The 144,179-nt window shown below is 39.1% G+C and overlaps 1 protein-coding gene and 1 long non-coding RNA gene across 2 annotated transcripts; one reads left to right on the top strand and one right to left on the bottom strand.

Annotated features, from left to right (window-relative positions):
• The first annotated feature begins 25,472 nt into the window (after positions 1-25,472).
• Positions 25,473-122,748, top strand: bahcc1b (BAH domain and coiled-coil containing 1b). The gene is made up of 29 exons (XM_039665161.2): positions 25,473-25,679; positions 27,644-27,977; positions 72,467-72,643; positions 83,128-83,250; positions 83,334-85,328; positions 86,123-86,237; positions 86,354-86,544; positions 86,724-86,882; positions 90,892-91,088; positions 91,601-91,955; positions 94,292-95,068; positions 100,979-101,136; positions 102,128-102,264; positions 102,603-102,704; positions 108,790-108,913; positions 110,338-110,548; positions 110,653-110,844; positions 112,342-112,506; positions 112,606-112,841; positions 112,920-112,997; positions 113,818-113,965; positions 114,055-114,172; positions 114,277-114,352; positions 116,652-116,760; positions 117,414-117,530; positions 117,658-117,807; positions 118,649-119,856; positions 119,951-120,187; positions 120,269-122,748. The coding sequence occupies exons 2-29, from the start codon at positions 27,806-27,808 to the stop codon at positions 120,476-120,478; spliced, it is 8,037 nt and encodes a 2,678-aa protein (XP_039521095.2). The 5' UTR covers positions 25,473-25,679; positions 27,644-27,805; the 3' UTR covers positions 120,479-122,748.
• LOC148971524 (uncharacterized) lies at positions 48,207-60,093 on the bottom strand. Its single transcript, XR_016147110.1, has 3 exons — positions 59,983-60,093; positions 56,952-57,199; positions 48,207-48,751 (listed from the first exon to the last, which is right to left on the bottom strand). It is a non-coding gene; the product is annotated as an uncharacterized LOC148971524 (long non-coding RNA).
• Positions 122,749-144,179: the final 21,431 nt, after the last annotated feature.

The following is a 144,179-nucleotide window of genomic DNA, read 5'->3' as shown; positions in this document are numbered from 1 at the left end:
TCCTCTTGTATGATTACCTCTGCTGAGGCGAGAACATAAACAAGCCGATTCAAATTAAAGAAGCCAGTGTCAAAATATTTAAACCCACCCAACCTGGGCTGAACCGATTTCAACAGAAACAAGACTGCATGCCCTCTGAGATACCGGCCTCTAAAGACTCTTTGATCCGACAACAGAAGCAAGTGATGTTTTATGGAGAGATAAAACAATAAAGTGATTACAAAAAGTGAGAAAAAAAAATTCCATCAGGTTCGTTTTGCTATCATAAATTAGTTTGAATGACTGTGTGCAGTTCAAATCACGTACAAGCAGTTATTCAGCAGTTTAAGGGTCACTGGTATTTCTACTGTCCACGCATAATGCGTGCTGTTGTTTTCACACGAGGAACATGCTGTGTTACTGCTTACAGAGGCAGACGGCTATCACATGTGTGAGGCTGAAGTGTTTTTACTGCTAAAAATAGTGTCTGTGGGAAAAAATGTGTGTTTGCTGACAAGTTTCATTCATGCTGGTTTTGACTAACTGTATGAACAAGCAACCTTTTACAAGCCACAGATTTGAAAAGTTCTTGGAAGCTTGTTGGAAATTGGAATGCACGTACTTTTTCCAAGTCTGTCACATAAAGTGTATTCTGCACACTGACATACAACATGCTTATGGGCTTCGAATACAATTTTTAATTTATCCTTGCAAGACAGGCTTGTAAACAGTGTTTCCGCACCAGTAATTTATTATTACTGAGACAGAGTACAGTAATTGTGACTTTATCTCTCACAATTGCACTATTATTTCTCATAAGGTTGACTCTACATCTCACAGTTATGACTTTGTGTCTCCTAGTTTTTTCTCATAACTGCAACTTTATCATATTGTGGCTATATTTCAAAATGTGACCAAAATCTAACTGTAACTTTATCGTAATTGTTATTCTACTTTAAAATGTGACTACATCTCACGGTTGCAACTTCATTTCTTATAACTCACATGTGTGATTTTGTCATACAATTGCAACTTTATACTTCAAAATTGTAAGTCTCGAATCTCAAAATGTGACTATTTCACAATTTTGAAATTCTGACTATATTTCACTATTCCGCATATAGCTACAACTTTATATTTATTGTTTACTGTGTAGAAGCAGGCAAAACCAAGAAGTGAAAAATCTGATCTATGCAATCATTTTAACCAACCGCAAAGTGTCTCATTTAACTATGTAATAAAATTGGAGTAGTTTCTTCATTTTTTTTCTCAGCTACAATTTGTGTAATCTTGAACTCAGCTTAATAAGGGGGGCTTGCGTTGCATCCGGGTCCGGTTATCCCTCTCATCAGTGTGAGGAAGGGCATCCCGTACCAATCAGCAGACATGTTACAGCACTCATCTCCCATCTCATTTAGAGTCACTTAACTCCATGCCTAAAACTTCTCTGTGCCATACGCAAACCCTCCTGCTCCCTTCAACTCTTCTGAGGTCACAGCCAGCCTACCAAATGAGTTTCAAATGTTCATGTTATTTATGATTAGGTATCAATTCACTCTACAAATCTCTTGCAGATGTTTTTGTCACTGCAAGCCTCTTCCACATAGGCTTGTAGATGCTTACGTGTGTGTGTGTGTATGTGTGTGTGTGTGTGTGTGTGTGTTAGAGAGAGAGGGTCTTGTATGAATTATACATACAGCAGGTGTTACTGTTTACCACTAAACCTTGAGCCTGGGTTATACATCACAGGAGTGGCAATATCATCTCAGTTCAGGCACAGACGAAAATACATTTACAACCTGTACATTTAATAATCCCCCAAAGGAAAAACAAAAAAAACCTGCAAAAAGTTTACTTGACAAATTACAGAAAATGATGGTAAAATGAGAATTCCTACTAATACATCAGCATTGTATTTTACTTTATTTCACGATTTTACAGGCTACATGTTACGTTATTGCTCTTATTATTTGAGCTCCTTATTCATTTGCATGTTTAAACAGGTAAAAAGGGACAAACCAATCCATCTTACTGTGGTCCAGTGGGTTTTTTTTTAGCCTGCACTGTGCTTTTACACCAGTAGGTGGAGTCATCAAAGTGTCTGTCTCTTCAGAAGCCAAATGGGGGGGAAGGATATATTGCAAATTTTGCCTGTCTATATATCTCATCAGAATTTTATAAAAAATAACATATCCAATCAGTTCCTGATGAATAAAATCAAGTCCCTCTTAACATTTTTCTCTTTGAATATCCTGTTTGATTTCTAACAATAGAATTATGAACGTGAACATCATGTATTTTATGAGATGTTTGCTCATATTTCTTTGCATAACGTGAACACATCATTTAACACATAATTTAAGCAATAAGTGCTATTTTTTTTAAAATTTCTCTCTCGCTTCAGTGGGCTTTATAGTAATGTGAGTGTGAATCTTAAAAAGAGGGACTGAATGTTGCAGGCCTCACCGTTCGACTCATTATACAATTCCCTCGTGGCCTCTCCTAGAACATCTCTCTTACTGAAACTTACCCTTTCAGATCTCATCAGTCATAGGTTACCCCCGCTGACAGGTCTGCCTTGAGATTGACGCACACATCTTTAAACACACATACACTGCCTTATTCCTTGTTTTCTCTCTCCCCTGTAAGGCATTCACAGTCGAGGAAACCTGGACACACCACACACATACGGCGGTCTCCGTTGGGGTCCTCCACACGCCAGGTCTGTGCAGTTCTGAGAAGCTGAGACGGGACTTGAGGCTCAAAGGACACGAGGAAGACAGCGCGCATGACCTTCCTCGACCCCTCTTTTCCTCTGGCTCAACATCTGGTTTGGTTATCCCTATCCCTGCCGGTGATCCACTCGCACACACACACACAGGTACCTCAACATAACACACATGCACACACATGCGCGCCACCTCTTGCCCTCCGTCCATTAATCGTATCAGCCACATCGTGCCCTCAGCTTTCGCAGTGATTGGTAAAGTAAACCCAAGACGTGAAAATGATGTATGAGCTGCTCTGCTACGGAAACGACAATCGAGCAGAACCTCTACCTCGGCCGGACCCCGCTGTGCCGCTCTCTCCCCCTTCAAAGGACCCCACTCTTCTCCCAGAAATCCTTTCTCCCAATAGGCAAGACACACCTGTCCTCCTTATATGTCACAACGGTTTACAGGCAGGAGCTTTTCAGCCCTTTATTGGAAGCATCTGAGCCGAAGCCTTGTTAGATAGAAGACCTGGAGAAAACTACATCTGCTTCCGAAACTACATCTTACTGTGTAAATACAGTTAATTTTTTTGAAATGTAAGGCCCATCATGATAAACACTGCGCCGCTTTTGTTGCATAGTAGAACGAAGTCTTGAGATGATGCATTTTGTCATTAGAATTTTTTCAGTAGTGCGGTGGATTCTAATGATTCTGCGGAATGAGAGCATTGTGCTGTCATTGTGAATAATAAAAACATCAGCTAACTGTTGTCTCGAAAGACAATGTGGGGTTCATTTTCAGCCATCTTGTCATCTGCAATAACACTGCTATTTCTCAGCCTAAATACACCACACGTTGCCGCAGCTTTCGGTGTAAAACAATGATCACTGAAGTGTCATTCTGTCCCTTGAACCTCACAAAGAGGCTGTAGTAATTAAGAGCAGTACACAATCACTGAATAAAAGCTGTTCTTAAATGAAGCAGATGCACAACAGTAATGCATGTTAAATGTGCGTGTGTGTATGTGTATACAGGCTATAGCCCATAAAAAAATAATAATTAAAATATAATAATTTATAATAATAATAGAAATATATAATAAAAATATATAAATTAAATATAATTTATAAAATAATAATTTAAAAAAATAATAATTAAAAAAAAATTCAGTAATTTTTCACAGAATTACAGTAAATTGTCTTTAAAAAAAAATCTGAGTCGACAATTGCGTGCAGACACTCTAAACTTATTGGAAGAAACAAGTATGGTAGGACGAGGGCTATCTCACATCAGTCTTTGCAAGCTACTAAAACCACACATGAAAATACATGTTTGTGATGTGAAAGATAAATAATTGGCACCAATGGTCTCTACGATAAACAGTACACAATGATCAAGATGCTTTTGAGTAACGCAGCCCTCTACGATTTCATTCACCAAGCGTAATTACCAAAAATTCAGTTGTGAAGCCTGTGAATTCAGTTATAGAATGCCGCTTAACTAGAATTAATCACTCTTATATAGGACTGACAACCATATTCTGCTGCTGTGTGAACATGGCCATATAGACCTCTCAGGCCAAGTTTCTGAACACAAAACAAGCGTAATTGATGTGTAAAAGTGGGCTGTGTTTTTAGTTATGAATTTGTGTTTTTGTGACTTGTGAACAAGTCATTTTTCAATTACAGTTCATTTTTTTTGGTCTGGTTAGGGGGCTTTTGGTTCAAAAAGTTTTAGAAGGTTATGTTTTCATAGGCTATACTACTCTATTTGAAAGGTTTTATTAATTTTTTTCAATTAAAAATTGTATCTCAGATGTTGGGAATTAGATACTGTATGCAAAATATATAAAACAAACATTCTAAAAGTCATTAATAAATGAGAGGCCAAAAAACATTTATTTATTTATTTATTTTATTATGAGACAGATGGACATTGTGTCTCCCACTTATTTCGTTACACACACAGACCAATCCATATTTTTAGGGAGTCATTTCAAGTTCTGTGACACACAGATGATGGCTGTCTTCCCACAGGAATCATCCACTGAGGCTTCATGGGGATTCTTTGGATAAAAATAATATGTATTGTCATTTAACATTAAAGTCAGTTTAAGTAGAGAGGTTCAAACTCTGGTTTGCTTTTATTCTCTGCTGTGCTGCTCTCTGTTCTGTGCATGCATGTTGAGTCAATGTATCGTAATACATCCCCAGGAATCATAATTACATTAGTTTGAAAAGATGTCAGGGGTGTGGATGTGTGTTGTGGGTGGAGAGGGAGGCTCATCCCATTTTGTGGAAATGCTGAAACTCCAGGAGGTCTGACAGCCAATTAAATAAGCACCAATCCAGCTCCACCCTACCCCCACCCACCCTTCGCTCCAAGACCCCCTGCACCTCCTATTCAACACTCATTCCTCACTCAGAGAGGCAAACAGAGAAAGCGAGAGCTAGAGACTAAGGGAGTGAGAGACAGAAAGAGAGAGATCTCTATTGTCATCAGTGTCTGTCAGTCATAGCCATGGGCCTTGGAGGTAAAGCAGATAGACCAAAGTGCAGAGAAAGACCATTGAGTCTTCGGATATGTTTGGTACCTTACAAGCCTGTGGGGTGTTTTCAGCGAGGACACAGAACAGGGCAGACAAAAAACAACAACACCTAGAAGCCCAGTCATTGGCCAGGACACCTGTCAGGATGGAGACAAGATTTGACCCTAGCAATTTTTTTAAATGAAATGATAAGCGTGACAGGAGCGAACGATAGTTTCGGTACGAACAAAGTGATAAAGTACTTTTTGCTCTGCTTCCAATCAGTCCAAATCAAAACTTTCATGGATAGCCACTAGCCAGAATACGTCTATCGTATATAAAACAAAATGTGTAGTACTTCTAAAAACAGTATTCTCATATATATTTTCCGATCAGCAACACTCTTCAACACCAATGTTTCGTGAATATTTTTATTGCTGTAAAAACATTTGGAAAGGGATTAAAAGTAGGGGTCTTAAAAAACACACAAAGATTGTAAAATTGCATGAAATAGTCCCCAGATCAATCTCTGATCACCAGTCAATAGTCTCTATCAATACAGTGAAAGACCATTCATCATGGCCACTGCATCAGAATCTGCAGTCTTCACATCCTCATTGGTCATGCACAACCACATGAAACTGAATACTAAAGAGAGAAAACACACACACATGAGAAGAGAAAATAAATTGGTAAAGTTATAAAACTGATTCGGGACTGATACAGTGAAAAAAAAACTGAACTTGCAGGAAAGAGCCAGGGTCATACAAAACCACATATTATATTTGTGAGGAAAAAGGCGTAAAAACAGACATGCTTCTTGTTTGACTTATTTCATTACCTAAAGAATATGCTTGGGTTAATTCTATAATGTTTTTAACATCTGTTTGCCATTGTCTGTATTAGCAATTTAATCTGAAATCAAGCCCTATTTGTCAAAAAAAACGACTTCAAATTACCTTTGTTATATGCAAGGTAAAATTAAGCCATGTTGCTCTAAAAATGTTTAAAATCCATAGTTAAAATAATCAAAGGAAAGAATCTCGTTTCCAGAAAGGTATTTGGATTTCCTTTAATAGCTGGTTAAATGAGCACGGCGGCTTTGGACTTGTGTTTAACGGGCTCTCCTGTGGATTCTGTCGACTCATAGCCGTTGAGTTCTGGTATTCAAAACGTTTAATAATGTTCAGCTAGCGTTCCTAAAGCAGTGAGTTTAAGAGTTTAAGTTGTAACTTTAAGAACAAGTTTATCGTGTGAAAAAAAGAAAGGAAGAAACATTCATATAATAAAAAATAGGCCTACAAAAAACTGATGCGATGACTGGGTGTTATAATATAAAATAATTAAAATATAGCATAAATAAATATATAATTATTTACACATATTATTATTATTATTATTATTATTATTAATATATCAATTGTAATGATACATTTAGCCTATATGTTGAATATCTTGAAAACGTGCTGAATATAACTAAAAATGATTTTAACAACTAAAAATGTTCCATACTATTTTCAAACTTTTCAAATGAGCATTTTCTTAATTCAATTTCGTGTTTGACGATGTTCAAGTTATTATGATTTTCAAGTTATGACGCAATTTAAATGGCTGCAAGCTGTTTGTCTTCAGTGGGCCTCCAACATTTCTTATAAATCCATAATGACTTTTAGAAGGCTTCTAAAGTGATAGTTTAGTTCTCAGACACAAAGGGAAAGGTATGAGGCTGCCTCAGGGGGGCGAGAGTCTCCTGCCTGAGAGACTTCGGAGTTTTTCGATGATGCACCTTAATTCTGTCGTGATACGGTAACACGGTCAAATAACTTTTAGGCTACTAATATAAAACGCAGATCTAAGGTTTAAGGTATTTGTCCACTGATGGACGCCTATCACAAATTATTGGAGCTTTACATAATGTATAGGCTATGCTAATCCTATTAAAATTAAAGTTTATTATAAATCCTCCTCACCAATGCTATTTTTAAACTTTACGAACAACATTTTATTTGTCTTGAATAATCAGCGGACCATAATGTTCGCATCCACTTTATAGAATTTATAAATCTGCATAGGCCTGGAATCGTATTTTAAGAATTTGGTGAACTAATCTATGGCCGTATATTTTCCCCACAGATTTTTTTTTTTTTTTTGAAAAAATAAAATAAAATAAAAAATATATATAAATACATAATTGAATAAATATTCGTATTGTTTTGCCTCAAGCGTTGGAACGTTGGTAAACTACATTACTCTAAGCTTACATAATAACACATATTATATGACCATATAAAATGTCACACATTAACTCCTCTGCTAACTTCAACGCGTGTTAACAGTCAAGCATACAAACAAACAACCAAACAAATAAATAAATAAAAATTGACTCATGGTAGGATATGCCTAATTGTAAAATGGCCTGAGTCCATACAGCTTTCAGGTTTTCTTATAAAATCACCTCATTTGAATTTATTTAAAACATCATTCGATTCGAATGTGAAATAACCCCCCAATAGCTTTTGTTTTTTCTAAAGGGTTTACACTGTAAATACATATCCCAAATACAGTTGGCAGCGAGATGTAGGCCTATTGTCAGTGAAGTGAAAAGACTGATAACGCGAACTATATGAGAGGCCCTACTGGCTAGCAGCCTGCATAAATTAATGAATGTTTTATACCTCAAGTACCCAATCTGGAAAATCTACAAAACACAGATGTGTCTTTGGTCTTGTAAAAAGAAACGAGCAAAAACTGGTTATTTGGCCTTCATCCTCTACTGGCCGTCGTCGGAGTAAGGCTTTGGGTCATAGGCAGGCTGTTGGTCTGGCGTGAACATTTTTAGAAAGATTGAGTAATTGCAAATCACAATGTTCCATTAACCATAATAGGGCCTTGCCACAAAAATGCGTAAATTGACTGTCTTGATTTATTATAAATTTAGTCTTTTCCTCTAATATACTGCTACTAGCTCCGTCATCATAAAAAATCCCTTCTGCTCAAGTCGGTTTGAATTAACTTCAGAAACTCGTCACTAACTGCTGCGGGGCCCCGTCTATTGTTAGGCCTACAGAAATAAATAAAAAACGAGGAAAAATATATATTCTTTCTGTGTTTTTGAATTCTTGTTATTCTTAAGTCGGTGCACGAGGTAAACCGGTTATGCGACAGTTTATCGACAATCTGACGGTTAATCTCAAAATTACAAAACATAAATACATGCAGATAGGCTAAATGTAAAAAAAAATAAAAATTATCAAACTCACATTCCCACATATATGCAAAAGTTGAAAAACAAATTGAAAAACATATAACGTTATAGGCGAATAGGCTAAAAAGTAGGCATAGTCATACAATTACAAAAAGCAATAGGCCTATGGGTAAAAAAATAAATAAAAATAAAACAAACGTAGTAAAATAAGTAGCTTACATGTAATTATGTAGAAAAATAGAAAATAGTAGATAAGATCGTAAAATAAAATAGGGTTGTAGTTTTCTTTAGATTTGATACTATGTTTTAGCCTGTCTGGGGCCTATACGGCAATGCTGAATTGGATTTGCTTTTGTGCATGTTGATAACACACACACACACACACACACACACACACACACACACACACACACACAACGCTGTGTTTAACTGTGTTAAATTATGGCGATACAAAGACACAAAAAGCTTTTTAGTTTTAGACCGCTGTGTCACACACCAAATGTAGCCTACATTTTCTAAAAATTCATCCAACAAAATTTTATTCAACTCTTTATTTATAGCGTTAACTTAAAGACGAGATTTGCTTAAAGAACACGTAAAAAATCGTGTCTGTGTATTGGGATTTTTAATAGACACGCAACAATGACTCGTAATTTTTAAATTGATTGATAGGTCGAAATAAAATACGGTACAGGACCAGGAAGATTTTATTTACTTTTATTTTTCACACTAATAAACAATATACATTTGATTACAGTAGTTTGTATCTGAAAACATGCTGTGCAAATGTAAAATAAATAAGCAGGCTCAAAATACAATAAAAAATGCAAATCATGCGCGATATAAAAAAGAAAGCAGAACTTATTCTAATAAATAACCATAAGTCTTTTTCGGATCCTGAATCAGAATCGCAACTGGATAACGTTATGCGTGGATTTAAAATATAACGTATAGCGCACGGTTATTTCAGAACAATTCGGTTTGATCATTCATATACAATTTAACATGTTTAAATCTGCCTATAGACTAAATATGCCTATATAGACGAAAAAAGTATTATGAATTTTTAAAAAGTGTATAATACCAATGATCCAAACAATTGTCCTCTAAGAATCAGTAGATACCAAATGAATTATTCATATATGTCCTTTTGAAAACAGCCTGTAATATTATTTAGGCTAGGCCTATATATATATAGGCTAAATAAATAAACCGCTGTATCCCACCTTAATAGCAATGTGACCTCCGAGACATCCCATGCATATAAAACATCCTTGATGTGAAAACGACGAATTTGTTTAACCACACACAATCTCTTTCCTTCTTTTTTTCCAAATATTGTTCATTGTCGCCATTATTTTTACCATTACACTATCGTACAACTAAAATCCGAAATGCAAGTAAAGTTAGGCTATGAAGAAAACAAGCAAGCACGACATTCGAAACTCGCGCCAAATTATCCAGTGTCTTGTTGGTCATTATGACGCGCAATGCTGCAACGCGTTCTGATCTCGTAGTGCTATTTGGAAACATTTACAAATAGTCGACATCCATGACAACATGAGAGCGTTACGCGGAGAAGAACGTTCATGCTCGCGGTGCCATTCATTGCCTTTTTAAAGACTACGTGTAACAGCTCTCGGAAAAGACTGAAATCTGCTCCAGGCGATACAGTCCGCTCAGTCTTCCTCGCTGTTGTATTCCACAACACCGATCTAGACGTATCGAGAAAACGCAACGTCCATTTCCACAACAGGGTTTGAAGCACCGGAGGCGCGACATTCTTCTTAACGCAAAATCACAGGCGTCTTTAGGTAGCAGGGTTGTAGAGGAGTCGTGCAAGGGGATCTCCCCTCCCCAACCCAGCCGCTGAGGTGGATAGGGGGAGGGGGAATCCGCTGGATCTACGGGAGGGAGCCCTTGGCCAGCCGCGCAAAAAGGAATTCCCACCAAACGTAGCCCACATTTAAGGGGGATCCGTGGACTCGATAGAAACAAACAACTGGCACGTTAAATGTGCATTCCGGTCGTGCCAGATTTTTATTTAGACCTCATAAAACACACAACGTTGGAGAAGTTGTGTGAAATTCAGGGAATGGTATGGGTCGGGCTCGTTTATAGATAACATAACATAATTTGGAAATAAATGTGATCCAGTTATGTCTACGAATAGATCAGGGCAATCATACGTGGCACAGAATGTTCCCTAATGAAAACCGATTGATATATAGCGGAATTTAAATTCAGCACCAGCCTATTTTTGTTTAAAAGAAAACCGAGTGTGTTGGAGCTGAACGTGTCCACCTTAAAACATGAGCTCTTTCAAACGCAGAAAGCTCATGATGGTGGTTAATGCCCTGGTCAGATGTTCTGCTTGGCTACTTTTTGGAAAGCTAAGACTATTGATTGGCAAAAACAAAAGGGGGAACTATGAGGATATCAGAAAAAATGCCGTATAGAATAAATTAAGTGATGGTGAAGTCATCAACAGATCAGTGCATGCAGCCAGTAGCCTATATATGCCAGTGCGTGTGCGCCCGCGCGCGCGTATGTGAATTTTTCATAAAAATCGGGTTTCACACTGTTTTATGTGCACGTATCTTTTAAACATTATGTGTTTATGTATACGTTGCATTATATAATGTAAAGGTCTGGAGAATTACAGTGTTACCAAAAAAAGTCGAGGGGTGCTATTTGGAAAGTATTGTGAGTTGGGGTTTCGCATTTCAAATGAATTACTCTCGGCTTTCCAACAGTCGCAGTTCACACCTATGTAAACGCACCCCGGAGGGCAACAGATTTATTTGCAAGAGAACTATTTACCCCTCCCTTTTTACCCTCGACTCGGTGATGGATGGACGATCTCTCTTTGTCTAAATGCAAATAGACTTTAACCCTGAATTAATGGATAACTCCGTAGAGGGGTGATTACTCGACTTTCGGGTTGATCTGCCTTTCTCATAGTCCGTCTGTCACCAGCTACATGACAATTGATCATTTGACGCACATTTGGTGCTCCCCCTAAATGTGCGAATTACTACCACTCTAGTCTAGACAATCGAGTGACAGCGTTCCTATCTATCTATCTATCTATCTATCTATCTATCTATCTATCTATCTATCTATCTATCTATCTATCTATCTATCTATCTATCTATCTATCTATCTATCTATCTATCTATCTATCTATCTATCTATCTATCTATCTATCTATCTATCTATCTATGATAGCATATTTTGATACTGTGATCAAGTTATTTCTTTTTCCAAAGTCATCCTATAAGTTCATTTATAGATTTATTTTGGTGCCGTTTTAAAGAGAGTTCTGCATGTCAGCATAAAAGTGCAATAAGTAGCCAATAATGTTTGGAATTTTGGAAGCAATCTCCAACGTTAACTCTGATAAACATAACATGGCTGTCATTTACCCCTGAGCTAGCTGCAGACCCCCTGTTGTTGTCTGTAAGGAGCCCCATTTAAAAGCAATAAAGAACACAGCAGCGCGTGCAGAGAGGGGAATGGAGAGGCATTTTGGATTTGATTTGAAGTTTTAGGATCAGACAGTAGATCTGTATTTGAATGCAGTGGGTTTTTAGTGACTTGCTCTAAAAATGCATAAACCTTATTTGTAAATTATTGTTTGACTTTTATTGGTACAATTTACCAAGTAGATCAATGCATGTTGCTAATTTACTAATTCCCTTTCCTCTGTTTGTTTTTGTATCTTGTATACATGCTGAAACTTGTTGCACTAGGGTTGAGCTGAGCATTTAGTGATAGGACTGTAACAAATAGAAAGGTGAAATGGAAGTGTAATCTGAAGATGTGTGTGTGTGTGTGTGTGTGTGTTTAAGTCTGTGTGTTCAGTTTTGTCCTGGTCTTCAGCACGACTTGCACATTACCAGGGGTACTAAAATTTTATTTCCAGCTAACATTGTCAGGATACAGTGTGTGTGTGTGATTGAGTGTGTGTGTGTGTGTGTGCACGCTCTAGAATATGTGTATAACAGCACTATTGCCTTTTGCCAATGGGGGCGTTTGCTCATGTAGCTTGTAAAACTCAATGTCTGGGCACCCTTTAAGCCTTCCCTATGAAATATCACTCGTGTTCTTGCTGTCCGGTGATAAAAGAGCCAACAGGATTTGGAACTGATCTATACAGAAGAGGCCACCTGTTGCAGAGGATACAACATGAACCATTATCAGTACATAATATTATGCATCACATGGGAGCTAATTTTGTTAATAAGCCATATTCTTTGATGCATGTGAAACTAATTTTGGTGTTAAAGGGATAGTTTACTCTCTCATGTTATTCCAAACCTGTATGAGTTTATTTCTTCTGTTGAACACAAAATAAGATATTTTGAAGGAAAAAAAAATACAATGGAAGTCAGTGACTATCATTCTCACCCTCATGTTGTTCCAACCCCGTAAGACCTTCGTTCATTTTCAGAAGACGAATTAAGCTATTTTTGATGAAATCTGAGAGCTGTCTCACTCCTCCATACTAGTCCATAGTCTTCTTGAGGGATTATTAACGGATTGAGTGAATACTGACAGAATTTTCATTTTTGGGTGAACTATCCCTTTAACAATTATGCATATAAGCAAATATGCATACTTAAAGGGGTAGTTCACCAAAAAAAAAAAAAAAAAAAAAAACAAACAGTATAATTAGGCTATTGGTTGACCCTTATGTTTTATGACCTTTTTTGAAACAACACATCATTGAGTAAATTGTGACACAATTTTTGTTCTTTTAAGCATTCAACTTTTTACATCTGTGTTGCCATTGGCTTACTTAGTTGAGGACATCAAATTTAACATTTAATTTAATATTCAAAAATAATATTGATCTGCCTGCATTGAAACTATTACAAGAACTGAACTGAGCTGGACGATGACATCACGGTTTACTCCAGAGCTGGTCATATATATATATATATAAACTAAATTAATAACTTTTTTGAAACAAAAATTAAACATCACTGAACTTAGCTGGACTGTGATGCTATTTTCTTCTGGACACAAACTTTTTTGCATTATTTTCCTGCTCTATAAAGCTACTTTGAAACAATCTGTATTGTAAAAAGCTCTATATAAATAAATTTGACTTGACTTAAAAATCTATATATTTTGGTGTCTGCAAGATAATTGAATAATTCATATAATTAGAGGCATGAATGTGATGTAAGAGTCAACAAACAGATCAGGAGGTCTTGGCCCACAAACTCATTTAATCCTCCCCTTCACCATTTTTTTTTCTTCACTTTCTGCTTCTCGCATTCTCTTCCTTAAATTTGTTTCATTTTGTGGCTGATGGAGTCAGTTGTTCATTCCTCTCATAAAATCAAATCAGCAGTAGTCTTGGGACCTTGGTGTGTATCAGAGGGTGAACACAGGGTCGTCTCGTTCTCTCTGCACATCTTTAAAAAGAATGTGATGCCCAAGGCCTGGAGATAGAGACTGATAAAAGGCAGCAGAATGCGAAAAAGAAAGGAACGAGGGACAGTGGGGAGAGGGAGGAAAAGAGATGGTTCATTGTTGGGTGGGCAGTTCCATCACTTGATGACTGTGGCACTCTCCTCAACCCTGCAGCTGGGTTCTGATGCCCTCACAAACTGTCTTTCTTCTTCCCAACAACAACCATGGCTTCGGGGGGGTCACAGAAGATGCTTGCCCTGCCACGTGATGGCGCTACAGATGTGGTGAGGGAACTTCTTTAACATCCAGGGCAAAAAGCAAATGCGTCAGATACAAAGGGAGGGTCACAATACTGTCCTTGTATCTTTCTCCCAGCTGCTGTATTTAACAGCTGCAATAAAGAGCTTATTTGAAAAACCTGAAAAAAAAAAAAGAAGAAATTGAATGCCTCTTTAAGGGATGTCTCTGTTTGTCGTTCTCTCTGTACTACATCTAATGCCTCATCCATATGTATACAAGAGTTTAAATCAGACCTTTTGCTCTGATCTAAAGATAAAATAACGAGCACTGCTCAATCCTGTCCACATCTATCAACCCTTGCCCGAGTCATGATGCTGTGGATTTGGAACTGTGATTTGTTGGTGTGAATTTTGCACTGAATATTTCTCTTTATTTTCTTCTTCATAAACATAATAAGGATCTGGGAATTAACAGACCTGATACGATTCCTCACTTTATAAACTTTTGCTGTTTACTGTAGTCAATAGGCTAAGTTTACTAATGTTTTGTACTGTAGTTTGTTTTTTAAATAAAAATGTTTGTACTTTAGAATATGCCCATTGCCATATACTTTTCTCTTGGAGCACTTTTCTGTACACTCCATATATATTTCTTCTCTGCATTTTTAAAAAATCACTGTATTGACAACAACATTAAGCTATAGAAAGTCTGCATAGTCTAGCTACTGAAACGAATCGTTCCATGCATCCCAGAAACCCTCGGGTCGCGTATTTTACCAAATTGATTCAGGCAACATAGCAGTGACATCACTCTATTCTCGGACCCTGACAGCTTGGGTTACGGTGCAAGGAAAGCACAAAACACATATTACTTGTCTTTACTTATTTACAAATTTTGATTCTGTTTCTCTCCACTAGTTCCCCAGAACAACCCTGTCTGGGGGAGCTCCGAATGCATGTCTTTAAACTGCGCACAAGACTGTAAGAGCAACAGATTATTTATATTGGTAATATTACTATGATGGTAAACATCTCATATATTTTATGCCTGTGAGAAGTCGAAATATCACTAAATTAGTAGGCCTGTGTCAATCATCAATATCCTGTTTCGGAATTGACTCCTGAATTCCGTTCACAAAGGGATGGTTCACTTAGCTTATATTTAGCCTATTTAAACATGACTCACTTCTTTAGCTATGTGGCCAATGAGTTGCTTTCAATGGTTAATTACATGGAAGTTCCTGCTCCTTTGTCCATTTGTCCAGCATAGAATGCCTTTAGCCTGCACTCCAAAAAAAGGTTCTTCAGGGGTTCTTTGCGGTGGTCATGGTGCTATAGCACCACTACCATTTTAAGAACCTGTTAAGCCCAGTTTGGTTCTTCAGTGGTTCTTCAATGATTCTCTGTGGTGGTTAACATGCTCTATGGCACCTCTTATTGTTCTACATAGCACCATATGACAAAGATAAAGTGGTTCCCCTATGATTACAAGCCAATGAACCACTTTTAGTACTATTTAGCACCATTTTTTAGAGTGTACTATCAAAAAATCTAAAATGTTTAGGAAATCATGGATCTTTTAGAAAGTTTTCCATTTATTGGATTGTCAGCAGCTTCATGGAGGAATTTGTCTTATTTTTGTGTGTGTATAACAGCTGTTATCACAGTAGACCAAGCACAGACGGGTTTACTATGATTTATCCAGTGGGGATAGAAATATGTCCTTAACATGTGATAGGTCTGTCCACAGGCAACATTGCAGGCCCAATGAAGAAAAGCATGTCTGTAGATATAGTACTTAAAAACAGAAGATTTTTTTTTCTTTCAAGCTCTTAAAACCAGGACAGATTTGACTGATTTCTGCAATTCTTTAGCTGGTAGTGATTTTTATTATTATTATTATTATTTTTTTTTTTTACCGTATACTTTAAATTTAATTTGCCATTAGTCCATGTCCTGTTTTTTGAAATATTTTGTAATCTCATGATATTTGCCTGTGTTTTATTTAATCCACCATTCTGATTAATCTCTTAATCTCATCATCTCAGTGCTGGTCTGGAGGGGATGAATGATTGAAAGGCCAATGAGGATTTGTTCTCCTATGAAAATTACTATATTATATGACATTTTTAAAATAGATTTATACATTTTGTTTCAAATATGTAATATACAAGGGCAGGGCAAGAAAAATCTTTGTACAGAGGGACTGATTAGATTACCTTCCAATTGAAATAAATGGAACATGCATTAAAGCATTCCCGTATCAGTCACAGATTTGCATCTTCTGACACTTATATTCTGCAGGACTCTCTTCGTGCACAAATAAGGAGCATGGATCTAAAGTTTAGTTTCACTGTAATTTTAATTAACGCATTCATATAAGAGAGAGGTTAGGAGTTTGCATTAGCAGGACACCATCATTCATGCTTTCATGAATATGGAGAGGTTTAGCTCCATCACTTTAATCTTCTGTTAGCTGCCCCGAAGCTTGCTCAGTGCAGACAATAGTGTTAATTATTCCATGCTTCTCTCCTTCAAACACTTACCATTCACATATGTTTATGCAACAAACAAGGAAGTGCCCAAAACACACAGTCATTAAGAATATTCACCACACAAACAGATGCTGTTTATAACTTCTGCCATTGCAGTCATGCCCAATGATATTGTCTTACGGTACAGCAGGGTAGGTTTACATTTGTGTCCATGAAAAAGTATGACTTTTCTTGTCCTCCCTTGATTGATCCCATTTGAAATGGTATTCTTAAACACATGAGCGTCCATAAAAGCCATGTATAGTAAGTTTTACTAAATTTACTAGTAGTTTTTTTTTGTAAAACCTACAATTGTTTCAGTGTAGATCATATACCCTTAGTCTTGTTAATAGTCTGAGTATCTCCCAAATTTCTTTTAATCTCTCGTTTGCCTTTTTCAGCTTATCGATCTTTAATCTGTCAGCCTTCTTTAAAGGGATAGTTCACCCAAAAATGAAAATTCTGTCAATATTTACTCACCTACATGTTGTTCCAACCAAGTAAGAAGTTTTTTCATTTTCGGAACACGAATTAAGATATTTTTGATGAAATCTTAGAGCTGAATCACTCCTCCATACTAGTCAATTGGCTTCTTGAGTGATTGACACTTTCCGGCCTTGAAAAGTTATTAAATACATCGTTAAAATAGTCCAAGTGACTAAATCTTGACTTTATCAAGCGAGGAGAACACTTTTTGTGCGCAAAAACAAACATAAATAACAACCTTATTTCAACTATTAATTTCCTTTTTTTTGGGCCTCTCAGTTAAACGTCACACGTAGGCTCACTATTGGCCGACACTGGTGTGTGATGCATATGACGTACAATAACAGATCATACGCTGTTAAACTCGAGGCCTAAAGAGAAGGAAATTAATAGTTGAAATAAAGTTATTTTTGTTTGTTTTTTGTACACAAAAAGTGTTCTCGTTGCTTGATAAACTTAAGATTGAGCCACTGTAGTCACTTGCACTATTTTAACAATGTCTTTAATAACTTTTCGAGTCCGGCAAGTTTCAATCCCTTAAGAAGCCTATGGACTGGGGGAGTGATCCATCAAAAATAACTTAATTCGTGTTCCGAAGATGAACAAAAGTCTTACGGGGTTGGAACAACATTAGGGTGGGTAAATACAGACAGAATTTTCATTTTTGGGCGAACTAGCCCTTTAACATTCTTGCCGAGATTGGTTATATTGTAAATTAAAGACTATTTTGTAGGCCTACACATTAGAAGAGGAAAGTTAACTTTATCACTTTTGCTGTTAGGTTAATTTTGAATGCATTTTTTTAAGTGACTCAGCCTGCCTCTACATCACTTTAATGATATTTATCACTTAATGATATTCTCAAAAGTGTTTGTTTATTTGTGTATTTTTGTTGTTGTTGTTGCTTTGAGTGCATCTTTAAACTGCACGCCTGTTAAAGCATTCACCCATTGCAAGTTGGTCCTTTAACTTTTAAGTCCATGACAAGTTGCACTATATCAATATATTTGTGTAAATCTAAAAGTCTTGCCTGCATCTCTAAAACGATCAGTGCTCACGGGACTGAAAGCGTTAATTTCCCGACGTCATCATTCCCGGGGCGGTGACCTTAAAGGTAGGGGTGGGGGCAGATTCTTGCTCCGGGGATGAGTGGGAATTACGCCTCGCTTTCAAGGCAAATAGCCTGTTTTGGATGTAAAACCATAACTCGTGTGTAAGAGTCGGGCATTGCTTTTCTTTCAGGACAACAAATGTATTTTGTAATGGATTGCCTGTGTTTCCTCAAGGTAAATCTGTAGTTCTTTAAGTAAACAACATATTGAAGCGAACGTGTGTTTGTGGTGTTTCTTGTTCTGCTCTTACCTCCTCTACATAACATCTGTTCTCGGACACATTGGATTTGTCGAATGCATTGTAGGCTATCAGCTGCACCCTTTACAAAACGCGTAGGGACATTGAAAAACAACTGTTAAAATCGGTTTGAAGTATCAATATTCTGTGCAGTTGTTTCGATGTTTTTTAGCCAATTTCGCACGCGTGGTCACGACCGACTCGCGCAATCGTCTGCGATGCATTTTAATTTCCTGAACTTACCACATGAAACTGGCTACTTTAGTTAATTAAGGTAGGCTTGGTTCTTTTTGCCGATCATGTGGAAAGTCCAATATGGTGGAGAGGATCTGATTAAGTATCCAAGGTCTATACGACGCAAAGGAAAGGGGCCGCTTTCCTCCTAATCTTTTCCAAGGTCCCGTTCGGTGCAAACATGCAAAAAAGTAGAATAGTTCAAGGTGTGTTAAGGAGTTGGGGTATGCTCAAGAGACACGTGCCCTCTCCCCTAATTAAATGAAGCAAAAATGCAATGGTCTGGATATGACAGCAGATTAAATTTCGTTCGCCTCTCCATCAATTTTCTGTTTAATGTCACTGAGCTCCATTGTGGGAGAAGAGGACGCGTCATCCAGCCATAAATTTGTGATTATAGAGGCTCGAGGAGGCAGTTGACTCTATTCGGACGGATTTGCTCCGTACGCTATACCTTCAGATAGATCTTCAACAACCAGAAACCATTCAAGTGTCCTTTATATATACCATTTAGGCTCTAAATAGTTTTTACCGGACTAGATTAAGACTAAGTACTCATGATAAATTAAAAAGCCTCTATATTTTTTCAAAGGCTGTTAAGATTTGTGAGAAAGCTCTGCGCGAGGAAGGGACACTTCAGGCGGCTTTTTCTTGGTCAAAGATTTGAATCCAGATCACGGGCACATTTCCCCATTTTGCATAAATCAATAGTCAATTCTCATTTTAACAATATTTTCTGTCTGGATGGACTTCCATTTTTATAGGTAGGTGTTTTCTACTCATCTTATTGTGATTTATTTCAGCCATAAGGACTTTTGCAGAAGTATTGAGAAGATCGTGCTATACATGTTTAGGCTACTAATTGTGTCCTTTATGCAGAAGGTATGGGTTTTCAGAATAAATAAGCTAATTACTTACTATAAGGCTGTTCTTGACATTAAAATACACTCTCCATTCGATCAAGAACTAAGAACTATTAACTGTCAGTAAATAGAGACTTTTATATACATTTTTGAGAAGCTAGCCTTTTTCCAAAAACTGGCTTTGAATTCAGTATTTTAATGCAAAAAATATATTTACTTGTAGCCTACAATTGATATGGGATTTTTAAAAAGATACTAATGTGTTATATCTCGTAAGATTTTATCACTATTAGGGTACAAAAGACACGCCGTTCTGTGTAATATGGGAGAGGGCCTTTTGACCGGATACTTGATTGTTCTGACTTTTTCATTGTTTGTGCTGGACTCTCAAATAGTTTACTTCACACAAAAAAATCTGATTTTTAATAAATATATATTATACTATATTAAATATAATTTATTTTAACATTTATACTTATTGTTCCCGTTCTCATGCTAAATGTTTAACTGCCTCTCTACTATGGTCGTTAGGCTGGTTTATGTAATTAATTCATGCGAATTTAGTAATTTGCATTATTGCTTTGCTCACCAAGGTTAGGTCATAGGGTCAAAACATTATTGCTGTTAAACGAAACATGTATTGATGGTAGACTATATAATTTCATATAATTTCAGTCTGTTTGGATTGAGCCATTCGTGAAATGTAATTCTAGCTATACATTTGTTTATACAACCAAATTAAACTAGGAATGACTCATTTTTGTTCTCATAAAAATCAACATGTATCAAGGGCCTTCAGGAGGGAAACTTACGTCGACTGATAACGTGTAAAACATGGAATACACAGCCAACCTGTGAGAGGAACTATGAAGATCTGACAACCATCAGGCTGTAATACATAGGCTATACTCGGATCAAAACAGCACCGTGTCCCGTGTCAAAACCGAGTGGGCCACTGACAATCCCTTTTAAAGCATGTGCTGAGCCATTCCCTTAAGGATTTATTTGAATCTTTACATACAGACTCATTATCGCTAATGCAAACATTGTAGACTATAGGCTACTGCGTTGTGTGACTACATCTCTCACAAGATTTGTATATAAGGTAGCCTTAATTATGGTTGCAATACTTTGTTTTAGATTTATGGCAGTAATGAGCAATACAACAGCTCACAGTCATTTTGCATTCCGTATTTTGAACAACTACTACAATACGAAGATTACTCGAAATAGGTATTACTATATTATTCACTAATTTCCTATTAATTAGACCACTCATCCGATTAATATTCTTTAGTCACGTTAAATTTGGGAGATAAGCTTTAAGTAGACGTTTTACGAATTATCACAGAATTTAAACTGAGGTAGCCTAAGACAGTCTCATTAATGAAGCACTATGGGGGGTTAGTCGTCAGTTTCTTGTTCATTATAAATGGGTCAGTCGATAATTGGTGCATATCAACGGCAAGTATTTACTTCCTCTTAATCTGAGTTGTTTTGTGCTTCTGTTCTGAAGTCCCATGGATATTTGCAAGGTAATAAGACAAAGTTTCTTGAGTTTTTTTACGGGTGTGTGTAAGTTTTTTTTGTGTGTGGGTATTTTGTTAGATTAATTTACCTCTCTATAGTTTGACTTCTCGCTTTTACAATAAAACAGGTCGTAATGAGGTAGGTTTGTGCCATTTATGGGGGTGAAGTATGCACTAGGCTACTTCCCTTAATTGGACACAGATGCTCCTTTTCTATCGATAACGCCGTTCCCTGGAATTTATAAAGGGCAGCAAGTCGGTATTCACCTGGCAGTTTTTTTTTTAATCATTCAAAAATTATCCCTGGGCCTGTGCTATCTTAAACCCCAAATATTCTTTAGGTGTTAGGGTTGGGTTGGGGTTATACATTTTGATTTAGCTTGTATCTTCGTCGTTTCGGAGTTTTGACTTCGGGGTCAGAACTGTCTAATATCACCCCCTCATATGCGATTGCTAAAACCAACTGTGCTACGTGTTTCTGCGTCGCTGATTTCCTTAGACCTTACGGTTCTTGTAAAGTTCTTGTCATAGATACAAAACACACATTTAAACAAAATTATTCATACGCCTAAAAATGGTTATTTATAATGTCCATGTTTTAAATACTACACCAGTATACAGCATACATTGGGCCTTCTAAACCGTTTGTCCAAGCCGTGTGCACGTCCCCAATGACACATACAGGCCAAGTCATTTCACAAGAATTTTGTAATTCTGATGGTTGCAAATGTTCAAAAGCTCCAAATATCTCACTTGGATATCAAATGAAGCCTAATTTAAATCATCAAAATGAGAGGAGAGGTCACCAAATAGCTACCAATCAACTTAATTTAGAGCTAGGTTAAGACGCCTGCGATTTTCAATCAAATTCTGTTAAGGAATAAAATAATTTTATGTTCCTGTATCATTTAAAACCAACGTACAAAATGATACACTGGTAACAAATAACTAGTAGGTTAACACAATAATTAATTTGGCCTTTATTTCAATACAGCGGATGTTTTAAAATCGTGTTTCTCGTGCAATTTTACGAGCAGATCTCCGGCCAGTGAGCGAAATGAACGTCTTGACTGAACATGCTCCATCCTCGTCACCAGTTATGGAGTGCATTGTCACAATGATTCATCCGACGGACTCGCATAAAATCCCCTAACCTACATGGACGTGTATGCGCATGTAAGCATCGTTTATACATTCGAGTCAGAGTGGGCTCTATAGTATTCAGGCATTCTCTGTCTTATTCTTTTGCCAAAGGCAGACCATGGGGATCTCGCACTATCTAAAACTGGTGTGCAACTTAGGCCTGACAATAACTGCGTCTCTGCGCACCCTTGGCCTATACGCTGGTGACAAACGCCCCGTTCCGGTAGTTTGAATGTGGCTGGAAGATGGAGGGAAAGTGTCAATCAGAGACGCTTCATTGATCACGGACAATGGCGTTCGCAGGACTGGTCTGTTTCGAGAGCAATCAGTCACTCCGCATTAATTATCCCCGCGTCCCACAGTAGGGCAGCTCGCGCTGGCACATGGACAGTGTGTGTCTGTTTGTGTGTGCGTGAGTGAGTGAGTGAAAGAAAAAAAAAAAGTAAGAATGTGTGTAAGTGCGCGCGTGGGGAGAAGAGATTGTGTGTGTGTGTGTGACATAAAGAAACATACACTGAGGTTGTGTTCAGGTATAAATGTAGGTTATATGTATTTAGACGAGCTTGTATGCGAAAAATAGAGTGCATTTGCTTGTGTGTAAACGTGTGTTTGCATTGGCTGCTTGTGTGTGTGTGTGTGTGTGTGCGCGCGCGTTATCCGTAAACCACTAAAAATGCACCCCACCCCCACCTTTCAAGTTGCGAGAAGGAGCCAATAAAAACCCAACAATAAAAGGGTCTTTCTTGTCACTAAATAAATTAAGTGCCGATATCTGCTTAAAGCGCTGCACATTTTTGTGTATTGCAGAACGGAATTCTTTATTGCCCCAATGTTATTGCTTTTTTCCAGCATTTTCTTTTTCTTTTTTCTCTTCTTTTTTTTTTTTTTTTGACAGAAGGGTCGGTGGTAGGGCATAGCACACACTCTGTAACACGTATACTGTAGAGTTAGTTAACACAATGACTGTACACTTTGTCATTTTAAGAGCTTCTGCTTGGTCGTTTGCATACTTGATTTCTTCTGAGGCGAAAATTTCTGTTGAATCTGATTCACCGTGGCATTTTTCTTTCAGGACTGACCCTATTTTTCTCTCTTTATCGGTGTCTTTTTCCTTTCCTTTACAACAAGCCCCACGACAGGATCATAAACAATTGATAAATTAATGGAATGATTTATTGAATTGTAGATTGCTAATTGATTCCACCACATTGTGGAATGTTTTATCGTTTCATTAAAAAAGTTCCCGTAATTATCTTTTATTTTAGTAAGTCTATTGTCTCTCTCTCTCTCGTTTGTATAGATGGCCTCAATGATCAGAATTTTTTTTAATCTAAAATTTTAATAGGCTAGCCTATATGGAGACCCATATGTAAAATATATAAAATACGAAGCACTGTAATATAGCAAATTAAAACTGTTCTCTATATACTGATAATATAGGCCTTTGCTCCCCCCCCCCCTCCCAAAAAAAAAATAAAAAATATTGCGCAAATATTTAAAACGCAATATTTTCTATGGCCAGTAAGCTAATAGTGGCCAAAGCTCGACGCCTCCCCTTTTTAGTTATTTATTTATTACAAATGGATACAAGATTGTAACAAAAAATTATAGTAGCCTACACTTTCACGTTCTATACGTTTTTACAGTTCTTCTAATGGTTGTCTGAAGTTGCCCTTTTAGTTTGTGTGATGGTGCTACGCAGAGGGTTTTGCTGGGTGAAGTTTCATGGGTTGAATTTATAGAGGTAATGAAGAAAGGAATAGCCTAATTGCCGAGTATAAAAAACATAGAAGAACAAAGCCAAAACAGTACAGTATATATTTCAGATTTATTGATTTTTCTTTTTCAGTTTATTGAAAGAATAAAAGCGTTTGACAGGCAACATTTATTTCTATTTTAATAATAATAATGCATTGTGGGCTACAAACAACAACAATAATGTAATAATGTCTGTTAATAATAATTTTCCAGTGCACTCACCCAGGTTTTGCAGAATTGGATTTGTACCGAGAGAAAAAAAAAGAACGGGATAGGCTATAATAGGTCATTTTAACGTTTAATTGTTTTACGGTTAGTTTATATAGCCTACTTACTGTTATGAAATATCCAATCAAAGTAATAAGTCAGAGTCATTGTGAAGTTTTTTGTTTAAATTTCATCGTAAATAATCCTCAGTAGCTAGGCTATAGGCTACGCACGCTCGTTTTGGTCGCTTTCAGCCTTCTCGTGTTTTAGTCTTTTAGATTCCATGTATTAGAATTGTCATGTTGCTGTTGAATTAAGCGATATTAATCCGAGAATCTATACTTTAAATTTAATACAACATGTAATTTCCCCCTTTTAACGCATTCCCTTTGATTAAGTCACTCTTGACTCTCCTTTAGCTTTGGGGCCAACGAGGTTCGCCTAGGGGAGGCCTTGAAACCGCCCCTCCTTATCTCCTTTCATCATCCAGCTCTGGGTCGCCTTGAAACCGCAAGGCCAGTAATTGCTTTTTTCAGGCAGCCCAGTGCGGACTGGACAGCAGCCAATCAGAGCCTTGTTTACATTCTATGATTGACAGCGCTCTGGCAACACGCCAACCAATCAAACAATTTTAAGGACAAGGCCCAGGATTTTAACTCTTTGTTTGCCATTGCACCGTAGTTTGGGCTACGTACGGTGCAATGGCATCCTGATGAGATCTGGGTTAAATTTGTTTCTTAACTCCTTAAACCTAGCGTGCAGTGACATGCTTTACGTTGAATGATACTGTACTTTCACAAATTGGTTAAAAAAAGAAAAGAAAGATAGTTTATTTACGTTTGGCTGATGTTAAATTTCTCTTTTTATTTTTGTTCAATACTCCACGAGAAAATAATCAATAGGCTATATAATGGCAACTAATAATTTGTCACGTTTGAAAGCCAATGCTTACTAGTGTTGTGCATTGCGTTTCTTGTGTAGTTTGAAGTCATTTAAATAATGTTACTCTAGGCTGCATAAGTAACCATGTGGTCATGCCTCACACTGAACTAGTCGCGAGACAGGAAAGCTCAAATAAAGCGCCCGCCGTTTTGTTTAGTTGATCCAGCTGACACGCCATTGGCTCAGAGCGCCATCCAATCGGAGCCACTGTTTATCCTGGGGCGCGCTGCACGAGCTTATTGACATGTAGGTATTAGACCAATGGGCGCGACTGCTCCCACAGTCACCTCCCCCTCTTCTCCTTGAGTGGCACTAGCAGATTCAGGAAAGAGCCTCTGACTGCTTGTACGGGGCTCGATTCAGCAGAAGCTCTTACTACTACGGTGCATCTCCGAACTTCTGCACTGCACACGCACTGCAATCAGCAGACTCTAGGATGTAACCATTTCCAAATGTTTTTATTCTGCTTCTGCTCTCTTTTGCGTATTTTTTGTATTATGTTTTTTTAATCCATTTATTGTTTTGCAAGGAATAACTTACCAGTAAGTAATTCGTTTATATTGTATTTATATGCGTGCAATAATAAACATTTGCCTTCAAGAGCTGCTCTTACTTTTTGTTTTTTTAAAGAACATCTGGCGCTATACGAAATTACCCAGTTTGTGTTGCAGGGGGGTGAAAGAAAAAGATCCCTTTATTTTCACCCGACTGTGTAGCTTTGTTTGAGCAATGATGATAATAATAATCATTACCATTATAATAATAGAAGATTGGTGCAAGACTGAATTTCTGTTTGAATAAAGAAGAAATTTTATTTAGAGGGAAGCCATTTCTTATCGACTAATAATGAAAAAAAATACAAGTGTGAACAATTATACACAATCTTAACAAAAGACTAAATTCGACGTCCATTTGTAAAGTGCTATGCATTGGACGTGATGGCAGAAGAACCTAGGCTAAGCGCTTTTACCTTGTAGAATGAATAATGGACTGTTGTTTATTAAATTGAAATTGAACTAAATTTTAGTTTTCACGTGCTTTTATTCTATAGACATGTTTTCCATTGAAATGCCATGATTCATAAAATTGTCTGGATTTTATTAGAGTTTAAAATGTCATTTCCTAACACTCAAAACCTTCTTTAGGAAACCTGTTCTTTCATGTGCTCCTCCTCACCTCCCATCCGTCCTCCGAACCACGTCTAATAGATCTCAGATCCCAATAAACGTTAAAAGTTAGGCTTCAGTTAATAGTGGGAGGTTGCCGCGTTCAAATACTTCATGCTTTAACATTTCTGCCCAAATTCTTTTCATGATGTTGCAGAAATGATACATGTTTGCTAAAAATGTCCTTTGACAGCGCAAAATAAAATGGTGCACTACATTTCATTCCGTGCCTCGGTGAGCTCATTCTTTAGGTTATTTAGCGAATGCTCATTATTTGAGGGAAATTGTCTTAAATTGATGCCTAACGTTGTGCACGTCAATTCACTCACTCAACTTCTCTATTTTCAGTTTAATGCTGTTAATGAAAGTAGTATTCCTACAGCAGTATGGCACTGCAACCATCCTCTCACTCAAAACTGGGAACTTCCAACGTTTAAAGGCCTCATTCAGCAAAACGCTGAAACATCCAACAGACGTTCAACGTTCTGAGCGTCAAATGTCTGAACATAAGGAGCTTTTGTAATTTTGTTGAGGAGACTTTCTGATTATTGACTTTCAAGGTTTAATATCTGGCAAAACTACTTTATGCAAGCATGTTTTGAAAAAAAATCTCGCGCATTAGTTGTACCCCATGACAATGCTCTCAATGCACCATTTTGCCATGACAAGACTCCATCTGCAACAGCGTAAGATGTTTCTTTTACCCGTGATTTAGGAATCCAAATGACTAGAGGCCAGAGGTGAAATATAGACGCCATCATCCATTTGTTGTTACCCCATATACAAAGGTTACAGAAAGCCTGGGTCAGACGAGCAAATCAGTTTAATTATGTGGAATGACTGAGGGAAAACTGACGAAGAAATTACATTTATAGTCCGATGCATTAAATAATTAAGCATTTGCAATGGAAGCAGTCATACCAAACGTCAGCGATTATAGATTTTCTTAATTTTTTGTCTTGTGAAAGACAGAACGACTGGTTGTCCATTTGATATAGCCTATTTGTTAGTTTTCCAAATGCGCAAGAATTCTGTAAAAAAAATTGTATTGATCTTGGCATCTCTTTGAATGGTATATAGCCTGCAGTGAGTGGTCTGTGTGAAAGTGGAGGTGTGCTGCAAGCTCGCTCAATTGTGGTGAGATGAGAGAGACGAGCGGAGAATTTGTAGTTTAGGCAGTAGTCGCAGCAATGGACGTACACTCCTGGTGTTTCCAATGAAGGATTACCATTACACTTCTGAAGGATACTAACATGATACGATCTTGTGGATTTGCATCACTCATTCGTGTAACTGGTTTGTAATTGAATCTACATTTTATGTTTTTTTTTCTGTTGCAGAAAACATGACTGGGACATACTTTTTTGGCCGTCAGAGCCAAAACGGTCCTGAATGCAAGACCTAACCGAAACTCTTAACGGAATTATAACATCTGGGCGGCGTTTGATTCGGTTTTTGTGGTTTCCCGTTCTGGATTTCGGATTTAACGTTTTTTTATCGGGATGGAAGGACGGGAATTCGCTCCTCCGCCGCACCTCTTGGCAGAGCGAGGCGCGCTGGTTCACAGAGCCGCCTCGAGGATCACTCATGCCGGGCACACGACAGTGCAGCATCCCGGTCACTTTCAGCCTGGGAAATATTACACTTCACATATGGCGATGCCTCCACATTCAGGTAAATGCTTGTGATCCCCTGTTGATAGTGAATGCTTTTTAAACAAGTATTTTTTTAGCAGAATTAAATTGCTTACCTTCAGAAAAGCGCGTTGACTTTTAGGGTAATGTTTATTGGGAAATTAAGGTCTTTTTGGAAATAAGCAATTACGCACTTGGTGTAGTCACATCTGATAGAATTAAAGGGTTATATTGAACAGTTTACTTTCATAATGTCTGTCATGAGATGCAAAAAGCTGGTCGTTTATAGTTGATAGCAGTTCGTATCAAGAAAGCGGACAAGAAAATTACCTTCTATAGCCTTTGATAAAATTGAATTTATATTTGTTATTTTTTTATGATGATTTCACTAATATAGTGTTTTGTTAATAACGAACTGCTGGTTTGCGCTCTTTGTTTCGCGCTCAATCAGACCTCCTTTTTTCTTTTGACAAAACAAGTTGTTTGGTCATATCTATTCAAGTAAAGTCCCATTATTTTAGGTTAATTATTAGGGTGCATCTTTGAGTGGTTTAATAACACAAGCTTTGGTGTGTGTGTGAGTGCATCTGCGCTGTGGTTCGAGAAGTCTCCCAGATTAGGGTCAGTAGCTCTTGTGTGTATGCGTATGTGTGTGTGCTAAAAGAGGCGTCTGTAATACCAGAAAATCCGGTTTCTATATTGAGCGGTGATGTGACGGGGTGCGAATGAGTTGACAGTGCATGCATTAGATTTAACAAGTGTCTCCAGCATTCAGTGTACCTTTGGGATAGAGGTACACTTTGTATTTTGATTATTAATGAGAAATAAATATGAATGCGTCAGTCTGAGAACGCTTCTTTTGTTAGTAATCACTGAGAAAATCATATGTATACATAATTCCATAATTTATCATTTTATAGGCTATATAGGCCTAACTTTTCATATTGTTGTTGAGATAGACTGACGTGTTGTTTTTAAGAATGTACTAAGCAGATTAATAGTCCTAAATAATTATTGAAATAAATAAATTCCCGTTGTTTTAGTCCGCTTAAATATAGGCCAATATATATTTTTGTTTAGTTTTACATCGCTTAAAATGTCATTTTTGTTGTATCGCATTATATTTTAATTACATGTTGTATCGCTTGTAATTGGGTGTGTTATTAAGTTCAGCATTTAAAATTGAGTTAATTCAAAGTGTATTTCGATTTTGGGGTTTGCTATTTACACTCAAATGAAATATGTTCAGTCGAATTCTCGCTGTGACGTGATTCAGCTGACGTTTTTTCAGCCGAATTCGAAATCGAGTCATAACGTTCTCCGTGTAGAATGAAATTTCAGAAGCGAGATCTATCACAGCGCGCGCTGACCCTGATGGTCTCCGGCCCACGGTGAATGCGCGCGGGTACTGACGGGGTCTTTAGCGGCTGTCTTTCTCTCCGGCCTCCCGCTGTATACGCACTGCCTTCTTAAAAGTCATTTTTATTTATTTCTTAGACAAATCACTTCGTCCTAATACATCACACAGAGACAAACAACAAACAACGAAAGTCCACAAGGCAAACTCTATACAAAAAAAAAAAAAAAACCAAGCCTCTTTTACGATAGATGCTTTCGAGAAAATGTAGCCTGTCGTTGTTTTTCATCTCTAATGTATTGAATCGGTTCATTGTCTCTTTCTTCGACTACTGTCGTCGAGCTGAATGCATTTTAAAAGCCGAACCCCCGGTAGATTGATGGATTTTGTTGTGCTGCTCAGGTCTCGCGTGCACATCAAATGCTGCTCTGGCAGTGCGCGCGGATAATGTGTACAGTAGGATCTCCTTTTCTTCTTACTTACCCCCCCCCCCTCCCCCCCCCTCTCTCTCTCTCCCTCCTCTCTTTCTTTTCTTTCCTCCATATCCTCAGCAGATGTCTTTAACGTCTGCCTCAAGGCGGACGCCAGCTCATGCCATACAGGTGCATCATTTACTTGTAGGCTATGTGTGTATGAGTATGTGTGTGCGCTCGTATCAAATTCTTGTTCTTCCGCTGTGGCTTTTTTAATCAACACAGGTGTCTTTTTTGCTCCCACAGAATAGATAGTATATTGAAGTATAAGACGATATGTGTATTATTTTACATAATATACTGGGACAAAAGTTATTCATTATTAAGTTTGAGATATTTCCCTTTTTGTTTGAATGGAATGTAACTAATAGACTATATATAAAGCATATTTTCCTCCCTTTTGTATGTATTATAAAATGTTCTCTTCCTTTTTAATTGATCAGTTTATCAAGGAATTTAAATAATTTCAGACACTCACATAGAGAGTGAAATCCATTGAGTGTAAACATGCAGCATGGGAGAAATGTGTAAAAGTCCCTCAATGTTTGTGAAATTAAGTTAGAAATGCATTCTGATACACTCTTTTACCATTTTCTAACCGATTAAGTCGGACAAATCCTGATAGATTGGTAGATGGATTAAGAGAGAGAACAATTTAATTATTCTCAGATGGGACAACCACCAACCCGCAGTTCAATTAGGTGGCACTCTGTCTGTCTATCACGGTCATTGTTCGCCCTCACCCTCGGTGTTACAGAGTTATTTTGTAGCTTTGTGCTGTAGCAGTCATGTTTCTGCAAAAGCAGTGGTCTGCCCTGTCAAACCGGCCTTCTGGTCGGCCTTCTTTCATATCACTTCTTCCTCTCTCGCTTCTGTGTGCCCTGAGTCCTGATTTAACAATGCTGTCTGCGCTGTTGTTGATCCTAACCTGTCTCACCCTCCCCGTCCACTCGTTCCTCTGCGGTGCAGCCCTGTTCCGCACACACTGCCCCCGGGCCATTCGCCTTTGATAAGGCTTGTAGTTTGAATTAGTTGCGTTCCCTTGGATCTAGTTAGTATCTCTTTCTCTCTCACGTTTACCTGTCTGTCTCTGCATCATCTCTGAATTATAGTGAATGGATCGGTTTGGGCCTAAATGCTAAATGAATTAGGTCATTTCGGGAATATCCCTAACTTGACTTCTGATTTGGATTGAATATTTAGTTTGATTCCATCTTCATCCTGCACTTCTGTAATGGCATGCGTTTCTTCCACTTCTCCAAAATAGGGGGGACGAGGGAAAGTGACTAAAAGAGAGAGAGACGAGGAAAAAGAGTGGCTGAATGTTTCCACCTGGTTGGTAATCTGGCCCAATTACCTCTGCTTGGTAGCACAGAGCCTGGCGTGTTCCATCGCCACTCACTATGCCTGCCAGCTGAGTGCTGTGAGCGAGTGTACGGCACTCTATGTGTGTGTGTGTGTGTGATTCAGCAGAGCTTCGTTGGCAGAAGCGACATCGTTCCCCCCTCCCCTCCACCCCACGGTCTCTTCTTTCACTGTTTGATGTGCCTCAGTAGGCCGAGAGAGTCCCAACGTCCTGGCCCAACTGCACCCATCACCGCTGCCCCGCAAACAATGCATCTGCGCATCATCAATGCCGTCAAATCATTTATTAATATTTGATACGTACAGCACCTAATGTACACCTATAAAAAATGTATCACCCTGCAATATCATCAATGTCTGTGACTATTGATCAGGAGTGTGTTTCCCAAAAGCACAGCAGTGCTGTGAACTTCATGAGGGCCAATATGGCGCTTTCCAAAACGTTGAAGCCTGCATTCATCTTAAAAGGATAGTAAATAATCTGTGATTGTTTTTGTGTCATTCCAAATTTGTATGACTTTCTTTCTTCTATTGAACGCAGAAAATATATTTAGATAAATGTCTTGGTTTTTTTTTTTTTTTTTTTTGACATACCGTATGTAATTAAAATCATTGAGGTCTAATTTTGCATCTCGCTTTCATTTTATAGATAAAAAAAGAGTTGTTCAAAATATCTTGTTTTGTATTCCACATAAGAAAAACATGAGGGTGAAAAATTGATTATGGAATTAAAATGTTAATTTCAAATATAGCTTTGGTGTACTTCCTCAAACGAATGCGATTGTTTTATGCTGACAAGACATTTACAAACAGTTTGCTATAGATTTAATGCAAATCAGGAGGGTTTAAATGAGGAAGTGAGAATAAATGACACTCTTCCTGCATGGCAACTCCGACATGCATATGGACCTATTACACACCTGACATATGATACGGTGTTTTCACACCAAATCTGAAAATTGGCGCTCTTCTGACTTGGATTTGTGCAACTGATACTTGAGAACTGGAAATGCTCACTGGGAGGGCTTGTAATATGCACACAGACACAATCGCACACAAACACACATAAGCTAACCTTAATAACGGATGCAAGCAAATAAGGGACACACACATGCACACACACACTTCAACTTTTAAACCCTGGGTTCATCTGCTGTGCATTGGATCAGCACAACAATGAGGCAGTACTCTGGGGCGCCATCAGCTACAGAGCTCATTCATACAGCTGTCAGACTTTCTTTCTTTCTTTCTTTCTTTCTTTCTTTCTTTCTTTCTTTCTTTCTTTCTTTCTTTCTTTCTTTCTTTCTTTCTTTCTTTCTTTCTTTCTTTCTTTTTTTCTTTCTTTCTTTCTCTCTCTCTCTCCCCTCATTTTCTCAATCTCCTCCTCTTCCTACTCTGTTTCTCGTCAACATCGTTGTTTGGATTTCATCAGTTTAACACCCAGCATTTTTTTCTTTTCCATTTTATTATTGTTTTGTTTAGCATGTATGTGATTCTTTCAGCTATCTCACTTATTTTGACACATTTCCTTAATCAGCAATGTTTAAGTGTCTACACTCTAAAAATGCTGGGTTATTTAAACCCAAATTTGGATCAAATATTGACAAACCCAGTAATTGGGTTAACATTTTAAATGACATTTTTAACCCAAAGTTTGAGTTTGTCCATATTTTAAAACAACCCAGCATTTTTTAGAGTGTAATGTTCATGTGAATGATTATGAATAATAACTGTATCTAAATCAAGGCTGAACAATTGTTCTGCTATAGTTGGGCCAATATATCAGATTTTACTTGCCATGCCAACATTTCCCCGGGCTATTATTTTATTTTATTATTATTTTTTTTATTACTTTTGTCTATCAATTTACATTTAAATATTTTATATATTATAATAATAGTTTTATCATTTTTTTGTATAAGTATTAGAAAATATACTAATATGCAACAAACAATTTAAACACGAGAAAGGACAAATGAAGATATATTTTATATATATATATATGTATATATATTTGTTTTTTTTATAAGTAAACGTTTTTTATAAGTATTTGAAAAACACCTTCACATAAACACTGGCCCGGGCCAGGAGACTATCTCTTTTGTTGAACCCTGTCAATTTACCGTTTTTGTACGGGGTTTGAGCCGAATGCGTTCTTTCTTTCATGTGTACGTGTGTGCGCTTGCATGCTGCTTGCTACATCCTGTGAGCTACTTTTCATTGTGACACCTCGACTGATGGACTCAACCACCACAGCATATTATAACCATGTGGGGAATCTGTCTCTCCCCCCGCACTCTTTCCCTCGCATTGTCTCTTGCACCGCTGTCATTATTAAGTCCAAACTTTGACTAGGCCTGCAGCCAGCTTTTGTAAATGAGAAACAATTTTGGGATTTGGCTTAGAAAATAAAAGCCCTCCACATTGGCTTTGATGTCTGATAGTAGAGAGAAATGACATTTTAAATAGGCTGCAAAAACAAAACCTTGAAAGTGCTTCCATTTCTGTGGTGAGGATGTGTGATTGGACGAGGAAACTAGTGACAGTCCTGACTGTGTGCTGGGAGGAACTGGGAAATCCACTTCCCTTTTTTTTGGAATGTGTGTGTTCTGAATCACGCTGTATAATTTGTGTGTTTGTGCATGTGTGTGAATACAGTGATCAATAATCGATCCGTCTGCGTGTCCTCCTCGCCAAGGTCAGATCGTCCCGCCTTGGCACACACAATTGCACACATAATTTCACAGTTGTGCTGAGCTCATCACCATCAGATACTGAGATGATATCAGGCAAAATCATCAAGGATTTTATGCTGCAATGGCATTTGACACCTGTATGTACCAGGTGCGCGCAAACACACACACACACACACACACACTGTTTTTTATGGGGACTTTCCATTGACATAATAACCCTACCCCTAAACCTTCCCATCACAGGAAACTTTCTGCATTTTCACATTTTCAAAAAACATCCCTTAGTATGATTTATAAGCTGATTTCCTCATAGGGACCAAAAATGTGCCCACAAGGATTTTGGATATTGCCATCTTTGTGGGGATATTTTGTTCCCTGCATTTGTTCTCCCCAGTCAAGATCCAAGCAGAATCCGACTTCCGTACCTTATTCATGCAGTTATCGTTTAGTTTTTTTTTTTATGCTTGTCACCATTTTGCATTATTAAACACATTTTTTTCTAATGGTGCATAATACTATTATAAAAGGCACACTGTAAATGTCGATATTTGTGTGTCTCGAGCAGTATATGATCATGCGAGGGTGGGATACCACACAGCAAGACGAGCGCTCCAAATGTATGCAGAGCCTTCATTAAATATACATAAAGCATGCTTTTTAAGGACACGTCGCTTCCACACCAGTAAAGGAAAAAAGCACAAAACAAAGATTAGCATCAGGAATTCAATATTAATCAGTCTCGAGGGACACACACACGCTCTCTCTCTCTCTTTCTCTGTTTTCTTCTCTGTCTCCTTTCTCTCGTTATAGCGAAGGCTTTAATTCGAGAGGGACTTGTTGCTTTTGAGCCACATGTCTGAATATGTTCTCTGATTAAAACAAAACTCCGGTTGACGCGTCGCCTTTGTCTTTGGCCCGTGCTTTGATTGCTTGTTGAGTTTTCCTTGCTCACTCTCATCCCTCCCTAATCGTCTTCCTGAATCTTTTTGTTTGCATTATTATTATTATTATTTTTAGGCAAGAACTTGCGTGTTTTTTTTTTTTGTTTTGTTTCTCTCAGCCTGTCTCTCTCTGGTTCTGATTAGCGTTTCTCAGACTCAGCAGGAGGTTGGCTAGCTGTGGGGGAAGACAGTGCCGTGACCACCATGACCACACAGTCATGCCTGAACACGGAGCCAGCCTTCCATGCATCCCATAATAGCCCCTGTTCTATTTCTGGACTCTGGCCTTGCCATTTCTGCCCAGAATGCACAGAAAAATTAAGCCTTATTTGACCACATGAATTCTCAGCTTCACTCCTCCCACAAGTAAAATTCTGCGAAGCGAACAACATGTCAAAACATGTGGGTTTCATTCCAATAATCTAAAAGAGTCCTCCTTCTCCACACCACCTTGGCCCCCAAAATGCACCGATTTAACAATAAACTGCTTAAACGAGCACGGCTTGGCTGGCGTGCTTTGTTGTGTATGAGCTGATCTGTGGTCAGGTGTACTGTGTGGTCACACAGCCAGCTGAATTAGGACACAAACCTGCTCAGCAGCTATCAGCATGGCAACATAATGACTGTGATTTGGATTGAAGAGGAATGCATGACTGCATACAGACGGGCTGTTGACAAGGGAAAGTGGCATGTCAGTGTGTGGATGTGTGCGTGAAAGTCTATAGAGCATGTGTATGAGCCTACCCTTATTATCGCTCTTTTCCCCATAAACAGATCACTAGCTTTAAAAACATATCGGCTAACGTGAGTACGCTTGTTTATTTAACTGCTTAATTACCCCCACGCACACATATACGTGGGTATTGGTTGCCTGGTGTTAATAGCTCTTGGCTGGTGACCCAAGCAGGTGTGATCCCAGATAGGGATGGCCCACGAACTGTGTGTTACAGAGAATCATGGTGCCGTTGGGCAGGGGGGTTAACCTGTGCATCTCCAGGGGATTGGCCCTGTAATTAAAGTACCGTAAACTGTCTGCGCACTGACAAGTAACCAGTTATACAGCTAGTTTGTTTGTGTATGTTCTTATTTTTTTAAAGATGATGCAGCTTGAGAGTGTGCACTGTTATACGTCTCTCCTGAGTCAGAGTTTGCTGGGCAACAGAATGAGACTTGGGGCTGCTGGTAATCCCTCTCTGGGCTCTGAGTTTCTGAGCTTCGCTCTCACTGATACTAGCTGGTTAGAGGGGATTAGAGGACTGCATCATTCCCTGGACCCCTGAATAGAAGCATGGGTGAGGGTGAAAAGAAGGGAAAATGAAAGAAGGAAGAATTTTAGGAAGGGGGAAGAAAGAATGGGAAGAAAGTGAGAAAGCAAGGAAGGAATGAAAATAATGAGGAAAGGTGAAGCAAAGGGAAAATGGAAAAACATGACAAAGGAAGGTAAGAAAGAAAGAAAAGGTGTAAAATGTAGGAAAAGGGAAAGATAGAAGGAGAAAACAAATAAAAAGGGGGGAAAAGAATGAAGAAAGGAAAGGAAAACTAAATTCAGAAAGAAAGAAAGAAAGAAAGAAAGAAAGAAAGAAAGAAAGAAAGAAAGAAAGAAAGAAAGAAAGAAAGAAAGAAAGAAAGAAAGATATTAGTAAAGCTGGGGCAAGAACTGACAAGGAAAGAAGAACTGATAGACAAAAATAAAAAAGGAAGAATAGAATAAAAATGAGAAGACAAACAAAGAAACAAGAAAAGGGAAGAAATTAAGGAGAGAAAAAAGAAAAGTAGGAAAGAAAGGAGGGAATAGGTAGAAGGAAGGAAGGAAAAAATCAAGGAAAGAGGAAGTAGGAAATAATATAAGAATGAAAAGAAATGGTTTGGAAAGGTGGAGGAGAGGAAGAAAAGTGAGAAAAGGAACAAAGGGAAGGAGGGAGGGAGAAAAGATAAGCAGTATGGAAAGGTATGAAAATGAAAAGAACAGAAAATTCTGTTTAATTTAAAATTATGTGGAAAGAAAGAAAGAATAAAGGAAATAAAGAATGGATAAGAAAGGAAAGAAGCAAGAATAAAAAGGAAAGAAGGATAGATGGACAGACAGGAAAGAAGGAAGGAAATGAGGAGGGAAGTAAGAAAGTAAGCAGGTGATATATGTGTGTGTGTGTGTGTGTGTGTGTGTTCTCTCCACTATGGTTTATGCTTGAGCGAGAGTGCTGATGTCATATAGACACTACCAAGATTAAAGTGCTGCACCCGCTGTCTGGGTGTAAACACTGGCGGCACATTAAACACTGCAGTGAGAGAGAGACACAGGGAAACATGTAAATGAAAGACAGATAGAAAAAGACAGAAAGAGAGAGAGAGAGAGAACAACAATGAGAAACAGAAAGTGCACAGTGTGGGGAAACAGAGAAAGGGAAAACGTGAGATACAGGAAAAATGAAAGGCACGTGTGATTAATGAAAGGGAAAGTTGTGTAATGACTCTCCAAAGGGCTCACGGCAATGACATCATCAGCAGTGTGTTCATTAATGCGAGGAGTCTTCATTCGTGTCGTTTACTAGCACTGTACGTGTGAGATGCGCTCAACATGCAACAAGAGCCACACTATAGATTGTCATCACGCTTTTCTATTTTTGATCTGAAAATTCCTGTTTTTGTCCTTCAAATCAACATCCTGCATCTGATTATAGAGGAAATAATCAGTTTTCGGAGCAGGCGGAAATCAGGACAAAATAAAACGGCCACATAAATAATTTGCCTACACTTTTTTTTGAACGAATACGTACGATGTTTCCTCATCATTGTTGGGATCTCTTTAAAGCAGGAGGCTTAATTTGCTCTTCATTTAATCGGAAATGTTGTCTATGGGTCATCATAGACAACATTTTCAACCTTGTCAATGCTTTTACACGTTCTTACACATGCACATGAACCTGTGAACAGTGTCTGTTAGTGTGCGTCTGTCTTGGGTGTATGTGTGTGACGCTGGCTCCAGTCGTCAGCGGTTATCAAAGGCCTTGCGGGTGCTGTGTTGTCTCTCTGGCTTTACGCTCGTTCCCTCAGCACGTCTGGTCGGGCAGGCCTGTCCTCTATCATGCCTGCCAGATAGTGGCTCCTCTGTGCTGAGCTTTGTTTGGAGGTCAGGAGCCTTACACACAGCTGTGGACACAACACAGAGGCAGTCAAAGTCCCACAGTCCTCCCCTATCATCTCTCCCTCGCACACACACACAAATATGGAGCCGGTCCAGCCTGATGAAAGAGGGAAAGATGTGAGGCGTGAATCGAGGCTATAGTGATTCCACATCTCGGGTGCCAGTAGCGCTGCTCCTTGACGGATGTCTAAGGACAGAACGAGTGCCGGATTTTATGAAAGTTAGTGATTCAGATCTTTTTAATGGTTTAAACGCTCTTCATAGCTTGGCTCCTCTCGGTGGGGCAGAAGAGTTTTTCGGCCAGCTGTAAGAGTGAGTAGAGAAACACGACGAGGCGGCCCAATGCTATGTTGCCACTGTAAAGACCATTCAATCAGCCTTTAATTCTCCTAATAGCCGAGACACCGGCCTATGATTACACTTTGGCTGATGTACACTTCCCTTTGGCTCCGACTCAGCTTTCCGTGTGACTTTGCGAGTTGTATTTATTTTTCACTCGCTTCGCTTTGCTCTTTCTCTGTCACTTCCAACTGTTAGTCTGATGCTGTCTTGCTAAAATCCTCCTTGTTTCTAACTAAAACCCAAACCTGCTAAATGATTTACAGGCAGAAATGATTCTGGTTGGCTTCTTTTCAGCCTATACTGTCACAGAGGTCGTTTTTTGGACACCTATTTCATTGAAATCTGACAGGTAATCAATCACATTTTATCCGTCGTGTTACAAATATTGCTTACAGCCCCTTTAATACACTCTCTGCCTCGTACTAATATTTGTGCAGACATACACACCTTTGTACAGCAGCCTTGATCCTTAACATACAATCTGAAAAAGTGATTCAGCTTCCTTTATAGTCACACAATCACTCCCTTCTGAATATTACTAGCATTATTTCTTCTTGTGCCTTTCACTTCTTTTCTCGTCCATCTCTCTGTGGCTTTATTTTTCAGTTTGTCTCTCTCCTTTAGCTGTCGCTCTCTTTAATACCCTTTCAATAACTCTTTATCCTCTTTGAGGAGTATTGGTAAGAGCCGTAATGCCAGGTTCAGACTACATGGTATTTCTGTTTGTTACGATAGTCACTGTCTGTGTCAGATGATTTTGACTCTTTTGACACACGTTGCTTCCCGTTCAATCGTCGCTTGCCGTCTTTAACAACGTGGGTTGATGTCATTGTACTAGCTTAATGCTAATTCCAGTACTCATATGGTTGCTGAGGCGCCTTCGATATTGTCGCCAGCATCCGTCATGGTGGTCTCTTGAGGAAATATTATAAAGGCAGTAGTATTGTTGCCATAATTCCACAAACCTTGTCCTCCATTGCATAATTCCACGTAGAAGCACAGATAACGTTCATCGTCTCTCTTTCGTTGTGACATTTTGAAAGCTGTGAGAGCTTTTGAAAGCTGTGAGAGCTGTAAGAGCTTCTGTGCTTCTATTGGTCAATGTTACAGATTTCTTGCGTCCTGACGCCCATTGTCATTTACAAATCCCCATGACACCCTACGTCACATGGATCATGAAAAAAATTGGTATTATTATTGGTAAATTATTATAATGGGAGCAATCTAGTTTTGTTTTTGTTTTGATTTGTTGTGCGAAAAAAATCCATCTTTGCTATTTTTTTTTTAGTTCTTGGTTCCTGTGCATTTTAGGGGTCGACCGATTATCGGCACCGATATTAAGCATTTTTATGGTTATCGGTATCGGCCATTTTTCAAAACCGATTTGCCGATAAAATAATTTTATTTCGAAATACGCTATATTTGGCTCTAACGTAGCCACCTCTGTCGGATCTCACCACTCTGTAGACTAGACTTATGTCCCCGCACATCTGATTTGTTGGGTCCGGCCAGTCAGCGTGGCAAGCTGAAGACACTGAAAGTTTTGCACTCTCACACCGAGAGCACTCGCTGACTGGAGCTGCTTCACTGATCACGCATCAGTTGTCTCTCAAAGTTAAGGCAGCTGCAGATTTTGCTGAAGAAGCAATACACTGAAGTTGCAAAATACCTCAATATAATAGAGCTCAAATAGGTTATCGGTCTATTTGATCTGTAATAATCGGTATCGGCCCTGAAAATCACATATCGCTCGACCCCTAGTGCATTTACATCAGATAGACGTCTTTGCCTATTGTTCAAAATTTGACAAAGTGTCTAAAAAAACGGAAGAAACCGTGTCCTGTCTCTCCAAAGTGTAGACTGCTGCTTCTACAGTAAAGTTTCTGACACTGTTAACATGTTTGTGTATAGTTCATTGTTTTTAACTTTAAGAATTGAGTTTTCATGATCAAATCAAATGTGGATGTGGGTTTAGAGAGAGAGAGAGTTAAATGCTCAGCTGTTGAGGGTCATAAAAGAGAGGCTCACACTGGCTGCTTCTCTGGTGGTTTTCCATGAGGTTACTGAACCCAGAGTTTTTACTACTGTCTCTATCATACAACAGGACAATGCCTATGTTAGGATGAGGTCAGTAAATCAGCCGTGTTTACTCTTATATGTTATTTTCTGTGTGTGATTGTCCAAGTGTGGAAGGACTGTCTGCAGGTGGCGTATTCAGGTTGTCCTGCAGATCTCTTAGAGCTGAGCTCACCCTTGCTTCTAATGAATATTACAGTTAGTTTGTTTTAATGGAGAAGTTGCCTCTATAGGGCTTAGTTGAGCCCACACAGCCTCTTCTTTCCTGCTGCGTGTTTGCTCAAGGTTAGAACGCTACAATACTACTCCAATCCTCTCATTTTCAAAGGCGTTTAATCTCAGATCTGGGATCAGCCTTGCCTTTCCTCACATCGCTTCTACAACAGGGGCATGTCTATGGCCTCCAGGTCGGATCGAGAGGAAGTCTGTTTTCCTGCAGTTCACTCTCTCCATTTTGGAGCCATGAGAGAAGAAAATGAAATGCATTTATCTTGTGTTTCTCTTCTCTCAACCCTTCATGTGTCCTTCCTTCTGCTTTTATTTGTCGAACACACACGTACACAAACCCCCGGAACGGTGTGCCCATGCAGCGCCGTCAATATTCAGAAGGGGCTTGAATGGATGGCTGGCATTTGCATGCATTGATTGAGTGCATGTTTGCCCAATATTTCAGCGCAGCTGATGGCTTTATTAGACACATTGATTTAGAAGGCAGATAGATGGAGGTGGACGACAGGGAGGGGAATGAACAGAAGGGAATGAAGGAGGAAAGGGAGAGGGAGAACACATTGTGACACACACTGGAAAATTGAGCAGTTTGCGTTGCTTTTCTCTGTATCTGTCAAACTAGAAAAAATAAGTCACAAATGATAATAAATTCCTTACAAAATTAATTGTATAATAAATGGATTGTGTATGGAATCAAGACGTCAAACTGTGATGTCCTCTATTGGTCCAATGTCCTTGTTTGAACTTGTATAACTTAATTTATATCGTTTTGTTACATCTAGCCTACTTATCCTTGTCCATTGCATGAACATTCATAAAAAGTTCAATATGAGCTGCATTAATTGTGAGGTTTGCTTTGGTTGCAGGAAGCCTGATACATAAATGGCTTTTCATACTATTTTCAAACATTTAAACAATTGAAGATAAGAAGATGTGAAGCTAGAGTGAGAGGTCGGTTTAGGCAGTGAGAATTGTGTGACCTGTGTGTGTGTGTGTGTGTGTCCTGAAAGAGTCTGATTAGGAGGACAGTGTTGGGTTGTCAGAGGAAGCGGTGGCCTTACGTGGGAACTCTCACCTTTACACTGACTGCACTCGACATTAGCCTGACCCTTCCTAACCACTGCGCACACACACACCACACACACATGCACAATAAAGCATGAACACAGAATTATCAGGGGTGGATCACACCACAGACTGCTGACTGCTCTCTCTCTCTCTCTCTCTCTCTCTCTCTCTCTCTCTCTCTCTCTCTCTCTCTCTCTCTCTCTCTCCATGCAATTAAATGTGCCCCAAATCATTTTTTTTCCCTTCACATGTGACAGATCTGACACAGACTGTCTGAACAGCAAAAACCACATTCATGGTTCCTGCACTTTCTATGACCTTTTCAGTTATTCATGATTACTAGTTTAGAAGTTTTTCGTTGTTTTTTTTTTTTTTTTACCTTTTTTTTATTAGTATTTTTAAACCAGATATTTCATTATTATTAGGTAGTTATTCGGACAGGATTTCCGAGGTAGAAATAAATAAAACCAATCGTTTTAAAGAGTTATACATGTAGGGATCAATTACATTTTAAAATATAGACAAATAGAGAAAAAATATTTTTTTTCATTGTATCAATATTTTACAATATTTCTGTTTTATTGTATTTTTGATCAAATAAATGCAAACTTGTTGAGCATAGAAGACTTCTTTCAAAACATTCAAATTATGTGAAACACTCATTTACTTGCTTTCTAAATTTCTAATATACGACCTTCTTTTTATTCCAAGCTAAGTAATTAATTTAAATTCAATTTAAACTTGAAACTTTTTTTCATGTGACATCATACATTTGTTGTAAATAAAGCATTTAAAAACATTTTTGTATTTTTATGAAACATTTATGAACATTTCTAATATACTAATATAATTTTTTTTAAACAAATTTTTAATTTTTATTAGTATTTTTAAACCAGATATTTCATTATTATTAGGTAGTTATTTGGACAGAATTTCCATTTCTATGAGGTAGAAATAATTAAAACCAATCATTTTAAAAAGTTATACATGTTGTGTATAAATGTCTCTAATAAACGCACTGAATGATATTTCATTGTTTTCAAATTCTAATATTTACAAAAATTCTTAAAGAGCAATATTTAGACAGTTTTAGAGCAGACCAAAACTATGAAAATTAATACATTAATAAATATATATTTTTAAAATATGTAATTAAAAAATCGAAACATTTAAAGAAATCATTTTTTTAATTACAGATTTTAATACATTTTATGACTTTTCTAGGCCATGGAAAGCTATATGGCCACATTTTGTATTTTTTATTCCTGTTGAACTAGCAGGTTTGAGAGTTTAACACACGCAGGTCTAGGAGCGTCACCTGTTCACACTGACGTCTTATATGAATCGCATCAAGTTGTGAGCAACCACATGAAAAACTGAAAAAGCAGAAAATCTCTTTGGTTTGTGATGTGAATGTGTCCCTTCTTTCTTTGTCTCTAACTCTATCTTTTTTTAGCCCAAGCCATACTGAAGAATTCCCTCTAGAAGCAGCCCTTTCCATTTGATATGAGTGGAAGCCAAGCAGATGTGGTTTTTGGTTCCACTTCTGTTAACCCCCCCCCAAAGGAAACTGCTGCCTTTTCTCTCTCCCATCACTTATTTTCAACATGGGAGGGCTAGGGTTCTGCCGTACCTCAGCTTTGGGGTTTCAGGCGTGCTTCACGCTCTCTTGCAGAGGCCAAATATAGAGACTCGTTCCAGTGTGGGTGCTAGACACCACCAGACCTGACCATATAGACCCCTCTGCAACAAGTGCTGCTATTTCCACTTTCCAACAGGAAACTGGCTGTGTGGCTTTAGCTTAGCAAGGGCTTTTTGAGTTTGTGAGTTTGTGTGTGTGTGGCTGAGAAAGTAAGGAGGGTTTTAATGTCATGCGCGAAATGTGCGGGTTAATCTTGGACAGAACGAACGTTTGTGTGTGTGCATATCTGATCTAGTGAGCAGTTACGACGGCATCAAGGAGCAGGAAGCTACTTCACCCCCTGTGTTCCTCTGTGTCTGCTTTCTCCCTCATCCCTCACTCCTCCTCATTTGCTCTCACAAAAGAGTGTCATTGTTTGCAAAGCTGCAAAAACAACCATTGTTTAATCGCGTTGTGGATGGAAAGTTGGCAATTTAATATCTATGTACAGCATTTAAAGTGTACTGATATTGTGCTGATAGTGTTTCAAACACACACGCACACACAAATCATGGGGACTTTCCTTTGACCTCTATTGTTTTTTATACTGAACTAATTATGTTATCTTTCAACTCCTAAACCTAAACTTCACAGAAAGCTTTCTGTACTCTTTCACTTTTTTTGTTGTGCACACATTATAGGTGTTTTTCAGGTTTTACTATCCTTGTTGAATCTTTTGGTTCCCACAATAAACACTAATGTAATAATTTGGATTTTTTTTTAAAGTAATTTTAATATATATATACATATATAATAAAATAAAAGCATATATATATATAAAAGTATATATATATATATATATATATATATATATATATATATATATATATATATATATACTTTTATTCAGCAAAGATGCATTAAATTGATCAAAGGTTATAGAAAAGACATGTTAAAAAAATATGTTTTTCTGTAAATGCTGAAGCAAATTTGTTTCCGATTCCACAAAAATATGAAGCAGCACAACTGTTTCTAACATTGATAATGTTAAGAAATGTTTCTTAAGCAGCAAATCAGCATATTAGAATGATTTCTGAAGGATCATGTAATAAGATGATGATGGAATATTTTGCCACCACAGGAATAAATTACATTTTAAAATATTGTAAAATAGAACAAAAAATATTTTAAATTGTATCAATATTTCACAATATTTCTGTTTTATTGTATTTTTGATCAAATAAATGTAGACTTTTTGAGCATAGAAGATTTCTTTCACCTTTTTGTATTTTTATGAAACATATATAATATATTTAATATATAAACATATATAATATATATTACATTTTTTTTTCTGAAGGAAAATGTATTTTCTCCTCAAGTACACATTTAAGGACATTCCCAGATGTTATCAAAATTAATTGTCTTCATATTTTGTGTTTAGTAATACAATTACACACACACACATTGTGTTTTTATGTTTTATGGGGACTTTCCATAGACATAATGATGTTTATACTGTACAAACTGTTTATTCAGTCCCCTTACACTACCCCTACCCCTAAACTTACCCATCACATTAAACTTTATGAATTTGTTCATTTTCATAAAAGATTATTCTTTTATGATTTATAAATGATTTACAAGTTTGTTCCTCATGAGAAACAAAACATGTCCACTCAAGGACAAGGATTTCAGACATTGCTATCTTTGTAGGGATATTTTGTTTCCATAACGTAGGGTTTACCAGGACCACACACACACACACACACACACACACACACACACACACAACACAAAAAAACATAAACCTAACAACCCAAGAAAAACTTAAGCAGATTAACAAAAACAGTCTTAGCCAACCAAAAAGACAACAGAGACACAACCACATGTATACACATGGTTTGTACATACACACACACAACAGCAGGGCACAGAAATATCATTATGGGTATAAAAAGACTATGTAAGGAGAATGAAAAAAAAAGCAACCTGGAGGAATTAGCGAGTGTGACTGAAGTAGTTCAGAAGAGAATAGCTTGAGTAATTCATCTGCAGGTCTCCGCATGCCTGTTTGCACAAGCTCTGGATGCATGTGTGTGTAAGTGGACACGTACTATAGGGCAGCGGAAAAAGTCATTTGTCTCTGTGATTACTCATTAATGATCAGGGCCCATCCAGCCACTCCTGTTTTGTTTGGTTTCTGTGCATGTGTGTGTGAGTGCATATTTGTAGTGAATGAAGTGTGTTTGCTTTTCTCTCCTCCATCATGGTTAATTGCCCTTTCCTCCTCCTCCTCCTCCTCCTCCTCCTCCTCTTGGCTTAATGAGGTGTCTGACCCCTGGTCGCCTCCAGCACCATCAGAGCCTTATCATAACACACACATACACACACACAGGAACATATGCATGCTTGCTGAACATGGCTTCTCCCACAGTTCCCGTTGTTCCCACAGTCTCCATACAAGAAACTAATGAGTTGTAGGTACGTCTCCTCGGGGTCCACATTCTGCCTGTGTGACTCCCTTCAAATGTGAGTCATGCTTCCATTGGTCGTCTTTGCCAGCACCATGACAGATGCCAATGTGTGTTTGTGCTGGTATAAATACTGCTAGTCGATTCTCGTGGCATGTTCAGACGAGCCGGTGTAATTAGGCTGCTGGATTATACCAGGCTCACTCCTTCTCCAGGAAGGAGGCGTGCAGCTTACCTACATATCCAGAGTCTGTGATTAAAGTGAAAATGAGGAACTGCTGATTCTGGCAGCCTGGTAGCACTGCTACAACAAACACCCTTTAATATCAATGTTACTTTCAAATGATGTCTCAGGTGATTGCACGCATACATTCTCAGCTTGTTTGGGGGACAATTTGACGTAGTCATTAGTCACAATATATATATATATCTTGCGTACCTGTCTGTGTGTGTGTATATGTGTATATGTGTGTGTGTGTGTGTGTATATATATATATATATATATATATATATGTGTGTGTGTATGTATATGTGTGTATATGTGTGTGTATGTGTGTATATATATATATATATATATATATATATATATACATTGTGTATATTGTGTATTGTCAAATAATTTTTATATTTTAAAACATTTTAATGTAATTTTGTAGTTTTGTAATTACATAGGTGCATTTACATATGTAATAAAAAAAAGTAATATTACTATTACTGTATTTTTCATCAAATAAATGCATCCCTGGTGAGCATAACAGACTATTTTCAAAACATTAAAAAATGTTACTGCTCTTAAATATTAGAACAGAAGAGTAAAACACATTTACTTGCTATCTAGTTGGTAATATACCACCTACGGTACTTTTTATATAAAGCCATTACTCCAGTCCTTTTATTTTTATTCTTTTACATTATTACCAATGTTTTAAATAGCTGTGGAATTATTTTATTTGTTATTATTTTTATTTATTTGTGTGGAATCTTTTTCAGGAATACTATTTAATATTTTTCAGGAATCTTTGATGAATAGAAAGTTCAAAAGAACTTAAATAGGAATAACAGGAACAGGAATATTACATTTTGAAATATATTAAAATAGAAATCAGTTCTTTTAATATGTAATAATAATTTGCTATATTAATGTTTTATTGTATTTTAAGGAATTAATTTCAGCCTCGGTGAGCATAAGAGACTTCTTTCAAAAACATTGGAAAATGTGGAATGTTTCCAAACTTTTGATGGGTATATAGTGCAATCACTTTCTTTCTCCTATATCTTCTATATACGTGAGTGTTCATGTGAAGTCAATGTTGTTGCGTTGACTTAAAAGTTATGATTACCTTCATGCTAACTGCTATTTTGGCGAATCTAATCAGCCTGGTGCCTGACCCCCTGCGGCTGCCTCTGATTGGTTCCTCTCTTCCGCCATCACAGGAAGAACACAAACCCCAGCTGGCCTGTCAGCCAATCATCAGCTCGGCTCTCTTTGAGGCCATTGGGAGAACGTGTGTGTGTGTGTGTGTGCACATGGGTTGATTTTGGCATGAACCATGTTTATTCTATTTGTATAGAGTGTGTTGGTTCTTATGCATTGCGTGCCTATTTTCCTGCATGCTGATGTCTTTGTAAGTGCATAATTTTGCATTTCTATGTTGTGTAAATTGAAATGCTTGTATATGTATATGTGTGTGCTCGTCTAGACACACAGCCACCTTTCAGTGTGTGTGAGATGCAGCATGCACTTCTGCCCTTGATGATGTGAGAGCGTCCCCCAGTTCCCCAGACACTCTCATCCACCCTCTTCTCCTCCCTTCCTCTACACTCATCTCTCTCTCTTTGTCTCTTCAGTCATTCTCTTCTCTGGGGGATCTGAGCTCTATAGTTTGGGGTGTCTTTCAGTCTCTTGACAGGCAGACGGATGAGTGCATGAAGGACTGCGTCTTGATTCCTGTGACTGTGTGAGAGAGTATAGGGGCGTATACCTGGAGTGAACTCTCAGAAACCTCCAGTCTCAAGCCAGAAAGGTTTGACTGACAGCTTCTGTTAAACAGTTGAGTTTCACAGTTTTCGAATCCATTCAGACGATTTTTTGATATTTAGAAGAATATCAGTAACCAGACAGTTTCTGGTCCCATTGACTTCCATAGTATATTTTTTTCCTACTATGGATGTCAATGAGACCAGAAACTGTCTGGTAACTGATATACTTCTACATATCAGAATATCGGCTGAATGGATTCGAAAACTGTAAAACTCAACTGTTTAACTCTGGGGGAGCGGTAAAATGAGCCTATTTCCAAAAAAAGTGGAGTATCCCTTTAAAGGTGAAGGATGGCATTTTTGCATCAGATTCGCAAACATAAAGAATGCTTCAAAGGTTGGTCAAATAGATCCAAATTGTCCAAATGGAAATTAAGAAATATTTGGGGAAAAGATGGTTAAAGGTGTTTAATAATACTATCGATAAAACAGTACTGTTTTCAGTGAACCGTTACACCCCTAAAAATCATGGTAGGTTGGTGTCTTCCGTGGGTTCAGAAACTGTGCGATTTGATAACCATACTAAGCCTCTTTCTTTTCATTCACCTCGATATGTTAATGTGTGTTTAATTCGAGCATGCCACTTTGTTTATGGTGGCCAATTGTAGTGGAGATGACTAATTTGAAACTTCAAGCTAATTTGGGCAGAGATTGATTTTTATGAGCGCTCGTTCCAGTTCTGGGCCAACAGCATTCCGGTTGGGTTGTTCAGTGTGTGTGTTTTTAAAGTGGTGGTCGAAAGTCAAACTCTAAGGAGCCTGTATCCTTCACGACTGGGAGTCTACATCTCTTGAATTATGCCACGGAAATCTGTCAATTGCAATGGTTTATCTTTTTCCTGCTTTCATTTATTCTCCATTTCCATTCTTCTCCCCTTTTGTTGCTGCTTTAAGATGATTCAGATCACTTGGTTTGGTTCTCTTGGGCGATCTGCTCTCTGCCTCGTTCCCTCTCTCCTTTTCTCTGTTTTATTCCCTCAGTGGCTGCGAGACTGAAGAAGAATGAGAAAGCAGGTTGAGAAACATTAGTCGAAGTAGACAAAAGCGAGAGAGTAGGCAGAAGTTTTCCTAATGGAAATGAAGAAAAAGTGTGGCTGGGTTTTTTGTGTCTGTTTCGGTAAACACTTGTGCCAGGAGGAAGATGATGGCTGAGACTGACCAGTTATGGATTTTTCCTCATTCGTTTTGGCAAACAGCGTACAATGGTTGCGCCGTGTGTTTGTTGTGTTGATTCATGATAAAGAACCGACTCGTATGAGTCAGATTAAAGGGGAATCATTCTACACTGGTTGCGCAGTGTAAAAGAGCAGTTATTCTTTCGGACTATCGTAGTTTTCACTGTTTTTGATAACCATCTTTTTTTTATTAATTTTTATACTGTTTAGACTTGGTGATAAATAGTTTAAAAGCTTGTCAAATGAATGCGATCATTGCGAGCATGTCATCCAAGATGTCCATGTCATTCTTTCTTCAGTCGAAAAGAAATTAAGGTTTTTGATGAAAACATTCCAGGATTTTTCTCCATACATCAATGGGAACCAAACGGTTCAAGGTCCAAAAGAGAGTTTCAGTGCAAACTGCAAACTGTTCAAAGGGCTTTAAATGATTTCAGACGATGAATAATGGTCTTATCAAGCGAAATGATCACTAATTTAATAAATAAATAACAAAGTTTATAAGTTTTATAATGGTTGCCTTGCTTTGTTCTGTGATGCGCGTTCGTGACTCTCCTGTTTGAACTCGTTCATCAAAATGAACAAATCTTTTTTCGAGTCAGTTGGTTCATTCAACGAACGAAATGAACGAGTTGACTCGGAAAAAGAGTCGTTCATTTGAGTCACGAACGTGCATCACACAACAGAGCAAGGCAACCATTTGAGCTTATAAAACTTAAACTTTGTTTTTTTAAAAGGAGCGATCGTTTCGCTTGATAAGACCCTTATTCATCGTCTGAAATCGTTTAAAGCCCTTTGAACAGTTTGCAGTTTGCACTGAAACTGTCCTTTGGACCTTGAACTGTTTGGTTCCCATTGAAGTCCATTGAAAAATCCTAAAATGTTTTCATCAAAAACCTTAATTTCTTTTTGACTGAAGAAAGAATGACATGGATATCTTGGATGACATGGGGGTGAGTAAATTATCAGCAAAAGTTTTTTTTTTAAAGTGAACTACTCCTGAAAAGTTTTTTTTTTTTTTTACAATCATAAGAAGCAAATTGTTGATTCCAAACTCTTCACTGATGGTGTGTAGTAACAGATTTCTATGGAACTCATTTTTTTTTTGCAAAACCAGACTGCTATCAACAGGGGGCGACACTCTGCTAGAGGGCACTGTAGGTAGGAAGGTGTGAAGGGGGTCAGACTTGCGGTCAAAGTGTTTACTGTAAACAGATTGTTGAACAAACAGCGGCTAACATGCTCACCGGCGGACCCGCTGTCCACTGTTGACTTAACTGCTCCCTTATCAGAGAGAGCAGCACACGGTCAGCCCTGAATAAACATTCCTAACACAGGAGTCCTTTGTGTGCATGAGTGCGTGTGTATGTCTGCGTGTGTGTGTGTCAATGCTCTCAACTCTAATGAGGAAATACTGAGTTGAACTTGTCCATATAGTGCGTTCAGCATGTTGCTACAGTCGCATGCAGATATAAAACTCAAAGTTAATGATCAGGCAAGAACGTTCAGGGCTGCAGGCCAAAGCCAACCCATCCAGATACACATGCTCTGAACCTGCACCACACTGATACCACAGCTCATCCCTTCAAATAGCTTTACATAACAAACATTACACAGATCAGAACCACGCTGGACCAGAACCAGCTCTTTTATCGCACTGTGATGGCTGGAAAGCTCCGCATGTGCCTTTTGATGTTGACTTGACAATGGCTGTAAACCTGTGTGAGAGAGCAGATACCATCATTCATCAATATGTTGTTTATACTTCATAGATTTTTTTTCTCAGTTTATTTACATATTCTGATATTTTATTTAGTATTTATATACTTTTTTTTCTTTCATACAGTCACTGTAAAAAAATATTTTCATGATTTGTAATCACAACAGTTTTTCTTTTCTCAAAACAACTTAGATAATTTAAGTAGTTCAGATAACATAATATTTTGAGTTTCTGGTGATTAAATTAATCTCCTTCATTCTATTAACTCAATTTTTCTATTTCAATGAACTTAAATTTTTTTTACAGATTTTTTTAAATGCTTTTGAAAGAAATCTCATGTTCACAAAGGCTGCATTTATTTGATCAAAAATACAGTAAAGATAGTAATTGAGAAATGTTATTACAATTTAAAATAACTGTTTTCTTTTTAAAATGTTTTAAAATGTAATTCGATGGCAAAGCTGAATTTTCAGTATTTTTTTCTAACATTATAAATGGCTTTATGGTCACTTTTGATCAATTTAATGCATTCTTAAATACATTTTTCCCTAAGAATATTGTTCTGACCTTATTTTCAGAAATTCAATAGCCAAGTCTTACTTTTTTTCAGAGAAACAAAAATGTTTATTTTTATTTATTGTTTTTGTGCATCTTTTTTTTAAGAGTGCAAGGATATATTTACATATAGTGAATCACATATTTACAAATAGTGAGCTATTAGTGATGCATGGCTGTCTATGATAAAAACCCTTATATACAGTTGATTTTGTCTTGTTTTTGTGCTAATTATCTTCTCCTTCATATAGAATAATGCAGATTCACCAACATTAGATCAAGAGCAAGAACAAAATTGATGTCTGCATGCCACATACACGATACACCTGTAGTGAATCTGACAGAAATATATCTTGAACCTTTCAATGTGTACGGAATTATTAATGAACAAAACCCGTTGTGGGTTTTACCTCACATAATTCTAACGCTTTTTGTTCCACTTCCCCAAAACAAAAAGTGAAAATGAACGATTTCTTTCCTAATTACGTTTAACAGAGGGATTCGCTGGTGTTAATAAGAATTCAGTCCTGCGTTAATGAGCCTATTGCGTATGTGTGTGTGCTTCCGTGCATGTTTGCGTATGTGTAAAAGCATATGAGATCAGGCTTCCTGTCTGAGTAAGTACCCCTGTCACTTGTGTTGTTGCTTTATGTCAAAACATCTCAAAGCAGGGACTGCGCTCTGACTCTTAACGCACACTCACACACACACACACACACGGTTGGTACGCAACATGCTGCCAAGTCTCTGGGTGGTTACAGAGCTCAACCTGTTAAAAGGTTGAACTCTTGGGAAGGTGCTGATCTGAGCACACCGCACAGAGGCCCTGTGCACTCCTGTCAGCCTGCAACACACACACACACATTCTGTATTAAAACCTAGAAGATCTGCCTACGTAGGCTGCATTTTAAGCGATCATATATGTTCCCAGAGCAAAAGCTTTTCAAAAAGATCCAAATCGAATTATGCTGCCTCCTAAGATACCTTGTTTTGGCCAGATTCCATGTAGACTTTGAAGAGAAGGCAGTCCCAGAATGCATTGCAACAAATTCAAACTATTTACTTCTTGGGAGGCAAGAAGGCATGTCCAAATTCAATTCTTGTCGCATTCTGTCTAGTGAGATACCTTCATCTGATATTTTTTTAAAGGCAGCATAGATGTACCCTTCGCTGCCTCAGATATCCCACAATCCTGTGCGTTCCATTTCACTTTGTGCATTTTTGAGCAACTTTTTCCCAGTTTTGATGTCATTTCTAGCTTAAAATGACTATTATAGTAATTAAATATTTGCTTATCTCCAAAGCTCTGTCTGTTTTGTTGTAGATCATTAAAGCGTTACGCCGCCTCAGAAGCCTTTGTGAAATCAGTTTTGTGAGCTACCTTCATGTGCAAACGCTGCCTGCAAAGTCACTGCCTGATAGGCCAATGAGTCAGCCGCCTAAGCTTTCCAACTCAACCACTATCTCATCCCCATCTTATGGTGCAAATACGCACAGCTTTGGTCAGGTACACAAGGAAAGCCTTTTACCTTTTTATTGTGTTCTAAACTGACTTTTTATATCTTGTAAAGGATATTCTGAGATTTTCTTCAGCTGAAATATGGCAGCAGTTTCTCTCCATTATGGCAACTGGCTCAGGTCCTCCCACTTTATTCCAACAGATTTATTTACCTCACACGCCTGGAAGCACGCAGTAATTCAACAAAGGTAGTATGCGTGCACACGCTGTGTTTAAGTGTTAAAAAGAGCGAATGGATGGAAGAGAAAGACAGAGAAAGCGAGAATGAAAAGGAGTGCCAGATCAACAAGTCAGCATTTGTAGAGACCCTGTTAATTGGCATTTGTGACAATAGAACACTGGCAGTTATTGATTCCAGATCGGCCAGGGATCGAATATGCAGAGTATTACTCCTCAGCATGACTGAACACAGTGTGTGTGTGGCCTGCGAAAAAATACTTTAATTGGTTTTAATCCGTAAAGTTTAGGCTAAAGGAAACTCTTTAATTGATGCCACATTGTTCCTAATTAGATTAAAATGGAAAAAATATTGGGATTCTTGCTTTTTGTTTGCTTTTTCCTGACAAAAGGATGTCATATATAAATAAATAAAAAAGCTTTCCTTAATGCAGAAAATAGTATTTATTTTTGTGTTGTTTTCCAGTTAAAATATTATATAATATATCAATATATAAATAAATAATATATAAAAATCCTTGAAACATGATAAATGCAATTGAGTATCACCACATTTTCTCAGTGATAGATTTTGTGGTGTTTAAACTGTAAACAAGTAAAAAAAAACTACTGAACTACTAAAAACTAAAGTTTAAAAGTGTGCCAGTTTGAAGTAGTCAGATTACAATAATTAAAATGGACTTTTATTGAAGGCACACACAATTAAATAAAGTCTTAATGTATTGATAATAAATTACAAAAAAATGTTATTTATAAAAAATAGAATTATAAATTTGTTTTGTTTTAAATATTTTGGTAATTTTTCGTTCTCTAAATCAGTTTTTTTTCCCCCAAGACTGCGATGAGATTAAATGAAGAGTAAACTGTTTTGCTTTTCACATTTTTATCCTGAGAAAATAACCCTTTTAATTTCACATTTGTCCTGTTTCAGTGTTTTTCAACAATATCACACACATCCCCATTTTAGACTATTAGGAGAAACGCAAGGAGAAGTTGTAACTTAAAGGGAAAGTCCACGCAAAATTTAACTCATTATCATGTTGTTCAAACCGTCTTTCTTCTGTGTAACACAAAAGCAGATATTTTGAAGCATGTTGGTAACCAAACAGTTTAGTTTCCCATTGACTTCCATCTTCCATTGGGTAAAAATTCAATGGAAACTGGAAACAGTTGGGTAACCAACATGCTTCTTTTGTTGTTCTGCAGGTTGGGAATGACTTGACGGTAAGTAAATGATGACAGTGGGTGTACTATCCCTTTAAATATTACTGAGCGCTCCATCATCCAGCTCAGCTATGAAAGACAAACTTTTGAGCTGAAACTCTGATCAGGTATTGGCTGACATCTCTCTGGTAGTAACGTCACAGGGTCAAATGACGCCTCTCTCTGTGCGTGCTCCCCTGTGAAGATGACCTTTGCTTTGAGTGTACAGATTGCAGGAAGTGCTCCCTAATTTTACTCCCCAGCTGGGAAGGCTTGCTGCTTTATTTCACCAGATGTCCAGCAGACATCTGAACGCCACGGATGAATGCGGCTGTGTGATGGAAGGCGTAATTCAACTTTAGTGCAAGTCAGATTCAGATGTGTCTCTGGTAATGCTTTACCCGCCTCCGACTCTCCGTTATACCCTGACTGGTGGAGTCCAGAGGCTGGAAAAACATGAAAGAGGCCTCTGGGCAGGTTCACTGTGAGGAATAAGGGGGTAATCTTTAGGCCTCAGTAGAGCAATGATGCGGAGAGGAAGATAAGACGACTGTCTGATCTCTGTATATGAACTTTTTTCATCTGCATGTGTTTAACCTATGTGGTTTCCAAGCTCTCACATGCATACACAAGCAAAGGAAATTATTGCTCAGAGGTTGCTCTTTCATAGCTCAGCCAGAGACTCGTATTTAAAAGCGATAGTTCACCCAAAAATGACTATTTACTTTGTATGCTGCTACTAAATGTATAGTAGGTACTACTTTTGTTTTTAAACTTACTTCACTAACATTAAAAAGTGTGTTTATTTATTCTAAATGTCTGACGAATTAATGAAATTTAGACGTACTACATCCGCTATGTTTGCTTCATCACCTCCATTCATAAATCCTCTCCTGTGTCCGTTATGCGGAAGTACTAAGTGTTCTGGGTACTTTTTGTCTACTGTTTTATGAAAACTATGAATTTGGACATACTGCTCGGCTATATAGCATGGAAGTAGGCATATTTGGATGCACCGCTAGAATTTATGAAATTTCTCTCTGAAGTTTCCACTAATGTGACAGTAGATGACAACTTAACACTTAATGTTGACACTTAATATTTAACAATGTTATTGATTTGACTGTACTGATGCTGTTGTATGAGAACTGAACTGAGGTGGACGATGGCATTTTTTTTCCCCGATGAAATGATAATTTACTAATTTAAAAACTATAATTCATGAACTAATGATCTTTACAACGGAACTGAATCAACATTGGACTGACTAAACAGCAGCCGAAATACATAATTTTCACTAGAAAGCTTCCTTGAATCAATATTATATAAAGCGCTGTAACGGTCACTTGACTTGACATACAATTAGAGTCTGTGTTCTAAAAAACGTTTGTTTTTTATTTCACGTTTGCCGCTAAATTCATCGTTTATGCCTTGTTGCAAATTCTTCTGTTTTGTTTCTCAATAATAATTTTCTAGCGAGGTTTTGCTAGTGATAATTCTGAAATCAGCAGTGAAGGCCCATTCATCAGCTGGGAAAATCATTATGAATGTGATTCCAATATTTTCGTTCCTCTATGTGGTTATTGTTATAATTGTGATGTGGACTTCCCTATTCTTAAAGAATTAGAATGATTATAATTACAACTTTATTGTTATTATCATACTTGGTGTGAATGGGCCTTAATAATGTCCTGATAACTACCAGTAAGTAATGTTTTATATAGTTTTTGATAGTTTATGATTTGTGACAGCTGTATTATTTCCAGTTTGTGACAGCAACATTTAGTGCTGTCTAATCGATTAATCACGACTAATCGCATCTAACATGAGTTTTTATTTACATAAGATATGTATATATATATATATATATCTGTCTGTAGTATACACGCATACACAGACATAAATATTATATCAATATAGTAACATATAGACATATTATTTAAACAAAAAACTTTTATGTTGGATGCGATTAATCGCAATCAATTGCATCTAATATAACTTGCATTTGATCACTTGGAGAAACAACACAGATATTTCCGATTTACAACTGTTCGTTTCTTCATATGGAAACGCATTGAAAACACGTGTCGTGCATCCCCCTCTGAGAGCATTCAAACAAATGCATGTTTAAGTACAGAAACCAGTTGTCACTCCTGCACCTGATCATCCTGCATGTGGACCACCTTTACTCCCTTCCTCTCTCTTTCTAACCTCCCTGACTCGCTCTTCCTTTTCTGCTCTTCCTGTCTTTCTTTCACCAACCCCCAAAGAATCTTCCCTCTCCTCCCCTAGAGTACATGCCAGCACCAGACCTTGCACCGGCGGGGGACAGAGCGTCCTTGGCCGGTGCAGCCGGCAGTCTTATCTTCTCAGCTCTGCTTTCAATCTGAGCGCTCGCTCACCCCCCGGGGAGAGAAGTCACCCAGGGCTGGGCTTTGAGGAGATGCAGGCGGGTGTCGAGTCATGGTCAGCTCTGTCTTGCGTCTGCTAGCCTGCTCTGGATCTTCTCACTCACAGAAGTGGGAGTGCGGCCCTGAGAAAGCTTAGGTTTTGATACCAGTGCGAGGCTTATTAATGTTTGCTGTCGGTCCAAAAACTGATTTGGCCCATGCTTCAAAGTTGTGTAAATGTTAGGACTGTGTTAATGGTGGGAATGGGTGGCTTGTGTGGCAAAACTCTCAAGAAGTGAACTTGTCTCATGTCCTGTTTATGTCTTGATAGAATGGCGGCAGATTTTTCATGAACTCTCTCCGTCTAGGCTAGCTTTTTAGAAGTGAGTGTGCAATTTTGCATCTGGCTGAAATCTATGACATGCATTTTGAGTTGCTTGTGTAAATACTGACCGCTGATGATTTGTCAAGAGTCGAAACCTTGGGCGTGCCGACTCCCTTTAGATTCCTTTTGACCTGGTTTACTCTTTACAGCTTTATGGAAAGTTTTGGAAGGTCTTGTGATTCAAGGGCAGGAATGACTTCTCAGTGAGCTGTCAGTGCTGTGTGGGATCTCTGGTTCCTCTGTGAGGCTGCAGTCTTGCAAAAAGGCCTCTGGAGTGATGACGTGGCCCAGGGTCAGAGAAAAGAAGCCTGGGAAACTGGAAAAGTATGAAATATGCCTCATAGACCCTTGCTTTGATTCAAATCATTTTACAAATCAATTCTTGTCTGGACATTGGCATAATAAATAGGAATGCACAATATATCTGTACCATATCCGTTTTTTAAACACCTTTCTAAACACCTTTTGAAGTAATGTATTAATTTATCATGTATATCATCATCAAGCAAGAGTAATAGATTCTGTGTTCAATCGTATTTCTTATTAGCTATCACAGCATCTACCGCTAACATAAGGGAGCTTAATGTAAATTATTAGTAACATTTATTTTCATAACAATGTCCAACTTGTAATCGGTGGCTACACTCCATACATATGTTGTCAACAGATTTCCACAGCTAAATATTAAGATTAAATATTTCAGCACATTTACAGCTCAGATTTATTGCATTCTTGCTGTATTTAAAAACATCCCACGGAATTCTACAGTGCAGAAATGCAACCGAATGTCTGCAGAATGGACGTGGGCCTAATGAGCTGTAAGACCACGTGCACCAAAAGCTCTTGGTAGAACTGGTGAAGACATTGAAAATAATCAAGATGGACATTGATTAAAAACAATGATGATGTGCTGCGTGCTTAAGAATCAGCCTGATGGGAAGGGCAAGGGCTTCTGGGAAAGAAGGGATGAAATGAAAGATTGAAGTTATAATGAAAAAGACAGGATCTGGGAATTAGGAAGAAAGGCAGTGAAAGATAGATGGATAAGTAGCATTCTCCAACTGTAACCTACCAACACCACAAACAGTTTTACTTTTTCTAATTTGCTCCAGGTTTCCTCTCTGTTCTTCCTTCCCTATCACACTTGTTTTCCTTCTCTCCTTTGCTGTTCAGACATTGTGTGTCCTTGCTTTTAAAATGTGTTGTTCCTTGGGGAGAATGAAGTCCTGTGCACCGGACATACTGTGTGTGTGTGTGTACTGGCTGAGTGGCCCCTGAGGCTTCATGCTGGGAGCCCACCCAGCTGACAGTCTAGCTCAGCCCAAAGTCCCATCCTCCCCAGCCAGACCACCCAACCACCTGATCCCAGGACTCTTCAGGGCTCATGTGGTTATTTATATGTCATATGTATTTAATTTTGTTTTTGCCTGGAATATGTATGTGTATAAAGCTTGTACAAAATTCAGAATTGAATAATTGGCCTTTCAATTCATGAGTTGAAATTTTAATTTAATAGGCCACGACTCACAGGAAGCTCAATTGGAATGTAAATTTGAATGACAGGAAGTGGAATTTACCAATTACAATTCAAATAAATTCAAAAGGTATATGATTTTGGAAAATAAAAGGTTTTTCCACCCCAGTTCATAAATCTGTCTGACTTTATGCCTATGAATTCTTCAAACTTGAATACTTTTTAAACATCTCCCAAGCGACATTCAAAATTTGTCTCAAATGTCACATTTGTGATTTGATTTCAAATATTCAAATTATGAATGGAGCACAATCTTAGTATGTATATGTTTCTATAAGTTTAGAGGTTGCTCTTTAATAGCTCAGGAGATTTAACTAAGTTCTCATTTATGTTTCATTTAATCAACTTTGTGTCAAATCTTTCTATTAAACCAGTGCTTCTCAAGCCTGTCCCCACCACTGCATTTTTTTACGTCTCACTCACTGAACACACCCAATTCAAGTCTTGCAAACTGATGACTTGAATCAGATGTGTAAGATGAGGAAGACTTCCAGGACATGTGGATCCCAAGGACATGTTTGAGAAGCATTATTCTAAACTTCCATAATAATAAAGCTATTCATGTTGAAGTAGCCGGCCCTATTTTTCCCGCTCTGAGCGGAATTCAAATCGGCGTCTCACATGGGATCCGCATCCTATGGGCTAACTAAGGGTGCTAAAAAGACTGCAATCTCTAGCGTGCCACTTTAGGCCAGGGGAGTGAGGTTTACTCACACAACTCTTACAAGCTCATCCCCCTAAACTTCACTCCCATCCGGGCCATGCCGCCAAATGTAACCGACCATATTTGACTCACAGCAGGATTCAATCCAGCATGGGAGGCAGGTGCACTAGCTAAAGACTGCAGTCCCTAGTGTCAGTCGCCAGTGCGCCTCTTGAGGGTTTAAGTACTATTTCTACTGAAGACAAAGTTTGGATCTCTTTGGAAGCTTTAAGAGAGAGACCTAAGATTTCTGGGGTCTTTTTTGTAAGGAAATCCCAGGAAGCAGGAGTCTTACACTTGCACATTTAAGATCTCATTTGTAATATTTCTTTCTCATGCCACGTGGCATCTTGTTGTGTGGTGTGTGCCGTAGAGAGCGGAATGGTAGGATGCTCAGAAAACCAGAGGAAAGACTGTAATGCACGCACATGCTCAAGCTAAAACCAAAGAGACACCGCCAACATGCACAAACACACAGTGGCGTGAGGATAAGCAATGTATTAGTCATCTATTACAGGAATCAGTCTCACACTGGGCCTGTTTTCCAGTCTTGCTGAATGCCTTGTGAATTTCCACCCATGAAATAGAGCGGCTTTCTTCCCCCAGACTCAGCTCACAGAAACTTGCTGCCCACGGGAGACGGCTCTGACCTGGCAAATCTCTGCTTACAGTGGGTCAAATTCTCCACCAGCAGTGTGGATGATACAAAACATAATCCAGAAAAGAGAGGCGCAGCGAGCCTGACTTCACCCCATGAATGGACTGAATGGAGTGTTAGCCGAGCTGGTCGAATTGAAAGCATGCACCTGGTGTGATTCAGGTGTGTGTGAAGGGTATTGTACATGCTAAATGGATTTCTCACGTCTCGCTCTTTGTGGAATGGACAGACCAGCCAAATCACCCTCACTGAGAGCGCTCTCAAGGCCTCGGAATATATCCTTCCTACCAAGAATGAAAGAAACAGAGAAAGAGTTTGAAAGAGAGGGACGAAAAAATGAGCTGTGTGTGTGAGAGAGAGAGAGAGAAGCAGAGAAAAAAAAAGAAAACAAAATAGCGTTTACAGGCTGCCTCTGAAATAATTTTCCATATCAGTGCAACTGCATGAGCCCAGTGGGAAAGGGAATATGATTTTCTCCATACAGTGCCAGTGGGAAAGAAGAACTTGAATCAAAACGAGATAGAAGAATGCTGGGAATAGACCGAGAGAGGCACTTGCTGGTCTTTACATCAGGAATCCTGTACTTGGAGCGCTGTAGGACTGTTGTTAGTTGATCTTTTCTGGTTGGAAAACACACAAACCATCATTCAGTCATCTGTCCAGAACCTGTTTGGCCTGTCCAGTAGCCCGCCGAGATCTATTAAGCTTCGGCCTCTGCATCCAGCTCGGCACGCCAGGTCAATCCAGAGAGCAGAAGGGCTTGACTCCATGTTAATTCCGCCCACTCTCTCGGTTTCTCCGCTTTCGCCACCTTGGGTTGGGAAGCGGATCTTACTGGGCCCCAGATTTTGGACAGTGTCCTGTCATTAGTTAATACTGAGAGCTCCATCTAATATTCCCTGCCCCTCTTCCCATGCCGACTCTCAGGAAAAAACAGAGGGTGGATCGGGGGGACGTGGAATGATATTTGGCCCCTGAGCCAAAGTGCTCTTGTGACAACAGGCCGATTAACATGAAAACAAATGCTTGTAGCAGACAATTGAATCGTTCCCTGTTTGGAACAAATGGTGGCTTTGCTTGTTGCATGTAATTAGCCTAGCCGAGGCAGGCTGACAGCATCCATATGTCTGAGAGGGTGCGAGAGCGTGTGTGAGTTTACCGTAAGCGCTGGAGCGTAGAGCGCTAGCCACTAGCGCAGCATTTTTAGCAGGACAGGAGCCGCAGGAAGCGGCAAAGGGAGGAAGAGAGATTTAATGAGGTAGAGAGCACGAAAAATGACAATTCAACATAGCTGCTGTTTGCTAAGATAACAATGAAGTGATGGCAAGAGCAAGATGCTGATCCCAGGGGTAAGAAGGGCAGGTTTTCCTCATTAAAGGCAAGAGTGGTATGGAGGGAGGGTGACGGGCATGCGGACCTGTGATCTGGCCAAGTGGAAATCATGGCTACTGAGGATGAGATTGATTTGTGTCAGAAAAAAAATGTAGCAAAAAATAGTAGAGTACTAAATTAGAAGGAGAGAAATAAGCAGAAATGTTTATTGGCATTCATTTTCTGGTTTATGCTAGTTAGAAAAGATGTCACCCAAATATTCACTATTGGACATTACTTTTTTGTGCCAAGCAAGTGTGACTTTATATCGCTTATTGTTGCGATCAAGTTGTTCATATAGCAACTTTATATCGCCCAATGTGACTTGCATAATTGCAGCTTTAAATCTCTCTATGGGACCTTATATCTCACATTTGCAGCATTATTTTGTACAATTGTGACTTTACACTCACCTTAATGATTATTAGGAACACCATACTAATACTGAGGTTGACCCCCTTTCGCCTTCAGAACTGCCTTAATTCTACGTGGCATTTATCGAACAAGGTGCTGAAAGCATTCTTTAGAAATGTTGGCCCATATTGATTGGAAAGCATCTTGCAGTTGATGGAAATTTGTGGGATGCACATCCAGGGCACAAAGCTCCCGTTCCACCACATCCCAAAAATGCTCTATTGGGTTGAGATCTGGTGACTGTGGGGGCCATTTTAGTACAGTGAACTCATTGTCATGTCCAAGAAACCAGTTTGAAATGATTCAAGCTTTGTGACATGGTGCATTATCCTGCTAGCCATCAGAGGATTGGGTAAATGGTGACCATAAAGGGATGGACATGGTCAGAAACATTGCTCAGGTAGTCCGTGGCTTTTAAACAACGCCCAATTGGCACTAAGGGGCATAAGGTGTGCCAAGAAAACATCGCCACACTATTACACCACCAACACCAGCCTGCACAATGGTAACAAGGCATGATGGATCCATGTTCTCATTCTGTTTACGTCAAATTCTGACTCTACCATCTGAATGTCTCAACAGAAATCGAGACTCATCAGACCAGGCAACATTTTTCCAGTCTTTAACTGTTTAATTTTGGTGAGCTCTTGCAAATTGTAGCCTCTTTTTCCTTTTTGTAGTGGAGATGAGTTGTACCCGCCCGGTGGGGTCTTCTGCTGTTGTAGCCCATCCGCCCTTTTCAAAAAAATGAAAATCCCAGTAACTGAGCAGATTGTAAAATACTCAGACCGGCCCGTCTGGCACCAACAACCATACCACGCTCAAAATTGCTTAAATCGCCTTTTTTCCCATTCTGACATTCAGTTTGGAGTTCAGGAGATTGTCTTGACCAGGAGTCAGGACCACACCCCTAAATGCATTGAAGCAACTGCCATGTGATTGGTTGATTAGATAATTGCATTAATGAGAAATTGAACAGGTATTCCTGATAATTCTTTTGGTGAGTGTATATCTCCTGATTTTGGCCTTAATCTGACCTAAATGAATTGTGAAAGCCTGTCTCATAAAGTGACTTTATCTCATGTTTTAAACTCTGTTAAAGTATTGTCTAACTCAAAAATACCTTTCTATTGTTTTACTCTGAGGCAGAAACATGCTTCCATAGATGGGATAGAGAAATAGCGAGAAGCAGGAAAATCGCTCAGGTCATATTCAAACCAGACCACTTCTCCGATGGCTGAGGAATTTCACTCATCATGCCAGTTTAGAAGCCTGGTGTAGACATCAGCACAGTAGCATCCAAAATGCCACATATGCTGGTCTTTTCAGCAGAGGTAGATTAGCATGAATAGCATACGAGAAGAAAAGATGACTTTGCCCCCCCCCGACCCAATGTTCCTGCCATACCATAGTTAGGACTGAAGGAGTTTATTGCTGTCTGTGCAAACTCATTTTTGGACAATGGCATGTCTATGTGTGTGAAGCTGGTGTCCTATCTGCAAACCCTAAGTTGACCCAGACTGCCGTGTTTGCTTTTTAAAGCACCTTGTGTATGTGTGTGATTTTTTTATTTTATTTTTTATTTGTGTGTATGGCTTTAATGTTTGACCTTGTACTGCTGTGTTTATCCCCTCTCGCTGGCTCTCTGTTTTGTTCTGAAGGTAGAGTGATTTTAGAGACCTGCTGATCATAGAGGGGTGTTTTCACACCCAGGGGGGTTGATTCAAACATTCATACATGGAAATGGAAGGGCGGCAGTGCCAGCAGGGAGCTGTGTGTGTGTTGTGTCCTGGAGTGTGTGTATACGTCTGCTCATCACTGCTATTGTTTCGTCTGCTCTGTTTGACTCTCATCTCTGTGTTTCACATGTGCACACACACACACACACACACACACACACACACTTTCTCTCTCTCTGAGGATATGCTCTTTCAATAGTCTGGGTGTGATTTTTGATTGACAGCTAATGTTTGAATTAACTGGGTTCTTAATAAGGGGGCTGAAAACCTGTCGCTGATTTAAAATTATACCCGTGTGAGTGCTGGCTTGAGGGAATGCTTTTAATTGATCCGCAATGGAGACGTAACAGCTATTTGTCATATTTGAAAATGTGGTTGGACACGTCCTCCCAGTTTTCCAAACCAAAATTATACGTAGTCCCAATGCAACATCTGGAGCTGATGAATAGCACCTACTAATTTTTGAAAAACTGAAAGACAGCCTTTCAATTTCACCAGTGTTTTGTGGCCATGCTGGCTTATTAATGTTTTGTCCTTGTGGTTTTCAGAAAATCAGATCTTGAGTTTCTTGCCAGGACTAAACTGATCTTTCCAAACACCGTAACCATCTCTTTGAAAATAATCTTAGGCCAGTACTCAAGGGCGACTGAGTTACCTTCAAATGTCTGTGCCATAAAACTGGATGGGTTATTTTTTCAGGTAGCGTGCTATAAACATGTTTACAGTTGAACTAACTTTCAGTCATGACAACTCTCGGAGTGGATTATTTCAACCGGCATTTATTGGCATGGGGCATGGAATATACATAGGCTTGACAAGATCTGCTACGCTGTTACTGCTGCTGAGCAAATACAATCATTTGTTCAGCTTAGTCAAAAATAACAAACAATGGAAAGGCTTCTTCAAGAAATGGTAAAGCCCTCGTAGCAGATCTCTACAGGTGGGGCTGGGGAGGAGGAGGGATAACAGAAGCTTTCATAATCACGCAACGTGCCGATCGCAGGCTTGAGTACGATATATATGCTTGCATTGATTTGTTGTACTTCTGACTGATTGGCTGGTGCCACGACATTGAAAGAACCAATCAACTTGTTCTGCACAATTGTCTTCAAACTGTTGCTCCGCCATGCTAGTGGTTTACCTGAAAGAAAACCTTACCATAGAAGACTGCTTATGCTTATTGCAATAGTGCCTCTTGTGGCAACTCTGAGAATGCATTGCATTTTGAGACCTTGGGAATGGCATTTACGTTCACATACTCTGCCTTTGTGAACACAAACGTCAGGACTAAAGATGGTGATTAATGGTGACAAATGGTGGTTAAATTAAATTGCGGCATTAAAATGGATGTTATTATTCAGGTATAAATTAACTATGAACAAAATCAATAAAATCAACTATAAATGTTATTTTTTAACTTTTAAACCTGACAGAAACTAATCATAGAAGTAAAAAGTTTATGCTAATGCTCACTAACTAGCTTATTTTATAATGTCATTGTTACAGTGTAATTAGGCTTTATATTTAAGTATCAAGCTTGTTATAGTGCCCCTTAATGTGGCAATACTGAGAATGCAACATGTAGTTGTTTTAACGTTATGATTTGTAATCTGAGCTGATAGCCTTGTGGCTTGTTGACCTTTCCCGGTCCGTTTCCCTCTCTTTCTCACTTTGCTTCCTGTTTACTCTATACTATCCTATCATAATAAAGGGAATAACACCAAAAATAATTCTTTAAAAAAACATTATGAATTGTATTTTGACACATTTGTATCATGCCTAAACCCTTATCTTACAAAAAAAACAAATGCATTTTTTGCATTACTCATTCACTTCATGGTGTTGCTTCTAGACTATCCGTCATTGTTTTCTTTTTCTCGTTGGGTGGTGTGCAGTTCTCCGTTTCTTTACATGCACGATGCACTTTTACTGTCCTGCAAACGATGCTCCGTTGTTCCCGCCAGCTGTGCTGTCTGTGCCTACACAAACACTCCGACCCGCAGACCTGGCTGTCGGACTTCGGAGATAGATCTTTGGGTTTTGGTTTTCTGCCGTGTGCAGCACACTTTTTGACTACTCTTTTCTTTCACTGTTGCCGGTTTAAAATTCCCTCTTCTGCTATTTGTCTTTTTCTCGAATCGCCTTTCCTCCTCTGCGACATATTATTTCATGCCTCTGTGTGAGTTATTTAGTGTGGTTTGACGTACCTCGTCCTGAGAAACTGCATAGCTGTGTTTAATGATCCTGCCATAGGACGACCCACATGTGACATACAGACACACACACCATTGTGATTACAGCAACTCCTCGCTGCCAAAAGTTTGTGACAGTTCTGGGGTGTGGCGTGTCCCAATCCTTTGGGAATTAACTCACTTCCAGTCTGACCTCCTTTTTTAAAATACAGAGATGCACACAGTTACACACTTACAAGACCACACACCCACTCATACGGCCTCTTCCCGATTCCCTGGGGAATACGCTTCCTCTGAGTTACAATTTAATTCATGATCAGGGAATAGCATGGATGAAAATACAACAGCAACAAAAAAACGTTTATGCACACAACAATGACGAATGAAATTCAAATGTTAAAATGCAAATCTGCCTTTTTTGGCACAACATTCACAAATGACATCACCAGGGAGGAAATTCCTCAACAGCAGCCAATCTCTAGTGGTTCTTGAAAAAAATGGAGCATGTTCTTCACAGTTTGAGCTGTAGTTGTTAATCTGTCCACTTTTTGTATTTCCTGCCTGTTTCAGTGTTCACTCCAAGATTTGAAGAAAAAATGTAGAAATGTGCAGCAACCATCGTAGGTGTAAGCTTCCTGTCGTAGAGTACAATATAGAGTTGTGATTAAGTGGATCAGAACTATCTAAAGCCCTGTTTGGATCAAATAGTTGTCCCTGAGGAGATTACGTAAATTTGTGGATCGCCGATATTATTTTTTTTTCTATTTTTCCCCACAACACTTTTCTTGACCAAAGTTAAAGAATCAATGTTCAGTATAAACATTTGAAATGAGAAAAATCACATGTGAGAAACTGACTGAAATGTAAGTTATTAGTCACTGAAACCTTGACACCTGCCTCAGCTTTCCTTGACAAGTTTATGAGAGAAGTTTTGAATTAATCATTTGATCCAGTTGAATCAATTGGCCTGATCTGTATCTTGAGTTAAACCTTTTGTTATGACCATGTTGTTGTGGTTCTGGTTGTTTTATTCTTTTGTTTTTGTAGGTTCGATTGGTAACTATGGCGTGATGCACACCTGAGGCTACGTCCACATTAATCCGGATACATTTAAAAACGGAGTTTTGGCTTAAAAACGTGTTTTCAGGCATTTTCCGACGTTTCAGTGTGGATAAGAAACTTCTAAACTTCTCACACTATAAAGCAAAAACGGTGATTTTCAAATGTATCCGCTTTGGAGAGCGTATTCCAAAAGCTACGTTTTCATTGACTTAAAACGCCATCTCAGTGTCGACGGACCGCCAAACCGGAGAGAAAAATATACTTTTTCAAACAAAAACGTATTAGTGTGGACATGAGATGCTGCTAAGGAAGTTTGCCAGACCAGTTTTGAGAATGTTGTTTTGTTTCGCATCCTTGGATTTGTCGTATTATGATTGTTATTTTGTTTATTTTTTATGTAACAAATTATTTTTTTTGTTCATTTCACTTAATGTTGCATCTTTGAGCCAGGTGTGACATATGGGGGCTCGTCCGGGATTCAGTGATCCAGCTGCAGCAGTTAACAACTCACTGGAGGAGGGGAAGATTACCAGTCAATGCCTTAAATTTCAGCTCAATACTCAAAACTATCACAGCTCTGTCTTCTAGCAGCATATCTACAAATGCAATTTTAGAGTGCAACCTGGGGATAGGCCTCGAGCGGGAGCAGGGTTACACATTCAGTGCCATGTTCATTTAAATCCTTCCTGTCTCTGCCATTTCTGTGTTTAGGAACAGAAATGATTAATGACTAATGCTAATTTTACTTGTGGATTACCCTAAATACTCCCATGTCAGTTTAGACTCATTCGCACAAGCGATCGGGCCAAAACCAAACGACTTCAAAAATATCCTTTCGTACGGCACAATCCCAAACTGACTGAGTCACGGCTTAGAGACGCAAAGCAAACAGGCAATGAGAGAAGTGTGCTATTTCTACAGACCCTGCCATTCCTCCCTCGCAAAGGCTATTTATTATGACTGTGAAGAGAGAAAATATTGGGGTTTTTCTGGAGTGGCACATGTTTTGGGGGACAGTGAGATGTGGGGTTGTGTGAGAGCGTGGAACCCAGCTGTGTAAACATTCCCTCACTTCACACACACATATACGGTAACCACTCCCCTGACAAAACCCGTAATATGAAGTCTCGTATCGCATGCCCCTCCTCCACTAGCTCTGCCATATAAGACATGTTCCAGTTCTCACACTAATGGAGCTACAAGATGTGTGTGTGTGTGTGATATTTACAGTTGGGGCTTGCTTACAGCTCGATCACTCATGTTTACACGTTTAATCTCTGCAGGGATATCTGTTGTTCTTAAATTTGAATGTATGTGTGGATATATGTATTTACCAATATGTAATTTGGAAAATTCATATGGTTTAGGTACATGTAAAATATGTTGAGTTTGTTTCTGTTACTCTCACTTCTCTATTCTCTCCTCCACTATAGTTGGAGCAGCACTTGTGTTATCTCTGTCTGTTGAACTGAGTACTCAGCACCAGTAGACATAAACATCCTCCTGTGAAGAGAGACATAGAGAGAGGGAGACAGCTGTTGCAATGTACACACACAGACCCATTAGAACCTGGAGCTGTTGTGTGTGCCGATGGATTGCACTTCATTTGGATCGCTGACTTAAACAAGTAACACATAATAGAAACCTCTGACTTGACTCTTTTCCCTCACATCATACTCTCTCTCTCTCTCTCACACACACACACACACACATGTCTTGTTCCACTAAAGGGCAGCGCTGGGGGACTCTCATTTGATGACAAGGCTGAACATGCACTTGTGCAATTGGCAGTTATGTGAGTGTGTATTTGTGTGTGGCAGACACACTCGAGACTCCCACTCTTCGGGATTCTTCCTTTTAATTCCTTAATTGGATTAATGTTGCTCTGAGCCTGGAATCAGGCGATTAGTATGCACATGACCCGATTTCCTTAAGCGCTCGCGCAAGAGTCACTCTCTCTCGTTCAGCCGTGTTTCGCACCACGGACATAAATAAACACACATTCCCTTTGGGGATCTGCCTGACAAGACAGCATCATCCTTTATAGCTCACTGTATTCCCGCTGTAATGACTCTGTCGCTGTTGTTTTTTCACAGTGACTGGGCTTCCCCAGGTTCAGCGCGCCTCCCCGCACATGCTGTTTGGGCTTTTTTTGGCAGCTACATTTCTTTTTAGACCTCCCACCATCCTTTCCTCTCCTCCAATCCCTCTGTTCATGTATCAACAGCATATCATTTCTGCAGTTTGGTTTATTAGAAGTGGTGGAAGTCGGGGGGAAGTTAGTAGGATGGGCGCAAGCAATAATTTCTGCTCTTGCAGCTGACGCTCGGCCCACGGCGGGCTCGAGACGGAGGGGAAAAAAAGAGAAAAAAGTCAATAAAGCAAAGCAAATAAGAGGAAACATTTTATTAAAGGGAAGTTGGCGGAGGGCGTAGAGGAGAGAAGGAGCGAGGGCTTTATGTGCTGTTCAGATGGCGGGTGTAGTGCAAATCAGACCTGTGACATAAAGTCTGGTCCACTTTACTGCATATTTTGGCCAAAAAACGACAATCGAAAGCTACATACTGTTCACTTTTGTCTCTATGTGCTATTTAGATTAAATCCAGTGATTTGTTCTTCCTCTCAAGCTCTCATAATATTAATCCAGTGCCTTGTAAACACTGTTTTGTTACTCTCCAAGCTGGACCTGTGTGCACTGAACTTGCATGGCTGTTGCTGTGAGTTTTCGATGTGCTTTCCAGTTCTCTGTTCAGACTATTCAGTCTGTGGTTGTGCTGTCTGAGGTTGAGGCTACCAGGATGCCAATGGCGACAAGATGGTTGAATCATGTAGGAGTATTTAGGTTCACATAAGGGTGGATCTGGGATCCCTTTCTCCCTGCTTTCATTTGGTCAGTTTGAATTTATCATAGAGTAGATTGAATATTTAGCTTTACCATGTCTCTAGGAGTTCAGGGCTGAATGAGCAGCTGCTGTGTTTTTTCCATTGTTTTCCCTAAAGATTCAGTGTTAATCTCATCAATTATATTTAATTTTTTTGAATAAACAATGTACATCGATTTTAATTAGAAGTAGTTTCTGAAAATAGGCATATGAGGTAAAAAACAAGACTAATTTGACAAGCTAGTTTCAATATAACATGTGAATCTTGTCAACAAAATTACTGACAAATGTTTATTGAAGAAATGTTCAAAATGAAAAATGTCAACTTTAATTAAAATATCAAATTTACAAATATACTAGGTGAAAATGTAAGTTATTGAAATTTTATTTTGTGGAGGTGAAAAATTAATCAAAATATAAGATGAAAACGCAACATATTTTATGTTTTTTAATATTTTTAAAAGAAAATCTAGTTTAACCTGTTAACTGTCACCCCCCTTTTTTGAATAGACATGGAAATGCACATTTCGAATTTAAATGATTGAAAAAGTTATAGAAGTTTGAGTTTATGGAAATGTACAATGTAAAAAAAAATCATATTTTATATAAAATTATATATTTTCAAATCTAAAACTGCAGAAAAATCAAAACTAAAAATCTGAACAAGTTGTGTTTAAAATTTTAGGTTGATATCTCAAAAAAATGAGCTTTCAGTGAGATTTTGTTTGGGCGCAGTACCAAACTTTTTCACTAGGGCACAACCAGACTCCATTACTACCCATATAAGGCCGCCTCCATTTCCATATGTGTTTTTGAGTGATATGAACCATTTTTTCATACAATTTATGAAGTAGACATCCTATTCAGAAGTAGTATGGGAAGTTTGGCAGATTTTGATATGAATTCAACCTCTAAGAAACACATACAAAGAACACGTATGTGCGTTATATAGCTTCCTGCCACATCACAAATGGTAAATTTATTATTTTTTTCTTTATATTTAAAACATTTTCAGACCTTTTTTTTTCTAAAATAATTGAATGGATGCAATCTTTAGAACACTTGGCATGAAAACAAACTGAGGGTTCACCGTGGGACGGTGACAGTCAAGGGGTTAAATTAAGATATAAATCATAAAAATTATTTCATTTTCTCGTCAACTACTTATTTTGTGTCAAAATGACTGTAAAATTAGATGCTTTTTTAGTCCGAGTAAAATTGACTATGATTAATAAATGTGACATGAGGAAAATCTTCGCTACATATATACACTTTCTCAAAGTCTTATATTGTGTCCTAACTGTTGACCTAACCCAGAATTGTGGAGACCACACCCATAATGCATTGGTGAATAGTGTACAGTCCTTTAATTTCGGGAATGGAGGCCATTGGAAGTGGGTTGGGATATTTGGGAGAAGACGGCTGTAATGTGTGCTGGGAATTCTGCAGCTTAGATTATACCATTTCATGTAGCGGGAAACTGTTCCTAGACCAGCGCAAAAAAGTCTACTTTCATCCTGAGGCGAGTGAGTGGGTGAGCAGAGACAAACTGTCTTGACGGCTGTGATCCCAGCATCCACCCCGGCTCCAGTGGCCTAACATCTTTCCAGACCTGTAATTCCGCTGGTCTTTTCCTGCTTTCTTTTTTTTTTTTTTTTCCTGCTTGCTGTCATTTTTCGCCTAGGGCTTGAGCTCTGGCCTGGTGCTCTGTTTATCTTGTGAGAGCACTCATTTAGTAATTTCACACCCATAAACGTCTTCCTTAACCTCATCCCTCTCACCCACGTTAATTAACTTTTATCAGTTTAGGAAATGAAACCGCACTCGCCTTCACCTCGCTGTTTAATTGGTGGTGTTGGTTGTTTTAGAGGACACAAGAGCAGGGTCTTTGTCAAGGGAAGACGCACAGGAAACCACAGCGGTACGCTGAAACTAACAACAGTGTGTGTGTTTTTTCATCAGCACAGAATTCACTGTCGTTAATCTTATAAATGTTGTGCAGAGATCGTCGTAAGCGCAATTTGTTCTATTAAGTTCCATGTTTAATAAGCTGGTTTGATGATTCTATATGCTGTAACACACCACGTGTGAATCATTTTCGGTGAGCTGCCTTATCTTTAAATTATATTATGTCTGAAATGTATTAAAGCCGAGCCTCTGTAGCATGCAGGTTAATCAAACTTATTGGAGTGTTGCAAATTCGCTTTGTTTCTCTCTGTTGAAAAAATAACAATATATCTGTATATAGAGATGATGTGCTGGGAATGTAATGACTTCTCCATGTGGTTTGTATACTGTGCATGTGTTGTGGGTTTAACTTAACCCTTGTTGGCTTGAATGTATATATCTTGAGCATTTTCCATCAGGAAAGAATTTAAACCACTTTGATGCTCTTCGATCAAATGTTTCTTTATTATCATTCCACACCATCTTTTTACACTCTTTTTCGTGGTGATTTAGGTCAGTGGTTCTTAACATGGTTTTGCTTCAGGACCCAGAATTTATATTTAGACAGCTTTAAGAGTCTGTTGTTTTCTGTGCGAACTGTGGTTTGTTGCAGTTTGTTCCTTGCATTTAGCATTATTTTGTCCCTGCTGGCTGGACAGACAGACACCCAATTTTGGGTGTGCTGTGGTAATGATTATTTGGATTAGAGTGAATTACTGCCTGTTTCTCATTCTCTTTTGAGGTCTTGTCAAAGTGTGTGTGTGTGAGAGAGAGAGAGAAGCTACAGCAGAGTGATCACAGGGACTTCATCATGAGCATGGTGTCTTAAAACAGACTGCACGCTTATGCTACAAAACTCTCTCTCTCTTTCTTTTTTTAGTTATAGTTCTCCCCACAATTGCACTGTAATTGTCTAATTTGGTTACAATTATTGTTTTAGGCTGAAAATAATCCTCATGTATTTTCCTCTTTGTAACGGCTGCACTGTAATTGTGGAGGTCCACTACATAATTTTCAGTAATTCAATAATTGGGCCGATTTGTCTGATTTGTAACCATTTTTTTTTAATTTTGTCCTGCAGGAAGTGGACTGATAGGGAACTCCCCTGCCTCCTTCATGGGAACATTTCTGGCCAGCAGTCTGGGATCTCCTCCCTCCCATCCCACCGGACCCCCATCATCCCCCTCTTCTCCACCCTATCGCTCTGGACCTCACTCCACTGCTCCGTCACAGATCTGGTTCTCCCACTCACATGAAGGTGATCTATCTATCTATCTATCTATCTATCTATCTATCTATCTATCTATCTATCTATCTATCTATCTATCTATCTATCTATCTATCTATCTATCTATCTATCTATCTATCTATCTATCTATCTATCTATCTATCTATCTATCTATCTATCTATCTATTCTGTCTTATTGTCTGTCTATATAAAATTCTATATATTGTTCTAGACCTTTTTCTAACTATACTGTCCTATTCTTCTATACTGGTCTTGTATAAATACCCAGCATGCTTTCTATATCGGTCATAACCTAACATGGACAAACGCTCACTTAAGATTCAGTGTGCTGTGCTATATTAGTGTACTCTTTACTTAATTTCAGATTCGTAATTTTGTTTTCCCCTAATGTGCACTCCGTGCGCTTATGTTTTAATTTAGTAATTTAGACTGCCTTGTCCATAATGTGCAATATGTTCTTTTAAACATTTCTAGTACTTTAAATAAATGTGTACGCCTTTAGTGTGTGTCTGAGTGTAGTGTGTGTTTGTGTCGCACACGCCTGTTCTTTTTAAAGATTATGCACAGCTGAGCACTTGCTATTGGTATTTTCACAGATTCATGTAGCACCGCGTACAAGTGTATGTGTGTGTGTGTGTATCGGTGCGGGTTAACTGCTCTGTATCTGCGGAGCTCTTGGCAGCTGGCAGAATGGAACAGTAATTGTGGTTGGCAGCGAACACAGTGGTGTTACTGCTGGCACCCAGCGCTACTGTAACTGAATGACTGAACAAATCTGCGCGTGCGAGACAGAATGAGAGAGTTAGAGGGAGAGGAAAAAAAAAACGTGGCGCCGTAGCTGACCTAGTGCATATTCTTCTGTGCAAAGAGCTTTATATAAACCATCAATAACCTACAACAATAACAATAATCATAAATATAATGATGGTGCTTCTGATTATCACCATTAAAATAATAATAATAAAACTAATAGCAATAATATTAATAACTGAATGTGTCTATAACGGCCCCATCGTGATGATAAGCGCTCATTATCCGAATCAGTCTTTAATTGTGCTTAGCCGCTTGAAGCAACTGATTGGATGGCTCCGTTTCCCCCCCAGCCATGTCCCTGCACTCCCTACTTCATTTGCATAAAAAGCATGTCATCAAATCGAGCCATGCAATTACCCCAGCCCCGTTCCCCTGGAGACGGTCCAGCTACCGATGATGTGACGCCCCACCTGACCCATTAGGCCAGGGGGGTGAAAGGGGGACGACAGGAGAGAAAAGCGTTAGTTGATTGGATGCAGCGGGTTCTCCTGTGCGGTCCAGGAAATTGTTAATTAATATTCATTAACTTTATGAGGATGGTGCGGTAATGTCTGTGGGCAATTTAGTAAATTACCTTAAAAGCAAAAAAGAAAAAGAAAAAGGCTAGGAAATGCATTTTGAGCATCATTGTAATGGGATTTCATGGGGAAGTTGAGCTGGTCACAATGGTCGCGCAGACACCCGGCTGCCAAGAGACGTTGCAATGTGAGGCTCAACATTAAAGGCTCGCTCTTTTGGGGGGTTGATGTGGGGTTTCCTCATCCAGGCCCAGGGGTCTCGTGACCCTTACGGTTAAACCCAACTGCAACGGTCTACTTCCTGCTCAGACAACCGACACTCACACACGGGCTGTGCATCTGTGTGTGGATTTGTGTGGGTACGTGAATGCGGTTTTAACTGAGAGATGCCGATGGTTAGAAGCATCACCACAGGGAGTTGCTGGCTTCCGGACCCTGCTGAGCATGTGTGTGTGTGTGTGTGTGTGTGTGTGTCCTCTCTGCCTTTTGGCCCCTCGGCTCCTCTTTTGGCTATGAACAGTTTGTGGTCAGGCAACACTTTTCAGTGCCTCCTTTATCTCTCCCGGTCAGGTGTGTGTGTCAGTGTGTTTGTGTGAGAGAACGTGTGTTTGTAGTCAAATCATAGAAATAAGCCAACAGTGAGACATGCTGGCTCAACCTAACTGATAACCAGATACCTAAACGCCCAACCGTCCACAAAAACCAGAGTTGTGTGTGTTTTCCAAACAGAAAACACAAGATATTGAGTTGACACAAACGGTTACACTCAAAATATTCAGAACATGTTTTTTCTCTACCATGGAACACAAATAGTTATTTTGCCGATACTAAGATCGAAGTTTACGATGCTCTTTTCTAAGCCAGTATAAATAGTGACTGTCAAGCTCCAAAAAGAACATAAAAGCGCCATAAAAGTGTCCCACATGACACCTGTCATATCATATTATAGCTTGTGCTATATTGACATTTTAGTTGTTATAGACCTCATGCACCAGAGAAACGTGCAGCCATCTTTTGAATTTTGTGTTTGGACTTCCATTTTGGGGCAGCTCTGTATATTTCTATAGCATCGCTGTTGAAGAGTATTTAGCTGTTGAAGTAACAAAAGTTATCATGAGCATTTGAATGTTTGAAGTAAATGTCATTATGAATGTTTAAAACGAGTGGTTCATTCATAAATTCGTAAGATCTTACCGTCGTGCTGTGGAAATACAATCGGGAAGACAGAACACAATGAGATCTACACTGAAAATGGGCGGAGCTACATTAGATCTATACACTGAAAATGGGCGGAGCTACATTAGATCTATACACTGAAAATATTCCCCTTTGGTGAGCTGTTAAAGTTATGGTGCAATGGAAGTAGCTACAAGTTTCTTCCGTGTTGTGATGTACGTCTTAGTGAAATCGAAAATTTGTTCAACGTATCGGAAAAAGAGAAAGTGTGGACTTGGTTCTGTCCATCAATGAATTGGTAGGGGAAAAAACATGCATGGATGTATCACAATTAGATCAATAATATGGATTTAGATTTAGAAAAGAGGGTGAATTTTTATTTCATGGCAATTTGAAGTGGCAGAGTCGTTGAGCTGAATTTGAGAAACGAATCCAGTTTCACTAAATTGTTCTTTTCATTGAATCGTTTCAGTTTCTCAAAACCAATATGAATATGTTCACGAATCAGGTTTTGTGAAACTAGATGAATCAATGAAAAGATCTGATTTAAAATAATGACATGACCTCTCAACGGCGGTTCTTCAGTGAACTATGACTTCAATTTTGGTTTTGTTTACACGCACACATCTATCGTATGATTTCAAAATATATGGAATATTGCATTTAATAATTCTATTGTGGGTTTTTTTGTTGACATTTTCAACTATTTTTGCGCTGCCACACTCCCCATTTACTTCCATTATATTGAAAATAGTGTGCAAAATATTAAAACAAAAAATCAAATTTTGAGTTCTATGGAAGAAAAGCAAATCAAACAATTTAAAATGACATTCCCTTTAATTCTAAGCTTGTTTTTCAGAGTGAATTAAGATTTTTAATTGTGCTTTTCCCCCCCGTTTTTCCATTCATGTTTTCCCTCATAAAGTGACTCCCTTATGATCAAGTTAAAAGCAACCTGGACACCTGTTTTCCCATGTGTGAACCCTCTGAGGAACATCAGGTTGCGATTGTGCCTGACCAGAGGATGCTTGCGTTTATTCCGTCTCTCTTTCTTTCTCGCATACACTCACACACACATATGTGCCCTCTAAATCCTCTAAACAAGTGTTGTGTGAGGCATTAACCGCACAGCTGAGTGCTTCGCTGGGTGTTAATAAAACGCCCGGAGCAGGTAGAAGTGAAGTCGGAACAGCAAAGGATTCTGAGAGTTTGTACTTTGAGTGTGCGTGAGGGTGTTAGGTAGGTCTGCGCGCTGTGTTTGTGTGAGAGAGGGGAAGAGAAAAGGAGAGCAAGGGAGTTGGCTCAAAGCAACTGAGAGGGGATCACCTTTGAAGTCCCAGCTGGTGGAGGAAGCCAGGCTTGGCTTGGCACATTGCATGCAGTGACTGTGAGTTTGTGTGTGTGTGTGGAGAGTGTGTTTAGCCTGGGAAAAGACATGGAGACAGTTTGTATATTTCATAATAAATGAGAGAGTAAGAGGAAAATAATTGGTTACAGTAGCTCATGTACACCCACTCAAATAAATGTTATCCCACACACACACACACACACACTCTGTCCAAATGATTGTTTTTAAGGACTGAATCCAGGAAGCCCCAATCGGCATGTTGCCAGCTGGCCGAACTCCAGTGTCTGGCGGCCAGCCAACGCACAGATCTGCCACCCGAGACTCTCTCTCTCTCTCTCTCTTTTTCATACGCGTATTCTCTTTCTCGCCGTCTCATTGTCCATCTTTCTTTTATCTCTCACTCATTCAATAGCTGAGTTTTTTTTTTTCCTTGATGTACTGAACCACTCTTCCTCTACATTAATGTTTTGTTTGGTCCTTTCTATTTTTCACCTTCATCCATTACTCTACCCTTTTAAAACTTTTTTTTTCTCATCATTTGTTGCTTTCAGGTTCTAACACCTTCTCTTGCTATCGATTATCAATAGGCCATCATCTTCCATCATCTTTTTCACCTGCTTCTCTCTTTTTATTTTATTTTTACATAAAAACCTTCCTAACTCAAAAGATAGATGCATTAGTCTGAAAAAAAGTATCACAGCTTCTACTGAAATATTTAAGCTGGACTTAAAATTTTCAACATTAATAACACTACATTATTTTCGAGCAAACAAATCTGCATATTAGAATAATTTCTGAAGGATGTTAATGGCTGCAGAAAATTGAGCTTTTCCATTATTGGAATAAATTGCACATTAAAATATAATACAAAAACATGTTGGTAGTAATACTTTGAGTAATACTTACATTTTTTAAATGCCTGATCAAGTTAAAAATCATCAAATGCACTTCTGTTTTTTTTACTCTGTTATCCCTTAGGCTAATGAACTATATTACTTGCAGGAAAGGATTGTTTATTTCAATTACGATTATATAAAAAATAAATCTTACTGAACATAATAGTCTTTTATTGCATTGCTGTTTTGCCGTTTATTAAAGCAATAAGCCACCTGAGGGCATTCGTTACTGTGGTTTTGCCACAGATTTTCAAGTGAATCGGCCTTTTGTGGCTTATTGCGTCCTTTTTCTTGCAGCCAGCCACAGTGGCCACATTCTGCAGCCGTTGATTCAGCACATCTCGCAATTAACAGAGCTGACAAGATCCCCTCCCCTCGTCCTCCTCTTCCCCTCTGTGTTCTGCTCTCTCCTCCCTCCGTCTGCCGGCTTCGTTCTGCCGTTTTGCTTCAATTAGTGCGATAGAAGATCAGAAGTGCATCAGCACTGTTTGTTTTTTTTATATTGTACTGCTTTCTATCTATATCAGTTTAAACGATGACTTTTTAATGGCATGACAAAATGGGTATAGCAAAAATAAAATATAGCAATATTTGTTTTGTATTTTGTAGTGTTTAGAAAAGTAAGGGTAAAGACATTTTAGAGACAAATTAACAGAAAATGGTGCTAACACTTAAAGCCTTTATGTATAATGGATAATAAATGTATTCCTTATGTTCGTTATAATGCATTATATCTTTTCATAAATAATTGTCACCAAAGTTAAAATGCATTATACTAATCACACCAATTCCTTGTTACATCTGGAATTTGGTTGTTAACTTTATGAAGGTGTGATATGACTTCATATTCATGAGGCCATATGCATTATAATTAATGCATTAAAAATACTTTTATAATGCATTATACTGTCACAAGGACATCCAGAGTTCTTCAAAATAACAGATGGAGGACGCTAAATGCCATTTTTATATTTATTTATGTTAGCCAGTAAAGTGCAAGGTGCTCACAGGTGCCACATGAAAAAATTACAAAAGAAAGAAAAAAACAACAATAAAGTCAATATACCAAAAACACTAGCCTTGCATCAGGTCTAATACTTCAATCACAGTACTCAGTTGATGCAGCATTTACTACCAGTCTTTAACCTCCTGATCACTTCATTTTGTGAGAATTTATACACCTGGGTACAACCATTTCTCTGCAATAATCACATGGGGAAGTAATAACGACCATGAACAGGTAATCAATATCAAATAAACATATTATGTGATCAAGTAACTCCACACAAATTTCAATAACAGTACAAACTTCAATAAGTAAACTTCAGCAATAATTAAAGGAAGAACACACTAACATCAATCAATTCCCCTTACTTTCCCACCATACTTGGTATCTCCCTCTTCCCATGGTGCAACACAGCACAGGTATAAAAAGCATGAGAAAACTACATTCTGGTCTTTTACCCAAATCAAGATGGCCGCCACCATGCTGCTCCATGTGACAATCAACAGTCAGTAGCAAACTTTAAATGTCCTCAGGGTTAGTGCTCAGGGCTGAGACACAACAGTATAGTTGAAGATATATTTGTGTGTTTAACCCATCTCTCATGTTGCTGGTACACTAAGGTAAATAAACAGTCTTTTTAAAACCAATGTGTTCATGTGTTTTGTAGAAGGGTTCACAAAGAACTGAGGATAGCTCTGTGATATATATACATAAAGGCTTAAGTGCGACCAAATGTACTTTTAATGAACAATTATGAATAAAGTAATGTAATAGATAATCAAGATGACGATTGTTGAATATCTAGTTAAATTGTAATAATGAACAGAGGCACACATCTCTCTCACACAGACTCATGCTCTTCTTTTTTTCACGTATATACTATTACAGTTTTGTACTGTACATGGATGTTGAATTTGTCATGCACTTGAGAGGCTGTAATCTGATGCACTTTATTGTGCCCTGCATGTAAAGGTATATGATTGTGGTCATTGCTCCATGGTGGAGCTGGTATTGAGTTACACTTACAGCACTTCTTAATGATTGGAACAGATTGACTAGTTTATTTTATTTTATTTGTTCAGTTTATTACTGGTACTTTTTTTGTTACTGATTTAGTTATTCAAATTAAATAGTCAATAAAAATGTTGAAATTAGTACTTAGAAGTTGAATTTAATTTTGCTGAAAGATGGAGGTATGGAGTGGCAGTTGATAATTTGTTTATAATTTCTCATAGACTAAAGAGAAAATTACCTCCATAAAAGAAACACTGGCGCGCAGCTCACTAGGGTTAATGTCTGTGTGCATATGATTGAATAGGTAGTTCTGTGTAAAAGAACACACACACACACAACCAACCAACCACAGATCCTCTTTGACTTTGTTTGGGACACTGTCCAACACTCCCCACCTGTACTTTTCACTGCTTCTCAGTCTTACAGAACAAAAACAGTGTCTTGGCTTCTGAGCCCAATCTCAGTTTGATCTGGCACACTGAGCTCCCGTGGCCTCATCGTTCTTCATTTAGATGAATAGAGTTTTCATTCAGACTGGGGAGCTGTAGTTTACAATAAGTGTGTTTGATTAGTGTGTGTGTGTGTGTCTCTCGTCACTCTAGCCTGTAATGGTCTTTGCTGGACTGCATTTATTGCTCATCATTAGAGTGTGATTGCTTTCAGACTGCCGTGCTGCTCTGCTCTAATTGTTGGCATTTAAATTAATTGTGGAACGGAGGGATTGGGGGGATTGTGATGTTGCCTCCTCTCCTCTTCCTCTTCTCTTCCTCTGGTCTTGCATCAACTGTGATGGTCTGGTCTGTTCAGTTCCCATTTCCTTTGTATCTCCTTTTTGAGACTGCACACTACCGTTCAAAAGTTTGGGCTTAATGCGATTTTTTTTTTTTAATTTTTTTTTTTTTAAAGAAATTATTACTTTTATCCAGCAAACATGCATTAAATTGATCAAAAGTGACATTAAATACTTCTTCATTGTTACAAAAAAATTCTATGTCAAATAGATCCTGTTCTAACTTTCTATTCATGAAACGATCCTGAAAAAAAAAACTGTTTTCAACATTAAGATTAAGAAATGTTTCTTGAGCAGGAAAGATCATGTGACGCTGCAGACTGGAGAAATAATGCTGAAAATTCAGCTTTGCCATCACAGGAATAAATTACATTTAGAAATAGTTATTTTAAATTGTAATAAAATATCACGGTATCATTGTTTTTACTGTATTTATGTTCAAGTAAATGCAGTCTTGGTGAGTTTGAGACTTTTTAATAATATTAAAAAACTGTAGTGTACATAACATACACATTAGTATATGTGTACACAGTGCTCAAGGACATACACACGTTTACAAATGACTGTTTCCTCGTCTTAGTGCATGTTCACGTTAATGTGTGCGTCTCTCTGTATCTACGCACGCTGCAGGAGTGTGTGTATGTGCGCGCCGCGTAAGTGTGTGTCGATAACATTGAAATTCAGCGGCTGTAGGAAACAGGTGCAGCCAGAAGGCCCGATATTACACATCTGGACTCCCCTGTGATGTCACTGTCAGCAGGACGCTCCACTGGTGTCAATTAGTAGGAGAGGCAGGAGAGGGGGAGATCTCCTTCCCTGCTCCTTTGTCTCTCAATCGCTCTTTCTCTCATCCACACAGTCACACATGTACCCACAGTCACTTACGGTCTGTCTCCCTCATAATCTGCCTCCTGAAATGATATGCTCCGTCTCTATCACACTCACACTCCCTCTTTCACGTCTCTTTCTCACTTTCACCCTCTTGCTCGTTATTGATATTTGTGTTACACAAAGGTTTAATTCATTCCCCAAATGTCTGTTACTATAATGAAAGTCTTAACAAAGCTTCTTGAAGTGTGTGTTCATCAGTTCTACCAATCACGAAACGCTGGTTTATGCTGGTTACAGCAGCAATAGCCAAGCTAGTTACCAAACCAATTTTAGTATTTTTATTTGTTTATGTTATGGCGGATAACCCATAAATTGCTGTAAAATTTTGAATAAATAATAATAAAATAAGATAACATCAGTAATTGAAAATGATGCAATGAAAAATGTATATTAATTGTGAGATTAGCTAAATCTTAGATTTAATAGTAGTATTAAATTATTTGTGTTTGTAAAGATTCATTTTAAGTGAGCGTTAGATGACGGCAATTGTAACATAAAGGTAAAAGAGCATGCAAAACTAAATATCCAATATTGACTGTTGCTGATAAAAACTCTCTAATATCGGCTGATGATTGATATGGCACCAATAAATCGTGCACATCCATCGTCTTTTTCCAGAGTTTCCTATTGTGATAGGACCGATGGGGTCACGACAGTGTGTGTGTTTTGTAGGCTATGGGACAATGGCTCTGTGGAATGCTGAGGATGAGCATTATGGACTGTTGTTTACTTTGGCCCCGAACCGTTAAACTTTTAACTGCATCCAATTAAACAGTGTGCAAGGACAGGGTGTCTCAAGCAAATACATGCACAGAGGAACACGCAATCAGAAGACACAGGGATACGCTGCCCTCAAAAGGAGTACCATTTCACTGAAAGACAAAAACACGCACACTCACACAGTCGCACACATTCACACACACCACAGATGGCCTATAATAGCTCTGTGTTGTGGGCGGCTTAAGCATGTGACCCTTGTGTGCCTGGCCATTGACCTCTGCTGGTCTGTGGTTGGGTTTCAGCCATGTGCTTAGTTTACACATAAATACACCCCACTGTAGCCTTCACTATCTCAGGAAACAGTTCAGTGTCCTTGAAGATTGGAGTCAGAGACTAGAGTCAAGCTGAGCGGCCATTTACCTCTCTTTGAACCAGTAGGACGTGTGTGCATAGCTGTTTAAAGAGCATGTTGTTTTGTGTTTGTGAATGTCTCTTTTTATAAATATGTGTGTGTGTGTGTGTGTGTATATATATATATATATATATATATATATATATATATATATACACACACTGTAGTTGTCTATTAGTTTGAAAAGGTTCTAGATTTTTTATCATATGTTAATTTAAAAAAATATATTGTATAATATGACTTCTTGTTTATATTTGTTTTGTTTTTGTTGTATTTATATGATGTTTGTATTTTTGTAAATGAATTTTTGCCATGAAAATAGCCCTGACTGCTGACATGGCATGAAATAAAATAATCTAAATCTGTCTATTAGTTTATTCAATAAAAAAAAATGCAATTTAAACATGCAACTACTTGAATATACCTCTTCTGTGATGAGTGTATTTTATTTATGAATTAAAATTATTTTTCATAGTTAAGATTGTAAAATGTCATGGGGTGCAACTCCTCAAAAACAAGATATTTATTTATATATATATTATAAATAGATATTTATCTTTTAATATTTCATGATATTTGTAAAGTATTTTTACCTTGAAAAACATATGTAAAACATTTTGAAAATAATGATTTAGATTATTTTTAAAAGTCTGTAATTTTAAATAATTGTAAACAGTTCTAAAGAGTTCTAAAAAGTTCTGAAAGCTCTTGTTTTGCTACTCATAAATGTCGAGGTATAGAACTGAACTTGTTTTGATTGTGCAGGGGATTCTGGGAAAGGTTCTACCATGCTGTAGGGCTTCATGAACCTGTGTCCAACCACAGCAAAAGGCCAAAACTGTCACTCTCTTTTGTTACATTTGTTTATCCTGACAATGTTCTCTCCCCTCTCTCCTTTCTCTCTCTCAGCCCCAGGGTATCCCCGCTTTTCAGGGAGTCTAGCCCCCACCTTCCTGTCCATGAGCCCCCTCGATCACCATGGCAACAGCAGCGTACTCTATGGACAGCACCGTTTCTATGACACTCAGAAAGGTGAGTGAGGTTCAATTTCTCCTGTCAAGCAACAGTAAACAGTTTATGTAAAAGTATTTGTCTAAATTTCTTTCTTTCCTAAGATTTCTATCTACGAAACCTCCCGTCGCAGCCCCAACTTCTCTCCTCCAATCACAGCCTCCCACCATTATCTAGGACCGCTCTCGCCCACCCATTGGACTCCTGCAGTCGTGAGCGGGAACCTGGGAGCACAGCATCCCAGAAGAGCTCCAAAGAGACGGGTGTAGCAGAGCGAAGAGTAGCACCCGGAGGCAAAGAAAAAGAAAAGAGTAAACAAGAGTCCAAGCAGGATCGTCATCATCACGGTCCTCCCACCCTTCACCACCACCACCAGCACCAGCCACAACACCACCCCCATGGCCTAGAAGAAAATTTTCGGCACAAAGATGATCCTAAGACACTTAGTTCCTGCCTGCTCAGCACCAAGACCCAGAATGGCTCTGATCCAGGGGCCACAACCAGGGGCTCCCTGCCAAGTTGTGTGGGGCCGGGGGCCTCGGGTATGGGGACTGGCCGGCAGAGCAGCAGAGATGGTCATTGTTGCAAGGAAGGAGTCAGTGGAGAGATGCGAATTAGTGAGCAGCCCTCAGACTGTCTTCGCCACAGTGCCATGTTGGGCCATGCCCACCCAGTGCCCTACTCCATGCCTCCTCACCTTAGCCTAGGGTCTGCCGTAGGAGCATCCTGGCTGCACCCAAGTCATCCGCACCATCATCATCCTCATCATCCCCACCCAGATCTCTTCTGCCCACCACCCCCTGCTCCACTAACCATGCCCACTGCTCAGGAAAAGAGCCTTGGCAGGGACTCTGAGGTAACAGGGCCTACGTTTGTGCCCTCTGTGGGGCCACTGAGAGACAAAACCAGTGGACCATTCCAGCTAGGAAACCCTCACTGTCGAGGTGTGGGAGGTGGGATGGTCGGGGGTGGTGCAGGGAAAGAAATGAAAACTCCTGAGAGGAGTAGCAGTGGAAGTCGAGCAACTACCCTACTGCCTCCTCCGAGTAGCTGCCAAAGAAAATCTTCCCAGCAGCAACACACATATGGCAAAGCAGACAAGAGCCCAGACTGGCCCCCGGGCCCACATTCACGCACAAACGAGGTTCAGCACAGTCAGAATCAGAATCCCCACTCGGCTCGTTCATGTAGTTTGGACAGCACTGAGGAATCTGATGCCTTCCGTCCCTCTCTGCCACAGGGGACGAAGGGTGGCCACCAAGCGAAGAGTAGCATTTATGCCAGCACTCCACCTTTCCGGGACTGTACCCACTCAGGTCCGTCGAACAGGGCTTCGTCCGAAGGTAAAAGTGCAACAGAGATTGAGTGTACCCTTCAGAGGAACACTCAGAGAGTTGCACGGATACGTCATCAGCAGCACAGTAACAGGGCTAGCACTGGTGGACAGGGTCCAGAGTTGGAGCATAGCAGCAGCGCACAAGACAAGAGGAAAATGGACTTGGAGTCCAAGTCACAGGGACACAGTGGGCATCAGACCGGCAATCTTCCCTCCTGGGAGGTTCAAGGACACCCGGCTCGGCTGGATGAAGAACCGCACAAGGCTTACAACTCTCTGGGTGCTGTTTCCCAGACTTCACGTGGGGACCAAGGGCCTCTTCCCCCTCTAACCGCCCCGCAGGAGGCCACACTGGGCCACCAGGGACCTGAAAGCAATGCCATGAGTAGTCTAATGAAGTACAGCAGCCAGCAACCACTGCTGTTCTCTCAGAAGAGCCCATTTGGTGGCCTGGGCTGCATCAAGCAGGGGGCAGTAACTGGGGAGAGGAGTGAGAGAAGCGACAAAAGCGGAAGCGGAGCGAGCAGTGCTCTACAGGAGGCGAATCAGACCCTGCCCCCCAGGAGATCCTCATCATCTGGGGAGAACGCGCGTTTAGAGCGGGCGGGCAAGGACTCAGGGGAAGCTCAGGGGGAGGGAGAGGTGCGACAGCCCCCTGTAGGGATAGCAGTGGCCGTTGCCAGGCAGAGAGAGCCCCTGTGCCGCCTGCCAGACGGGCATCCCACCCACAGCCACCATAGCAGAGTGATGCCCAGCATGAAGGGTAAGCGACTCTCGACAGGAAGTCTGGTGTGTGTGTACAAGTGTGACTTGTAACAAGCTATATATAATTTTTCAGTTTACTTGATGTGCTTGATGAACTTTTCTAAATGTCTCACCTCTTGAGATTAAAGGAATGGTCACATAAGATTTTTTGGTTGTTAATCCAAACTATTTCATCCCATCATATTTTGTTGGTGTAGCCTTGCCAGATTGTGTTTTTTAGGTGTTATGGTGACTGCCAAATTGCTCTTAAATCTTCATTAGGACTGTGTACTATATTCTCATATAAACCGTAGTATGACAATTAGCAGCCACCTGTGAAAAATGCTGAATACCTATTACCCAGTTGCAACACCTTGGCTGTGTCTTATGTCTGAAAATGCTATTTTTATACACACTATATAGAGATAAAAAGACAGCAAGACATAAATGCAATAAATGTATTGGTGCCTGTGATATCCCACTATCCTGTACCTCTGGTTTGGCATTTGATTGAAAGAATATAAATGTTGTGTGAACAAGTGAAATTACTAAATAAATTATTAAAGGCAAATTAGTTTTAAAATACAGTACATATTTATACAGTACAAGTACATAATTGTATATTTCACATGCTCCTGAAGGTGGTTTTAAATCAGTTTTAAAGGTTTCTTTGAGTCAATTACTAACTGGGCAGCTAGGCAGATTGCCTTTGGTTTCAGACACAACCACTGAGACTTTTGCCACAGGATGGTCTTATGTTTAAGATCAGTGGTGTGGGTGTTCAGATTATGGTGCTGAACTGTTCTGTGTTAGGTGTTGGACGCCCAATGTACCCGCTGGAGCGGGAGATGGATGAAGACAGGAAGAGAATCTGTGAGGAGCAGCTTGGACTGCCTCCATTCGACAGAGAGCGGGAACTCCTCCTCAGGTATGGCTTTTAGTCATATGTGGTTTCCAAAGATCAAACTGCAGAGTCAGCATGCCACAGTGTAGTTTTCCTGCCTAAGAGAGTAACATTGTACCATTTTGATGGCCTCCCCTCAGGGAAAACAAAGACAGAGTTGAGTTTGCCAGGATCCACCCCTCCAGTAGTTGCCATGGAGATTTGACCTCACACCTTATTGTGCCAGGCGGTAGCCAATTAGGCACCGAGCCATCTGCTCACGCCCACCCCGCCCACCATCACTGGATGCCTCGGACAGGAAGTCCCTCCCTCTGGATGGGTCACTCTTATGGTGAGCAAATGCCATCTGTTTTGATGATATTAGATTACAATATACTTCATGGTCTTGTTGAATTTCTGCACGTGTTGTTTAATTAGTTTTACCCTACTAAATAATCAATGAATTGCCCATTAGTATTGAAACTTAAGCCAAAATCTTTCATCATTAAGCAGTTTTCTATGTCTGTTCAGGTCTCAGTCATGCAGCATTGCACCAGAACTTGACCCCAGGCTTCTCTGCAACCATGCCCAGCCCCTTGCAGCCAGTCTTGCCCCTGCCTCAGGACCCCTCCACCGCCCTAGTGGTATTGCCTACCGAGCCAGCAGCCCACCCTGCCACTCATCACCTTGGTAAATTTCCAAAAATTACTGATGTTTTATTTATACCAGGAATTGTGCTTTTCTAGCAACAATGCCAGTTGGTTAGAATACGCATGGAGGTTATTCAAAGACCATGCAAATGAAGAATTTTTAATTGTTTGTGCTGTTTTTGTATGTATAAACTACCTTAGTAAACTACTCACTTGTTGTGAATAGTCCTTAAATAGATAAATGACCTAAAAATGACTCACCTTGTTCCAAGTCCGTGTTACCGCCTTTTTTCCTTGGAACACAAAAGCTGATTTTTGTACAATCATCACACAGCTTTCTTATAAGAACTAGAAATAAACAGAAATTTCATGTTTGGGTGAACTTTTCCTTTAACAGCAAGACAGTTACAGCAATTTAATCCTTGATCAGTCTGTCCACTTGTTTTGTTCCAGAATTCTACACTGAATGCCTTCCCCTTGGGTCTAATGTCCCTTCCCCCTCTGCACAGTTCCATCTCATCCCCTTCTGCCCCTGTATCATTCTGTAATCATTATTGTGAAACGCTTCACTAAGCCAAGCAGGCATTTACAGCACATTGTAGTATGGACTTAATGGGAACCGTTTCACAAGCGGCCCTAATGCACACTCTGAATGCGCAAAGTGGAATTATTCAAACTGTTTAAACAAATTATCATTTCAAGTAGATAGCTTGCGTATTTGACTTTGAGTGTGTGTGGGGGGGAAGGGGGGCGTATGCATAGATAAGCGTGTGCGAGTGAGAGAAATGGAGATCTAAAGTCACTGTGTGGGTGTACGTTTCAGGGTCTGTTGGTTTAGATTAAATTTGTATGAATATGTTGTTCGCATGGCAGCAGAATTGGCCCAGGTGGGCTTTTAGGAGTTTGTCTCCTTTGTGTCAATGTGTGGAATCTGAGAAAGTGAGGGGTACAGGGAAAAATAACAATTTAGGGATCAAAATGTGTTTTTGCACTGCGGAAGATCATTCTACGACTATATACTAAGTACATATCAGTTTTTGGCCAACATTATTTAAAAAAATATATATATATTGCTATTGGTCAATATCAAATATTTAATTTTACTTGCTTCTATTTGTTTACCTTTAGACTACCTTTGCCTTTATCTAATGCTCTCTTTTACAAAGTTAATTTAACAACACTGTTCAGCAAATCTCAGAATGAATATTAATTATTCATACTGTAGACTGCAATACTTAATATCCTAAATTCACTTGTATCATTTAACATGACTAATTTATTGGTTTACTGCGATAACGTGAAAATAATTATTGGCTTATCGGTATCAGATAGAATTTTACCAATTAAACCAATACAATATTTAGGATCAGCTCATGCCAGCAGTTTGTGTCATTCTCTGCCTGAGCAAAGTTAGAATATGGTATACTTAGCATGTCTTTAATGGTTCGAAACTGTAACGCACTGTGCTTTGTCATGCCATGCTGTGTTTGGCTGTGCTATCATGTCTGCACAGTTCTGGCATTGTGCTTTGATTTGTTGTGCGTCTCTGTGTGCCTTTTTGCCCTATTATGCTGTGCCTTGCTATGCGGCGTGCCTTTTTGCTGTATTGTGCTCAGCTGTCCTGTGTTGTGCGCCTCTGTTCGGCATTCCTCCTACCCACACTGGCTGTGAAATTTAATTAGCTCTCTGCTCCTTAGCGTCACACTCCCCTTTCCGCAACAAAGAAGGGAAGTGCATCCATTGGATCCCTCCCTAGGGAAACATAACCCTGTCCCAGTAATCTTTCCCAAACAAAGGTCCTTGCCATACATCAAGGAAGGAGGGGCGGAGAATATGCAGCATGCAAAACCGAATGGCTGAAAGAAAAACATATTGTGTTGAAATTTCTGTGGGCTGAGGCTCAAGGCTGAGACTAAGTGCTTTGCACAGCTGCGCTTCATCCCTCTACACTCTTTCCCTCACTCTCCCCCTTCCTCTGTCCTTCCTATCTGATCAGCTTGTTTCAGAAATGACCGACTCCTTTCAAATTTCCTGTGCGCTTAGCGATTAAACAGCACAAACATTGCATCTGTGAAATGCCTAGTCACATATAGGCAGACTTTGACTTTGTAGCATTAAGTCTGGTCAACATTTCAGCTTGTCTAGTTAAAGGTATAATTCATGCAAAAATTTTAAATCTGGCATCCTTTCCTCATGCTCATCATATAGAGGAAATGCATTGACGTCACTTTCCCGCCTGAACAACCCCCCCTCAGCCTGACTGAGTGGCAAAAGATCTGCTGCGTGACTAGATTTTATAGGGAAAACTTCGAAAATGCGACTAAAACGAACAATTTTATCAATTTAAACTAAATGTTGGACTCAATATAGTGTTCCTTATAACTTACTAAAGATCCAGTGATCCATGGGTATTGACATGCAGCCAGGAATCGTGTTGCCTGACATTTATGTTTGCCTGATTTTGACACCGGGGAAATAAAAGCAATATAGATCCAAACATAAAGCAAATTTGCCTGTGAATGCTTTATATAAATACAATGTAGGTAGGTCTAAATCCGGGTGATCACTTATATCAGTGTTATATATAGCCATATCGTCCACCCCTAAAACTTAATAGTTTTTTATTTTGGTCAGTGTTTATAAAAAAAAACATCCAATAATGCAGAATATGCAATGATAAATATTTAATTGATGAGTTGTTAATATATATAACAATACAAAATATATGGGTATGGTTTTACACCTCAATTCAGCATATTGACACAAAATGATAACTACAAATCCACCTTTCGCTGACTGGAGTCCAGTTGTTTCTGTGAATTGCAGCGATCCATTTGCTCCTCATTCTATAGCAGTCTGTAAAAATATACCACCGATTTTTTTGTCAAATCTAGTTGTACAGTCAATCGCAAAGCTCTTTCCCACTTTATATGTGTTGTGTTTGTTTTTCCCGGCATTCACGCTAAAAACAAATACAGCCGCTCAGTCTTTTTGCCACTCACTTATTGTATTGTTCCACAAAAGACCGTAATACCAGTTTGGAACAAGATGAGAGTGATTAAATGACAGTTAAATGACAATTTAATGAAGTTACATTTTTGGGGCAAACTATCCCTTTAACTTGATATTAAGCTCCAAGATTTGATTCACTAACCTGGCAAACTTGACCAAATCCATTGATTTATTTCATCCCTGCTCAGTGTATCAACCCAGTATCTTCTAAGCACAACTTTTTCCAGTTGTTTCCATTTATTTAGCGTCAGTCGGTCATATTGGAACTGGCTATTTTCGATGGCACTTGCCGTTTTTGCATGCAATATGCATCAGGTGGCCAGTGGGCATCAGGTGGCCTGTCCGCCTTGTGAGGCCGAGACAACGTGTGACCTTAACGCTTCCATGTCTGTCTCCTCTCCTCAAGAGTTTGTCTCTGGATATAACATCAGTGCTCCTTTTTAAGGCCAACACCATTCACCTAACCCTCATTACAGGCATAATAACCCATCCCAAGCTTTTGTGAATGAGTGAGCCATTTGGGAGTAGACCCTTCTTGCCTACTCTCAGCAGGCTGTCAGGTAGGTCTTGTCAGAGGAGCCACATTCATGTGACAGTCTGAGACAGCAGCGCTGAATCGTCTTGACTGGCACTGCGGCATGCGATAGCCAGAGATCAGGCAAGTGTGGCTGGTGCGCTCACTGGTGACCGTCGGTTTGCGTTAATCCGCCGTGGTATGGCCAGGCGAACAGTTGAGTGCAAGGGACAGGCGATGTAAAAAGGAAGCAGTTTGCATTCTCTCTCTGCCCACGGATTGAGTGTGTTACATGATTAGGAAAGAGATGTGGAAATGTGAGTGGATTTTTTCCCTGGGGACGGAGGATGACTTTTGGAAAGAAAAAAAAGAGAGTAGAAGAAAAGAGGGACGGAAAAGGAGTGGAATCTTATAGCCGTAAATCAATAGGCCTTCAGAGCGATAACTGAGACTCGCCTTGAGGCAAAAAGAAAAACCTTTGTTCATTCTTTTCTCATTCCTTTCTCTCTCTCACTCTCTGTAGATGTAATGGAGCAGCAGGGACTGTGGCCCCCTGTTTACGGAGCCCGAGGGCCCGCCTCACACATGCAGCATCCCGCAGTCTATTCCCGCACCCAGTTTCTACGGCAACAGGAACTCTATGCGCTGCAGCAACATCAGCACCAGCAGCACCGAGCGGCACAGGCAATGGAGTTGGTGCACAGACACAGTCACTCACAGGTAACGCATGAAGGAGACGGCACACATACTTATGGGTAGCCACGTTTCCTTGTACCACTCAATGTGATTTCCCAACAGCTATTTCTCTACTGAAGCCCCACGTATTTCAGCAGGCCTGCCCAGGGTGCCCAAGGTTATGAAAAAAGCCTGCCATTCTTGCTCTCAGAAATTCATAGCAGTTATAGCCAAAGAAACGACCAGCTTTCATTTTCAAAGTGCATTTAAATGTTGGAAGTTTTGAAAGAGTGGGATTCTTCTCAGGAACAGGGCAGGATTTAGGCTTTTATCTGGCTGCTTTTGTACAAAGAAGCAGAGCAGAATGCAAGTGAACAGAGGATCATTAGCACCCATTGTACTGCACCCCTGGTGCGTGTCGTTATGCAAGAAACCTGAGGTGACTGAATCATGTCAGCATCCCTTTTCCACTATAAATGCATTTCAGTTGTAAATAATATTGCTGTAGTGCTCTGTGTTATGCAGTCTCTGAAGCCCGTTTGTAATTCCTTCTGCAGAGGAAACCTGAGGATCCCCCCATCGATCTGGTTGAGGGATCGTCTGAGCTCCGCACGCCTAAGCACACGAAGCCTTTCTCCGTTGGACCCTCCGCTAAACCTCCCCCCTCCTCCTCGTCCCCAGGGGGCTGTGCCTCTCGTCTTTCGCCCTGTTGTCGCTCTCCCGCCCCGCGGTCCCATCTCAAGAGTACGCCCTGCACGCCCTGCCCTGAGCCCAGCCCGGCCGTGGCTGCCCCTTGTTCCCCTTCACTCAGCCCCCACACCACCCCCCACCACCTACCAAAACCCGCAGAGTCCCAGGACAAGAGGGGTGAGGGCCAGCCGCCACAGGACTACCCTCAGTCTCTGGAGCCTGGTGAGTGGAAAATGGCAGCATTCATGTCTGTTATTTCAAAAGCACAATTATTCAGTGAATGTATTTAGTGTACTTACAGAAACAATGGGTTTACCTGTAGATGGATGCTATTGTGAACATAAGTTACAGGGGTGTGGTAATAATAGGAAAAGTGGGAGGAGGACTCATTATATAGCTTTTAAGCTTTGCTCATTAATATTAATTTATTAATTTTGTTTTAGTTGGTAGTTAGCTAATTTGGTAGTTAGCTGGTAAGAACCAATGAGCTCATTCTCATGTGATGCACAACAAACAATGAGGTTTTTTCTCGCATGTCAAGCAAGTACGATTGAGCTTCTGTTTATTTTGCTGATATCATTAGTATACTATTGGCTGATATAAGCCAATTGTAATAGACAAATGATTGTCTATTATAATGTTTATTTTCCAAAATAAAAAAAAAATCACACAGAATTTAGGGGTAACAATATATTGTGCCACAATATATCGCAATACAAAAATGCAACAATACGTATCGTGGATACTGACAATATGTATCGTGGATAGTCCCCCCAAAATAAAAATTACTGTGTGAGGAAAAAATTCAAGTTTTCAGAGTTTTAGTGTCAGTACTACATTGAACTACTATATATAATGTTGATTATTATGTCTAATAATGCAATGGGGGAATTTTTGTGGGTCCTGATAATGCCAAATGTCTGATGTTTCCAGTAAAAAGTGCCAACATTATATTAAATATATCTAGTCATTGAAAGCGTGCAAGCAAATTCATCTACAATAACTATGTAGCAATAATTTCAGCATCAGAATCATGAATATTGTTATTCTGGTGTCATCATTATCATTGTCCTTGGGTTACAAGCACCAAGCCTATTCATTTAAACCTACAATGTAATTTCAAAGTTAGCGTTTTAATCAACAGTACATTTTTTGTTAACCTTTTACCATGTCTTCGAGTATTGCAAAATATCGTATCGTGAGTTCAGTATCGTGACATGTATCGAATTATGACATATCGTTACACCCCTAACAGAAATAATAATCCAGTCTGAAAAAGGGGGTTAACAGATTAAACCATAGATTAAAAGGCAAAATCGTGTTTTTTCAAATTCGCTTTCACTCCCAAAGCCCTCATATTTGAGTCAGAAAAAAAAAACAGCAACTAGAGGAAAGAGACTGGAACATTTCATTTCATTCTCAAGGTTAGGGTCTTGCCATTGCGCCTGGCTCCACAAACCCCTGGGGGGGAGTCAATGAAGGAGAGAAGGATAAAAAGAAGAGAAGAGATGGCAGGGTAGAAAAAAAGACCGAGACCACAGGGACGATCAAGAGAAGAGAGAGATATTTGGCCACAGATAAGATACACAGAGCCTTTGAAGGACTTGTTGCCCTTTGATTACTGGAGACAATCTGCCTGTTAATATGAATGGAAGGATAAGCGCAGACTTCGCTTTGTGTTTGTGTCTTTGCACCATTGTATCAATTTCTGACACATTTGTATGTGCAAGAAAGTGGAGTACTCCATGGAGAGCAGCTAGCCGTACAGGGTAGGTATGAGTGAGATAGACAGAAAACAGTAGGGAGGTCAGTGAGACAGCAGAAAGGGCCTCTCTTATCCTTCAGAGGTCCTTGAGTGCGGGCTGGCGGAGGGATACGCATTCATCTGGCGGATGGATACCATCAATAACACAACGCTGAGGTGACAGGGCTGGCTGTGCAATCACACCCAGACACCATGCTGTCATCAATATACCCGGCTATGCTGCAGATCTCATATAGAGACACACGCACACTCACATTTTCATGCATGCAGCATTCCCTGCACAATCGTTTTCACTCACGTGGTGGACGAGACAAATACACACTCTCGCTTAAAGACTAATTTACACACAAACATTCCTCTGTGCACTCTTTCTTTCTCTCGCACACACTACATCCATAACAACTTGAACATAATTCAATATTCATGGAAAATTCGCTCATGCCTGCGCCATAGCCTTTATGGCGCCAGCTCCATTATGTGTGTGAGTTATACTAGATAAACGCAACGAATGGTACACACTGTCGCTAATGCTTCTGTATACAGCATATATATCACCCCTTTCTGCACTTCAGCGGCAGGGGGCCGTGCCCCTTAACTGACAAGGTCATATTGTGATGTGTATTACAAATGAATGGTAATGGGTTGCTGCTTCGCTGTGCGCTGAAGTGTGTTTCAGGAGCAGTTAAATCTTTATGCTTGTAATAGAGTGACTTCAAACAAGGTTGAGGAGCCCAAACTAACATCAGTGTTTATGGAAACACTCAATCAGTTTTATTCCCATTTTTTCCTTTAGATCTCCCTCCTGGCTACACTTACCCTGCCATCGCCATGGGCTACAAGGGTGGCCCCTCCCCTCAAGAAGTCCAATTGGCTGAGCATGCTGACTTAGAGGCGGAGCAAGCGGAACCTGCAGAGCCTGCACCTCAGCCCCACCCCCTTTCTCCGAAAGAGGAGGAGCCTGTTTGCCACACTGGCGTTGGCTCTCCTACTAGAATGTCCCAGGAAGTAGAGGATGTAGCAGAGGAGGGTGAAGTGACAGACAGACAGGTGGATGAAGGACAGGTGGATGCCGCTCTCTCACAAACTTCCCTTTGCCCCGTTACTGACTCTACAGTAGCAGATTCCCATTCGGACCGGACAACCATGATCCCCAATAGCCAGCCTAGTGAAATGGAGAGTCCAGCGCCAGCTGAAGACAACAAGAAGCAAGATGAGGAGCTACAAGACCCTTTGCAGATTTCCGTGACCAACACCCAGGATTTAAAGTCTGTGGAACCTACCGAGCACGACCCAGAGAGGGTTGCTGAGGATGAGTGCGCGTCACCCACACCAGCTTTCTCCCCCTGTCCTGAGCCCTCTGCCCTGGGGAATCAGTACCCCGGGAGCTGCATTTGGAGCCTGGAACTGCTCATCGCAGCAGCACTGTGTGCCACGCGAGATGCCCAAATGACGGCCCCTGTACCTGTGTCTGGGAATGCAGTGGTCCCTAATTATGGCATAGAGTTACTGAGTGAACTGGCAGACCTGGAACGATCCCAACAGCAGAGAAACAACATGGGAGAGAATGGAGGTAAGGACGAGCATACACATGTACCCCCCTTTATTCAGGTTACTAGTTGATTAGTTTTGGTTTTTCAATGGTAGATTCATAAATTCTTAAGTCTGTTTTCATTCTGTGTGCAAAATGTACACTTATGAGTACTTTAAAGACCTTACCGACCTTTTGTTGTAGCTCACCCCCCGGTCTCATTTGGTTACATCCTTACCAATGTACACCATAAACCACATCAACTCCCACATTTTCAGAAGACTGTCCTTTTTGTAACATTTCCAGCACCCACAGGTTTACAAAAGGTAGTTAAAAAACAGAGAAATGGCCATTCTGTTATTTCTTATCACAATAGAAGGATTTTGGCTAGCAAAATTGAGGTTCATGAATGAGATTAAACCCTAAAATATTCCCTATAGTAATTATTTTATAAAAAATTCTGTTTGTGAGTGTAATGAACCCCCAATCAAACATTCGTTAAAAGGGGTAAGCAACGTAAAAAGGACACATGAAGCGAGATGCAACCTAACCAATGTTTATTATGGACTAAAAAATAACGAATGCACACACTCACATATCCTAACATTCACACAAAGGAAGAAAAAAAATACAAATGAAATAAACATTCAAATTACCATACCCAAACCAAGACAGCTTCACTATAAACTTCAGTCTTAAAGGAATGAGTAAACAATATACACATTAGATCAACTACACAACAAAAAGAACATAAAAACAGCTTGTATCTAGATAGTCACAAGACACAAAAACATTCACATGAGGCTTTGACTGTAACAGTGAGCATCTAATTACTGCTGTTGTGCAAGATCCTTTTCCTGTGGTAGCTGTTTTTAATACCTAAAACATAGTGTGTCATTGTGATATCATGTTCAAGCTAATCAAAAGAGACTTAAAGTCACGATGTAACAGAAGTAGCGACAGATGTTTTCTTCTGTATTGATGTATTTCTGAATGAAACAGGTTATAGAAAAAAAGAAAAAATGATGACTTGGATATATCTATCAATTGTTGATTAGATGGAGGCAGATCTGAATGTGAGCTTGCAGTCGATTGTAAGCAAAAGGTGGGGCTTAAGCAGACAAAATTATTGAAGAGGTCACCAGAGAGAAGCCTGTCGTTTCACTGAAATGAATCATTCACTATAAGCCAACTAAAATGCATTTAAAAAATAGGTAGGGTAACTTTAATTTCATGCTGAATTGCTATGCTAAGCTGGTCCATTTAACAGTTTGATTGTTTGTTATGTTCAAAAACATCCAAAAAGCCGTAGATGACACTGATGATTATGTAAACCAAAAACATTTTGTCTTTGGATTTAACCTCTAATATATATATATATATTGAAGAGTTCAGATGCAAAAGTGCCATTTGAAATTTTCTTCTAGAATGATCATTTTTATCAAGCTTGTATATTTAAGTTCAGTGATTTCACTTAAATGGCAATGATAATTACCTATTAATTGTTATTTAAGTGAAATTACTGAACTTAAATATACAAGTTTGATAAAAATCATCATTAAAGAAGAACATTTCAAATGGCATTTAGAGGCTTTTGCATCTGAACTCTTCATATATATTTTAAGAAATATTCTACTATTATGTGGGTAAGGTCCTCTCCTTGTTGAACTTTGACTATTGTAATATTAATATTATAAAGTATACTTGCATCTAAAAGACAACTTTTAAGTACATACGAGTACTTTAAAGACCTTACCAACCTTTTGTATAGCTCACCCCGATCTCATTTGGTTACATCCTTACCAATGTACACCATAAACCACATCAACTCCCACAGTTTCAGAAGACTGTCCTTCTTGTAACATTTCCAGCACCAACAGGTTTACAAAAGGTAGTTAAAAAAACAGAAAAAATGTCCGTTCTGTTCTTTCTTATCACAATAGAAAGCACGCCCAATCACACACAATTGAATTCCTCATCAGTGATTTGCATGAGTGGTCTTGTAGCGCTGTGATACAGGCGGCAGGGGAAGACCACGACAGAGGCTTTCATTTTTTTCCCTTTCCCCACAAAAAGAGGTGCAAAAAATAGGGTTTTCAGCTCAGCCAGATCTCCAGGCTTTGTGTGAAGGAAAGATAACAAAGCCCCCCACCCCCCACACCGCCATCCCGACAATACTGTGCAGAGACGCACACAAACACTAACTCTCAGCTGACCGTCCAGCTTTCCACTTTAGGAACCCACACACACTCGCTCACTCAACTGTGCACTAGCTTGCACTCCTGCCTTCTTTTCCTGCCTACAGATCAAATGCTCCCCCGTCTTTTGGGGTTCAGCACTTCCTGTGGGAGAGACTAAGACGGAGCGGTGAGGAGGGGGCCGTGTTTTTAAAGGGCTTCAGCCTGTCTTAAAAGGCAGCTCTAATGATAGCTAGTTCCCCCCGGGTCCGCCGGATTGGACTGTGTCCACTCACTCATCCTGAGGGACGGCTCCCCTGCCCCTGCTCCTCAAACCTGTTTGATCACTTTTATAAGCCTCATTTTAGATGGAAAAAAGCCTCTGCGCTTTCCCACAGCTCTTCGAGTCCCACAGTGCGAAGTTGATGAAATAGTAAAAACAGCTGATCTTTTTCCTCTCAGGACGCCGCCGTTTTTTTCCTCGGCTAATTAGGCCCCATTGTTTGTGAGCGCGGTTTTAAAGGCTTGTTGCTTTTCCAGGGACCGTTTAGGGTCTCGCTGCCAAAGGATGTTTTTATTTACGCCAGCATCCTCTAGCAGCTGAGAAATCCCTAACTCTCACACCACTCAGGAAAAAAAAAATTCCAACCGCATTTGGCGCTGTGCATCGTTTTAGCTGCGTTTTCTGCCCGTATTAAAACAGGAATGTAACCTGCTGTGTAATTCTTGTCTAAGCAAGCTGCACTAAAGGGACTAATAAGAGAATATGATAAAGCTCTTTGCAGTGGGGAAGAAGTCATCAATAAACACGCCCGTCTCTGAATTATTAAAGAACTGGAGGTGAGGCGGCCGCGCGCGCTGTCAGGACCCAGTCTCTCGCCAGCTAAAGATTTCATATGCGATTGGGTTTACTCTTCGGTGATTTACCGATTTGATTTCAAGCATCCTTATCTATGGCAGACGTCTCAGGTGCTCCGCTCACATCCCTTGCGGTGTTATGGGCATTGTGATGTACGGACAAATAACGTGTGATAAAATTATATAGATTTTGAGAGGTTCTTTGAAGTATTGTTGGTAGTTGTTATTGATTGGTTAGTGATATCACAGCGTTACCGCTCTCTACCCCCCCCCCACCCCCAACACACACACACACACACACAGATGTCTGTGCTAAATGAGCATTATCTGTCTTTTCTCCTACCCTCTCTCATTTTCATTTCTTGTTTTGGGCCTCAGCTTTTCCATCCCTCTCATACATCTTGCTTTCTTTTCATCACTCTATCCATGTGCCGGTCTGGTCCCCACCGGTTTCATTAAGGCATGGCGATGGGCATCGATTTCAAAAAGACCACCACAGGGCTAAAAGTGGCACAATGATTTCAGCCAAGGTGGGAAACCAAAGACCCTCCCAGACCCCCATAATCCAGTCTTCCTCATCTTGTGTTTCATTCTTTATTTTTTTTCCTTTCTGTTCACTTGTCTCTCTCACTTTGCGTTTCAGCTGAGAGATTTCCTTCATGCGGCTATAATTCTTTTAAAGCCTGTACAACTTGTCATTCACATTTTTCCCTCCCTTTTTGAGGCAAATCTCACAGAATGTGTCAAGAACATGTCCATGTCACCCCCCCCCCCCCCCCAAAAAAAAAATAGAAATGTATTATTGTATGTTATATATTTGTACATTAACAATTTCCATGATGATTAAGAACATTTTAGAAAAAATAGAAATGTATTATTGTATGTTATATATTTGTACATTAACAATTTCCATGATGATTAAGAACATTTTCCAAATCAATTCTCATTACTGTAATGCTTAAATGTATTATTATTATTATAAGTGAAGTATTTTAAGTAGTAATTCAGTATACAGTAATGGAAAATTTCGAAAATGAAGGGAAATTCTTAGTATTTGCATTTGCAAATCAAGCCTATTTTTTTCTTAAAATATATTTTGACATGACTGTTATGGACATTTTCTGCCCCGGTTCTAATTATTGTAATGCTAAGAATTGCATTATTTTATTATTATTATAAATTGTACAGCGTTTATTCAGTATGTAAAATATTAAATCTGTATAAATTAAATAAATACTACTTTGATCATTACAATATTTTTTCATCACCATTTATAATGAGAATCAACTTTGTGAATAATGGGGGGAAACATAAAATGTTACACTTTAGGGAAAATGTGCTAAATTGTCATGAAAAAAAAAAGATTTCTTGGTAAACGTACTAGAAGAATCCCTTTGACTTTGACATGAGAACCTTGTGTTAAAAGAAATTCAACTTTCAAAAGAAAAAAAAATCTCAAGATGCCTGACCTAATGATCTTTAAAATAGGCTTTATATAAAGTAGGCTTTTTATATAAAAAGCTCTTTTTTTATTTTGTGGTAAATATGATATGACATTTTTTTGTGAGAATTACAGTTTTCACCACCCTCTCGTTTGGTTCGGATCTCTCGCTCTCTGCCCTCTGCGCGCAGGTCTGCTCGTGCACTGTGCTTTCCCCTCGGAGAAGAAAATTGGATTCTTTCCATGTTAGTAATGAGGGGATGTTTGCGAATAAATAGATAGCTCAATAAACACTTTACTTCTTATTGCCTCTCTCCCCTCCCTCTTTCCCCCCCTTGTTCAGTCTCTCTCCTCGCCGATGTCATACTGTGCCCCTGCCTTGCAGTGACGCAACAGAAAAGCGAGCCGTGGATGCCCGCTAACACAGACACAGACGCTCACACATACACACTCATGCAGTCTTCGCAGTCTCCCCAGGCCAGCTTTGGCTGTCATGAATATTCAAGCCTCATTGGCTGAGTGGAGACTGAGCATGTGGCCTGCCCTAATGACAGTGATAAATGTTGAGAATTCGCCCTTCTTCATCTCTCTCTCTCTCTCTCTCTCCCCCTCTCTCTCTCTTTCTCTCTGTAACATGGCTCCTGGCATCTAAGCCTCATGTACAGAGATAAGCTCTCTGGTTAATAGCTATCATCATTGCTCATTCAGCCTCTGAAAGCACAAAGTGCTGTCAGGAAACAGCGGCGTGCTTAGAGGCGGCTTTGTACCGTTTGAGGCTTTCCTCTTTCTCGCGCTCTCTCTCTCTTCCACTCTCTTTTTATTTTTGCTCCTTCACTGGTTTTTTTTTTTTTTTTTCAGCTTGCATCTACTGGGACAGACTGGATGTCTGTTTTGCTAGGTCACTTTTGAATATACATGGAGAGACAGAGGCCTCAGTTTACACATGGCATTAACATCTGTCTTAAGTGATTCCCACTAAATACACATGTAAACAGGGTTCATAACGTTTGAAAAGGGTCAGAAAACGTGTGACTACATCTTGATGCATCTAAGACTATGATGAAGATTACAGGGAAAAGCCAAAAAAGAACATTCTGTCATCATTTACTCATGACATTTCTTCTGTGGAATACAAAGGAATGTATTTTGAAATTTGTTTTGTTTTTTGGTCCAGTCGTTTGGTTGAACTATTGTGCTTTGGGTTTTGAACTTTGCCTTCAAATTAACTTCAAATTTGATCTTAATCTCGTTTAATACACCTGAACCAGCTAATCAAGGTCTTCAGGATTATTAGAAACTTCCTGGCAGGCTTGTTGGAGCAAGACTCTCCAGGAAGTTGGCCTTCCAAGAACAGGATTGGACTCCCCTGCCCTAGGCAGATGTCTCTCTGTATCTTCCTCATTTCTGTCATTGTCGTATAAGATCAGATAATGTGATGTCTCTTTTAATCTCTTCGTTTCCTCTCACTTTGTGCAGAAGAAGACATGTTGACCTTTGACCTTCAAAGTTTGGCAACCCTAGCTGCCGCCCGGGCGTTGGAGCTGGCCCCGCCCCTTCCAGTAGACTCAACCCCACCCCTCCGCAAAATTCTCAATCTGCGCAGGAAGTGCAGGTGGACACCACGGCCTGAACCGGTACATGTGACTCACGTTCATTCATTTACATTTGCTTGTTTGTACATTGTTTATACTATAGTCAGCACAGTTGCACTCAAACACATAAAACGAAAACTTCACTAAATAAAAAAAAATAATGTTATTGAATGAAAATCTTTCCTTCAACTGTAGCTCTCAAATCGTATTAGCGCTTTTGTTGCATTAAACACATGATGCCTAATCTCGTAACGCTTGCAGTCAGCGCTGTATGATTAAATGAAATAAAACTGAAATCGTGATATGGCTGTGTGCAATTATCAAATCACAAAGATTTCATTAAATATAATGCACTGTTTCGGGGTGATGTGCGGCACTGTGTTGCAGCGTTCTCGGTGTCTCAGAGAATCGCTCTGTTCACAGTAAATGCTCCTCCACATGAACTCTAACATTCCAACTACTATGAATGCAACACTCACCATCTTCCCAAACTTGCAATTAAAACATTAGCAAAAGAGAAGCTTTAGGGGGTCCCTGCAATTTTCTGCCACTATTAAAGCTTGAATGATAATTATTATTATTTTATAGTCATATTGAGATATAATAGCAACATTTTTGGCAAAACTTGTGCAGCTCTGCACATCAGCACATCAAACCTGAGGCTTTTTTTTTTTTAAATCACATTTTAAATCGCAGTTACAATTAGATTATTTCCCCAAATTGTCCTGTTCTACTTGCAATTCAAATAATATTTTTAGTAATTAATGACAGAAATGTCAGTTTGTTTCTCATACAACTCTATTGTATGGTTCCAGAAATCCTGAAATATAGTGCATGAGTCAAATGGACCAATTTTATAATATTTTTTCCGGTGCTTTTTAGTCCTTTTTGGAGAGTCATCACTATATTGTTTTACTGTATGGAAACGTTATTCACAATATCTCTATTCACTTCCTATGGAAGAAAAACGGTCATACAGAACCTTGAAAGGCATTTTTACTGTAAACTCACTGGAGATTATTCCATTGTGTAGGTGTGTCCTGTTAAGGGTACCATGGAAACGCTCGACCGGGAGGAGCTAGCGATGCGTGTGCGGCTGGCAGAACTGCAGCGGCGCTACAAGGAAAAACAGAGAGAGCTTGCCAAGCTTCAGAGAAAACATGACCACCAGTGAGTGAACCACAGACCACTTTCACAAACACACACCCTCCACATATAAATGCACTCCGCACACCTTTCAAAACCCATTTACACACATGCACGGAGAGATCGAACTCTCTTCGATCCCCCAGCACACGCTCAGTCTCTTTCTCTGTCCCCTCGCAACGCTCTGCTGAGACCACCCAGTGTGTGCTGAGCCCTCTTTGCATAAGCCTGAGCTGTGCTTAAGTCTTTCCTCTAGTCCACTCTCACAATTAGGATGGCTTAGTGTTTCGTTTCATTCAACATCATTAGTGTGAATTAGAGTGATTGACAGGCCGTGTGTGTGCGTGTTTGTGTGTTTACAGGAAAGAAGAGACCTCACGCAGTCCAGCTCGTCGAGGACCCGGAAGGCCACGCAAGCGCAAGTCCACACCCCCTATCCCCACAGATGCCCCTAAAAAAGTCAAGTGAGTGTTTCCCTTTCTACTTGTTTCTTCATGCTTGGTGTTTCCATGTATTTGTGAGGGACACATTTCTGACTCGCTTTGCTGGAAGAAAGGATCATAAATGGGCCAGTTTGTGTTTTAATTAAATGTACTGGTAATAATTAAACTATGCTGTTATAATTTTTTACAAATATTTTAGACTTGCGATTTTCCATCTGCAGATGATAAAATGGGTAAAAAAAAAAAAAGATTTAGTTATAATCTAGTTATAATTAGCTATATTTAATTGCTATACAAGATGTATAAGTTGTAGGCCTATGTGTGTGTTTAGAATCATATAATTCTTCCGAGCAGCAAATATAGTGCGATTCTTCCACAGCTCTTTTATGTTAATAATGAAAATGCTCTTTCACAGTTTCCAGAGCGAGAGAGAGCTGAGATTAAATTAGAGCTTTACTGCGACCAGTATTAAGCCTAGCTCAGGAAACAATTCCTTACCTGCAGCCAAACGCTTCACATGCATTAATAACCGTCTAGATAGGAGATGTTTTGATAGATTACGTTAGTGAACTCATTTTGAACGTGCGTGTGCAATCTGACTCTTTTGAGTGTGTGCATGTAAATAAGTGTGGAAGGCTCCTATCAGTTCATACAAGGCAGACTAAGTGCTTAATCAGTGCAAAGAGCCGTCATTAATCATATTTACAACTTCCATTGATTATCTACAAGTGTTTCGACTCCCTTCTAACCCATGACGCGTCGGCGATATTAATTTGATAAAGCGCGGAGACCAATTGCCTGCGCAAAGTCAGGGCTTTAAGTTATCACCCTGATGGATGAGCGTTCTCTCCTGAGACACACCTCTGTTTATGTCGAGCCTTAGACGTTTTGATAAACTCGGTCAAATCAAGTTTACCCTACCTGATTAACAAAACACCACCCATTTTATTACTAGCCTGGTTGATTAGCAGCGTGCTAATGAAAAGCAGGAGCTAGAGCTTAATTACACACGCTATACCCAGCGCACATTTATCCGTGTCGTTAATAAACCTCCCCTGCCGAATAAAACAAATGACAACTTCCCGCACTAAAATGTATCCGAGTCATAAAATTATGATTTTTTTTTTTTTTTGCCAGTCCCTTTAGGGAATAAAGCCGAGGTTTGACTTTCTCATCATGGTTTATGTCAGTTTGATGGCAGACGGCATGAATTTAGTGGTAACATTCATTGTTGGATTTGTACGTGGGCTCTTTCAGTCTTTCACTCCCTTCATATGTTTGTGTACTTGCAACATCCTTCTGCATCTGGCCGAATCAGTTTGAGGTCAAAGGGGTCATTTGACAAGGTTAAGGGTGTTGATGGTGCATCATGGGAGCATGGATTGGAGACCAGACCACAGCTAACCCTGTATTCAAATATGCTTAGTTTCCTTTGATAGACACTGTACCATCCCATGAGGCCATGGGAGTAGGTTTTTTTGACTTGCTTTCCAGGAAAAAAAAAACTTAAAAAACACAAACAAAATGCTAAAACAAATTAAATTGAGATCCAACACTGCTTAAGATATCAAGACATTTTCTTTTTTAAATTGTTTAGAGTTCTAATGCAGTAAGACAAGTCATAATGTCTTATGCAGTGTTGCTTCTGAGGTATATTTATCTTCTAGAATTTTTTTTATATTTAATTCAAATTAGACAACGATAATAATTAAGAATATATATATTTTTTGTGCAAAATTATCATTTAAATTATTAAATAAATGGATCAAACATGACACTAAAGACAGCGTACTTACCTAAGAAAGTACTGGTTAATATAAGGTAACTACATACGTTACAGGACTGTAAAATAATTGCTATCAAAGTTATTTTAAATTACAATATTTAACAGTATTACTGTTTTTACTGTATTGATCAAATAAATGCAGCCTTGTTGAGCATCAGAGACTTTTTGCAAAAATCTCACAGACCCCACATGCTTCAACAGTAGTGTACGCGTTAGCCACAAAATATATTCGGACACTTAAAAATGTGTAAATGTTGTCAAATAAATAAGGTGATATTCATTTGAACAAGTAGAAAATAGCATATGTGCACTTTTTAAGCAAGTTTGTTGGATTTAAATTGACAAAACGTACAGTTTAAAATGAAAACAGAGCCTATTTGGCCATTTTGTGGTTGTCAGACGGTTTCCTGCATATGATAAAACAGCAGAGTGCTCTTATGCTGGGATTTATGCCGATATATATTCACTTGCCAGAATGATTGAGGGTTTCAATGGTAAATAATAGCAACATTCAGCATCTTTTTCAGAGAGAATGCTAGAATTTGATTATTGGACTGTGAAGGGGACCATGGCAGAAATACACACACACACACACACACACACACACACACACATGACCGTTTTCTCCTGCTGTTTTCTGCTGTCTTCTCCTCTCTCTCTCTCTCTCTCTCTCTCTCTCTCTCTCAGCTTGATGATTGTGTCTTGCTAATCAATGCCCTTCCCTGAATAGCATTACTGTGTAATCCTGACCTCTCTGAGGGGAAGGGGTTTGTAATTAGAGGACTGTGAATTCTCCTACCAGCATACTCGCTCAAGCACACACACTCTCTCAACAGCAGGAATGTGACATGGAGTTGACACAAGGACTAGAGGGGCCTTTTGGGGTCAGGAGGTCAGAAGGTCGCCTATGGGTGGCGACAGGCAGAGAGGAGGGTAGGGCGGGGGGCTGTCAGCTCTGCTCTTTAATAGACGCCCATGCCACAGTCCTCATCAAGCTGAAGCAACCACACACCAAACCCTGCCTCGGACCAGGTGTCGGGTTACTAATCAGGTTTCCACGGTTACCTGGTCTCCCGGGCCTCGGGGGTTTTGGAGACTCTGTGGCATTTAAATGCAGAAGCAGCGAATCAGTGATTCGCTGAACCACTCTACGGCAGACCGAAGCTTTATTCTCTGTTTTGACAAAAACTGTGCCTTCATTAAGGCTCTTAATGAGTTTGTGGTTGAGGATCTTTACATAGATGTACTTGTGCCATGAGGAGGAGAAAGGGAAGTGCACTCAACTCTGTTCAGAGTTGAACAGTTTACTCTTGGTAATGCTTTTGTGCTTTAGGATTTTTCCTCCAGTTCCCCTCAGGTCTGTTGTGCTTGTTGCATCTTCTCCCGAAAAACAATATTGAATCTCCAGGTGTGATTTGAAGGCGGTGGGTTGGAATGGGGATTGTGGTGGGTAATATGATGTTTTTGGATGAAATTATCAGATGCCTAATTGCAGATGTGTAGATGGGGATGTTCACGTCGCATGTGGTGGCAGTCGATAGAGGTTAGTGTCCATTGATCCAGCTCCGGTCGGTCGACTGACTCCCTCTGGATTTCTCTCTCTCGCTAACCCTCCCTCTCTGTTCTTACTTTCATTTCACTACATCAGTCATACTCATTTGTGTCCACATTGATCTTTGGCTGCTTCTCTTTCTGTTTAGTGATGCTTTGGTGTACCCTGGCTTTTCTGATAGTGGTACTAATGTCCATAATACGTTTAATTACACAAATAAGTCATATATTTATTTGATATTTAATACATTTATATAGACACTCTACAGGTCAGAATCGTGGGGTCATTACTTTTTTTAGCATTTTTCATTTTACTTTTTTGATTTGATCAGTATAGACTTTTGCATTTTTACACAATTTCAATTTTAAGTAAATGTTCTTTTAAACTTTCTATTCATCAAATGATTCAGGAAATTTTTTTTTACAAAAATACTAAGCAGCACAACTGTATTCAACATTGATAATAATAAGAAAAATTCAAGCTTGAATTCTGTTTGAAAAAAAAAAATTCAAGCTTGAAAATTTAATTCTGTCAAGCTTGGTGCGCAACAGTGGTGCCTGTTATAATTTTTTTTTTATTACTCCAGAGAACCTGGTCTTTATTTCTACACTTATAATACACCATGAGAAAGTTGCCATCTACAAATCTGAATGACTCTTCTACTGAGGTTTTTTAGAGCATGGTCCATGTTTTTTCCACCCATCTGGTCATGTATCCGTGCCTCTCTGTCTCTGCGGGTATCCTCCCTCCATCTCCAGCTAAAGCAGGGGCTCTTTGTATTGAGGATGAGGGCCAGGGTTTATGTAGTGGGGACACTGATTCTTTCTGACAGCACCGGCCTGAGTAAAGGGCAGACAGCCAGTGTTCAGACAGCTGAAAGGAAGAGTGGAAAACAACGCAGCCAGTGCTGGGCTTGTGTGGAAAAAGTGTACAGTATATGAATGTGTGTCTATGTGAATGTCTTTGTGCATGTGCATATATATTTTGTATCATTCCTTTCTGCCAGGTCTTCTTCTAAATGGGTAATTTCTGAAAAACCACATGTATTTATTTCGCTTAGACCCTTGCATATGCATGCCAAACGTAATCTTCTTCATCTTCACGAGAGCCTTTTTGATTTAGTTATGAGGTGCATGGAAGGCCAAATACTCTTGAAATACAAACTTGCGCTGTTCAGCTGAACAAATTATTCAGTATTTCATTATTCATTAATCAATTATTATTATATCAATTATTAATGACCAATTATCCATTTGAGACCCAGTGGGCAGTGCCAGATCAGTTATGTGCAGATCAATTTGGCCAGAGCTGCACTTTAATAGGTCGCACAAGTAAATGTTCAACCTAGTTGAGGTGCTCAGTGCAAATTTGGTCCACTTTTTTTTTTTTTTTTTGCTCCTCGTGTCTAAATTAGGAGAAGTTGCCATGAGCAGTATTTTAAAATGAGGATTTCTGCAGAATAGGGAAATTGGGAAAAACCTTGTGACACTTGTATAATGGAAAATTAAGGTTTTCAAACTTGCAAATATGGCACTTAACATTATACCCATCACATTATGACCATAAGTTAGGTTAGGTTAGGTTATGTTTGGTATACTTTGTCCCGATGGGAAGTTTGTTTTGGGCTCACGAATACAGCCACTGCAGCACCAAACATAAAAAAATAAGAAACACTGGAAACACTATAATAAAATATACACTGGAAAGTAATTGGCATCACACCACTCTATACACTGGAAAATTCCTCTCTCTCGTTAAAGAAACACAACAACGGTGTTGCACAAAATGGATTTAACATTAAGCAACGTAAACAATGAGGCGGTAATTGATTTATGCATGTCGCTGTGCATGCTGGGAAACAGTCCCCCATCCAGCACAGCAGAAATCACGAGGTCAAGTTGGTGATGTGGCACCTCGATTAACAAGAAAAATTAAAAATGTCTTCATGTCGTGATTCGTGGTCGCTTTGGGAGTAACTGACTATAGCTGTCGCTAGGACACAGAAGGGAGGCTGGAATTCACCAACCACATGCCGACACGGCTTCTGACACTCACCTGCCAATCATCCTGGTGAATGACGGGCCAGCTGATGTCTGTGCCGCCACCCCCCGCCCCGACCGTAGACTAAGGCAGCCTGTGGCGAGTTTGAAGTAGCTGTCTGTTTCTCAGGAGTAAAAACACTGATGCTTACACACTGCAAAACGAGAGCCCGATCGCCGCAGAGCGAGTGTATGAGCCTTATTTCAGTGTAATAGGTCTGCTAGATGGTTGGCTACACACACACACACACACACACACTCACACACTCACTCTCTCGTTGCCCTCCTGAAGGCCTATGCATTGTACTGCTTTGTGCAGGAACAGATGCATTGATATGGTAATAAGACAGAGAAGGGTTTTTTTTTTTTATTAATGTAATGCTGGAATTCACAGCCCTGAAACCATTGGCACAGAATGGAAAAGAAGTAAGCAGAGACGGAGAGACCGAGACGAGGGAGAGCGAGGAAAAAAAGAACAAACAAAATTATGAGTGGGAGGTTGCTTTACCAGCACTTCTCTCAGATATTTCTCGGTTTGGCGTCAGATCCCAATTTTTCAAGCGTGCAGCGGGGAACCAAGCCCCTGCCTCTCCATTCATCAAAGCCTGAAAAGAAGGTCATTAGAGAGCCACAGAGAGGGAAGGCAAGCCCTCCGCTCGCCTCTGATCTCTCCTTTTCATCCTTCGTTCTTCTCTCCCCTCATGAATACCTCTCTGTTGTGATGGACAGGTCGGCTGGAGCGGGGGCGGGGCCGGGTCTGCTTACAGTGGAGGACTTGACTGGAGGCGGAGACAGGAAGAGGAAGAAGAGGAGGATGACCAGTAGCCCTTACCACCATCTCTCTAGCACACAGGTTCGTAGCTAATCACTTCTAAAATGTCTCCTTAAAGTTTGCCGTGTCATGATGCTGCTGAACAGTGTTCGTTTTTATGTTAAATATTTGGAAGAAAGGAAAGACCCATCCCTATTTATCATTCAACTAAATGCAAGACGAGACCAATTCACAATGATTCGCAATTATCACAGCTGTCATCATTATTGGTTTGATTTTAAAGGCCAAACCTTCTTGTGTTTTTGTTTTGTTTGTTTTTTGTCAGACGGTTAAATACATGTACAAAAGAAATATTCAGCATTCAAATAAATGCAAGAAAACAAGACCAGTAAATATGACAATCATGTCGTTGTTGAGAGTAAAATTTGGAACATTCTTTGTGTAAATCAAATGATTTTATTTTATTTTTTAATGTCATCTTACACGTTTCTGTTGTCATGACATCAGAGATGTATAGTAACGAAGTAGAACTACTTAAGTACTAAAATGCTGTATCTGTACTCTACTAGAGTATTGTTTTTTTTTCTCATATTTCTACTTTTATTTCAGTAGATATTTTTGATGAAATTAATACTTTTACTTCGATAGTTTTTTAATGTTCTGCTAGTTACTCGTTACAATTATAAAAATTTTACGAATCATTCGTTGCAAGTTGGCTTTCATGCTGCCTAAATCACACGCCAGTTTTATAGGGTAATGGTATTGATTGACACACACATTGACTACTAATGCAGGGGTTGTCCTGCAATGAAATTTTTTTTGGTGGCCGCCAAAGCTAATTTGTATCCCGCCAAAGCGCCTTATTTGACTGCTTTTGACTGCTTTCTTTAATAATTACATGACACAATACTTGTACTTTTACTTTTAGTACTTAAGTAGTGAATTTTAAAATAAAATACTTGCATTACCCAAGTACAAAAAATGTTGAATACTTTAGTACTTCAACTTAAGTGTGGTGCTTAAAGAGCACTTCAACTCAAGTCACTTTTTTGATAGAGCACTTGTACTTTTACTCAAGTCCGGGTTTCTAGTACTTTATACATCTCTGCATGACACTAAACACTGTTTGGTGTCAATCAGTGTTTTTTGTTCTCACACACATGGCTAAATACATGGTAAAATGGAAGACCCATCACAATTTTGTATAACAATATCAGAATTAAGTTATCACTATCAATTAGAGTTTGAATAAGTCAAATGATTTTCATTATTATAAATTGTTGCATCAGTTTATATTTAATAAATAACATTTAATCATATTAATAAAGATGAAGTGAAAGAGAGAAACATCAATAGTATATTGTTATGCAATGACCAAAAAAAGAGAAAAAATTTGAGGAGAATCTGTTGAGGAACATTGATACAGTGCTGCCTTGCAACCATTATAAAAATGCAACACAAATATTGACATTAATAGTTTCATTATTTTCCTCTCCCTTTTTCAGATGAAGGCTCACTGTAGGCCAAGAGGCAGGCCAAGACTGCTGAGCACTAAGTTTAAGCAGAAAGCTTGCTCACAGCTGAAGCAGAAAGCCAAAGTTAAGCGTGGATCGAGACTGGTGAACCTGTTGTGTCACAGAGAGGCCAAAACGCAGAGTACTCTTACGGAACATCTGTCCCGAGATTGTAACAAAACTGGAGAGAACAGTGACACAGGTAAACATTATAAAGACTATATGTGACACATGACTTTTAATTACATTCATATTTAGATTACGGTAGATTATTTAGAAATGTGAAGTACATTTGCTCTATCCCAGCAGGCAGCAGGACAGCAGTCCACCAGGGATCCGATGGGAAGCGGACTATGAGAAGAGGTGTGAAGTCAAAGGCCATCCTGAGCTCTTCACCCCTGCCAACCCGAACTCAGCAGCTGATGTGCGATACGGCTGTGACCGATAGCAAGCAAGAAGCTACAGAGAAGGGCATCGCTCCCTCCGACAGCAACTCAGGTGAGTTATGGGCCGAGAGAGATACATTCCAGCATGACGATCAGCGGACACTCTCGTTTCCCTGGTCGACTGTAATGGCGTTAAAAAAAATTAACGATGCCTCCACAGGCATGCATTGGGCAAAACCCGAGCGGTAATGCTAGCCTGCATCATGCTGAGTTCAGAATGCCACACCTATATGGAAACGAGTTGTACTCTCCCTCCACCGCCCCAGTTCCACTACATGTTTTAGTCCACGCTCCCTGCAAACACACCTCTGTAAGTGAAAGTGAAGATGAAATCATGGCAGTAATGACCGCTAATGTGAGCTACGCCTGCGGTCGAGCTAGGCGATGTTGTTGCCGCTCTGTTAATTGCCCTGAAAGTTATCCTTTTCACATTTCACGAGCTTGCGAGAGTGTTGACGAGCGCCTTGTAAGTGACAAGTGTGTCAGCACTGTGTTGACACCCGACACTGCTTGCCACCGTGCCATCTCCGCTCTATGCGAGACACATAGCCCACAGACGGCATCTGCCAATACATATCTGTGACACCCAAGCATGCGAGGATGACTTTGTGTGCGTACGCTACTGCTCAAAAATTGGGAATCACAAAGACATTTGTGTGTTTTTGTAAGAAATTCAAATTCAAACGTCATCAAAAATACAGTACAAAATACAAAAAGCTAAAGCACTCCCGCAGAAAGCATGACATGTAACTTTATCTGAATGTCTTAATAAACTGACAGCTAGAATGCCTGGTGTCAAGAGCTGTTTCCATCCATGTTATGAACTTGTGAACCTATGTCATGCAGTAGAAATAGAAATGGAAGCTGTATGTGTTGGGAAATATTTTTTATTTTAGTCATTTCAAGTTTTAGTGTTAATAATTTTAGCACTTAACATATTTCATTTAGTTGTGAAGGCAACATTTTAAAGTTTTTTAATCTTATTTATATTTTATTTTTGCTTTATTTTTGATTAGTTTTAATTTTAAACAGTAACAGCTCTGTGGGGAAATTACAGTGTCTCATAAAATTAAATAAATCACTTCAAACGCATTCTTACTGAATACGTAAGTTTCGGAGAATGTTGTACATTTTATTTTCACCTAGGTGTTTCCATCCAGCAAATTGTGGGCAGTATCCCAAAATTCATTAGAAATTTCAAAGAACCGATTTTTTTTTTTTTTATTTTAAATAGTGACTCCAAACTTGGAATGGTAATGCATGTGTGGCTGTAAGCAAGAGTCAGATACGTGTGGAAAGCAAAGGTTTGGTGGTCAAACCTGTCAGTGACTAGACTTTTCTGACTGCCACAGTTCCTGTGAACGTTGACAGTTACAGTCACAGTTGGCACCCATTTCATGAACTTCATCATGCTAAATATCGAACAAATCATACAGTGAGAGGAATCGTCAGGCTGCATTCACCATTACCATGACCGATTCAGATGCCTGCTGTGAACTGTGGTCCAGTCAAGATGTCAATGCATTCAATCGATCCATCATTTTCACAGAGGAGGAAGATGACGGCATCTACAACAGCGAGGAAGGGGCAGAGGGCTTCAAGAATCTATCATCTAAAGAGCAACTGTCTGGAGTCGGCCGTCCTTTACAATGCTCCATCATGAAGCTTGAGGCCAATCAGAAAGCCAAGAACAAAACAGAAAGACAGGGATACGGTAAATGTTACATCCTTAATTAATTAGACAGTCACAGATATCACCTTAGTTCACTGTTACTCTTAAATATCTTCTTTTTTTTTTTTGTCTTCCCTCCAGGGTCATTGAATGTGTCCATCGCTAAAGAAGAGGTGAAGAGAAGGAAGGCCCCCTGTAGGCAAGCCCTGGTCAGTGCTGACCGTAACCACTCAGAACTGGAGGAGGAAAGGAGATTGACTGGCTCTAAGTGGAGAGAGGGGTCAAGGGAGAACACCTTTGACCACACTAGCCTTCTCAAGACCTTGCCTACTCCACGAGAAATCACCACCAGGAAGAGTGCAGTGCTTTTTGGCAAGGTATCAGCTAGTTTCGTTGGAATACTTTGGTTAACTGGCTTCAAACAAGCTCTAACAGTGCTGACATGGCTATTTCAGAGGAAAAGCTGTTGGTTAGAAGCACTGTCGTCTCAGTGTGATGACATCACTTGGAGCAGACGAATCAAAAACAAGCAGGTATGGAATGATTCCTCTCAGTTTCCATGAAAATTGGATGGCTAACGTGGTCGCTTCCGAAATAAAATGTATACTGGTGACCAGGAATTCAAGGAACTTTTGAGCTCATTCATTAGAGTTGTGCTGAACGTCGGTGTAATCTAGCGAGGCTGCGGCGCCACATAGCAAATTAGCCCCTAGTGGCGTAGATCTGTCTACCTTGCCCTCTTGGCACCCATAAAAAGTCATCCCTCCAAGAGGGATTGTGCAATTCTCGTGTGGTTTGTCCTGTCAGGGGCTCTCGTAAATCTACTCACAATAAAGATAAGACGGGATCCGCCTGCTAATTCACGGGCTGAATCATGCATTTTCTAAATAAAACAGTCAATAGTTTTGAAAGGATTTACACCGTAGGTGTCAAGGCTGTCACTGCCGGCGCTTTGTGAGGTCATCGGTGAGGCATGCGAGGGGACTTTGCCTGCCTAATCAGCAGGCGGGGAGAATTCCCGCTTTGCTCAAAGAGTGCGATAGAGAACAAAGACACGCATCATTCTTCACCCGGGCCTCGCCCTAGAGACACACTTGTAAAATGAAAACCGAACAGCATCACCCCAAGTGCCGAAACCTCCATCACATTAATATTTGACAGCTTTTTGAGCAATGTTAAGTACCAAGGGCTGTGCACAAGATTGGACCTGTTAAGGTGCGAGAGGTTATGATATATTTGTATGGGAGTTTGAATGAATGTTGGAGCCCTGAATCACTCTCTCCGGGGCCATTAGGGGTGGGTGAGTGTGTGTATGTGTGTGAGACTCACATGCCGTTTCGTGACTGTTGGCAGGCTAAGGGGCGAGCAGTCAGTCGTTTGCTGGAGAGCTTTGCTGCCGATGAGGGATTCCGGATGGATGACGACAGCAGCTTCTCAGAAGGAGAGGAAGATGAAGAGGAAGAGGAGGAGGAACCAGAGCCGATGGGCTGTGCATTGCCGGGTAAGAAATATACAAACAGATAATGCTGTTGTACTCCTGCATGTGGTAAAAGGAGAATGACCTCTCACTTTAATCTCTCTCGCAACCAGCCCTGCCCAACTGCATTCTCACCAAAGAAATCCTGAAGGATGGATTGAAAGTGTTAATCTCAAAGGAGGACGAGTTACTGTATGCTGCCTATGTACATACACTGGACCTGCCTGATATGTAAGACAACAACCCTGTATTTTCAACATTAGTAGTATGAAATGTATAGATCTATTCATTGATGAATAGATGATAATTACAGTTCTGAATTTTTGTCTCTCCAGCTATAGTGTTGTCGTTGAGGGAGAGCGTGGAAACAGACCGAGGATCTACTCTCTGGAGCAGCTGCTTCAGGAAGCGGTGAGACCCTTTAAAAAGCTTTTTCAGGGGACTCATTCCCCCATGACTCTCTCCACACAGGCCTCGGACTGAACCAGCCCTCCAGGCCACCCTCGCAGGCTCTCACAGACCCCTTGTTCTCCCCTAGAGCCCCATCAGCTCAAAGCTGGATCCATCCCAGCTCTGACTTTCTCTGCTAAAGCAGTTAGGAACATAGCATCTGGGGTTGTGTGTGTGTGTGTGAGTGTGTTCCGATAAGCAGTTACTTAGCCATGAAGCGTGTAAACTGCTATGATCTGTGTGTGAAGGACTCCAAACCAACTTTAGGCATTCTTTTGCGTTTGCGTCTTTTATTTGCTCATTTCTTATCTCATTGAGCACAAATTCATCAGTAAAGGAACATTTCAGCATCTGGTTGTGATAGAGGAGGGTAGACAACCCTAGGAACTCTTATATATCGCTAATATAGACTGGTTGTTGTTTTCTTTAAGCAGTACTCTTAGCTTAGCTGCTCTTAATGCGGTCCAGCAGTCCACTACATTCCTACATATACAGTTTCACATTGTGACTGTATATAGCTGTTTCTTGTTAGTTCTGCGTGGCCCCTCAGGAGGATGTACAGAATAGCGTGTTTTTATCCCCTTTTTTTTATTTATTTATCTTATTTAGGAACATCTTTAGGGCTGAACTGCGGGTTGCACTTACACGCATAGTTTATCTAAGCCGACGGGGAAAAAGGGAGCTGATTACACACCGTAAACCAACAGCTCTTTGTCAGCATGCATTCATTTGAATACATTATATGCGTTACTTCTCTCATTCATCTCTCTCGGTATCATGGGCTGGAAAAAAAGTGTCTCGCTGCCTATAGGGACCGCCTATCGCAAACTCTACACACCCGTCCCCAGTCTCCCTCAAATACATATTAATGAGCATGCTCTATGCAACTCTCAAATTCTGTTGAGTACACAAAACATCTGACGATATCTCTTCTTGATACAATCCACAAGCTGCAACACAAATAGCTCTTGATTGTTCACAAAATGCAAAACAAAGAGAGGAGGTTGTCATTTGTGTCAGTGTTGGGTGTGATTGTGCATAGTTGTGGGAGAATAGAAAGACAGAGAGAGCGAGCACTATATTCTCACTGAAGGCTAGCACAGTAAAGGCTTTGACATTGAACGCTACACTCTACTCCAACAAATTGGACTCACCCATAAGCCTGCAGCATTATTCCTGTGTGTATATTTGTGAATTAGCTTTACTGGAACTAGTGTGGAATTAAAAAGCGAACACAGCTCAGGTTTACGTAAACTTAAGTCAATATGAAAGAATGTGATCCTTAATGCAAACTCACTTTTTTTCTGGATCCATTTTGGTGTAAAAATCCAACTCGTCACAATCCAATCAATTATAAAATGGCTAAAATCAAGCTGAGACTTAGTTACTATGATCAATTTGAATATAAGAAATATATCAAGTGTAATTTCTCTCATCATATTGCACCATGGACTTGTAGATGGAGTGCTTAATTTCTACACCAAACGAATTGCAAAATTGTCATTGGTTGGATAAACAGATAGTCATGCCCCAAACGTATCCCATTGGTTGAAACAACATTGCCATAGTGGGCTAGATAGTACATTATAAAAAAAAATAGCAGTATATTGATAGAAACTACCATTTATACTTGTATACTTTTGGGGGGAATAAACCTACAAATGCCTTTTTTTAAAAGTCAGATTTCATGGAGACACAAGCATTAGCCCCCCGTTTTAGTGATACCTCCTCTTTCCTGTGCTGCTTTTAAGACTTCTTATCAGTTGTTTTGCTTCCAACACCATTGCCTGCTTAGTGCATATCCTGGCCAAAAACTCCTCGGCTCCCCGTTTGCTCTGTCTGTCAAAAGGGCTGTATCTACAGCAGACCCGTTTGAACTGGTCCTAAAAGAGCCCTCTGTGCATGTGCTCTATGTAGTGGGAGGGGAGCTGGCAGCCTCACTATAAAGTCATCGATTTAGGCCTTTTTCACCTCTCTGCTCTTTTATTTCATTATTTCAAAGCAGACTCTCCATTCAGCAATGCTGATTTTCTCTCTTTTTATTCTCGTTGAGACCAAAGAGACCAAAATCAACAAACAGCGTTTCTTGAGAAAGGTATACCCATGGTTGTAATTGCCTTAAGGGAAGGCTTCAAAGATATCCATGCTTTTTGCAAAGTAGATGTCTCGTATTCTTCAACTAAATCAACTTGTTATGCTTGATAAGCTGCATGTCTGCCAGATATGTAGGTTAATTTTTCAAGTCATCCATGTGTTTCAGGTTTTAGATGTGCAGCCGGAGACAGTGGAAACTCTGACGGCTGGAACAAGAGTGTGCGCTTACTGGAGTGAACGATCGCGCTGTTTGTATCCTGGATATGTCCGTAGAGGTGAGATCATTCTCTCTCTCTTTCTCACACACAATTATATACTGTACAAAATGTATATTTAATTCCCCTAAACCTACCCATCACAAAAAACCTTCTGCATTTTTTACATTTTCAAAAAACATAATTTATTATGATTTATAAGCGGATTTCCTGAAAGAAGACCAAAAATGTCCCCACAAGTCCAATGATTTTGGATATTGGCATCTTTGCCTCCCCATAATGTAGGGTTTACCAGTATACTATATATAAATCCTATATGTAAATGAAAGCTGTTTTATATAGAAGCCCATTGCACAAGTTCATTGTAAAAATATTGACTCTTTGAAATATATCAGATATAAATTCACATTGTGAGATGTAAATTCATATGTTTTCGATATAATGTAGCAATTCAGAGAAAAAAGGCACAATTAGAAATCAAGTTAGTCGATTGCAGTTGTAAGATTTAATGTCACAATTAATGCTGCAGAAATTATACACTGCAGCTTTAAGGCTCAGATAGTCAACTTATTATTTTTTAAGAGCTCATGGATGGATGTTTAAATTAGTCCCAAACTTAGAATAAAAGTTAAACATTTAATTTTAGCAATTTTTCAAACACAAATACAATAATATGCATTCTCTTTAGAGCTGTGCATTTGTGTCTTCCACAGGAGGTCCAGGTGAGGAACAGAAGGAGGGCAGTGTCATGGTAGAGTTTGACGATGGAGACCGGGGATGGATTTCTCTTTCAAGCATTCGTCTGCTTCCGCCAGGCTACCAAATCCACTGTATGTTTCTGCAGATAAATACATTTCATCTCCAATACAAGCAAAGAGTCTCATGTTAACAATGTTAGACAGTGTGCCAAGTTTCTGTGCGTGTCATTAAGCCTGTGGCATTGTTGATGTACTGCAGGTGCAGAGCCATCACCAGCTCACCTGGTCTCACCTAGGTGCCGCAGGAGGAAGACCTCCACTCAAGAGAAGATAACTCAGCAGGCTGATGTGTCCTCAGAGCATTCTGCTAACACAGAGCCCAGGAAGAATGTTGTTAAAGCCAAGCCAGGTGCGTGATGACAGCTGCATCCTCCACACTCTCATGGCCTTCCAAATTCCACATTGATTGGATTAAAATAATTTTGGGTTACATTACACGTTTTAAAATCAATGCTCTTTGCATCATCTAAGATGATCCCCTAGGTGTTGCTTTTAACCTGCAACTAAGAGGTAAAACGTGTTGTTTCAAAGAGACACATTGAGAAATATCTATCAAACAAGATTCCACTACAGGTCTTCATAATTTAGTAATTTACACATTTATCACAAGGTCTGTCAGGGAAACTTGTTGGGTAGATGTTTCTCAATCTGTTTGTCCCTACAAATATGCTTCACTACCCTTCCTGGTTCTTGTTCTGGGAACTGAAGCACCCACCAAATGGTTTATTTAATGTTTGTCAAGAGCCTTATCAGATGTAAAGTAGAATCATCCGTTTTAACGCATTTGAAGAAAAAAGCATTTGCCTACATTACTTTAAACGAACCTGTGCAATTAACACATCAGGAGGACTGATGAAATCTGGCTTCGGTTGACTAATGGAATGAAATGTGTTTAACTGAACAAGTAGATGAGGGAAACTGGCGCCAAGGTTGAACTCCACTTAACTATAGAGCCCTGAACTACCGGTCTAACAGCTCCAATTCAGTAGATGTTATCAAAAATACAACAAACAACATGGAGTCATTAGATGTTCCACTGTCAGGCATATTTGTTTGTATCTGTTTTCTCTGAGGGGCTGAGGGTAGTATCGTAGCAAGGGAAGCTTGGAAAATGCAAATAAGTTCACATTGATGGCAGGGTTGTTTTCCTACATCCCCATAGCAATACCTTTGTTTATCTTCCTCAACAGGAAGGCCAAAATCTGTCAATGCATCATCAAAGAGCTGTGTGTCTGTGAATGTGACTGGAACCGCTTCCCCTCTTCTTGGCTGGCCAGTTGCCACCATGTCCAGGAGGAAACCCTCCATGGATTTGTTCCAGTTTAATGGGTTAACGAAGAAAGCTCTGCGAGGAAAGGAGTCAGACATGTTCCCCTTACTTAGCTCCACCATGACCACTCCAGCCAAAGGCATCTTCAGCACTTCCTTTGAGGTGGACTCCTTCAGCAGCATTGCTAATGGTTGCACTTCCTTTGGAAATCAGCAGTTGGCAACAGGTCTGCCTCTTAGTCAGAAGGGCGTCTCTGGCTTACGTGGTAGAAAGATAGGAGACAGGAAGGAATTTCTCGTCAAACTGGACCATGAAGGGGTAACGTCCCCCAAGACTAAGAATGGAAAAGCATTGTTGCTTCTTGGGAACCCAGAGGTACAAAGAGGTGGGCGACTGGAAAAGGGCTTCGGAGCCAAAGGAATAGGAGAACTGACCTCAACAATGGGCTACTCCCAGTCCGTTCTTCTCGTCAAAGATGCCAAAAGGAACAGTTGCCATATTCTCAAAGGTTCATCAGACATGCGGAAGCACCCTCAGGGTCTTGGGCTTAGTGAATATGCAGATTATGGGCCAAACTGCCACAGCGACTGCCTAAGCTCCTATTCAGATATGGATGAAGATGAAGACGAGGATGAAGATGTCAGAAGGGCAGACATGCGCACCACTGGACGCTTTCTGTCTCGTCTTTCTGTTTCGTCGTCGTCCTCGGGGTCCTCCAGCGCCTCTAGTTCGGGCTCGTCCAGCTCTAGCATCTGCTCGTCTGACAATGACTCGTCCTACAGTTCAGATGAAGAAGAGGCATCACGGCTTCTGCTTCAGGGTTGTCTTTCTTCTCATCACACATTGCTTCAACAACAGCAGCATCCTGAACCTCCAACCGCCCCACCACGACATACTTTCGGAGCCAAAACTATAACTATCCCTAATTCAAAGGCTGCAGTAAATAATAGTACAGGAAAACCTCCAAGGAGAAAGGATATTGCCAACAACTCATCCTCTGTAGTACAGTCCAAATCTTCCAAAGACTTCCCTAAAAAACAGAAGTTACCATCTTCAGAGGGTCCACCAAACTCATCCTCGTTCATGCCAGGACGGCAGCTGTGGAGGTGGTCTGGGAACCCAACTCAGGTAATTTCCTCTTCCGATGTTTCTGTTTTAATCCCAATCCAAAATGGTTTTAGTTGGGGAAAATGTCCCTTAAACTTTACTTTCTTGTCATCAGAGACGGGGTTTGAAAGGAAAAGCCCGAAAGCTCTTCTACAAGGCCATCGTTCGGGGAAAAGACACCGTCCGAGTTGGAGACTGTGCGGTGTTCCTCTCTGCTGGTCGACCCCACCTCCCCTTTATTGGTCGCATTGAGAGTCTGTGGGAATCCTGGTCCAGCAACATGGTAGTCAAGGTAAAGTGGTTCTACCACCCTGAGGAGACCAAGCTTGGCAAAAGGCACCGGGATGGGAAGGTACAGTAGTGACCAGAAGTCTTGTTTGATTTTGATTGACTTAAGGTAGACTTTTAAACTTCTTTTTCTCTCTCTTCACAGCATGCCCTTTACCAAAGTTGCCATGAGGACGAAAATGACGTCCAAACCATCTCCCATAAGTGCCAGGTGGTAAGCAGAGCTGAATATGAGCGCCTGAGCCATATCAGGAAACCAAACAGCAACAGTCAAGATCTGTACTACCTGGCTGGAACTTACGACCCCACCAGTGGCCAGCTGGTGACGGCAGAGGGAGAGTCGATCATCTGCTAACGTTTGAAAATGGCTGAATGCACTACTGAAATCGTGAGATACAAGAAATGGCTGACAATCAGGCCAGACAAAACTAGCATGACGTAAAAAGTGAGTTTAACCCACAGCTATGGGTTTCTGCAGCCACTTTTATCTCCACTCTTAGGGAAACAGTATATTATCAAATGGATTGTGGGGAGGACCAATCGTGGTGATCACTCTATGAAGGCTCCACAGACATGGAATATTTTTCTATCTATTAATGAAAAAGACACTGGATTTTTTTCAGAGTAGGATATTTAGACTGACAGACGTGGATTGGAGGTGCAAAACACTGACTGAAATTTTGGATTTGCGGAAGGTTCTTTTGGAAAGCTCTTCACTGGTTAATCAAGTCAAACTGATGTCACCAGGACTTTTAAATATCCCAGCAGGACCAAATACACTGTTTCTTTGAGGTGTGGTATGATCTGTTTGTGTTTGCGTGAGAGGAGGTGTGAATGAGAGGGTATTTTTTTTTTGCTTTATGCAAATATGTGAACAACCATGTGTGTATGTAGAGATCAGCCACAAAAAAACAAACAAAAAAAACAAAACAGGAATGGGTGTTAACCTGGAGATTAGAGGCCTAACTGGTGTTCTAAATTGAATGATACTCTCATGTGTTGTACAGTCTAATAACCTCTTTTGACAATACCAGGGATTTTTTATTGTTCTTTTCTCATTGTTTTTGGCGCTAATGATTATGTCAATATATTAATAAGTCCGTTTATGAGCAAACAAAAAACACAAGACAAAACAAAAGGAATGATTTTTCCAGTCAAGCCATACACTTCTGTACCTCTTGCTTATATTCTCATTCAGGTGTATAGTTGTACAATTGATTTATTTGATGTGTGTAAATATATAAATATATAAATATATATTAAAAACAACAAATGTAAATATAATATAAATGAAGAGAGAGCTCTATTCCTCTTTATTGCTCTTGATTGTGTTATTTTTTTAAATGAAATATGTTTGTTTTGGGGACAGGCATGATTTGGGCGACCTTAGTTACTGAATAATTTCTTCACTGTTGTATAGGAGGGAACGGAGGGTTGGGAGACATTCTGCTCATGGAGCAAATAGTCGAAACGATGCAGTCCAGTCAGAGGAAACAGGCTGTCTGTGTACACTTCATTACTATCTTTCATCTTTCTTTTGGAGTTTGATTTCGTTTCTATTGCATTTCATTGTCTTTGTGTGATCTAATTGGTAGCAAAAAGTCAAAAGTGCCAGGTCCATATAACATATTTGGAGTTTTTTTTTTTTTGTTTTTTTTTTACTGTCGGGAAATTCATTTTAAATACTGACGGAATGAATCTGGCCTCCAAAATGACAAACCAAAGTATGTCCTTGGAACTACTATACTTCCAACTGCAATAAATAGCCTATGGAGACCGAATCATAAACAAGGGGCACTTGCAATGATTTTGCCTGATGTACTTTAGATGACTGACAACTAATTTTGCAGATAGCTTTCTGTTGGAAAACAGCTGAAATGTTCTTACAATGTTTCAGCAAAGTTGTAGCAAAGTGTTGGCCAAGGATTTTTATTGATGCAAACAAAGCGTGAACAGACGCTTCCAGCACTTGAAGCCTCCTGCTGTCCTATGTCACGTGATCATGAAGGACAATCATAACCTGTAAGTGATGGCAGTTTAAAACAGATCTAATCTAAAATATTTCCTCTTGTCACTTTTTTCTTCCTGCTTTGCCAAAAAATCGTTCTGTTTGTTTTTCCATTGTCAATGTTGTACTCTTATTTGTTTAATATGCAAGCCTGTACAGATTGTTCCGTGTTGGAATTGTGAAAAAGGTGACAGATATGCCTTTCAATCCTAAAGGATGACTTACTTTTTTAATGACATTGTTGCTGTTACACTGCAGAAGCTAAAGCTTTAAGAAATCTGATGTGAAAATTAATGTAATGTCACTTTCTGGGTCTATAAAAAAAAAGAGAAAAAAAAAAACAAACGAAAATGATATTTTTGTAAACAAACACTGGATTCAACGCTCGAATGGAGATGGCACTGGCACCACCAGCGTGCCAGGAAGTTGGCCAAGCCTCAAAGGAAATAGAATCATTGTGTAACCTGAATTTGAGACCCACTTGGAACTGATTTTTACGGTGGATGTTCTTTTTGACCTTGTGGGGAATATAACTCTAATATATTTCCACTGTTAAAACGTTATTTATCTTAATTTTATTGCATTCGTGTTGCATTTAATTAAAAAAATCGAAATGGCCTTGCCTCCATGTGTTTTATTCAAGGTTGTTTGATATTGTGAAAACATTGATTTACCTGAATGTATATGCATATATTAAATATATTTAATCCAGTAGCTTGATACACTGTCGGCGAACGGCGCATATGTTTTGAAAAGTCCAGAGTATTGACTGTTGTTTAGTTTCAGCTGGTTAATGTTGCCTTCATGTGCCATTGGAATTATTGTTACTATGAGTTTCCTTGTTAAAATTGGACATGAACAGTTTTCAAGTTGTATACCATAGTAATAATTCCCAAGTTAGGTGAGCAATACACTTTAAACATGGAGAAGCGGTCTACGATTGCTGCTGAGACTGAAATTCCAGAATTGTTAGCAAACTGACTGCCTACATTTTATGGTGAATGTTTATTTGGTTGTCAATGAATGGGAAGCTAAATATAATTTTGGCATTAGGAAGATTTTCCCAAACATAAACCTGGTGTTCATGACAACTTCAGAAGTGGGAAGTAGGAAATTTCCGACAGCACATTAAGGCAGTATTAGGTCATGACCACATGCAGGTCATTTTACTTCAATACCGCTTTATAAAGAGAAAGATAAAGAGAGGTGGGCAGAGAGAGAACATGGAGAAATGAAGTCTGCAAACAATGGTACATTACAAGTTTGGCAGGATATTCTGCAGGCAATAAGTAATAGATTAGATTTGAGTGATTATCAGGAATATGTCATATTTCACTAATTTACCAGAAAGAAATACAATATTATATTTTGTCTACAGAAAATTAATCCCGTTTAACATTGTGGCGTTATTTTCATGAAAAATACAAATGAATCACGTTATTTATACATAAGTGTATTTCTTGGTGGAAGGGGGTGGATTACAAAAGGCTTATACTTTATACAATATATATATGTATATATGTTTTTTTTTTATCTTTTGCTTTTGTGGTGAAAATCTGGACATGTTTTTGTTTATTCACTGACCTTAGCACCTTAGGTTGAGCAAACTCTGTTCTTGATTTCATTTTTGAGTTCGCTATATGTTATTCTGGAGATTTAAACAGGTTTTGGTTATCAGGCAATGGGTTCTTCAGATCAGTATATTGATTTCTAGAAAAATTAAGCACATATAGATGGTTTTCAAAAGAACCACTTAAAAAGTTTTCATGGCAGGCAGTATGACCATTTTTGACAGCTTAAAAAAATGTGTAATGTAATTGTATTATACACACCTTCACACTGCAGGAAGAATATGGTTTCTGCACACAGTTAAACGATTAGATGATTGTTCTGTATCCTGTGTGATTTACATTCATAACTCCTGAGCACAGGTAAAAAAGTATTCAAAATGCATTTAGTAACAATTCCTTTTTTTTCTGCTTTTCTGTTTCATGTCTAATTGTATTTCCACAAAGGGTTGTCTTATTAATAAGAAGTCAGCAATAAATAAAAAAACATGCCTAATTTAATTTTTTTTATAGACACTCAAGTTTGGAATAAGAAATATTTTAAATGTTGTTAAACACATCTCACTCTCAGCAAGGCAGCTTTTATTTGATCAAAAATACAGTAAAAACGTAATATTATTTAAATATAAATATTATTGCAATTTAAAAGAATGCATTTGTTAAAATGTATATTGCTGAATTTTCAGCATCATTACTCCAGTCTTTAGTGTCACATGAATTGATCCTTCAGAAATCATTCTAATATGCTGATTTGGTACTAAAGAAACATTTATCAGTGTTGAAAAGAATTTTTGCTTCTTAATACTTTTGTGTAAACACTGTTATTCAAAAGTCTGAAGTATCTTAACCTTGATTTCCCAGTTTGCCATGTTGAGAGAGGAAGGTTTGGATGCATGTGACTGCATTGGTACTAGAGGGTGAGACTGACCAGAAGAACCGGAGTGAATGATCATCTCGCATCAGTCATACCCGGAGCCGGGGGCCCGTCATGTATCAGACGCATGTGTGACCACTGGGGGAGGAATGTTTTATTAGTTTGTGCGCTATAAAGGCCGTTTACTTTTATACCGAACATTTTGAGCAACACTGCAGGATTCGATCGTGTTCGGCTGCCTGACACGAATGACAAAAATAAACAAATGCTGTGCTTTTGCTATAGCTGTATCAGACATGGACAGCTATGCAGCAACTCACTGAACCTGAAACTTGAAAACCTGAAAGAGCAGAAGCCAGACCATGTCAATGCCACAGTGTGTTTTTTCTGAGAGAAGGCAAATATCTACACCTCATAAATGTCCTGCCCGCGGCGTGACCTCTTCTGGCCCGCCTGCTGAGTGGCTCTCAGGAGGACGAGAGGAGAGTGTGTGGAGCGGGTGGGGTGGGCATTCTGAATGAGGTGCTGCTGGTGAGACAGAGAGCGCACACAGACCCCTCCTATGGTGGGGTTGGTTTGAAGGTCCGAGAGCTCATCCATCATGCAGTGTCATGCTGCTCAGGGGTCCCAAACCTGTCGGTGTGTGAAAGGCCCGAGCAGAGAGCGGACAAGTACACAGAGATGGAGGGAGGATGTGTGTGAGAGTGTGAGAGAGACAGTCTAACTTACTACTGCTTCAGCAGTTCAAATACACCATGTATTGATAGAAAGAAAGAAATATCGCTAAACAATGAAACAGTGTCATTTTTTTTTCAGGGAAATCTGTGTCACAGCATGTGCATGTCTCCACACTTGGTAAAATGGGCAATAAACTTGCATCTAGATCGAGATATCATAGAGACAAAGACTTTTTTTTTTTAGTTAGAAAGTGTAAAAAAAACCCCCGAATTATTCTTATTGTTATTATTGTTTTGTTTTTTATTTTCAAGTTCAGCAAGTATTATTATTTAAGGCTATTTTTATCTGATTTTTCCAGTTTGTCCGTTTCTTTTCTTATTGTATGTATAGCACTCAATTTAACCAAATAGGAATATTCTAAGAAGTATCAATCCAAATTTGATAAGCCAATAAAGCATGTTACAGCTGCAACTGAAAGAACGTTAAAATACCGTACATCATAGCTCATTACTTTTTAAACATATAAAATAAAATAAATAAAACATGTAAATTAAACGTTTTATAAAGTAATACAAATAATGACAAAAAATACAGTTATAGGCTACATGATAACATCAACACCCCTGTCCTCAAAATTGATTGGCCCAGAGGCCTTAGTGTTCAACAGCACAGTGACCATGGCGTTCTTGAAACTAACTTAGATTATTGCTGCGACCCATTTTTCGGTATTGTCTGAAAACAAGCTGAGCGAGAAGCGTATTTTGATATCGGGAGCGGCCAAAGACAAGAGCATCGACGTTGTAAAGCCGGAGTGGATCTTTATATGAACGCTGTGGTGTCGGTTTCCAGTATGTTCCGTTCCATGGATAACTCCAGGCCGGAGTTTAGTCTCTGCGTTGCTTGGCGATTATCAAAGCTTTTGACTTTTCCGAGATGAAATACCAACTGAATCACTTCAGAAACGTAAGTTTCTCAATATAAGTTTTTTTGTTTACAGAACTGTTGTATAAAAGAAGTAGACCTATCAGAGTTGCAATTGTGCTGTTGTTGTATTTAATATCAGAATTGTGTCGTACACAAAAACATCGTAAAAAAGTAACTTAGGCCTACTATGCTATGGGGTCAGTCAGGTTTTCTTTTTAAAGGCAAGAATACATTTAAGTTACGTGTATAATGTTACAAAAGATTTCTATTTCAAATTAATTTAGTTTTTTATTTCTATTCATCAAAGATGTTTTCAACATAAAGTTTGAGGAAGCTTGATGATGACGTTGATCCGCGACCATGGTGTGCTGTAGTCCACATTTTATATCTGACAGCTTTATTTAGGCTTCAAAATGTATAAATCTTCGATTAACCTGTACATATTATCTTGATAGACAAAACGTGTAAGGGTCACAACTCTTTGTTGAACACAGATCTTATTTTTTTGCGCTTTTCCAAAAGTCGATGGGGAAAACCATGGGCCGCTAACTTCCGGGTTGGCCTACAAAGTGACGTCATCACTGTTTCACGAGAACTAAATCAGCATATTCGATTAATTTCTGAAGGATCATGTGCTATAGAAATGGCCCAGTCAGCTTTGTTAGAAGAATAAGTTGATTATTCAAAGTTGGATTTTAAAGTATTTTAAATTGTAACAACATTTTACAATAGTAGTGTTTATTGTAGCCTATTTTTGATCAAATAAATGCAGCCTTGGTGAACATAAAAGACTTAATATACATTAAATGAGATTTATGTTCACAATATGCCACCGGGCTCCTGTAATCAGAGCATCGAGAATATTTAGAGATTCGGAAATTGAACATAACAATTGCACAGGCCAAAAATATGGATGTTAGATAACTAAACTAGGAGGGAAAAAATCCCCTGTTCTTAATATATATTGTCTGTCAACACCCTCTATTAGCTTCACAACATTTGCAACAGTGACATTCAATGTCTTTGTGCATTCTCAGAATACGTATCCAGACACTGCAAAATATCCCTGAACTGCTAACTCCCTAAATCCACTATCCACCTGCCACTTATCACTTCTGACATTTACTGAATTTCTGATGCTCTGGATTTGAGGATGCCTTTAACCTGGAATTACACAGGATTAAGCTGTTTCCTGAATAGATATGCTGGCTGGATCTTCTAATGCTGGAATAGACATCATTTCTGTGGTATAATATGTCCTTGATCTGTAGTTATTTGCTCATATTTGACATTTCTTTTTGTGTGTCGAGATTCAGTTGTATTTCCTATTATTAAATATTAATAAGGTTACAGAGGGGCTACTGCTCTAAATCAGTTTACTGTCAGTGTCTTGATTATGTTGGCAGCCAGTGACAGACATCAGTATGTGAATATTTGCCTGTTATCTACAGACTCTTTCTACCAAAACAAAAACGCTTGTGAAGGACAAGCTGTCTTTAGACATACACATCACCAACACAAGTGTTTAGAAGTAAGAAGTACATGTTAAGTTTTGAATTTATGTCATATTCTGATGAGAAAAAAACATCTAAGTATAAACTTATTTGTTGGTCTTAACTGGTTTAAGATCAGTGGCCAATTGCATAAACTTAGCCAATATGTTAAGACTGTCTTAAGAACTAATTTGACCAAGCAATTAGTCAAGATGTAATGAGTCTTGAGACTAACTTTTAAGACCAGTCTAAGCCGTTTATGCAACCACCTCCAGGTCCCACGGCCTGGCCGAGCCAGTCTAATTGGTTCGCACTTGCCAAGCTTGATGAAGCTGGTTGACCAGCTGAAAAATACCCCCTAAATCTGGCTTGATAGATCAGCAGCTAAGACCTGTTCAAGTTGTTTTAACCAAGTTTTTTTTCTGCAAGAAAGTAATTGGAGCAATGCATCTCTTTTTTCAGATCCCTCTCTCCATCCTAAATTTGGTGCTTCTCTTTCTATGAGCCACGTGTGTAAATGAATAGCTGTCAGCTGCATGAAAGTGCTGGATATGGTGATCCAGACCAATGGCTCAAAGGTTGTGCAGGGGGATTAAGGGCATGGAACCCGTCCAGCTCACCCCATCCATCCCTCTTACAGCCGGGGCCCCTGTGCACACAACATATCCATCCACAGCACATTCAGCGTGAGCTTTCAGGTCAGTCCGCCGAACCATGTGCCAGCGATTATATTGCACTCTGCCCTTGCACAACACTGCATTTGTTGATTTCTCTCTCTCTCTCTCTCTCTCTCTCTCTCTCTCTCTCTCTCTCTCTCTCTCTCTCTCTCTCTCTCTCTCTCTCTCTCTCTCTCTCTCTCTCTCTCTCTCTCTCTCTCTCTCTCTCTCTCCTCATTTGGTTTGGTGAATGCCTGCTATGCCATTGTGAGATCCTTTCTTTTTTCACATGTGATGGAAGTTGGGATAGACTGGTTTCTCAACAGGTTTTGCTTAGGATCCAGGTTTTTACGTCGGTGATCCATGCTGTAGCTTAGTTGTTCTTTTTTTTCATTAATTGTAATAAAGCAAAACAAAATGTATTTACACCACCACCATAATATATATATATATTTCATTATCATTTGTTTTGTCCTTTCCAGTGTTCTGACAATTCATGCTACCCATCGAAATTTCCTACTTACCGGTTATGCGCATGTGCAGACTCACAGTTTTATTTTTTATTTATTTATTTATATTTTTTTTTTTACAAAAGGTACATTTTCCTGTTATAATGTATAATTTCCCTTTAAAAAATGCTTACTACCATATGAATATTTGTACGGTCAGCCAGCTGAAAAGGAATAACTGAAAGTTTCAGTTACTATAAGAAAAGGTGTACTTTGACAAGTCAAAGATGAATATTTGATGATAATTTTTACTTTTCACACCATTTTAAAAATAAAAACAGTAGTCTACAGTATACAGTAGCTACTCATAACTTAGAATTGTATTAGAATTGTATTTCATACGACTTTAATCGGCATTCTGTGATCAATTCGCGCTACGGTAGCATTTTTCGACAAGGCAGCAAAAATCGACAGAACACAGGATTAAATATTTCATATTATTAACAAACATCAAGACCCTAAAATGTATTCATGAATGCATGTGAATGATCACAAAATTCAAGATATTGGGGTTAGAAAATGTATATATTTATATCATTTTATGTAGTTAATCAATATCACACGAAGAGTGCCATTTTAGTTTTTCTCCTCCAAAAATGTGATATTAAGTTACTTCAACAGCTTAATAAACAATAATTTAATTACAACTACAAAATGTTGCAGAATAATGTAATATATGAATGAATAATAGCCTATTAAGAACCTCTGTGCCAAAAGGGTTCTTTCTTGTCATTATAGAACATTTTGTAGCTTAAACAGTAAAGAACCCTATGCTTCATATATGGAACCCCAATGAACCCTTTTTTCTAAGAGTGTATAATAAATTCTCTATATATATATATATTATACCTCATATATATCATATATATTTAATATATATTATACCTCATATTACACAATATACATACATCATGTTTATTATAATATATTTTTACATTCCCATACTAACTCTTGATTTGTGCAACTTGTCATCTTATTAATTGCATTTTGTCCTGCTGTCCGTGACCTACCAGTTGAGGACCACTTGGATAGAGTTTTTTTCCTCCTTGTCTGTAAAGCTGAAATATATAGTGAAGGGTGTCATAAAACACAGTAACAGGACTCCGGAGTTCAACTCCCTGAAATGATCAGATAGACACTTCAGTGCCGCCGGACTCCAGGTGAACCAGTTTTATCGTGGACGTTTTATGGGGGTATATTTGAATCCACACCCTGTAAATCCTGTTTAAAATGTAGTTGGTGAATGTGTCCGTGTGAAGGCAGATAGTTTGGGCGATGTGTGTTTATAAATATATTCACCTGCTGTCTCCGAGGCAGAGTAAGACTCTTGGCAAGACCACTTCTGTAACCCCCCACAAACTTTATTTATCAGTATGTGCGCATATGCTTGTGCTAAAACCACACTGGTTTTTCACTTGCACAATATCCATTAGGAACCCGAGACTGTGTCCCCCTCTAAACACTCTGCATACGTCCTCAGTATGTTTTCCATCATAACATTGCCAACCACTCTGATAATAAAAAGTATATAAATATATAGATCCACCTGCTGTAAACATCATGCCTACTGCCCCTTTGCGTCCACTTTATGCAGGTGTTTTGCCCCTACATATGGTGTTGGTATCAGGGTGGGCGTCAGGCAGCTGGGGACCCCAGCAGGGTGCTGTAAATCAGGCCGACCTCATGCAGAAATGGAAGGACTGGCAGAGTTGGGCAGCAATAGCACAGCCATGGCACAGAACGCTCACTCTCGCACATACCTCTTTCGGCCAAATAACACACATCTCCGTCTGTCAGACAAGCCAGCTATGCTGATTTACCCGTGTCCCTCAGGCAGGAGGTCCAAGGCACGCCGGGACAGCGCAGGGGAGACGAGGGGGAAGGGGGCGCTCTCTGTGGGAACTCGGGCAGACCCCTGGAGAGACACTAGGAGCTCTGCAGAAGCTTAGTTCATTTAACATTCTGTGATAATAATTTACTCATGTCATTTCGCTTTTCTGCAGAACACAATTAAAGATATGGACCTCATTGACGTGACAATCTTCTTTTGTGTTCTACAGAAGAAATATATGAGTAAATTATTAGAAAATGTTCTTTTTTGAAGAAATTAATTTTAAACTAAGCAAGCAGACAGTGACCATGGGGGCAGTCTAGCTCTAGAAGCGCTTATTTTATTTATTTAATTGTGTTTTGATTTATTTTATTTTATAATGAGGGCAAACCAAGCTAAACCAAGGCAAATTAGATGTTGGTTCCTGAAGCTGTTGCTGTTGGGCAGTATTACTTGAAAAATTACCTGTTTATCTATTTTTTTTTTTTATTGGAAAGAAGCAGCATGAACATTCTGACTTATTTCTCCTTTTGTGTTCCATGGAAGAAAGAAAGTCATAGAAGTTTGGAAATTATAAAATGATTGCAAACAAAATTGGCTGGGGAAAAAAAGTTAATGAAGAATATTGTCACGGTGCTCCCACTGTGCAGTTGATGGATTTTTTTATCTTCTTAAAATTCTGAATATGCAGCCTGCAACAGTCCAGCTCAATCTCTTCATCTCGTTTTAGCTCGTCCTTTAGTCTCTCCGCTGATGTGTTCGCTCGCTCAAGCAGTGACTGGGGGCGTCAGACGGACCAGCATGCACTGGCTGTATTTTGTCTCTGTAATAATACGAGTGTGACCATGAAACCTCACTCCACTTGCTTACCGCTCTGCGTTTTAAAAGCCTCCATTTGGGTGATATGCACAAACAAAGTGATAAATCTCTCTCTCTATTTCTCTTTTGTCTTTGTGTGTGTTCTCAGAATGTGGTTGAATGTGTGAGGGACAGAAAGGGGGAAGAGAAGTCTGAGTTTCCTATTTGGCAGGGGGATTTCCTATGCATATGCAGGTGTGTTTTCGTGCATGTGAGCAGTGGATATGATCCGCAGCAGTGGCGTGTGGTGGACTGCTGAATATTCAATTTCCATTTGATGTTGTTTAGCCTACACAGTTTCCTCATTAAATACTTTGAATACTGAGATACAATTTACCTTTCTTTTTTCATGTATTTTATTATTATTATTATTTGTCTTTAATTATTTGTTTTAAACGAGGACACACAAAGCTTAAAGCAACAGAGGCACTACCTCCTTAAAGTTGCTCTGCTGTTGTTGCTATTGGACAAGAGCTTTACTGTTTGATTATTTTATTTCAGCTAGTTCAATTCAATTCATATTTATTTGTATAGCGCTTTTCACAATACATATTGTTTCAAAGCAGCTTTACAGAAAGTGCATACATAGTTACCAAAGCAACAGTTATCATTATCATAGTTCAATTTGATGTACTAAAATAACTAAAACTAGAGCTTAAATCAAAAAATCTAATAAACAACATACAGCAAAATGACCACGATGTACTAAAAAAAAATTTTTTTCACGCGTTTTTGTGATCCGCATTCATGCGTCTCTGTTAAAACAATAAAAAAACCCTGTATTCTGCTGCCAGGCCAGTAGTTGGCGATGTCACTTTGTAAAGAAAAACTACACACCTACAGGCTATGTTTACACGGAAACGATTCTGAAGAGAAAACGCAAAAGTGGCATTGCGTTATCACTTTTTATTCTGCGTTTAGACGAGCATTTTTGGTGGGAAATCCATGTGCAAATGGTGACGTAAAAAGAGTGTGAAATCGCCTGGAGTAGTATGCACTCCAGGCGGCTAGGTGGCAATGTGGAGCACTGCCACACAACAACACCAAGTCTGCGCGCCTGCGTACAACGTTCACTGTCAAGCAGACTTTTGCGCTTTTACCGTTTACACTGGAACGCGGCGGTGGAGCGTTTTACACTCCGGAGGGTGGTTTCACTTTTTGCGTTTTTAAGCCCCCAAAACGTCGTCGCCGTGCAAACGAAAGGAACATGCGATAAAATATTTTTACGTTTTCACCCGCGAGCGGTCTCGTGTAAACAGGGCCATAGACTGAACGCAAGTGGATGATGTCACCGTTTTCACAATTTTTCGTTTTTATAATTTACACGGAAATTGTAATTTTATCGTTCTCAAAAGCTTACACTTTGAAACCCGTTTTCAGAAGTTTGTGTTTTCCAGCCCCCAAAACGCTGTTGTCGTGAAAATAAATGGCCAAAACGCATAAAAAGTTATCTGTTTTTTAGTTGTAACGGCCCCTGAGTGTGAATAAGCTCAATGAAATAACGTGTGTGTTCTGTGTGTGTGGCAGGGAGAGTACTGTATGTGTTAGGGGAGGCTACTGTCTTTCTCATCCATCATAGTCTAGTCTGACGTATTCTATAAGTAAACAGGCTATTTATCAGACAGGCGAAACCCAATACACCCCTTTGCCTGCCCTCCGCTCTATAGTGAGTTCTTGTGTGTGCGTGCGTGTGTGTTTGCATACTAGACTGAGCTGGTAAAAGCAAGAGAGTCATGGATGAAAGGAAGGAAGGAAGAATAAGAGATGAATACAAAACGCAACAAAGCCGTTGCATCATTCTTAGTTTTCCCTGCTCTCTTCTGTTTCTTGCTCTCTCACCTCTCCATCCTGAAGTGGATGAGCAGTTTACTAATTTATCTAAAAAATAATGTCTTTGTTTTTTTAGTTGTGGTGCTACAGTATAACAAAACTATGATTTTTTTTAATGCAACAAAAGTACTGTATACATATGTATTTGTAGTTTGCTCTATTTTTAAAAAAAATGTTACAGATCTTTGGCTCTTGGGTCATGCCTTGCTGTTGTTTTTTATTTATTTATTGTTTAACACCATGAAGCTCGCATTCTTCAGCTATCTGTTAGCTTTCATATTCATTTACTGTAAATGGCATTTGCAGGAGCCTCCGAACAGCACGGTTTGTTTTGCATAAAAAAACTGGTATTTTTGTCTTGTTTAATATAGATGTGTGTGTCTATATATATATATATATATATATATATATATATATATATGTTATAATAGATACAAATGTAGAGAGGTATTTGATTTTCATTGTGAATTGATTGGGTCTGTGGTTAGATGTTTGATTATTGCTGCATTCTCATGTCTTGTGAGTGGCAGGTGTTGGAGAGGAAGGGTTGTTGCTGAGCCCTTTGCCCCGGACCACACGTCATCAGTGAAGAGATATCGTTGCTATGGGGTGGGTAAGTTAATGTTTTAAAGATTAAGAGGGCACATGAATTAAGAAAATAAATAATGATGCGCACTGTTAAATAAATAAAAAATACTGCAATATTCCATGAAAAAATAAGAATGATCAATTTGATTTTATGGCAACTTCAAGGCAAACAAGCCAAACCTTGATTCTCTCATCCCGATTCACTGTCTCTGATGCAGGACCATGCTTCATTCTCATACCAGTTTTCTCACGGTATCCTACACTTGTCTGCTGAAAGATATCTTGTGTATAAAATTCGTACATCACCAAATTCAAAAATTGACATTGTGTGCTCACTGTGCTGCGTGCCTCTCCTTGTATTGCTTTGCAACTGTGTGTGTGTGTGTGTGTGTGATTGTATATGTGAGCACACACGTGTACGCTCCTGATGACAGACGATTTCCTCCCACTGGGTTTGGCTGACAAAATCCAGACGGAAGCTGATATTAATGGGAGGAGGATGCAGCCTCTGTGGACTTTTCACAAGTGAATATTTGATCTTGCACACACTCCTCGTCCATGTAACTGTAACTCCGCGTGCTGCCCAGGGGATGGTCAGGATTGCAGCTCCATGAACACACCTTGGCTCTGTTCCTCTCCCTCTTCCCCGATCTGCGAAACTAAAAATACATTTATCGTAAACTTAGACTGGAAATCCACTCCCCACAGGAAGCCGCAAACAATTCTTATGACATCATGAAAGTAATCATTTTTTATATATATCTATATTAGCTACCTATTTTTATGATTACAATAAATGGATTGTGCACCCAAAAATAAAATATCTGTCATCAATTAAAGGGGTCCCATTATGCTATTTCACTTCACAATTTTAGTTAGTGTGTAATGTTGTCGTTTGGTCATAAAAAAAATGATCTGCACGGATACAAAGCTCAAAGTCGGCTCCAAAGGGCTACAAACTCCAAAGGGCTATTGGCTTTAATAGAAAACCGTGTTCAAGAACTACAACAAACGGCTTGTTGGGACTAGAACGTGCTTTTTCCGGATCTTGTGAAGTCACAATGTCACTCATTTAAATAATCTACAAACAAAACAAAAAAAAAGGTCTAGGATTTTTTTATACCCCAGGTCCAAAACCCCCTTGTTTGGCCTTGCTAAAGCTCTGTGCACACTGTAAGATTTATAATAGTCCTTTACTATTGTTGCTTGTCAGACTGTACGCACATGATCATGAGTTTTACATCATCGATCAATGACACGTTCGGTGACAGTGAGGTGCATTACACTCGGGATTGAAATACTGGATATAAAATATCTGTTAGGTTGATTTTGGTCATGCCTTGTCTTGAAAAATGACAATTTGACGGTCGTCGTAACAGAAGTCACACTGCAGAACTGTCAGAGGTAAAATTTGGTCATTATCGGCTGTCGGTGAACATGTCACACTAACGATAAAATACTTCAGATTTAGGATCAGAGGAATCTTTTAGGATTTGCAAAGTTTGTCTCAGACGGCCAAATCGTAGCCAAAGATCCGAAAGTGTGTACCGGGCTTAGGGTGGATGAGAAAACAGTGGTTAATATTTATTTTTAACACTGTTCCTGGACATTATAACCCCAATATTTATCTGTGTGCTGCACATTTTACAGAGAACAGCTTCCAGAACCTAAGAGAGAACAATGACGTCTACGCACAAAAACGTCTCCTGAAAGATGGAGCATTCCCACTTTGTCTGGACAATCAGTTGTTTATGGAACTGTAAGTATGTTTTATTATTTGTTATTGTGTTTTCTATTAAAGGCACAATATGTAAGATTTTTTTGCCACAAGAGGGCGCAGTTTCTAACAGTAACGAAGGCATAGGTTGATGACGCAGTGATGAGCTGAATGATGGGACTTGCTGTCAAGCTGATGGATCTAATAATGTTTATGGATGAGTGCAAACATTCATGTTTTTTAACATTACAGTGATATGAAGCAGGCCGCTATTGCTAAAGAGACCGATATCACACGCGAGTCCCGCGGATATAACGGAATAAGGACATTTAATTCTACCGAACTACCCGCTAGTGCTGAATTACTCACTCAGGTCAGTTTATTAGATGAATTAAACGTGTGAGGTAACACAGCACTGCTTCACTTGGTCTAACGTTACAATATCACACTAAACGGCATTTAAATGTGTGTTGAAAGTCATAATGTAATACTACGTGTTAGTTCGTTTGCTATACGAAACTAGCATTAAAGCTAGATCAAAATTAGAATAACATACTGACCATTTTCTAATATTCTAGCTAACGTTATATAACATTGATTTGTTTTATGTACATTTGCTCACCTGTCAAGTCGAAGTTAGTCGCGGATGTGGAGCTCTCGGCATCTCAAAAACGTCACACTAATATTGATCCTCATTTTAGTTCTCCTTGTTTGTCCCAAACTCTGCTTGCCATGGTCTATGTTTGAAAGAAACAAGAACTGCGTGCCACTAAACGTTACACACTACGCAGTTGTCCACATCTGTTCCCATGGTTACGTCATGCTATGGCAATTTGAACGGAAACCGAGGATAGCGCGGATATTGCGTCATTGACAGGCGACATTTGCCACTTATTTAAAATTGGAATTTCTCTGAAATAAAAAAATTTTTGGAGACTTTTGGGATATTGTAAGTACACAACTGCAGGAAATATATCACTTTGTGCAAGTGATTTTTGGATATTTTATTACAAAATTCTTAATTCTTATATATTGTACCTTTAACAGTTCCAATTATAAATTTTATGTTGTTGATACACCTGAGCAGATGAAACTCACGGTTGTATTGTTACAATATTTTGTAACATTATAAATGTCTTCAATGTCGTGAATTGATCAATTTAATGCATCCTTCATGAATAAAAGTATTAATTTATCTTTTTTTTTTAAATCGTACCATAAATGTTTTAAGTATCACGGTTTCCACAAACACGTTAAGAAGCAAAAACTGTTTTCAACATTGAAAATAATAACAAGGCATGTTTCTTGAGCAGCATATTAGAATGGTTGATTTCTGAAGGATCATGTGACTCTGAAGAAGAATGGAGTAATGATGCTGAAATTCTGATTTTTCATCACAGTAATACAAATGTTTAAATTTTTTTTACTAAAAATAAAAAAAAGTTAATTTAACAATTAACAATATTACTGTTTTACTGTATTTTTAATTAAATAATTATTTTTGATAAAACAATCGAGCACTTTTCATTTTGTTCTGCATGAAGGACAAAACATGAAACATATCAAATGGATTTGGAATAACTTGTATGTAATGTTATCAGACTTTTTTTTTTGTTCTGCTGATCCAACCCTTTAATACTTCCTGCAACAGTTTCAAGTATAAAGTTGTTTTTTAGTACTTTTTCTATTGTTCATCATTTTAAATGTGTGCATTTTGTGTGTAGGAGTGTCTGTTGATCCATGTGCACACAATATTGTTTTCTTAGATGAATGAAAGTGAATTTGTTTGTTTGAGGGTTTGAGGGAAAAAAGAAGACAAAATGAGTACAAATCTGTTAGCACTTGTGACGAGAGATCTCTCTTTGTGTGTATACATAAGCTTTTGCCTCTGGCATCGATATTGCCCATGCTAAGCTCATCTGGTGGTAGCTGATCTTTGTACTCACTTACACATGTTGGTACAGTCTAGTCGTACACGCCTGACGCTCCCCCTGCAGTGCCATGCTGATGCTCTTTGGGGGTAGAAACATCTTGCAATGCAGTATCTCGCAAACTGGCCCAGATAAGCTTTCCCAGACATCTGCCTCTCCAAAGCAAGCAAGGCCTCTCCTGTCTGCAGTGCACGCTGCTACTCATGCCCCACTTCACATCAGAGGAGAGCTTCACAATCAAAAGACTACAAAAGGAAAGTTCCTTAAGACAAACTTTGATGTTGGCTTGATAAAACCTTGTCTGAAAGTTAAAAAAAAAAAAAACTAAAGCTGTCAATCTATTAATTTTAATTGAATTAGTAACATGATATGCCAGTTAATTAATTGTAATTAATTGCATACATCAATATTGGACGAACATTTATTTTGGCAGATTAGTGAAGCTTTAAATAGACGCAAAAAGTGGTGTTGGAAGTGAATATATTGTTTTATTGAACATTCTGACCTACAATCCATAATAATCCATTTTGCAATCAAGTTTTTTTGTCAATCTATCCAAGGTAGACAAGGCCTCTCAGACAGGATGAATTCTCTCTCATTTTAATTAATTAATTAATTTATCTTAGGGATTGCCGGTTACCGGTTTGACAATTACCGGTTTGATGATGCATATTTAACCCTAATTCTATAACCCTTATTCTATATTTATTTATTTAAATTGTTTTTTCCGAGTATATAGAGAGCTAGGAGTGCCACTTAAAAATGTATGAAAAATTTTAATAGTTTTATTATTATTATTTTTTTTATTTTTCAATAATTTTATTTTTCAAATTGATAGAAAAATATTTAAACTTGTTTAACTGAAATTGAAAATAATAAATATTATATTTAAAATTGTTAAATAATACATTTCATTTGTTTTAACACATTTTTGAATGCAACTTTTAAATTGGATTAAAAAAACATTGGCCAATTGCTTTGCTACCATTTGCCTGTCTAATTGCATTTGTTTTCATGCTATTGGCAAATGAATAAGGAAAGCGTTTGACAAAACGATAAGGAAACGCAAATAGCTGTATAAAAAAATGTGTTTTAATTGTTTCATTGATCAGGCTGCAGGACAGTGCTGAGTTTGGTGGATGCAGCTTAAAATCTCTAGGTTGGAGGAGTTAAAGTCAGAAATGTTCTCTATTTGGCTCTGTCAAGCCTACGTAATTAAATTAGGAAGACAGAGTGTGGTCAGGACACTTGTTTTTTTTTTTTTTTTAAGACCTGTCAAAACAACACAGACCAAAACCAGACTAGCAATCACATTTTTGGTAAATAATTGTAAAGATGATCATAGTCCACATTGCTCTGAGGCTATTAAACCACAGTCATCTCGGCTTTGTTTACTGTCCCTATGTTTGTAAGCCATAAAAGGATTTGTATATTCTGTTTACTGTTCCACATGTTTATCTGTCTCGCTGTCTCTCTCCTGTGTATCCAGCTGTTGCTATCCCGTTCCAGTCACCGCATTCTTCAGGACGGGGTGTGTGACGTGTGTTTTGGGTGTGTGATGGAGAGGAGAGATGGACCTGCAAGCCCCCTTATGAGAGACAGATGGCTGGTGGTGATGCACGTGTAGAAAAGAAAGAGAGAAATGCAAACAGAGAACAAATACATAGAACATCTGGACCGGACTAATGAGTAGGTGTTAAGAGAGTGTTGATTGAACGTAATAAGCATCTCTTCAAAGCGATTTAACAGTGACGTACATATCTCTTTTTTTCTTTCTTTGTTTTCTTTTTATAAAAGGCAAAAATTAAACTTACCAACATTTTCAAGATGACCGTTTGGTGCAATGATCTTGTCTCAGAAGTCACTCATTATTCATCAGAAGGGGTGAGTAGTATCAATGAGAAACCATTGAAATATTAGACATTTTGCAAGTGCTGTGTGGGTCATATTAACTTCTTTTAAAAGTGTAGACCGGCAAGGAAAGACAGCATGCTCTCTGACACTTCAAAAGGCTTTTATGAGTGTATCATAGGTGCTCCACCACATTATGCCAGACACACACCAGGAGGGTCAAGTTTTGGCTGGTTGGTTTCAGCAGTTGGGCAGTGCTGGTGGATGCCATAACTACACCATGCAGCCAAAAGGCATTACGTTTGCAAAATTGCATTACGTTAAACTCAATTATATACGAAAATAATGATGTATTATATATTTATATGCAAAAATATTCACATTTTGTTACAGCAACTGCTTTAAATGATATTTTTCCCACATCATTGTACACTCCATAATGAGAAAGCAGATTTTGTAGACTATTTTAAGTAATTAAATAGAATATATATATATATATATACTATTTTAAGTAATTAAATAGAATATACATATACACACACACACATATATATATATATATATATATATATATATATATTCTATTTAATTAATATATATAATAGATAACTATTGTAAATAATATCATAAATTGAATTATTTAATATTTATACTGTTATTCTAAATGATGGATATGTAGATGGATAGATGGATGGATGGATTAATGTATGTATGGAAAGAAAGTCTAAAAGGGACCATTTTAAACGGATTTTTTTGATGAATAGACTCCTTTCTCCTTGTATAATTTTCAAATAATATTTTACAATTTTTTATGTTTTGGGGGGAAAAATAATTAAAATAATAAACAGTAAGATTGTGAAATATTATTACAATTTTAAATACCTGTTTTCATGAGATGTCAAAGCTGACTGATTCTTTAGAAATCATATATACAGTATATATATATATAAAGTTCAAAAGAACAGTATTTTAATCAGCATCTTTTCTATCACTTTTGATTAATGTGTGTCCTTGCTTTCTTTCTTTCCAAAAGCATTCTTTCTTTTCTTTCTTTTTAAATGACCCAAACTTTTGAGCAGTAGTTTTTTTTAGAGGATTTTTAGTTACCTTAAGACTTAGATGATTGGCTCAAAAAGGTTTGCCAGAACTGAGTGCCCGTGAAGCACAGAATGCAGCATCCAGGCCGTATACTTGTTCATGTCTGCATGTGTCAGTCGAGCAACTGCCTTTGAAAAGAGTGTGAATGCTAACGGAAAGCTCTCCACAGGTATAATAGTCCTCCATGGCACATGCACACACACACACACATAATAAAGCTAATGTAGCTCATGCTTTCACAGACACACACAAATACACAGTGCATGTGAGTGCGACAATGACAGTGAGAGAGAATATATAGAGAGAAAACAGTGCATTGTCTGCATTGTTTGTTTGTGTGTGTGCTCGTGTGCAGCCGACACTGAGCCAATGAAGAATGTGGCAGCAGCATCAGCCGTGGCAAGAAACCCTCCAGCTGACAGGGGGTGGGCTGCATGTGTGTGTGTGTGTGTGTGTCTGCGACTCTGTCTGCATGCTGAGTCAGTACAGAGAGTGTAAAGCCCTCACCCCTCAGCCATTCTACTCCATTTTCATTTTTTGGTGTCGGCAGACTCACTCTCGGGGCCATGCAATCAATCAATATCAGTATGACAGGTGTGTACGAGTGTGCACATATGTGTGTATGTGCACTCTGACACAATTAAAGACCATTAAAGGTATAGTTCACCCAAAAATTTTAAATCTGTCATCATTTGCTCACTTTAATATCATAGATATTTAGCATGATATCCAAGCTGATTTTTGTTGCTTACAAAAAATGATCTTGTTAATATATATATATTGCATTAAATTTGCTAAGTGGATCACAGGTCTGAAAGTATTAATCATAACCCGTGTGTGTGGATGGTTAGCAAGGACTCTCCATCCTTTCATCTCACTGAATCACTCACAGCTTCATCAATCACTCCCTCTGACGTCTTCTCATCAACAAAGGGTCCAGCTTTGAATGATAAGATCTGTCCACACACATACACACACACACACACACACACACACACATAAGCCTATATCGCATGACACACTGAGAACAAACAACCTGCCACCATATACACATATACATGGACGAACACACACATCACCCATATAAGCTCTTTGATAGTGTGAGACTCTACATTCTGCAGTTGTTATGATGCTCGCATTCTAATGTATGGGAGAAACCATGTAACACCCCCCCATTCATTAAACTCCCACTCAGCAGTGGCCATCACCGTGAGCAGTTTCCATGGCAACATACCAGCAAACACTGATGGCAGACAAAAAAAAAAGAAAAGAAAGATCCCTCACGGGGCTTTGGCCATCTACTCTCTAAAAGGAACAGAGGAAGACTCTCTTTTAACTGTAATGGAGGTGAGAGCGGAACTGGCCCCTAAACTTTTTAACCTCTCCTTACAAGAATCATACAATATAGTTTTACAACCATTCATTTTTAAGGCCAAATAAAATCAATATGATGTAGTATACTGAGGCCCCAGAGAGAAACCCACTCTTAAACCGTTCGAATGTCATTGCATTAGGAAGTGTCATCTGCGAACAAATGGTGATAGGCCTTTTAAATAAAATGCAGATTTATTTTTATTAATTTTTTTGCAGTGTAGGATGTATGAAGTCAGTTCATACAGGTTTAACCACAGGTGTCCTTCATCTGTTGTTGTGTGAACATGATTTACTAACGTTTGACAACCAGAAAGTATCTATGTTGAGCAGAATATATATGGTTTTATCATTTAAAATACACTACTGTTTAAAAGTTTGGGTCTGTAAGAAAAAATACTTTTACTTAGTAAGGATGCATTAATTTTATCAAGATTTTTACATCCTAACAAAAGACTTTGAACGCTATTTGTCAACGAATCCTGAAAAAAAGGTATCAAAATCTTCTACAAAATATGAAGCTGCACAACATTGATAGGATGTTTATTGAGCAAAGAAACAAAATATTAGAATAATTTCTAAAGGATCATGTGATACCGAAGACTGGCGTAATGATTCACAATATTACTGTTTTTACTCTATTTTTGATCAAATAAATGTAATTGGTGAGCTTACTTTCTTTCTAAAACATTTACAGTAATATATATATATATATATATGTTGTTTTTTTCTTATAATAATTTACTCACTTGCATGTCGTTTCAAACCTGAATGGCTATTGGAACACAACGTATATTTTTAAAAATCTCTATCTTTGTTTTTGCCAATACAGTGAAAGTCAGTGGGTTCCAGTGTTGTTTTTAACCTCATTAATTACATTAGCAAAAACTTTTTAACAGCTTTTTAACAGTGTTTGTGTGTTTTGCAGAAGAGAGAAATGAGGACCGGTTTGGAACAATTTGAGGGTGAGTAAATAATGACAAATTAAAATTATTGGTGAACAATTTCTTTAAATGCTCTTTAAATGTTTATATCACTAAGAATATGTTAATGGACTCTCAAGGAGCAATTGAGACGAATGACATAGTATCTGCACTATTGCTTTAGTGTTGAGACTACACCTTGACAACATCTGTCCCACTAAGCTTGAGTTACAACAATCATCCGCAGTTAGACTACTATAAGAGCTCGACTCTTCAGTAAAACTAAAATCTGCAAGGTTGATTTGAGCCGTTGTCACCCTTTAAACAAACAGCATCTCTGTCATCATCGTAATCTGTGTAACCTTCTCATATATCACGGCTAGTTCTTTCATGATGAGAGAGTGTGAGGCTGTTCTTGATGGAAGGCTGGAGTGTCATATCTCTCATGCAAATAGTTTACCATGAACTTATGAGTCATTTTCTTTCTTCAGGTTGGGCTTATTTGGTGGATTCCAGAGATATTGAGGAGGCTTGCAAGCTGCTGGACAGTGGTTTCAGACCCAAATTAGCCAAAAACCATTAAAAAACTTCTGCAATAGTGCTTGAAAGGTTTGTAGTCGGATCTCGGCTTATGAAAAGTTGCCTTTTTTATTAAGTGGTCTGAGAATGTTCTCAGCCCATTCTTAGGAAATGGAGTTTTATGAACTTTTTTTTTCAGGCCCAAAGTACCAAGGTTGTAACCAACACAGAGATTGATGGGGATGTTTCTCCTCAATATTCAGATTAGTGGTTAACCAATATGGTTTTTAAATAGCTGATGCTGAATAATACAGTATAAACTAAAATAAACTATTATCATCAAATTTGTAGTTATAGCCTAAAACCCATGCATTTGTGGTTATAGCCTTACAATGTACCAATATCATTTATTTAAAATTGTATTTATCTACACATACTTACAGCTAAATATCTTATAGAAAATAGTATTTGCATGTTAATTTTACCTGTTAACTATGAAGTAAATATTCCATGGGAACTCAAAGGGCACCATTTCCTGAGAAAAAATCCTCTCACTTTATCCTCAGAATTCATTTTTGACTTATTAAAAACTATAAAAAGAATGACGACAACATATATTTTTCACAGCTTCCTAAGAGACAAATGTAATAGGTTCTACATATGAAGGCCTGACAGAACCCTTTAAGGTTCTACATATGAAGCACCTGATATGTAGGTGCATATCAGGCGCTTCATATGCGCTTCATATGTAGAACCTTAAAGGGTTCTGTCAGGCGCTTCATATGTAGAACCTTAAAGGGTTCTGTCAGACGCTTCATATGTAGAACCT

Source organism: Pimephales promelas, chromosome 17 (genome assembly GCF_988280905.1).
Source record: "Pimephales promelas chromosome 17, fPimPro1.hap1.1, whole genome shotgun sequence".
Taxonomy (NCBI): Eukaryota; Metazoa; Chordata; class Actinopteri; order Cypriniformes; family Leuciscidae; genus Pimephales; species Pimephales promelas.
Note: the sequence above shows the minus strand (reverse complement) of the source record. Positions and strands in the feature narration are given on the sequence as shown.

Coding starts and splice junctions, on each gene's coding strand:
- bahcc1b (XM_039665161.2), top strand. CDS start 27,806: ATGGAAGGACGGGAATTCGCTCCTCCGCCGCACCTCTTGGCAGAGCGA. Junction 112,507..112,605: donor AACAGAAAGACAGGGATACG/GTAAATGTTACA, acceptor TCTTCCCTCCAG/GGTCATTGAATGTGTCCATC. Junction 113,966..114,054: donor GATGGGCTGTGCATTGCCGG/GTAAGAAATATA, acceptor TCTCGCAACCAG/CCCTGCCCAACTGCATTCTC.